General features: G+C 37.6%; 5 protein-coding genes and 3 pseudogenes across 8 annotated transcripts; 5 read left to right on the forward strand and 3 right to left on the reverse strand.

Moving 5' to 3' along the window:
• Positions 1-251: 251 nt before the first annotated feature.
• On the reverse strand, positions 252-14,194 carry UPF3B (UPF3B regulator of nonsense mediated mRNA decay). 2 transcript variants are annotated; one of them, XM_016137436.2, is made up of 11 exons: positions 13,955-14,194; positions 13,242-13,348; positions 12,968-13,074; positions 9,969-10,067; positions 8,495-8,605; positions 7,434-7,477; positions 6,794-6,976; positions 6,354-6,392; positions 4,405-4,565; positions 3,765-4,059; positions 252-1,247 (listed from the first exon to the last, which is right to left on the reverse strand). In XM_016137436.2, exons 1-11 carry the CDS (start codon positions 14,108-14,110, stop codon positions 1,104-1,106), a joined length of 1,446 nt encoding a protein of 481 aa, XP_015992922.1. In that variant the 5' UTR covers positions 14,111-14,194; the 3' UTR covers positions 252-1,103. The 2 variants fall into 2 exon arrangements, with proteins under 2 accessions (XP_015992922.1, XP_036082874.1); XM_036226981.1 differs by lacking the exon at positions 6,354-6,392 and having other exon boundaries at positions 13,955-14,192.
• Positions 14,195-21,801: 7,607 nt separating this feature from the next.
• RNF113A (ring finger protein 113A) lies at positions 21,802-43,419 on the reverse strand. Of its 3 annotated transcripts, none has more exons than XM_036226452.1 (4): positions 42,221-43,419; positions 37,350-42,096; positions 31,474-31,569; positions 21,802-23,164 (listed from the first exon to the last, which is right to left on the reverse strand). In XM_036226452.1, exons 1-2 carry the CDS (start codon positions 43,206-43,208, stop codon positions 42,038-42,040), a joined length of 1,047 nt encoding a protein of 348 aa, XP_036082345.1. In that variant the 5' UTR covers positions 43,209-43,419; the 3' UTR covers positions 21,802-23,164; positions 31,474-31,569; positions 37,350-42,037. The 3 variants fall into 3 exon arrangements, with proteins under 3 accessions (XP_036082345.1, XP_036082343.1, XP_036082344.1); XM_036226451.1 differs by lacking the exon at positions 31,474-31,569 and having other exon boundaries at positions 21,818-23,164; positions 37,350-37,435; positions 42,028-42,096; XM_036226450.1 differs by lacking the exon at positions 31,474-31,569.
• Positions 43,420-43,478: 59 nt separating this feature from the next.
• On the forward strand, positions 43,479-47,223 carry NDUFA1 (NADH:ubiquinone oxidoreductase subunit A1). Its single transcript, XM_036226453.1, has 3 exons — positions 43,479-43,645; positions 44,549-44,638; positions 47,095-47,223. The coding sequence occupies exons 1-3, from the start codon at positions 43,544-43,546 to the stop codon at positions 47,113-47,115; spliced, it is 213 nt and encodes a 70-aa protein (XP_036082346.1). The 5' UTR covers positions 43,479-43,543; the 3' UTR covers positions 47,116-47,223.
• On the forward strand, positions 44,645-46,295 carry LOC118607706 (annotated as a pseudogene).
• Positions 47,224-48,667: 1,444 nt separating the features above from the next.
• Positions 48,668-68,379, forward strand: AKAP14 (A-kinase anchoring protein 14). Its single transcript, XM_016138302.2, has 6 exons — positions 48,668-57,021; positions 59,658-59,824; positions 59,914-60,005; positions 65,245-65,424; positions 67,692-67,744; positions 68,274-68,379. Exons 2-6 carry the CDS (start codon positions 59,668-59,670, stop codon positions 68,356-68,358), a joined length of 567 nt encoding a protein of 188 aa, XP_015993788.1. The 5' UTR covers positions 48,668-57,021; positions 59,658-59,667; the 3' UTR covers positions 68,359-68,379.
• A 58-nt stretch (positions 68,380-68,437) lies between these two features.
• On the reverse strand, positions 68,438-85,370 carry LOC107507260 (NFKB activating protein). Its single transcript, XM_016138301.2, has 9 exons — positions 84,823-85,370; positions 81,895-81,975; positions 78,966-79,036; positions 78,643-78,783; positions 76,738-76,801; positions 75,422-75,531; positions 75,248-75,323; positions 74,073-74,222; positions 68,438-71,462 (listed from the first exon to the last, which is right to left on the reverse strand). Exons 1-9 carry the CDS (start codon positions 85,206-85,208, stop codon positions 71,288-71,290), a joined length of 1,254 nt encoding a protein of 417 aa, XP_015993787.2. The 5' UTR covers positions 85,209-85,370; the 3' UTR covers positions 68,438-71,287.
• LOC118608314 lies at positions 82,094-82,212 on the forward strand (annotated as a pseudogene).
• A 27,258-nt stretch (positions 85,371-112,628) lies between the features above and the next one.
• Positions 112,629-137,920, forward strand: LOC107508050 (annotated as a pseudogene).
• Positions 137,921-144,179: the final 6,259 nt, after the last annotated feature.

A 144,179-nucleotide genomic window follows, 5' to 3' on the forward strand; every position in this document is an offset into this window, starting at 1 on the left:
AGGAGGAGCTGGAAGGATGAGAATTAAGCAGCATCTCAAGGATGTTGTCCAAACACTTTGGTTTTCTTATGGAACAAGAGTAGGGAGCCATGATTTGACTTTCTTGGTGGGCAAAATAAAGACAGAACACTAATAAAGGCAGAAACAAATATCATTCATTCCTTTTCAAAATTCTGAAGAGGTTAATTCAGTATCAAATTTAATTTCTCAAAAGTAATAGCTATTTAGTAAAGCTAATAAACACACTTAGCTTCATACTTGAATGATGTTGATATTTATTGACACCAATGCAAAACAACTAAAGCTGAAAGTTGCTTATTTAAACAGGAACAAATATCGGTGCAGTTTCCTTCCTGGACAGGGCATGCACTCAGATCACAAGACCTAAGATAAAACAGACTGGATTGTTAAGAACCAAATGAGGGTTAAATTTTACTTATTAATATAAAAATTGCTAAAGGCAAAAGGAGATGTTTAAACATATTCTTTATGCTAAGCTCACATAAGCAAACAAAAATCTAAAACTAATCCTAAAATTTTAGGACACAGGATATAGACATGGCATAACGAAATTTTGCATAAGCAAACATTTGTTATATCCTTCACTGGACTTGTACTACAACCACATGCTTGCTTCTATGCTACACAGTCTACAGTTATCACCAACAATGACTATAACTAGATCTGAACAAGGCTTAGAAGTGACTGTTCCACCCAAATTAAGAAAATTCAATTCAGGATTAACAAAACTTTTTAACTTTAGAGTCAGCTTTCTTATTTTCTTCTCATGTCATACCTAATGAAGTCCTCACTTGACATTTCCAACCTGCAAATTGCAATGCATGTCCTCTCCCTCATCTTTGTCTGACACTTTAAAAGTTAATTTGTAGCAACTGCATAAAAAGTGAAATTGTACTTCCAATGTGAACCTGCAATCAGGTTCCTGCTTTGACAAAAAACATACTCCTCTGCAGTGTACCCTACCAGCACAACGACCCCTTTTCTTTCTCTATTCCTTTGCCCGGAGGCACTTCTGGATTGCTTAATACATGCTCTTTGGCTGCCTAGACAGTCAGGAGGACACCTATAGCCATTTGGACTTATCACTCCTCTCCTCCTTCTTTTCTAATACCACTTTCCTGTTTTTTTTCTATTGCTGAATCTCCGGACTTGGTGCTGTCTTCAGGGACACAGAGTCGATTTCGGCTTCGAGCTCCTGGTTGGTAAAGCTGCATTGCTGGGCGATCCTAAAGTAAAACAAAATGTTAATGTTTTAAGTTATATGTTGATATATACCAAAAACAACTCATATAAAACCAAAAATGTGAGGGCATGGTACATGGCAGTAAGTGTTGAAGTGTTGATGGTTAATCGGCTTTTAACTGCCCACTTCCTTTCCCCTATCTCCAAAGAAAAACCACCGTAAGTATTATTTATATCCCTAGGGTAAATTTTTGATAAATCTACTGCCTAATTTTCTTAAACATCTCAAGATGAACTGAATCAGCTTGATTTTTTTTTTACTTAGAAACCACAGCCATTGCCTATTTCTTCTCCCCATCAGTAAATTGACTTTAAAATGTACCACAATATAAGAAAACCTTAGGAGTAAAAACCATAACAAAGTATACAGTCTTAAGTGGAGACCTCCCTGAAATTACAAGCTGAGACCCCCCCCCATGTAACTTAAAACAAACATGATTATTTCTTAATTCAAGTAGAACAATGTAACCCCAGCTTGAGACTATCTCAACGGCACTTTAGATCTCAGGTTCCTAAATAAGCTTCCATAAAGTAATAATCATGTAGCTCTCACTTCAAGTCATGTGTTTGGTTTAATTACATATGATCCTGGAAAACTTAAGGGTGTAGGCCTTTTTTTTAGAATTCACAAAAAATTACATATGCCTTTCTTACCCTTTCTCCCTGATGTATAAAAGTTAGCCTTTAAGCATTATCTCAGTTGAACAACTCCAGCAAAATATTTCACTATTTTCACAAGATGAAATGTTAAAACAGATGAGATTCCTGCATAGTATTTAAACGAATGGATGATGGGGCTCCCACTGTGCAAAGATGGGACAATTTAGACATCAACAAGTACAATAACTGATAATAACAAGTTGGAATACACCAGGTATTTCTAAATCTATGAGTTCTTAAAGACTAAACAAAAAAATTCAATGATGACATTTAGAAGTTACTAGGACACCGACTTGTTACTCTGAATACAGTAAATAAAGGGAAAGGACCAAATGTTTATCTTGCCTTTCCTGTGTAAACTGAATTTTAGGCTAACCAAAGAGCTAATGAGGAAAATTCTTTATAGAAGAACATCAGATAATAAATACAACAGGAAGGGCAGAATTCATGCATCACCATTTTCAAGCCCCCCATGAAATAATTAATCTAAGCAAAATCATTAGGAGGAAGGCTGACAAAATTTTTTATAGTAGATGTGTCAGGCTTATAGTACCTGAAACTACTGATTACTTGAGTTTTTTTCAACTTTTTACCTTAAAAAAATTTTAATCTATAGAAATATTATAAATTTTAAACAATGAATACCTAATATCTTTCTTTCAAATTAACAATTTTAACATTGTCATATGCTTTTTCTGACTCTAGTGTGCACACACACATACACATTATTTTTGCAGAACCATTTGAAAGTTACAGACATCATGACCCTCCATCCCTAAATATTTCAGCTTGTATATCCTAAGAACAAGGACATCCTATTATATAACCACAATATAATTGCTATTGATCAATCATAACATTGTGCTAAAAGGACACCCAGATATTATAGGTTTCCTGATAGAATGTATAGGAAGTGTACACCACCACCTATGAAGTGTTCTTGCCAAAAATTGAGCCTGAATATATTCAGGCCTCTAGGTTAGGGCCTACCTGTTTTTGTGAATAAAATTTGGCACATGGCCATGCTCATTCTTTTGCATATTGTCTATGTCTCCTTCTTACAGAGCTTAGTGGTTGTGAGAGAAACTATACAGCCCACAAAGCCTAAAATGTTTACCATCTGGCCCTTTCTAGAAAAAAATTGCTGACCCCTGCCCTATATATAACTGTCAGCTTTCGAGGAAACATAAAAGATAGAGGAATGTGTTAAGTAATACCACGGTGATGTAATTAGTGAATCTGGACCGTTAGAAGCTCTACGGAATAAATGGGTTTCTGCTACATAAATGTAGGACAAGAAGAGGTGGGAAAATTGTATTAGGCGAGATTTAAGGAGACATTTCAAGCAAATACAACCTGTGGACCCTGTTTAGAGCCAATCAAAAAAGATATGACAACTGGGAAAATCTGCAGAGTAGGTAGGATGTTATGGAATTATTGTTATTTTTTGGTGTGAAAATGCTATTAGGATTATATATATTACTAAGAAAGAGTCTTGATCTCGAATATAGCCATGTTTAAAGAAGAAATTATACATCCAGGATTTGCTTGAAAATAATCCAGTAGGGTAAAGATGGGGAAGAGCAGAAAGGTTGGCCATGAGTTGATAACTGTTGAAGCTGAGTGACAGCTACATGGTATTATTCTGTGCTCTATTTTTGCATATGTTTGAAATTTCTTTAATAAGTTAATAAAAGGACCCATCTAAGACTGAAAAAAAATTGCAGATAGGTAAAGTTCCTATAAATTCCATAATAAACTGAGCTAGCCCTGTCCTTTACATTTGCAGGAAAAGAGAAAAATTCCTCATGAAAAGAAATAAGTGTAACGAAAAGCAGCACCTTGTTTCTTATGCGATCTCTCTTAACTACTTCCTCTTTCTTTTCAGTTTTTTCTGAGATGCCTACTGATTCTGTACTTTCAGTCTTCCTTCCTTTATCCCGAAGTGCTTCTTTCTCTCTTTTCATTTCTTCCTCCTTTCTTTTAAAAGCCTTCTCTTTCTCATAGCGCTCCTTCTGTCTCCGGCGCTCTTCTTCTTGCCGCTTCAGTCTCTCTCTTTCCCGAAGTATCCGTTCTTGATCACGTTCATAATCCCGTTCCCTCTCCCTGTAGTCTCTGCCACTTTCATCTTCAGATCTGCATGAAAAACAAATCTGAGAATGTTCCCTCAAAGATCTAACCACAAATGCAGGAACACTCTAATTTTGATTTGGTCACTGCAATGAGCCTACACTTTTGGAGCAGGGTAAAAACTACCAGCATTTTAAAAAACAACAGAAAAAAAAAAGTAAATTAAGAAACGAAACAAAACAAAAACTTAATAGTCATTTACCCAGATTAAGATATTAGAATATTCGAAACCTTTCCTCATATCCCTGCCCCTGGTAAAACAGCTTATCTTACTTCAGATATAAGTCCAGGATATAGCAGTAAAATTAGCATCTTGAAAACAAAAGTACCAAAGAGCCCTCGCCTACACACCTCTTAGGCTTTTCATCTTTAAGTTCACCATCAGAACGTTTGGGCAATGTACAACTCTGCCCACTGGCTCTTTCATCATTCAGATTCTCTTTATCCAATTTCTTGGCTTTGTCTCTTTTGTCCAATTCCTTTTCATCTCCCTTTTCTGGCTTCTTAAGCAGCTTTAAAGAGAACAAATTTATTTTTATTTTGAAGAGTGGAACATTGTCTTCTGAGTCTATCAAAGGAAACATATACTAAATATTTTAAATTTTGACTGCAGAAAGCCCCATCTCTACAGGTACTCAAACTTTCAAGTGAACAACTAGCACACAAGAGCAACAATTTACTAAAAGGTTGCTATTAATGTGAAAATGCTACCTACTCAAATGAAGTGGTTTAAAAACATTGTGGCAATAGGATCAAGACTCCTTTGGTTTTAAATGGGTTAACCTTTAAATGAACCAATGCATACTTCCCAGTATGCCTTCTGTAGCAAAACAGCATGTCAATATTTTTTACCTTGATGGGAAAATATGCCACAAATTTAAAATGCTAGGTACATCATTACTGTTGGAATTTTTTTATGTAGCACTTGGAATGGCAACTACCTTGGTTACCAAAGGAGTGATCTATTGCAAGAATAATTCTGCCTTGAGCCTGAGAGTAAGATACTTATGATGGTCCAATCATTATCATTAGAGATAAATCGCAAGAATTAGTTGGGGTTTGATTTTAAAATCCAAATACTTCATACAACAGAACAGTGAAGCTCCATCTCTACTGAGTAGGAACTCTATTCAATGTCTCATATATAACGGAAAGCAATCCGAAAATAAAAGTGCTTTATAAAGTCAAAATTTCTAACAAAACAGTTTCTTTTTCTCACCACTGCTACAGATCTCTCTAAAATACATCCAATGTTGTATATTCGGAGAGATTCTTAAGCAAAATAGAATTTCAAGTCTCAGCGTGAAGGCATCATATAAAGGTTCATCTCAGGGTGAAGGCATTATACAAGTCCTCAAGCAAAAGGCCATGCACCAAAAGATTTAAGCATGAAGTATTTCAGCACACAGACAGCCACTGCAAATGCAGACTCCACAGTGGACACTAAGAAGGCACCCGTGTAAAGTGAGGATACCATGTGCAGGCTTCACTGGAAGTGTTCTTATTTCTTTAATGAACATTTGTTAGAAGCCAAGATGTTCATTACTCTAATAAGAACATTAATGTATATCTCTAGGATGGTTGGCTCTACCTCCTGCCTTGCTGACAGTTAGGGAATAGCAAGTCAAATCACTTGCAGCATGGCAGAGAATGACTGCTAGAAGGAATTAAGTTGGGAATTTCCCCACCCTGCAGCCAAGCCCCTTATCAACAATAATGAGCCTTGGGGAACCACATAAACTGATGAATTTTGAGGAGGTAACAGGAGACCCTGCTACCACCTCTGTAAGGTTTCCTCTTTCTCTGAAGTTCCACAGGAACTTCACTGGAGCAAGGACTGCCCAAGCCATGCCCTCAGAAGGGAAGCAGCAAGGCTGGGATTGTTTTATGGGTTTTCCTCTTCCTACATGCTGCTCACAGGTTCCCAGGTAGAGGCAAGAAGGTAACATGGGAATCATCTGAGAGGGTAAAGCACAGAATGCAGGATATTATCTCTAGTACTCCCACAAGGCAGACAGTTATGAGAGACAGATAAAAAAGAAGAGAAAGCTATTTGGGCAAGGTTGTCCTCTGACTGTATATTGTTGAAGCTTCTGGGTACACAGCAGAGCATCAGGAAGTCCTCCAGGCTTCCTTTAAAAATGGGAATTTTAAATGGCTAGCTTTTAAGAAGATTCCAGTCAGTATGAAGGGGTTTTCTATAGGTAACACTACCACCACCACCAAAAGGACTTATTAACTAACACCTGTGTGTGTGTGACATGATACTAGGTGTTCTGTATCATGTACTTGATCCTTACATTTTTCTGATTCACAGCTTGTAACAGAAACCTGTGTACCTGAAGACAGTGGAAAACAAACAGATGAGGCAACTTCATGTATCAAATATGAAGGCAAAGCTGAATAAAAACCGTAATTCATGCCAGCCAGCCCTGAGCCCTTATTTATGAAGAATTGAAAGAATAATCACCCCAAAACTGAACAGTTTCAATGATAAAAATAACACAGATGTGCACTGAAGAAATGTGTAAACTACTTAATCCTTTTAAATTACCTTAAAATAAAAAAAAATAGTACCATTACTATTATAGGGAAGATTTCTATTGGTTCGTCTCCCCCACCAAAAAAAGACAAAAATAAAACTGAAAAATTATATTTACATCACACAAGATACATGCATATTTAAAGAAAGAGATACATGCAATTTTCAGCAACATGCTGTCCGTTTTATTTTTCGTACCTTAATCTTTGGTTCATCCTTTAATCTGTCCCTTTCTGGAACCCTGTCTATCTTCTTTAGCTTTTCTATATCTTTCCTTTTTCGTTTCTCTTCTTCTTTCCACTTCCTCCTCTCTTCTTCCCGTTGTCTTTTTCTTTCTATTTCTCGCCTCCTCCTTTCTTCTCTTTTTTCTTCTCTCATTCTCTAAAAAAGAAACATCAAAATCAGCCTTCAAACAGATAAATGTCACCAAAAACTTAAATTAATCCTGAAGGCATGGTGGGCACCCGCTACACTGGATCATCTTTCCTTCCTCCTTTCTACAAAGTGGCATTCTACCTCGTTAATACTCTCCCCACCCCATTCAGAATATGAGAGAGAAAATAAAGACCAGAGCATGCTGCCTTGCTATATTTACAGAGGCTTTCAGAAGATAAAGAGAGTGTCTATGGAACAACCTAAGGACTCTCTGGGTTTTCAGGGTGATTCCTTGGTCCAACAACCAAAGAAAATGAGAGGGCCACTGAGCCAAATCTTTAAAGAGTAATGGTAGGGAGAAGCAGCTATTTCTCCTATAGGATCCCAATGTTCTTAAAATGTTTACAGAATGTGAACCAATGAAATAAAAGTATTGAGAGAACTATAAAAACAAAAGGTTTACCTGCTTGTTTTTCAGGAAGCTCAATAGTGGGGTTGTCTTTTTAGCTACATAAATGTAAACAGATTATTAATAATACTTGTCAACCCCTAGAAAGGATTCCATTTTCTGACATTCCCTGCCAACCACCCAAGGTGGGAAAAACTATACCCTTTAAACAAATTTCACAACTATATTATTGGAAAGAAATTTTACATTCTTCTATTTCTGCAGGTTTAAAATACCTTTTAAAATCTGAAGAAATACAAAACAATAAACCATTTTTTAAAAAGTGTAATTACTAGTGTTGGTGAGAATTAAGTACAAAAGACATTCTCTTATTTTACAGATGGAAGTATAAATTTGTCCAACTGGGAAGACATTGGGGGAAGAGGTAAAACTATCTAATCCTTCCCATCCGTAATTTCACTTGTAGGAGTTTATTCTAAGGAAGTTATCAGAGATGAACTTATACTATGCACTCATAAATAAAAAATCATTTTTAGAAGAACATGTAATTATTTTTCAATATTCTGAACAATGTCATCTAGCCTTGTAGCTAGCTTTTGAAAATATATTTTCTTCAGATAAATTCCTAGGAGTCGACATCCTGAGTCAGAGGCTATGCTTATGTTTAGAGCTGATACAGTAGTGATGGCTTACCATTAGAACCAACATCCAAGCTAGAATTTCTCAAGAGGTTTTCAGGTTTGCAGTGACTAGATTTGTTTTTTGGTATTTTACGTCAAAATTTTTTTTAGAAATACTAGCTTATTACTAGAAAATACCAATTGATCTTCAAATGCTTACCGATATCTAAAGGTGCCATAAGAATCTTCAAACTTTTCATATTTATGCTACATTTGTGTGCCACTAAATAGGTCACAGAGAATTTTCTCTATCTAATCAACACATACTGTCATAATACTGTGACACAGGTATTATCTTCCTTTACAGTAGAAGAAACAGTCTCAGAGAAGTTAGTGCTTTCCCCATGATCACACAGCTAGCAAGTGACAGATGTGGGAGTCAGACAGGTCTTCTGATGAAAAAGCTGTTGCCCTCAATTCCTTTTGCCCACTTACCTATTAATTCTCTATTTTTAGCTTCTATTTCCTCTAGTAGTGTCTCTGGAGTAGATGTCATTTTCTCATTATCTGCAGCATAACTTTCCAAAAATTTTCTATATTCTGGATCTAAATAATTAAGTAAACAGAAAGTATGGCATACTTTAAACAAAACAGGAAATTATTATCCAGGATATTTATCAAGAAGATAATTTTCTACTTCATGGAAGACTGAAAATAAACCTATATTCATAAGATAGACTACCTAGTATTTTATTGGTTACTACTTTCGGAGCTCTCAGAAGAGATACCCACAAAGGGAGTATGGTATAACATAGGGTCAGGAAAAAACAGAACCTCCAGGAATGACACAGCTTGCTTTTAAGTCACTACTAATCCAGAGTTACATTTATGGGAGAATTGTTACAGTTATGTGTATATAGTTATAATATGTATTTATGTATTACATATATAGTATATAACCAATTCTCATATGGGTATACCTCATTTCAAGTAAACTCAATGTATGAAAATCAGATATTCCAAAAAAGTAAATTAAGGGGATGTCCTATATGTGGCACCAGAGGTGATGGTAATTCCTGGAGGTCTTTCCTAGATGCCTCTTATATGTGTTACTCAAACAGGGTAACACATGTGTCATTACATTCCTTGTATTTGGAGTTTCTATGCAGTGTGGAGCATGTCTCTTGGTTAGTCTCCCAGGTCTGAATCTACAATATAATCAATGAGCAGCAGTATGTTGAGTCTTTTTTGTGTTCTTTATAAAATACCCATTATAGTAATAAATAATGAAAATCAAACTAGATGATCCTAAAATATCAATGTGATATAAAATATTGCAGGTAAGCCCTTACTCAACATAAGTTACAGAGATCTAAAAATCTGGATCCAGTTTAATGGTAGTAAGTGGCAATTACTCCAGTTTTTTAGTTCCTGTATTTCACTTCAATGTAATTACTATGTGTACAGCTGACTGAATATTCGAAGCATAGAAGACAGGACTGGCCACTTCAGTTATTTTATATTATATTAAGTTACTTAAGTAAATACATTTTTCCATCACGGCTCTCAATAATAAATCATCCTCTTTATAAAAATAATGGAAACTAAAAGTCAAGGAAATACCCATAAAAATGGTAAGAGGCCCCAAGGAATTGGACTTTGAAACATCTGACTTTTTCCATTGTCTTCTAATTAACAAACTTAAGGTGATTTCTACACAATAGTCAACAATAGCATTGCTTAATGGTGGAGGAATAAAATGCCACTAGCCAAAGAGTGGAAACTCCATAGGAAATCCACTTCCATTATAACAGTTAAGCAAAGCTTTCATCAATGAATTATATTTCTTATAAATTTTATCCAATATATTCTCTTATTTAAAAGACTAGAGTCCAATTAATTCCCACAAAGGTAGTATTTTTTAAAAAACCCTTGGCAATAGCCTTACATAACTAGAGCTATACTGTACCATCATCGATAGTTCCAACTTTGGTATCTCTTTTCTTAGTCTTCTTTTTTGCAGCTTTTTGAAAAGGTGCAAATTCTACTATAGCAGGATATTCCTGACCTGTTTAGAAAAAAATATCACTTGCTATAACAAAGAGGATGTCAAGTGGATAAAAGGGAGTCAACCCACCGTTCTCTAGGCTTCCTTTGATTGCAGTTATCTGAGAAGGGTCTCCCAATGGGCATCAATCACACTGGCGCAACTAAAATCAACATGCTATCAAAGGAGCCCCAAGTTCATATTGATAAAAAGATACAGCAGGGAAATAAAACATTCATTTCAATTCCACTTCGAAAGTGTAATATTTTGATATATATATGAGGGGGAATCTACAAGCTAATTTTATTTAAAAGTACATCAGAAATCTCTAGAATAAGCAAATCTATAGATAAATTAGTGGTTGTCTAGAGCCAGGGGATAGTGGTGGGAAGAATGAAGAGTGATGGCAAATGGGCATGGGGTTTCTCTTTGGAGTGATGAATGTGTTCTAAAATTGAATGTGATGATAGCTGCACAATTCTGAATACACTAAAATACCCTGAACCTTACATTTTAAAAGGGTGAATTTTATGATATGTGAATTACATTGCAATAAAGCTGTTATTTAAAAAAAAATACACCAGGACACCAAAAGCACAGACAACAAAAGTAAAAGGATAAATTAGACATTAAAAACTTCTGTGCATCTAAGGACACAATCGACATAGTGAAAAGGTAATCTATGGAACAGGAGAAGATAGACGTTCTTGTGCTCAAGTATATGAAAACATTAAAATATTACCTCACTAATCAGGGAAATGCAAATCAAAATCACAAAGAACTATCACCTTATACCCATTTAGAATGGTTATTATTAAAGGGAAAAGATCCAGAAAATATTGTGTTGGTAGGACCTGGAGAAATTAGAACTTGTACGTTACTGATGGGAATGTAAAATTGTGCAGCTTCTATGGAAAACAGTATGATAGTTCCTTAAAAAAAATTTAAATAGAATGACCTAGCAATTCTACTTTTAGGTACACATTCAACAGAAGTGAAAGCAGAGACTTTAATAATTATTTGTACACCCACACTCATAGAAGCATTATTCACAATAGCCAAGAGTAGGGGGAAGCAACCCAAATATCCCTTGATAGATGTATAGATAAACAAAATGTAGTATATACAATGGAATATCATGATAGAATGACAGTTGCCAGAAGATGGGGGAAGGGAAATGAGGAGTTGTTTAATTGGTATAGAGTTTCTCTTGAAAGACGAAAAACGTCTAAAGACTGGGTGGTTGCACAACAGTGAGAATGTACTCAACACAACTGAACTGTACACTTAAAAATGATTAAAATGGTAAATTTTATTTCTGTGTATTTTACCGCAATGTTTTAGAATGCAAAAAATAAAGGAATGAGGTAATGATACATGCTATAACATGGATAAACCTTGAAAACATGCTAAATAAGCCAGTCACAAAAGGCCACATATTGTATGACTCTGTTTATATGAAATGTTCAGAATAGGGAAAGCATAGTTAGTAGATTAGTGGTGGCCAGGAGCAAGGGTGGGGGGAGGGTTGGGGAAGGAATGGGAGATGACTGCACATGGATATAAGATTCTTTGTGGAGTGCTAAAGACATTCTGGATTTACAGTGGTAATGGCTGCACAACTTAACATGATTTTGGATATCCTGGTGAATGCAGAATCAGATTGTATATATGTGTGTGTATATATATACACACATATATATCAGTTATTAAGTTAATCTGATTATATAATATAATCTGATTATATAAACAAACAAACAAACAAACAAACCAGACTGAAGCAGAAGGAAATTGTGGAAGACAGGCTGAAAAAAACAGAAGTGAGGCCAGACAATGGAAGACCCTGGCCACCAAGCTAAGCAGTTTGGACTTTTCACAAATGTTATCTTAAATCACTATTTTCAAAAAGATTAATTTCATGGCAATATAACAGACTGAATTATACAGAAATGTGAAAAATGGAAAACTCTGTTAAGTTTAGAAGAAGTGGCTAAGCATTAGGTGACAAGGACATAAAGTATTAGTAAAACCAGATAAACAATACATTACAAATTTAAAAGATACAGCCCTTGTTTAAATGTAAGGGATAAAAAGGAGAGGAAAAAGTTAAACACAACTTGGATTTCCAGCTAAATCACTAGGAAATTATTGCTATGGAATAAAGTTGGAGTGCAGAAGTAGATAGTTTGTGGGGATCAATAAAAGACGGACAAACAGTGGCAATCCTTCTACTTTTATAGGCATATTCCCTGACAAAGATTTCATTTTCACTAACTTTGAAGTAATGCTGAAAAAACAAAACTCAATAAAAAGACACTATGATTGCAAATCCACAGAAAAGTGGCAAATGGCAGCTCAGACATTCTTCAGCTAAATGTTACAAGCAGCAGAAAATAAATAAAAAGAGTTAAGGCAGAAATTTTTCTTCCCTCTAGACTCCTGGATACAAAGTGGGAGATCATTAAGTTTTGATGTTTTAATTACAACTTAGATTGTTAAATGGTATTCCAACACAGAACTATTGGCTGAAAGGATCTGAATTAAATAAATGTTGGTCCCTGAAGCAAGTTGAGAAGTAAACATTTAAAACTTGTCATACAACTTTAAAGAGTCACTTATCAGTATTACTGCTGAAACTAGTAAATAGTCAAAACAACAGATTTTCTAATCTAGGGCAAATGTCAATTTCATTCAGTTGATCAAATCACAGAAATAACAGGTTAATAAAAATACCAGAGGACTGAAAAGTGACATATCTATGTATAAGATTTTATTAGGTTTATCAATGCAAACCCTAAATGTTACACATTCATCACCTATGATTTTAGAAAAGCTATCAAGGCATTGAGAAAACACTGTGATACACACATTGTCTTAAACACACAAATGACAAAGAAACCCTTTCAGGTACTAGTACTCACCTTTATTGTCAAGGAATACATAACCATCAAAGCGATCCCTGAACAAAATAATGTCCTCCTGGTTTTTAAAGTTGATGTATGCTCTGGCATACATATGAGGATATAGACTGCAGAGAGGAAAGCAATGATGTAAATGTGTTTGCAGGTGTCTGGCTGAATTATAAGAATGCATATATTAAAGAGATAGGCCCAAAAATCAAATGGAAAACATTAGTAGGTTAAAAAAAGGAAGAACCCTTTTTCATTTACCCCATCCCTCTTTTATTTATTTTACCTAGTATCATTAGAAAAAAACTCAAAATAATCATGCTCAGGCATAGGCTGAAGATGTTCCTGAAGCTGCTCCTTCGTCAACGTGGGAGGTAATCTTCGAATTACCACCTTCAGAAATGAGTAAAATCAAATTAGTACAAATCAATTTTCTGCCATATCTGAATCACCATCCCTGAAGAAAGCTGGACTTTAAAAGATGAGATCAGTTATAAAAACCACGAACTCTTGATTTATTCCCTATCCAACAACTCTTCCTCATTTAGCATAGAGAATTCAAAACTCTAATGAACACCCCAAATTCCCTCATTGTTCCCAATCTGGCCCCCAGACCATTACCCCCCCCACTCCCTCAACTTGTCTCCATTAATACTTCCACCACAAACTACTCCCACCCCTGATAGCCCACCCCTTCACTGTTCAATAATTCCCCCAATTAATGTTTTAATTCTTCATTCTCTTTATTATCGTTCTCCCCTCCCATTATCATCTCACAGCTGACCTAAATCTTTCTTGTCTGGTATCCCCCTTCTCCGCCACTCCCACCCTGGAGCTTGGCCGGGAGGGGCCCACCTTTTCGGTCGAACAGATGAGACAGTGTGATACCATTTTACCACAGGTAAAGAATCAGAAGGAGACTAGGAGAGGAAGAAGGCAGCCCCATTCCCAAGGGCGGACGCATCCCGCCCTTTCACCAGCCAACGACCGGTCAAGCACCTTGCTCAGCGCCTCTTTCTTCTCCTTGTTTCGATCCTGCTTATCGTCTCCTTTGGTGCTGTCCCCCGAAGCCCCACCGCCGCTGCCTGTGGCCCCTGGGGGAGTCAAGAGGGTTACTCGTTTCTCCTTAGGCCTATGGTCCTTCTCCTCCTTCATGGCCACTAGAAGTTCGGCCCGAAAGCTGCTACTCCCGGCACCTACAACTCTCAGCTCGATTCCGTCACAGCTCCGCCCCCAACTGACGCCCTTAGTGATAGGCCGGCCCCACGTTCCATTGGGCCTCGTTGGGATCTCGCGATACTTCAGAGCGGCCTGCTTCCTTTCGGGTAGAGGTTTTAACACCTGACCTCGGGCCTTCCGTATCCCTGCACCGCCCAATCCCCTCACGGCCCAGACTTCCCTGGGGCCGCTCTCCATGCGTCATTAGCAACTCCGCCATCTTGATAGAGCGACTCTTTGGCGGACTGCAAATCCCGGCATGCAAAGCAGTTACCTGCCTTTTGCCGGGAGTTCTGGAACTGTAGATGTCTCAGGGCCTCTATTTGTAAATAAAATGAATAATATTGCAAGTTTAGTGTTTTTCAGATCAAATGATAGATTCTTCGTGCTGTACCTCACATTGTGTTCCTCACATACATCCGATGTTATCCAAAGTTTATCTCACGAGGGGAACAACTTGTATCGTCTACCACTGAATCTAAGGGGAGCATAAGTTGCCACCCCAAAATATATGTCTTTTGGGATATTGGTTATTTTAAGCTGGCTGTTTTTAAGAAAAAAGACTCAGGAAGAACCTTTCGCCTTCTCCTTAACTGTCTAAAAGGGTTTAGATAGAGGACCTGCTCCAAATATATAGTTTATTATGAACTAGTGTGCAAGACAGGGAGGGACCTAGCAAGTATTCAGTGTCCAATTGTTAAAGATGACCTAAAAAACATTTATTTACCAAACAGTTGTTTTTCCATCTCCACGTAAATTGCTTTCCTGCTCTTTGAGGTCCCAAATCACAACCAAGTTTTAGATTAAGGTGACATAGTAGCCTTAACTGCCCTATCCGTCTAGTTTCATATTCTCATGGAACCCCCCATGTTACTAGATTTGGTCATTTTTCTCCCATCATTTTTGTCACGTTTATTTGACTATTAGTCCAGTCAGAAGAACTTAGAAGGGTAGAAGGAAAATTATCTTTTCTACATGCAATTTTGGCAAGTCAGCCAAGTGACTTTTCTGGCTGGAGACTATTTGCTTTGGGACTGCGGCAGATGAAGGGATCCTGGAGCATCTGACAGGCTGGCAGTGGTAAGAGTTTTTACCATGTCAGCACACCCTCAGATCTCTGTGGGATCTGGTGAAAGTGAAAGTAGTGAGAATCATTTATTCTCTTTCTAAATGTAGTCTAGCAGGAGTAAATGTGATAAAACTAGTTTCTTGGACAAAGGACTCTGGTACTGTTGATCCCATTTCTCCCTGAGATGGTCATTGTTTTTCTTGGTCTATGTTGTTTGCCCTGTTCTGTGTTTTAAGAAATTGGCTTTGACCTCCTCTTTGGTTTCTGCCATCAGGAAGGCCACGTATCAGTGTGCATTTCATAGCCAGTCAGGTAGGCTGGGGATCCTGGGCAGCTGTATCCAGTAGGATAAAAGCACAGGAATACCTGGGGCTTGTGACTAGGCATTTGTAGCCATTTAACTGGCATCTTTTCACTTTTTTTGTGTGACCTTGCTAGCTCACAGGGGAATTTGTCATGAGGAATGTCATCCATAAGGAGCCTTTGACTTCTCAACTTTTGTTGCGTTCTCACCTGTAATAATAAAGGACTTTTACTGTCTTAGATGACTCTGGAAGTGAGCTTGTGGATCTTGTGAGGGCTGCATCCTTTACACTCTCTAGTGAACCAATCTTGCTTCCTTGGCTAAGATAAAAAAAAAAGCTTATTGGTTTCAGTTACTATTGAGATTAATAGATCCTACTTGTCAAATGGCCAGATGATGGATCCTTTGAATTGGAAAAACTTCTAAATTGGAAAATTTTTGAGAGCACTTATCATAACAGCTGTTTGCTACCTATAGAAAGACCAAATTTCAAAAGTGGATACAAAGAAATATAATAACTAGCCTTACAAAAACGAGATGGAGAAGCCTGATTGAATTTGCTGCCTCAGATTCCCCTCATGGGTCTTCCAGATACTAATAAAAACATTAAGTTAATTAAGAAGAGACTGGGAAGAAGCCAAGGGGAGAGCCAAGAGACTTTTGGAATTTTTTTAAATGTCATTAAGAAATAAGATGAATAATGCAACTATTGATAGGATCAAAAGAAATAGGAAACAGAAAAGGAAGATTCACAGGGCTTGTCCCATGATAGTGGAAATCTTGAGATGGTTATTAAGAAATGGGATAAATAAAGTAAACATTGATGGGGTTAAAAAAAGGTTTTAATGGAACACTGCCTAAGATTGGGCAGGCAAAGAGACCCACTTTCGGTCCCTCAACATTAAAGGGTCTCAAACAAGTCAGATCTATTTACCTCAGTTTAAAAAGCCAGAAGGCAAAACTACAGTGAGAAATCTGACTAGTAATTGCTGGGGGCAGCTGTTAGGCCAATTAATCAAGTTAAAGATTGACAAAAGGGCCTGGGAACCCAAATCCAATGGTGAATCCCTGACTCGAGCTACAATTAGATTGAGAGGACATAAATCTGTATGGTTAATAAGATTATGAAAGTTGGATTGTTTAAGCAGGTATTAGTAAAAAAGTTATGTCAACTTTACATGAGTGTTTAAATATTAATAGATACTACGTCTGGATGGGGAACATTTCCCCTGCCCAGTATTGTAAAACCAAAACTTATTAAGTCATAATGGAGGTTATAGATAAGAGAGTTCATCTGCCCAATGCACAGCATAGCCAAACAGTGAACACCAAGAATCACAAGGGAGTAATGAGGGTCATTTTATTGCAGGGCACCATGCAAGGAGAACTGGAAGCTATCACTTAAAACACTGGACTCCCTGACGGCTTACAATCAGGGGCTTTTAAACACAAAAATCATGAGTAAGCACAAGTAAGGGGTTCAGAGTTGTGAGCTGTGTTGATTGGTCAGTTCTTGTGCAAGCTTCAGCAGGTATCTTCTTAATTTCATTTATTTAGGTCTTGGTGACATCCTGTCCAGGGTCTTCATGACTATAGACAGGTGGTTTTTCTAGCTTACAGATTTCTGCAGGACATCTTGGGATTATGAGTCAGTGATGTTATCTTGAGAGCAGGAAAAAAAGCAGAGCTATATGTCTGTGCTTAATAGGCTACATTCTTCTATTATCTTAAGCAAAGTATACTTACATATTCTTTCCTGAAATTTGCTTTACAGACAGGCCTCCAGGCCTTACATGACTACATTCTAGGGAAACTAAGACTCTTAAAAGAGGTCATTTAATACTTTTAACTAAAAGTTAATTCTAGTATATCCATTTTGTTATGATTTGCTTTCGGTTTCAACAGTTCAGTTACTTAGATTTCATCTGAGGTTTTTAGGGGTTAAAAATTCCAATATATGTAACTGAAACTACTAGGAATAATACTTTGAATGCAAGAAAATCAGGATATGTTTTCAGTAATGGAAGTTATAAGGCATAGAGATGCATGTTTTGAGGGAAATTATAAGAAAATGATATGTCCAAAATAAGTTGATTATTTCTGAACAGGTAAGAGAACAAGAAATAAACTAGAAAAGACAAGGAAAGTTGTATAAGGTTTGTGAAAAGGATTCTTGAGAAAGGAAAGTTTATGAGTGGTCAAGCTAAATAAGATTGGAATGAATTTAATTAAGTAAATTTAAATATCAAAAGTAAGCTGATGCAAAATTAAAGTTTGGTTTTCCCTCTGCTAAAAGGATAAAGTTTTTATGGATTATTGGTCTGATCTTGATAAGATGTAGTGAAAAGTTTTCTGCTGAGAAAAGAGATTCTATTTTTTATCAACATAACATTCTGTTTTATGTTGTCTTAATCAGGTTCTTGATTTCTTAAGGAAACTGAATCATTCAAAAGTGAGAAGAAAGTTTTACTAATAATTATGTAACCTTTTGAATTTTTCTTTGAATCTTTTATTGTTAATTTGGTTACATGAATAATTAAGTGTAGTTTTATAATGACCTATGATACTACTTAGTCAAGTGTTTTAAAACCTTTATCTTATTATTTTTTTCGCAATTTCAGCTTAATTTTATTTATTTATTTATTTTGGGTGACATTGGTTAATGAAATCCAGTTACGTTTCAGGTGTACAATTTAACAGTAAAGCATATATATATTGCATTGTGTGTTCACCTCCCATAATTAGATTTCTTTCTGTCACCACATATATGACCCTTTTTACCCCCTTTATCCCGTTCCTTCCACCTCCCCCCTCCCACTCTACTTTCTGGTAACCAATAGTCTATAGTTCATGTCCATGAGTCTTTGTTTGTCCTGTTCATTTGTTGCATTGAGGTTTATATCCCACATGATATCGTGTGATTTTCCACTTTTTCTGTCTGGCTTATTTTGCTTAGCATGATTATCTTGAAGTAGATCCAGGTTGTCACAAATGGCAGTATTTCATCTCTTCTTATGACCGAGTAATATTCCATTGTATATATGTACCACTACTTCTGCATTTAATCATTTACTGTAGGACACTTCAGGTACTTCCATGTCCTAGCCACTGTGAATAATGCTGCTATGAACATCGGTGTGCAAATATCTTTACAGATATGACTTTTCAAGTCTTGGGGGTAAATACCCAATAGAGGGAATAGATCAATTCTTAGTTTCTCAGAAACCTCCACAGTTTTCCATAGCGGCTGTGCCGATTTGGAGTCCTACCAGCAGTGTATGAGGGTTCCTTTTTCTCTTCATCCTCTCCAACATTTGTTATTAATTGTCCTGTTGATTACAGCTATTCTAACAGGTGTGAGATGGTATCTCATTGTGGTTTTGATTTGCATTTCCCTAATAGCTAGTGAAGATGAGCATCTTTTTATATGTTTTTTTTAGCCATTTGTATGACTATTTGGGAGAAATGTCTGTTCAGGTCCTCTGCCCATTTTTTGACTGGATAGATGTTTTTTTTGTTTGTTTGTTTGTTATTGAGTTATATGAGTTCTTTGTATATTTTGGATATTAAGCTCTTATTGGAGGTGTTGCTTGCAAATATATTTTCCCATTGAGATGGTTGTCTCTTTACTTTGTTGACAGTTTCTTTTGTTGTACAGAAGCTTTGTAGTTTGATGTAGTTCCATTCATTTATATATGCTTTTACTTCCCTTGTCTTTGAGGTCAAATTCACAAAATCCTCTTTAAGTCCAAGGTCCTTCAGTTTCGTTCCTATGTTTTCTTCTATGCACTTTATTGTTTCAGGTCATATTCAGGTCCTTAATCCATTTTGAGTTAATTTTGGTGTGTGGTGATAGACAACAATTTAGCTCCATTCTTTTGCAGATGGCTGTCCAGTTTTTCCAGCACCATTTATTAAAAAGGCTTTCCTTTCTCCACTGTATGTTTTCAGCTCCTTTGTTGAAAATTATTTGCCCATGTAAACATGGATTTATTTCACAGCTATTGATTCTGTTCCACTGGTCTGTGTTTCTGTTTTTCTGCCAACATCATGCCATTTTGATTACTGTGGCCTGGTAGTATAATTTGAAGTTGGGCAGAGCGATGACTCCAGCCTCATTCTTTTTTCTCAGGATAGCTTTGGCAGTTTGAGGTCTTTTGTGCTTCCACAAAAGACCTTTTTCTTTAAAAAGTGCCAATGGGATTTTGATGGAGATTGCATTAAATCTGTATAATGCTTTAGGTAATAGGGTCACTTTAACTATGTTGATGCTTCCAATCCAAGAATACGAAATATCTTTCCATTTTTTTTGTATCTTCTTCCATTTATTTTTTCCCCCTCTTAAATCCCACCCCCCCACACACACACAACTTCCAACCCTGACCTACGGATGTTGCCATCTCTACTTAAGAACTGGATCTCTGAAGGTGGGGTGTCTCCTTCCATGCACTCACGGCATGCACCCAGGGCCTGGCACACCCAGAGTATGGTCTGTGGCTCCACATGGGGCATGGCCCAGGACCTTCTGAGTATAAAGCAAACATGCTAACCACTACACTATGGAGCCACTCCTTATTCGATTTCTTTTAATACGGTCTTATAGTTTTCATTATATAGGTCTTTCACATGTTTTGTTAGGTTTATTCCTAGGTATTTTATTCTTTTTGTTGCAAGTGCAAAAGGAATTGTTTTTTTTCCATTTATTTTTCTGACACTTTGTTATTAGAGCATAGGAATGCTATGGATTTTTGAACACTGATTTTGTATCCAGAAACTTTACTGTATTTGCTTATTATTTCCAGTAGTGTTCTTGTGGAGTCTTTTGGGCTTTCTATAGAGAGAATCATGCCATATGCAAATAGTGGCAGTTCGACTTCTTCGTTTCCTATTTGGATGCCCTTTATATATTTCTTTTGCCTGATTGCAGTCGCTAGTACCTCCAATGTTATATTGAATAACAGCGGCGATAGTGGACAGCCTGGTCTTGTTCCTGATCTTAGAGGATAGGTTTTTAGTCTTTAATCTTCAAGTATAATGTTGGCTGAGGGTTTGTCATATAGGGCTTTTATTATGTTAAGCTACTTTCCTTCTATACTGATTTTGTTAAGTGTTTTGATCATAAATGGATGCTGTATCTTGTGGAAGGCTTTTTCTGCATCTATTGATATAATCATATGATTCTTATTTTTTAATTAGTTTATGTGGTGTATCACATTAACTGATTTGCGTATGGGGGCTGTGGCTCAGCCTTGCATTTTTCAGCCATGGCTGGTAATAATCAATTGTTGTTTTCTGCTATCCCTGCTTTTCTGCTTTCTGCTCTGATGACTGGGCCCTGTTGCCAGCTCCTTGGAGCTCACAACTCTTCCAGGCAAGGCTGTTCAGGGAACTCACCACATCTTCTCCCCACCCCTCCTCCTACAGGGAGATTTGGCTGTGAGAGGCAGCTTCTTTGTTTCTCTCAGTCTACCACCCGACTCCCGACTCCTGGGGTTCTGACCTGTGGTAGCTCTTATTCACAGATACCATGCTCAGATGTGCTGGTGTGCTGTTTGAGTGGGGTTTTTTTGGTGGGTTTTAGATGTTCAGCTTATTGTTGTTTCAAGGGGAGAGATCTGAGCATGTCTCTCACTCCAACATGTTTCTGTCACTCTCCTTTTTTCTTAAAGAAGTCCCTTTAACATGACTCGTAAAATTAGCGGTGATGAATTCCTTTAACTTTTTCTTGTCTTGGAAGCTATCTGTCCTTTGATTCTAAATGATAGGCTTGCTGAGATGAGTAATCTTGGTTTTAGTTCCTTGCTTTTCATACTTTGAATATTTTGTACCAATCCCTTCTGGCCTGCAAAGTTTCTTTTAAGAAATTAGCTGTCAGTCTTATGGGATCTCCATTGTAGGTAACTAATGGCTTATCTCTTGCTGCCTTTAATATTCTCCCTTTGTCTTTAACCTTTGGCATTTTCATTATGACATGTCTTGGTGTGGGCCTCTTTGGATTCATCTTGTTTGAGACTCTCTGCACTTCCTGGGCTTGCATGTCTATATTCTTTGCCATGTTAGGGAATTATTTCATCATTATTTCAATTAGGTTTTCAATCCCTTACTCTCTCTTCTCCTTCTAGTACTCCTATGATGTAAATGTTGGTATCTTTAACATTGTCCCAGAGACCCCTTAAACTATCCTCATTGTTTGGATTTTTTTAAATTAATTAATTTTAAAATAATTTTTATTTTTCAATTACAGTTGACATACAATATTACATTTGTTTCAGATGTACAATATAGTGATTAGACATTTCTATAACTCACGAAATTATCACCCTGATAAATCTAGTACCCGTCTGATAACATGCATATTTACTACAATATTGACTATATTCTTTATGTTATACTTTACATTCATGGCCCCATTGTATGAGCTGCCATGTGGGGGCTTACCCCACAAACTGGGATTCATCCCCACAGGCTCGTGTGCCTGTTGAGACCACTTTTTGGGTGTGCCTTGGTCTTGCTGTTTTTGAGCCACATTATTAACACTAACCAATATCCTATTCCACTCCCTTCTGGGGCACATGGGAGACTATGAAGGGGAGCAGAGCTTACCGCCTCAAAATATGCTGCTCTGGTAATATTATTTTAGGCCAGTTAATTTTAAGAAACTGCAGACATGGGAGAAGCTCTGAAGATGGAGCAGAAGTTACTCTATGTGAAAGGACATTTATATTTCTAAGAAGAATCTCCTTTGTAATGGTCTTCGCCTCACCATCCCAGGAAGAAAATATCTAAATCTCTAGAAACTTTTACCAATGGAGATAATGGCAAGGACTTAAATCTGCATAAGACTCTTACCCTAGTTTACTTTGCTCTTCCTGGTAACTTCCCATAACTGGCTTTCCACCCTCAATGTCTTTTGTCTTTAGCTGAAAGTGGTATTTAAGGTGGAGCCTTCCATCATTTTGGCAAGTTACCCAGTTTTCCTGGATCTCTACCATGTATACAGGAGGTATACATATTATTAAACTTTGTTTTTCTCCTGCTAATTTGCAACATGTCAATTTGATTAATAGATTAGCCATAAGAACCAGCCTAAAATAATATATTTTGGGGTGAAAAATTCTGCTCCCCCACATTCTTACATTTGAAAATTCAAATAAGAAGTTTCGCATCCCAGAAGCTAAGTTGATAGATTGTTCCATCTTGCATTAAACCAGTCTCAGTCTTGAGAATATAACAGTTTAGTTAAATAGTTGTATCTCATTTCATGAGATGGTCTTGCAGGTAGGCTCCCAAAGTTAGGCCTATATTATGCAAGCAATTAGATAATTAACAAGAGTCATTTCCATGGAAACAAACAAAAAACAATGGTTAATGACTAGAAGAGGTATAAAATAGTTTCAGAGCCAAGGGTGCAGCCAGTCAAGAAGATTTCTAAATGTCAGGGTTGACACATCTTTTGATAGAGTGAAGGCAGGCATTGACATTCTGATTGACTTTCCTCGTTTGCAGTTTGAATGTCTCCATTTCTTTTTCTGCAATAGGCTTGAAGATTGTCCATATATTGGCTGTTGTGGTGATTTCTCTGAAGTTTATATCAAGTATCTCGCTTCAGTTTGCAAAGCTTTGGAAAAAAAGAAAAGTTTTTGTTCTCATTGATTCCAAGTCAGAATGGTGAGAAAAAATTAGAAACTTCAGTTTAGAGAGTTGTAGCCAAATATTTGAGGAAACTAGAAGAATTTAGGACCCAGTCCAGTTTACGGGTAGAAAATAAAACTTCAAAGACAATTAACTAGAACCTTAGTGTTCACAAATGTATATTATAGTTTCTACTGAAACAATTATTTCCCTCTAAAGCCACCCTCATTTTTACTCAAGATACCAAAATAAGACTAATTTGTTTGCAAAATAAGTCTAGTTTCACTAGACTTGTACTATTATTTACAAAAGAGCAACAAGAATAATAATTAATCATATAGGGTCTTTTAAATCTGCTTTACTGGAATTTTTCATAAGAATTCTTCAAATCGAACTTTAAATGACCTCTCAAGACCAAAAAAACCAAGGCAAGTACTTGCCATACAACTTTGCCTGCAATGTATATAAATTTGGGTGAGTTCCTCTCTTCTCGAAGTCACCAAAAATATCTTCAAGTTCCTGCACTTGCCAGGAAATAACCTTTCTTACTCACCTGATAAGGCTACCAGGAATCTTGCAAACAAAGTGTCAAGCCAATATTACCAAGGGTTTTATTGGCTTTCATAAATCAATCTTAATTTCTTAAAGCTGTTTGGTCATAACTGTGTCTATGCATGTTTCTCTAATTTCACATTCCAGACAAAGCCTTGGTAATAAAACCAGGTTCCAATTATGTCCTATATAAGGAGAACAGATTCTTATTGAACTTATGAAAATAAAAATATTACCATGAAAATAAGAATAATCAGAGTTTCTGAATTCTGGAGAGATCAAGTAGGGAGAAAAAGAGAAATGTTTCAGTTCTGTTTACAAAGGTATAATTTACTAAGTTGTTCTACGTTATAGTTAGCTTAGGAGGAAAGATTTCCTCATATTTGGAAAAACAAACACAAAAATTAAGGAACCAGCAATATTTCAAATGAAAAGTCATGAAAATTATAATAATTCTTTTGATATTTTATATCAATTATAATCAATTCATTCAATCCCATGTAATTAAGACTTGTTTTGCTTGAATGCAGTGTTTCTATTAGTTCTTTTGACCTTGCCTGATGATTGAGGGTGATAAAGACAGTGATAATTCCAAGAAGTTTGCAAGGTCTTCATCATGGCTCATATGATTTACATAGTAAAGTGGGTGCCTCAATCACTAGAGATTGTGAAAGGTATACCCCAAATGGAAAACAGATTTTCTAACAATTTTTTTGCCGCTCTGAGGGCATTTTTGCCACTCTGAGGGCATCAGCCTTGAAGCAGAGGAAGGATTCAACTCATACAGAAAATATGCATACAACAAAAAGAACATATTGCTAACCCATACGAAGTGCCAGCTGAATAAAATCCAGTTTTGATACACTATGGAGGATAAAGAATACAAAAACCAAAAAAAAAAAGGTATTTGCCAGGGAACCTGGCAGAACTAAGCTGCCATCTTAAGGTTTTCCATAGCCCTGACTATTTGTTTAATTTACAGACACTCTTTACTTATACAATATTCCCTAGAAGTTTATCATCACTTATTTGACAATGCTTCCCATGCAATTTGACATACAAAATAAGTCTAATTAGTTTAATATCTATTTTATAAAAAGAGAGAACAAAAACTTTTTTGAGATGTTCCAAGGGCTTTCTGGAACACCTCAAAGTTATTTCCAGGTCAAGAGAAAGACTCTATTTAAAATGTGAATTTGGGGAGTGAAATCAGAAACATGGTGGAGAGACATCCCAAGATCTCTCCCCTGGAAACCAATAAGCTGAACATCAAAAACTCTAAAAAACACCCAAATTTCATACCGGCATGTCTGAGTGTGGGATCTGTGCATGAGAACTACCACAGCTCAGAACCCTGAGAATTGGATAGTGGACAGGGAAAAAAAAAAGAAACTGCCTCTTGCAGTTGGAGCTCCCTGAAAAGGTAGGGGAGCAGGTGCAGTAGGTTCTGGGAACAGCCCTGCCTAGGAGAGCTGTGAGCTCCACGCGACAGGCGACAGTGCCCAGGGATCAGGAAAGAAAGGACAGAGGAGGGGACAGCAGAGAAGTGGGATGGCAAAGAAACAACAGTTGATTATTACCAGCCATGGCTGCAAAATGTAAGGCTGAGCCACAGCTCCCATCCCTCAACTAAGAGGGCCCCTTCCCCCATATACTTAAAGAGTGAACACCGCAGAAACCCAAGGGAATCTGAGCAAATACTACTGAAACTGTCACTAACGTGAAAGGGACTGACACTGAGGGTAGCGAGCATGATTGAATAGCGATTTATAAGAAAAAAAGGCATTATTAAGATTTTATGTAAAGCAGGGATCCAAGAGGCTTTGGTGCCATCTACTAGAAACCAAAATAAAGATGCCTTCTTTGCAACAAGCTAAAGAGAGACCTTTATGTAATAAATCTTTTTGGAAAAAAAGCAGAATATAATTCCATTAATGCCCAGGTGGAGAAATAGTCCATTAAACACCATGAACAACTAAAGTAACAAGGCAGACCAGCAAGAAAGAGGAAAATCTCCAGAAAATAAGCTTACACACATAGAAATATGTGATCTAAATGACAGAGAATTCAGGATGGTACTTCTGAAAAAACAATTCATATCAACAATTTCAAGAACTGAAAAAATAACTAGATGAGCAGAATGAGTTCTTTAGCAAGGAGATTGAAACCCTCAAAAAGAAAAAAAGAACCGAATAGAACCTCTGGAGATGAAAAACACACTGCAAGACATGAAAAAAGAAATTGCAAGCTTTGGAAATAGAGTCAACCAAATGGAAGTAAGGATCAGTGATATTAAAGACAGAAATCTAGAAACAAATCAGAAGGAAGAAGAGAGAAACTGAAGAATGAAAAATAATGAAAGAGAAATGCAAGAACTAGCTGATACCATCAGGAGAGGAAACATAAGCATAATGGGCATTACCGAAGGAAAAGAAACGGAGCAGGGACTAGAAAGCATTTTCAGTCAAATAGTGGATGAGAATTTCTCAAATCTAAGGAATGAGCTGGAGCTTGGAATTCAAGAAGTCAACAGAACACTCAATTATCTTAACCCAAAAAGGCATTCACCAAAACACATCGTATTAAAGTTACCAAAAATCAGCGACAAAGATAGAATTCTCAGGGCAGCCAGGGAGAAGAAAACGATAATGTATGAAGGAAAACCCATTAGATTCTCATCGGACTTCTCAGCACAGACCTTACAAGCCAGAAAGGAAAGGAATCAAATATTTACACTATTAAGTGAAAGGAACTGCCAGCCTAGAATAATGTATCCAGCATAGCTCTCTTTTAGATATGAAGGAAAATAAAGACCTTTCCAGACATACAAAAATTGAGGGAATTCTCCACTACAAGGCCTGAATTACAGGAAATACTGAAAGGGGTCAGCTTGCCTAAAACAAAAGGACAAAAAAAATACGTAACTAATAGTAAGATGACTAGCAGGCAGATAGAAGCAAAGGAGTGCAACCTTTACTAAAAACAGAGCATTTCAAGCTTAAACAAGAAGAAGAGATTTGCTACAGCGATATAGTAATGAATGTTCAGCATACATGGGGACAAATTGAGATAACCATGACAGAAAAGGAGAGAATTCAAAGACCCAGATTTACAAATGGGAATGGAGATAAGGCACACTAATAAAAAAATGGAATATATATATACATATATATATGTATATGTATGTATATGTATGTATATGTATATATGTGTGTGTATATATATGTATATGTATATATGTGTGTGTATATATGTGTATGTATATATGTCTATATGTATGTGTGCGTGTGTGTATTCTCTACAATTTGTAATGGTAACCACATGAAAAAGACTCAGAACTGATGTATATAACATAAAACAAGAAGACCAGAGGGAAAGCCCACAAAGCAACACCAAAATAAGGAAAAGAGAACTCAAGGAGAAGGGAGCAATGGAAACACCAAGCTACCAGGAAGCAAAAGATAAAAAGGCTATAGGAAAACCTCATATTTCAATAATCACCCTAAATGTAAATGGACTGAAATCACTAATAAAAAGGCAGAGAGTTGCAGATTGGATCAAAAAACAAAACCAACCATATGCTGCCTCCAGAAGACACATCTCAGCTCCAAAGACAAATATAGATTCAAAGTGAAGGGGTGGAAAATGATATTTCAAGTAAATGGCATTCAGAGAAAAGCAGGAGTAGTGGTACTGGTATCATACGAAATGCACTTCAAAATAAAAAGAGAAAGATACTGAGGGACACTTCATAATGATAAAGGGAATCATGCACCAAGAAGACATAACACTTCTTAATATCTATGCTCCCAATCAGGGAGCCCCAAAATATGTAAAGCAATTACTAACAGAACTAAAGGGAGAAACAGACCAAAACACTATTGTAGTAGGGGACCTAAATACCCCACTGTTGGATATGGACAGATCATCCAAACAGAAAATGAATAAGGAAATAATATCTTTAAATGACACATTAGACCAACTGGACATAACTGACATTTACAGAACCTTCCATCTCAAAACAGCTGCTTATATATTCTTCTCTAGTGAACATGGAACATTCCCAAGAATCAACCACATACTGGGACACAGGGATAGCCTCAACAAATATAAGAGGGTTTAAATCATACCAACGATATTCTCTGATAATAATGCTTTGAAACTAGAGATCAACTGCAGAAAGAAATCAGGAAGAACCACAAATACATGGAGATTGAACAACATGCTACTGAAGAATAACTGGGTCAGAGAAGAAAGAAAAAGAGAGATCGAGAGATACATAGAAATGAATGATAATGACAGTACAACATATCACAACTTTTGGGACATGGCAAAAGCAGTCATAAGAGAAAAGTTCATATCCTTACAGTCCTATCTGCAAAAATAAGAATGAGCCGAAATAAACAATCTAACACTTCATCTTAAAAAAAAATAACCTAGAAAAGGAAGAACAAATGAAGCCTAAAGGCAGCAGAAGGAAAGAAATAATCAAAATTAGAGCAGAAATAAATAAAGTTGAAAAGTACAACAATAAAACAATAGAAACATAAATGCAACAAAGACCTGGTTCTTTGAGAAGGTTAATAAAATTGACAAACCCCTGGCTAGACTCACTAAAGAGAAAAAAGAAAGGACAAAAATAAACAAAATCAGGAATGAAAGAGGGGAAATTATGACTTCTACTATAGAAATACAAAAGATCATACATGAATAGTACGAAAAAGTATATAACACCAAATTTAAGAACCTAGAAGGAATGGATCAGTACTTGGAAAAATACAACCTTCCTAGACTGAATCAAGAAGAACTGGAAAATCTAAATGGACAGATCAGCAGTATGGAAATTGAAACAATCATCAAAAACCTACCAAAAAGTAAAAGTCCACGACCAGCTGGCTTCATCAGTGAATTCTACCAAACATTCAAAGAAGATTTAATACTTATTCTCCTCAAACTCTTCCGAAAAATCAACGAGAAGGCAATACTTCCCAACTCATTTTATGAGGTCGATATTATCCTGATACCAAAAGTTGGTAAAGATAACACTAAAAAAGAAAACTATAGTCCAATATCTCTCATGAACACAGATGCAAAACCCTAAATAAGATACTAGCAAACAGAATACAGCAACATATTAAAAAGATTATACACCACGATCAAGTGGGTTTCATCCCAGGGATACAGGGATGGTTCAACATACACAAATTGATTAATGTGATACACCATATAAACAATTAAATAATAAAAATCATATGATCATATCAATAGATGCAGAAAAAGCCTTCAACGAGATACAGCATCCACTTATGATCAAAACACTTAACAAAATCGGTATAGTAGACCTTAACACAATAAAGGCTATCTATGACAAACCCTCAGTCAACATTACACTTAAAGGTTAAAGACTAAAAACCTATCCTCTAAGATCAGGAACAAGACCAGGCTGTCCACTATCGCTGCTGTTATTCAATATAACATTGGAGGTCCTAGCAACTGCAATCAGGCAAAAGAAATATATAAAAGGCATCCAAATAGGAAACGAGAAGTCGAACTGTCACTATTTGTAGATAACATGATTCTCTATGTAGAAAACACTAAAGACTCTACAAAAACACTACTAGAAACAATAAGCAAATACAGTAAAGTCTCTGGACACAAAAATCAATGTTCAGAAATCCATAGTGTTCCTATACTCTAATAACAAAGTGTGAGAAAAAGAAATGGAAAAAATAATTCCTTTTGCACTTGCAACAAAAAGAATAAAATACCTAGGAACAAATTTAATGAAACATGTGAAGGACCTATATAATGAAAACTACAAGACTCTATTAAAAGAAACTGAAGAAGATATAAAGAAATGGAAAGCTATTCTGTGTTCTTGGATTGGAAGAATCAACATAATTAAAATGGTCATATTACCTAAAGCATTATACAGATTTAATATAATCCCCATCAAAATCCCATTGGCATTTTTTAAAGAAATAGAATTAACTCGAAATGGATTAAGGACCTGAATATAAGACCTGAAACAACAAAATGATAGAAGAAAACCTAGGAACAAAACTCAAGGATTCGGACTCAAAGAGTATTTCATGAATTTGACCTCAAAGGCAAGGGAAGTAAAAGCAAAAAATAAATGAATCGGACTACATCAAACTACAAAGCTTCTGCATAGTAAAAGAAACCATCAACAATGTAAAGAGACAACCATCTGAAGGGGAAAATATATTTGCAAGCAACACCTCTGATAAGGGTCTAATATCCAAAATATACAAAGAACTCATGCAAGTCAATAACAACAAAAAGAAAAACTCTACAATCAAAAAATGGGAGGAGGACTTGAACAGACACTTCTTCTTAGAGGACATACAAATCGTCAATAAATATTTGAAAAGATGCTCAACATTGCTAGCTATTAGGGAAATGAAAATCAAAACCACAATGAGATATCATCTCACACCTGTTAGAATAACTATAATCAAAAAGAAATAATAATAAATGTTGGAGAAGATGCGGAGAAAAAGAAACACTCATACATTGCTGATGGGATTGCAAATTGGTACAGCCACTATGGAAAACAGTATGGAGGTTTCTCAAAAAACTAAGAATTGATCTACCATATAATTCAGCAATCCCTCTATTGGATATTTACCCCAAAGACTTGAAAACCCATATCCGAAAAGGTATTTGCACACCAATGTTAATAGCAGCATTATTCATAGTGCTCTGGACATGGAAGCAACTAGTGTGTCCTACAACAGATGGTGGAATAAAGAAGCTGTGGTACATATATACAATGGAATAGTACTCAGCCATAAGAAGAGATGAAATACTGCCATTTGCAACAACATGGATGAACCACGAGATAATCATGCTAAGCAAAATAAGCCAGACAGAAAAAGTGGAAAACCACATGATATCACTTATATGTGGGATATAAACCTAAATGTAACAAATGAAGAGGACAAACAAATAGAGATTCATGGACATGGTCAACAGACCATTGGTTACCAGAGGGTAGGTTGGAGGGGATAGGGGGAAGGTAGACCAGGTAAAGGGGGTCAAATATGTGTTGACAGAAATATACGTATGGGAGGTTAACACGCAGTATAAATATATATGCTTTACTGTTAAAATGTACAGCTGAAACTTATTGAATTTTATTTACCAATGTCACCATATAAAAAATAACAATAAATAAATTTTAAAAACCCAGATTTGTTAAAAAATTAAGAAGAAATTTTAAAAAATTATGAATAATAACTATATGTTTTAAAATAATTACTTGAATATAAATGGATTAAATGCTTCAATCAAATGACATAGGATGGCTGAATGGAGAAGAAAAGAAAATCCATACATATGCTGCCTACAAGAGACCTACTTCAGATTGAAAGACAGTGACTGAAAGTAAAGGAATAGAAAAAGATATTTTGTGTAAATGGACACAAAAAAAATGCTGGGTAGCAATATTTATATCAGACAAAATAGACTTTAAAATGAACGCTGAAACAAGAGACAAAGAAGGACCTGGCAATTCTACTTCTAGGGATTTATCTAAGGAAATCCAAAACACCTATTTGAAAAGATATGTACACCCCTATATTCATTGCAGCATTGTTTACAGTATCCAAGATATGCAAGCAGCCTATGTATCCATTAATAGGTGAGTGAATAAAGAAGAGGTTGTACATATATATATAATGGAATATTATTCAACCATAAAAAAGAATAAAATCTTACCATCTGCAACAAGATGGATGGATCTAGAGCGTGTTACGCTATGCGAAGTAAGTCAGATTAAGACAAATGCCATATGATTTCACTTATATGTGGAATCTAAAAAACAAAATATATAAACACACAAAACAGAAACAAACTCATAGATGCAGAGAGCCACTTTGATGGTTGTGAGATGGGAGTGGGGTTGAGGGAATGGGTAAAAAGGAGGAAGGTATTAAGATGTGCAAATTGCCAGTTATAAAAACAACCATGGGGGGCGGCTCCATAGTGTAGTGGTTAGCACGTGTGCTTTACACACAGAAGGTCCTGGGTTTGTACCCCAGGTTGAGCCACAGACTATTCCTTGGGTACGCAGGCCTCCTGGGTGCGCCAGGGCCCTGGAGTGCGCTGGGGCCACCAGAACCCGGATGTGCGCCCTGAACACATGGGAGGAGACACCCTCCCCTTTAGAGATCCAGTTCATAGGGGGAGATGGCAACATCCATAGGTCAGGGGTGGAAGCTGGGGAACAAGGGGGATTAAAGAGGGGAGAAAAAAATAAAATAAAAAAAATAAAAACAACCATGGGAATGTGAAGTAGTACATAGGAAATATAGTCAATAATATTGTAATAACTATGTATGGTATCAGATGGGTACTAAGTTTATATGGGTGATCACTTCATAAGTAATATAAATGTCTAATTACATTATACACCTGAAACTAATATAATATTATATGTCGACTATAATTGAAAAATAAAAAATTATTTAAAAACATAAATATAAACTACTCTTAATAAAAGAAATGATAAATAAGTTTAGTATACCAGATGGTATAAATATATCCTTATTTTCTTAGCTTCTTTAAAAATTATAAAATTTTATAGAGTAATATAACAATGTATTGTTAGGTTTGTAACATTGTAAGTGCAATATGTATAACAATATCACAAAAAGGTGCAAAAGAGAATGGAGTTGTATAGGAATAATGTTTTATCTCACTGGAATTAAATTTGTATAAATCTGAAGCTGATTCTGATACATTATGACATGTATGGTAAGCTCTAGAGCTGCCATTAGGAAAATAACTTTAAAAAGTGAAAAAAAATCATTAAAGAAGTTAAAATGCTACATTCAAAAGGTATTCACTTAATGTAAAAGAAAGTAGAATAGGTGAAGGTGAACATAAATGAAATGAGACATAGTAAAAAAGTAAAATGGCAGATATACATCCAGCTCTTTCAATAGTAACATCAAATGGTGAATGGATTAAACAACTCAATCAACAGACAGAGATTGTCAGACTGGGTAAAAAACAAGATCCACCTATATGCTAATATACTATCTACAGAAGACACACTTCAGATTCAAAAATATAAATAGATCGAAAGTAAAAGGATAGGAAAAAGGTATATCATGCAAACAGCAACCATAAGAAAACTGAAATGGCTATGCTGATATCAGACATAATAGACTTTAAAAAAATGTTGTTAGAGATAAATAGGGACATTCTATAATTATAAAAGGGTCAAGCCATCAGGAAGATATGAAAGTTATAAACATTTATCTAATAAAAGGGTACCAATATACTTTGAAGGAAAAAATGACAGAATGAAGGAAGAAAAGACAATTCAACAATAATTTTTCATTTGGAGTTCAATATCCCACTTTCAATAGTGAGTAGAACAACTAAGGAGATGATAACAAGGAAACAGAAGAATTGAGCAACACTATAAACCAACTAGACCCAAGAGATGTGGTCTACCCATAGAACATTCTACCCAACAGCAGTAGATTTGTACATTCTTCTTAAGTGCACATGGAACATTCTCTAGGATGGGCCAAATGATAGGCTATAAAACAAGCCTCAGTAACTTTAAAAGAACTGAAAGAATACAAAGTATGTTCTCTAGCCACAATGGATTGAAATTAGAAAGCAGTAACATGAGAAAAACTGGGAAATTTATAAATATGTGGAAATTAACATACTCTAAAACAATGAGTCAAAGAAAAAATAGAATGGAAATTAGAAAATACTTTTTGATGAATGAAAATGAAGACACAACATACCAAAACTTATGAGATGAAGCAAAAGCAGTGTTTAGAGTGAAATGCGTATCTGTAATGCTTACATTAAAAAAAGAAGAAAGATCTCCAATTAATTACCTAACCTTCCTCTTTAAGAACCTGGAAAGGGAGGAACCAATTAAACCTAATCGTAGAAGAGGGGAGAGAATCATAAAGATTAGAGTAGAAATTAAGGAAATGGAGAATAGAAAAGCAATAGAGAAAATTAATGAGACTGAAAGCTTGTTCTTTGAAAAGACCAAAAAATTGGCAAATCTTTAGCTAGATACACAAAGAAACAAAAGAGAAGACTCAAATTACAAGTATCAGAAATTAAAGAGGGGCCATTACTGCTGACTTTACAGAAATAAAATGAATTATAAAGGAATACCATGAACAACTGTATGCTAATAAAGTAGATAATTTAGGTGAAATGATAAATTTATAGAAATACAAATTATGGAAACTGACTCAAGAACAAATACATAATATGAATGAATAGACCTATAATACATGAGGGGATTGAATTAGTGGTAAAAAAAAACCTAATATACAAATAGCCCAGGTTCGGATGGCTCTCTGCTGAATTCTGTCAAACATTTAAAGATGAATTAGTACCAATACTTCACAAACTTTTCCAAAACATAGAAGAGAACATTTTGCAACTCATTTTATAAGGCCAGTATTACCCTGATATCAAAATTAGACAAAGACATGACAAAGACATAATCTCTCTTATGAATATGGATACAAAAATCTTCAACTGCATACTAGTAAACTGAATCCAACAATAATACACCAAGATCAAGTGTAATTTATCCTAGTAATGCAAGGTTGATTTAATATCTAAAAATCAAATAATGTAAGACACTATTTTAGTAGAATAAAAACAAAACCCACATAATCATCTCAATAGACACAGGAAAAACATGTTATAAAAACACATTACTCTTTCATGATAAAAACACTTGAACTCAGTATAGAAGAGAACTTCCTCAACCCTTCCCCCTCAAAAAAGAGCTTCTATGAAAACCTCACTGCTAACAGCATACCTATTGGTGAGAGACTGGATGCTTTCTTCCTAAGATCAGGAACAAAACAAGGATGTCTGTTCTCATGACTGCTATTCAACATAGTACTAGTGGTTCCTGCCATGGCAATTGGTCAAGACAATGAAATAAAAGGCATCCAGATCAGAAAAGAAGAAGTAAAACTATATTTCCAGATGACATGATCAGAAAAGATTTTGTGGTCCTGGCATAAGGATAGACATTAAGTGAATGGAATAGAATTCAGAGTCCAGAAAGAAACCCATGTGTCTATGGTCAACTGACTTTTTTTACAAGAGTGCCAAGAATATTCAATGGTCTCTTCAAGGAATGGTGCTGGGTCACTGGATAACCACAGGCAAAAGAATGAAATCAAACTTTTACCTCATGCCATATACAAAAATTAACTGGAAATAGATTTAAATGTAACTCAAAGATTTAAATGTAAGAGCAAAAACTATAAAATTCTTCAAAGGGGTAAACCTCTCTGATGTTGGATCTATCAATATATTCTTAGATATGATACCAAAATATGAATTACAAAAGAAAATGAATAAACTGTACTTCACCAAAATTAAAATCTTTTGTGTTTCAAAAAATACCAACGAGGAAGTAAAATGAAAGCCCACAGAATGGGAGAAAATGTTTGCAAATTATATATCAGAAAAGGGTCTAGTACCTAGAATATAAAAAGAATACTTAAAACTGAAAAACCAAAACACAAACAACCCAATTAAAAATGGGAAAAGAACTTGAATACACATTTCTCCAAAGATGATATACAAATGGCTAACAAGCATATGAAAAGATGCTCAATGTCATTAGTCATTAGGGAGGTGTAAATCCAAACCACAATGAGATATCACTTCACACTTACTAGGATGGCTATAAAAGAAAGGGAAAAAAACAGGTTTTGATGAGGATGTGGAGAAATTGGAACCCTCTTACATTGCTGGTGGGAATGTAAAATGGTGCAGCTGCTATGGAAAACAGTTTGCCAGTTCTTCGAAAAGTTAGACGGTATTACCATATGACCCAACCATTCTCCTCTTAGATGAATACTCAAAAGAAGTGAAAACAGGTACTCAAGGAAATCTATGTACACCCATTTTCGGAGCAGCACTATGCAAAATAGCCAAAAGGTGGAAAATGCACAAATGTCCATCAACAGATGAAATGATAATAAATTTTATATACATACAATGGAATGCTATTCAGCCTCAAAAGAAAATACTGATACATGCTATAGTGTAGATAAACCTTGGAAACATTATGTTAGGTGAAAGAAGCCAGACACAAGAGATTACATATTGTTTGATTCTATTTACATGAAATATCTAGAATAGCTAAATCCATAGAAACGAAATGCAGACTGGTGGTTGCCTGGGGATGCAGGAAGGATATAATGAGGATCATTTGCTTAATAGGTATGGGGTTTTCTTCTGGGGTGATGAAAATGTTTGGGAACTATTTAGAGGTGATAGTTTCACAACACTGTGAATGTACTAAATATCACTAAACTGTTCATTTTAAACTGGTGAATTTTACGTTACATGAATTTCATTTCAGTAAAAAAACAGTTTTTAAAAAGGTTAAATGGAGTTAACATATGACAGTATTTCCACTCTTAGGTATCTACCCAAGAGAAATGAAAATGTATGTCCAAACAAAAATATGTAATGAATATCATGGCATCATTATTCATAATATCTAAAACGTGGAAACAACCCAAATGTCCATCAACTGATGGATGGATAAACTAAATGTAGTATATCCATACAAGGGAATATTACTCAATCATATTAAGGACTATATTGATACATGCTACATGGATAAACTTTGAAAACATGCTAAATGAAAACAGGCAGTCACAAAAAGGCCACACATTATATGATTCCATTGCTAAGAAATGTCCAGAGAGGCAAATATAGAGACAGAAAGGAGATTAGCGGTAGCCTGTGGGGGTGGGGGATGAGGGAGAATGGTGGAGAGTGACTGCTAATGGGAATGGATTTCTTTTGGGGATTTTGAAAAGGTTCTTGAATTAGATAGTGGTGATGCTTGCAAACCTTATGAATATACTAAAAGCCACTCAAGTGTATACTTTAAAATGGTGAATGTGATATCAATTTATATAATATGTGAATTATATCTCAATAAAGTTGTTACAGAAGAGAGTAAAAGGAAGATGAGAAAGGAAAGATATTAAGCAGAGATTATTTTTGGTTTGGTGAGAAGGAAGGAGAGTAAAATAGCTGAAGAGGAAGGCTGGGTCAATGAAAAAAAGCAAAGGAGTGATTACCATAAAGTCAGTACAGTGGTCACCTGTGTGCTTGTGAGGGGGAGGGATGACTTGGAGATGATATATAAGGGGCTTCTTGAGTATTGCCAGTTTTGTATTTCTTTTTCTTAATGGTACACTCAAATATTACTTATTACAGTTGTAAAATGCTTTGTAAATACACTGCTCATACATTTGTTAGAATGTACACTTTCTGATCACATTTTAATTTTGATACTAAGGCAGAATTAAGCTTCTTTATGTGAAATTATGTAATATTTAATTTTTTCATAAAGATTAATATCTTACAAATGGGAATTCTTTTTTTTACATTTCTTTTAAGTTTATTTATTTATATGTTTGTTTATTTATTTATTATGGTGACATTGGTTAACAAAATTCAGTAAGTTTCAAGTATACGATTCAACAGTAAGGTGTGTGTGTATGTATATATATATATATAGCATTGTATTGAACAGGAATTTGAACCAGACTTACCTACATACGTATGCATGCTTCTAATTTGTCCAGACACTTGACTTTTTTGCATTTTTCCTTTGTTGTACTTCAGTCCCTGTTGTAATCTGGAATGCAAAAAGAACTTCTGGGAAGTACATAGTATTACTTTAAAAATTTATAAATAGGAATAGAGTCATCATTTAGTGACTAAGGATAACTGAATTCAATTTTGCTGATGTTTAAAGTGTTTAATGTACTGTCTGTCCTTCAGAGAGATCAACATTTGGCATTCAATACCTGGGATTGTAGGTGAAGTGAAAGGAAAGGTGAATTCTAATAATGAATCAAGGCAGGAACTGAAGGAGGCTTTGCTTCTTTAACTTGTTTTATAAGATCAGTTGTTTCCGTGAATAACCATGTTGTAGTGAAAGGAGAAATTGTATGTTGCTTGTGAGATGCAGAATGACATAGAAACTGTCAAAATTCCTTTCATTTATCATGAATTCCAGAAAGAACTTTTGACCAGAAATATCATATTCTTTTTTTTTTCTTAAACTAAACTATTCGTTCTTTAGGGAACAGCATTCCAATTTTACTCGAAATTTCAAATGGAATTATATCGCATGATTGTAATCGAAAAAAAGAATGTATAAATAGCATCCAAAACTCTTAAGGTGGCTTTACCAAGTTTAAATTCAACTTTGTGTCTCTAAGCAAGTCCATACATTTACATTTAAAATAATCATTAATAGGTATGTAGTTATTGCCATTTTATTATTCATATATTTTTAAATCTTTTTTTCTTTCTCTGAAAGAAGACTCTTTAATATTTCTTGTAATACTGGTTTGGTGGTGATAAACCTTTGGCTTTTTCTTGTCTGGGATGGTTTTGTATTTCTTGACTTGGGTGGTGATTATGTAGGTATTCCTATATGCTATACTACAAAGTTGTGCTTTATGTACTTTTCTGTATGTGCATCTTTCCATCTCAGTAAGTGGTACCACCTTCGACTTGGTTTCCAAGGTCAAAAATATTGGAGTCACCTTGACTCTTCTCATTATTTTACACCTCATATCTAACTCACCAAGAAACCTTGTCAGTTTTACCTTCAAAATACATTCAGAATCTGATCCCTTCTCACCACCACCTGGTTTGAGCCACTACTATCTCTCACCTGGATAAAGGCAAGTAGCCTTCTAACTAATCTCTCCACTTCATCCTTTGACGCTCCAGGCTCAGTTTATTTTCTACTTAGCAACCAGTTTCTTTTTTTTTCTCCTTTGACTTGCAAGATATTTCTTAATGATATATAATCACATACAATTAAACACACATAAGTGTACATTCTAATGGGTTTGTACAAATGTAGACACCTGTGTAATAGACACCGCAATTAGGGTATAAAACATTTCCTCTATCCCTCTGAAGTTTCCAGAAGGATCCTTTTTAAAGCCAGTATCAGATCATGTCACTTCTCTGCTCAAAACTTCTCAGTGGCTCTCCATATCTCACTGAGAATAAAACCCCAAGTCCTTATAGTGGTTTATAAGCCTGCAAACAGTCTGCCTCCTCCTTCCATCATTTCTCCTACCCAATTTTAAGAGTTCTTTCCTCTTCCCTGAGTCTACTCCAGCTGCAGTTCATCTTCAGTTCCTAGGACCTGTCAGAAACTTTCCTGCCTCAAGGCCTTTGCACTTTGTGTTCTCTGGAACTGCTCTTCTCCCAGATACCTGCTTTGTTTAGGTCTCTACTCAAACATCACCTTATCAGAAGAGGCCCTTCCTGACCGCTCCATATAAAATAACATTCCCTGTACCACTTATCCCCTTACCTTGCTTTACCGTTCTTCATAGTACTTATCTCAATCAATATTATGTATATGTTTGTATAAATCTATGTCTCTCATGTAAGTTCTATGAGAGCAGGAACTTTAGTGTTTTTGTTATGTCTGTATCTCCAGTGCCTAAATCAATCCCTGACTTATAGTGGGTGCTCAAAAACTATTTATTAAATGAACGTCCACAGCCTCCAGTCTAGTCTACCATCATGTCATCTGGAGTAGTGCATCAGCCTAGCTGATCTCCCTGTTACATGTCTGGTTCCTTCAACCCATTTCCTGCACAGCATAATTATCTTTTAAAAATTCAAATCTGATCATTTCGCTTTCTTAAAACACTTTGACAGCATCCTTTTACCTTTCAGATGAAGTCCAAAGTCCTTAATATGACTTGCAAGTTGTCTTCTTTGGCCCTGACTACCAGGCCACTTTGTCTTTTTCTTCCAGCCATGCTTTGAAACCAGTCTTTCACTTCAGGTCCTTGGTATATACTTAACCCTCTGCCTGGGATATTGTCTCTCCCATTCCCCTTTCAATTCTCAGTTTGAGGGTCATTTCCTAGGGGAGACTTCCCTCACTTCTCAAACTAGGTTAGTTCCTTCAGAGTCCAGCTTCTTTCTCATCTCTGCTGGTGTGCTTCCCCCTACCCTCATATTTAATTTTTTAGTTTGTAAGAACAATTATTTTATTTCCACCTATGAAATGGAATTGTACCATTTGATTAAAGGTGATAAAAACAGCTCTGCCTTTTAAAAGATGTAATCATAAAGTTGTAAACATAAAAATATCTTGAGTACACCATTGATTTATGCACTTTGTTGAGTTATGATCCCTTTAAGAATCTGCTGAATGTTATGGATCCTAAGAATAATGCTCATTTGCATATATTTTGTATATTCTCTTAAGAGTCACAGACAGGTACTTAAAAACATGTGGAGTAGTAGATGTTATCGTTTTCTTATTCTTTCTCTCAGCGATTTAAGACTAATTTCTTGATTCATGCCTTTAATCCCACCCGTTCTCATTTGTAGCTACCTTCTAGAACTTAGGTCATCGGCCAGTATTCTTTCCCTTTCATTTTATTTCCTACTGGACCCTTTCTTTCAGCTTATATAAAAGATAACAATTCAATGTATCTCTTTCTCCCTGCCCCAAAATGTTTACTATTTATTTAAACATAAATAAAAGTCTAAAAAGATAGAAAAGTCCACAGAGAAAAGTAACCAATTCCCTAGAATCACACCATAAAAAATAAGCAATGTTACCATTTGATGACTATTACTTTAGAGATTTTTATATGCAATGTACATCTTTTTCCATAAAGTTTTATTCTAATTTTGAATGACTTTTTTTAGTATAAATTCTCAGGAATATGTTTTTTTAATGAACCATTTTAATGATTCTTTTGTTACTCATTGCTATATTTTTTCCATGACACTTTCTTTTCAAGAATAGTCTTTGCTTTTCATGGCAGTATATGCTCCTATTTCTCCATCTACCTCTACAATGTCAAATTTCCTGTTTCCTAATCGGCTTTCTTTGACTCATCACTTAAATGCTATTTCCTGTGTGATGCTTTTATAAGCCCTTTTCCCAGTAGGCCTCTCATGTATCTCAGGTATCCCCACTATATTTTATACATTGTTATATAGAATATGTCATATTGTATCAAGTGAGGTTATGACTCTGAACTCTAAAACTGGGATTGGGTTAATCCTGAGATATCATCCCATTATGTTTTTTTCTTTGTACTTGTCACACTTGTCACTGTTTGATGTCCAGCTCCATGAAGACAGGGGTTGTGTTCATTTTGTTCATTTATATCCCCTATGCCAAGCACAGTGTCTGGCAGAGTAGCTGCTCAAAGAATATCTTTAAATGGATTAATGAATATTTAAAAAAAAAAATTAACCCACCATTTTTTCTTGCATCTGTTTCCTGGGATTAGCTCAAATTCTAGCCTGATCAATAGAAATGTACTAATCATTTGGCCTAACTGGCCTCCCTGCCTCTTGTCATCCCTCTCCCTGCAATCTGATAGCCTGCAATCATGTTAACATTTAAAAAGTCTGATTGTGTTCCCTTCCCCCAAACTCTGCTATCTCCCCATTACCTACAGAATTGGTCAAAGTTCCTCATCTTGGATTCAAGGCTTTGGTCCCAATATCGCCTTTGAAATCTCTCTGGGTTTATTAAGTGCTGATTATATGCCAAGCACTGGGCTAGTTACTGAGGAGTTCACAAACTAGCTGGGAAGACAGGTACATAAATTCACTTTAATAGGACATGGTCAGCTATATTGCAGGGTCTGTGAGGACACAGTTTCAAACAATGAATTATAAAATACTAATATTTTGGCCCTCTGCAGGTTCTGAAGTTCATTCTACAACTGTAGTGGCTAATATGGTGGCTACCAGCCACATTTCCGGTGTTCAAAAGCCACAAGAAGCCAGCAGCTATCATATTAGACAGCACAGCAGAGATCATTTCAGTCATCCGTGGAAAGGGGATTACTATAGGTACTTCAAAGAGAGCCAGGACCATTTTCCATACCTGTATGCTGTAGTGTACTAGCCACCAGTCCCTCAACCTAATTCTCCCATTCACGTGTCACACCCCCTTACACTGTGGCTGCAATGTATTTTGAAGTAGCACAGGCTCCCAATACAGAAAATGCATGAAAGTACTTTTGTAAATTAAGTGATACAGAAATGTGATATAATAAATAGGTTCAGATCTTTCATTACAGCTTTGGTCACTTCAAGCAAATTCTAGCTCTTTTCTTGAACTTCTCCCATTCTTGTAATTTATGCAAAAGGGTTCTGAAAAGTTACACACAGGCAGCATTTATACCAGGTAAAAATCCAGATTATACCTACCTCGATGCTTCTACAAGCCATCTATCCAGGACCCTACTTCACCACCTGCCTTTTCCTCTGTCACTTTCCCTAGAAAGAAAGGACACAAATTAAAATTTCTAAAATATTTATTTTGAGATTGGAGAATAATGGGGAAACTATGTAATGGGAGTTGGACCCTCATTGGGTTCTTCTGGCAAATCAGAAGTCCCACCATCTTCTGCAGCTCGATGTTTCTCCAATTTAGAAATCAATTCTTTCGCTGGATTGAAGACGCCATTGGTCTGCTGGTCACAGACATAGCAGCGTGGGGTGGTGCGGAAATGCTGCAGTGCACAGCTCTCGCAGAAATAATGCCTGCACTTGGTGACAACTGGGTTTTGGAAGGTCTGGCGACAGATGAAACACTTAAATGGTAGTTCCTCATCATCGCTTCCTACTTCATAGTTTTCGTCCTCATAGACACCATAGCGACCCTCATCGAGCTCACGTTCGATCTGCCACCCGTGTTTGTAATCTGAACGGTCATGGAGGAATTTGCAGCTGTCTCCGAAGCCGCAAAAGCCTGTCTCCTTGTAGTCCTTACAAATGTCGGGCTGGTAATCCCAGCGCACGGTGGCACGGAGATGCTCGGGAGCTCGGATGGGGCCCTTCCGCACCATTCCAGAGGAAGCATTGCCCATAGACGTATCCTTGGGCTTCATGTATTTCTGATAGTTATTGATTCCCCGATAGATCTTGTCATCTTCCTTGCCCCTCAGCTCCTCCTGGATCTTCTGGCTGCGTTCGAAGATGGCTTGTGCGTCACGCTCCTTCTCTGTGTCTAGCTCGTAGACCGCAGTCGCCCCCATATCCTCTGGCCCCACGGGTTTCGCTGAGCGGGTAGACTTGTAGACCACACCAAGGCTCTCCGGTCCATTTTCCTCTTTCTCCTCTTGCTCCTCCTCACTACTCAAGTCGCGGTAAGCTGCCTTCTGTTTACCACTGCTGCGAGTCTTCTGTATCATCGGGTTGTGGGTCGCCCGCTTCTTTTCCGGACGAACCACAGTGCTGCCTTCGTCACTGCTGCTGCTGCCGTCTCCGGGTTCTTGGTCGCAGACTGGGCGCTTCCTGCGGCCTGCAGCTCCTTTTCGCCCAGGCTTTTTGAACAGGAAGGTGCATACCTGGTCTGTCCCCTTTCCTGAAGAAAGTTTCTCTGCCATTCTCGAGTCCCGAGCTCCGAAACAGCTGCAGTGTTCTGGATCGCGTGCGGCCTCTTCACGTCACTGAACGTCGTGCGCTTGGCTAGTCAGGAGCAAGATGGGCTGCGGAAAGAGGACTACAGAAGCATGGGGATGCGAGAGCACGACAGCGAGAGCGCGAGCGCGAGGACGAGCGCGCGCCACTCTTGAGTCCTGCGGGAACCCGTCGTTTCCTCCGAACCTTACGTGACCCCGCCCAGCCGCGGGCGGCCGCGGGGCTTTCTGGGAAGGAACCAAATCCGGGTCACTTTTAAGGGGCCAAGGAGGTATTGTTTGACCCTGGTTACCCGGCCGCGATGTGGTTCGAGATTCTGCCCGGAATTGCCGTCATGGGCGTGTGTTTACTCATTCCCGGGGTAGCTACTGCGTACATCCACAGGTTCACCAATGGAGGCAAGGTAAGACGGCTTCTACGGCCCGCCGGCTGACTCCGCGGACCACCCTGACGCAGTGGGTGGTGGGGTAGGGAGGCCATCAGCATCCGGAACCTCTGTCCGAGGTGGGGGATACCAAAATACCACTTTTTTTCATTTTTCCTAAAAGCAGAAGCATGCGGAATGAAGCCCGACAGAAACCACATTCTTCTCTAGCGAGAAACACTTAGTTGCTGGGTGGAGAAGAGTGGGCCAGAGGGTCGAGTCGAGATTTGGGGACTGGAAAGATAGATGGTAGAAGAAGTAGGTCCAAGGTCCTAGGCAGAGGAGGGAGGTGTCATTTTTGTCCCTACTCCCTCCGACTTCTAGTCTCCTTTCTTGCTCGATTTTTGTTTTAACTCCTCACATTCACATCTTTGTGGCTTCTCGTTCTTTACTCCTTCCTCACCCTTAATGAGGTTTTTACCTTGACATTTTTTACCCCCCGCTTTCTCTTGTGAGCCTTTAGGAATTTACCACAACATCCTGTTTTTCGGCATTGTCATTTACCCCTTCCTATTTCTTCACATCATCGCCAGAGCAGAGAGTATAAACGTATTTGCGTTTTGGTTTTGTGATTGCCCTTCACGTGTGATCTACCGCTGCTCTTTTCATGTCATTAGAGTCCCAAAAGGACACAAGTAGTCATGTCGTTAAAAGGGGGAGGAGGACGATGATACTTAGTAAAATAGAAAGTGTAAAAGTCATGGTTACCATCATAATTCTAAAGTTTAGTGGTCCGATTTTATTTAGGATTCTGGACTTATATTGTTAATTTGGTTTTTCAGTGACGATTCCACTTTTCTAGAACGTTATTTATTAAAGTTCCAAAATTCTCTGTTGGGTAACTCATTTTAAAACTGCAGTGATGATTTCTTTTGCTTGTAGGAAAAAAGGGTTGCCTATTATTCATATCAGTGGACTTTGATGGAAAGAGATAGGCGTGTCTCTGGAGTTAATCGTTACTATAAGTCAAAGGTAAGATGGCTCTGATGTTAGACATCTGTCAGGGTAGAGGTGGGTTCTGGCGATGTTTTGCCAAAGGTCGTAGAGTGCTAATTTAATTTGCATTTTCTTGTCTACTAGTGTGGTTGAACAGCCTTTTACACATTTAATGATCATTTGTATTTCTTGTTCTTTGGACTGTTTGCCTGTACATTTTGTTTGTTCTGTTCTCTTTTTCTTTTCGATGTATAGGGTTTCTTTATATATTATGGATATTAATCTTTTGTCTCTTATATACGTACAAATGTTTTCGCTGGTCTCCTGTTTGTTTTTACCACATATGATGTCTTTTAGCAGATAGTAGTTTTTAATTCTGATATTCAGTCTATATTTTATCATTCTGGATTTTGGGTTTTATAGCTTGTTTACAACTGACTTTCCTACTCAAGACTATAAAAGTATATTTTTCCAATTTCTCCAGATACTGTTAGTTTCTTTTTTCTTTCTTTTTCTTTCTTTTTTTTTTTTTTACACTTAGTGCTTTGACTTATCTACAGGTCATTTGGAGATATAATGTGAAGCCAGGATTTAACCTTCCTTTTTTCCCAATAGATAGCCAGTTGTCAACAATTGTCCATTTATAGAACAGTCCACTCTAATAAACTAAATTTCCTTATACACATGAGCCTGTTTCACAGATATGCTCTTTTATACTCCATTGGTTTACTTATTACTGCACAAATATACATAGGTAAAGAATCACTATAGTTTTATATTTGAATAATAAAATTGCTGTTTTTATAGGTCAAAAATGGCCAAGTAGCATTTTCATACAGTTCAACTTAATATTATGTTCTAATACTATTCATCCTCATTATTCTTTCTAAAAATTTTACTTTTTTGTATTTCCTCTTTCTTTATTCCTCACAGCGAACCTAGGTAAATGGTAATTCCATTTCATAGATGAGAGAACAGAGGGTCACTAAATAATACTGTGAGGACTCAACTTAGATAATCTGCCTCAGTATAGTGTTATTTGAGAATCTAAAGAATGTGATGATAGCTATGTTCTCATCAAGAGCAGTATTTATCAAAGTGTGGTCTAAGAGTAACCATCAGAATCATTTGGCAGCTTTTTGCCAGAACTACCATCTTCAAGTAATTCGCCAAAATGACCAACACAAAGGGAAAGAGGAGAGGCACCTGCTACATGTTCTTTAGGCCTTTTAGAAAACATGGAGTTGTCCCTTCGATCACATACATGTGAATCTATAAGAAGGGTGATAATGTAGATGTCAAGGGAATGGGCACTGTTCAAAAAGGAACGCCACATAAATTTTACCATGACAGAAGTGGAAGAGTCTACACCGTTACCCAGCATGTGGTAGGTGTTATTGTAAACAAACAAGGGCAAGATTCTTGCCAACAGAATTAATGAGTGTATTAAGCACTCTTCAGAGCTGAGATAGCTTTCTGAAATATGTGAAGGAAAATGATCAGAAAAAAGAAGGAAGCTAAAGAGAAAGGTACCTGGGTTCAACAGAAGCACCAGCCTGCTCCACTCAGAGAAGCAAACTGTGTGAGAGATAATGGAAAGAAGCCTGAGCTACTGGAACCCATTCCCTATGAATTCATGACATGATAAGTGTTAAAAAAAAAAAACACTTCGGCACTGTTAAAAAAAAAAAAGGAATCATCTGGCACGTGAGATAAATGCAGATTCCCAGGCCCCTGGCTATACCAAATGAATTAGGATTTCTACAAGGTGGCTCCTAGGACTATGCAATTTTAATTTTTCTCAAGGTGATTCTTCCTGCAATTATAAGCAAAATACCTGGATTGTGTTATTGTAACACGTGGAAGAAATGTCATCACCGATTAATCTTTATAGTTTCTGAAGTATTTGATTGTGAACTGAATAAGGTAGAGTTGGTCTTCTGAATAAATAGTATGCTTACACAAGGCAAGAGTTCTACAGTGGGGAAGGGCTTGTACTTGAATTCTGGCTCTGCTACTTCCTTACTAATTTAAGCAAGAGACTTTTAATCTCTCTGAGTCCTCTTTCTTCATCTGTAAAAAAGTGGAATGAAGCCAAAAGTGTCTTCCTCATGTTGGCTGTCATTTTATAAAGTGGTTTTACCTTACTGTCTTCTGACTCTCTGAGGGCGCTTTATAGAAGGATCCAGATGGTAAATAGTTGCTTGACTTTAGTTCTTGTTGTGGACGTGGGGGGGAGAGGAAGGGAGGGTTTCATATAGAGTGATGTTTGCTACTGTCATAAAATGAAAACTAGAAGTCATTATAAGTTATTCATCCTTTAGTGATTATAAAATCCAGTCCAATTTATTGCAGTTAGAGAAATGTAGGATGTGAAAGTACTTTCTTTAATAACAGAGAATGCCATTTGGTGACAGTAGAAATTAGGGTACATGCATGTACCTCTGACAGGAACAGAATTCTCACATTTTCCTTTTTTCACTGTTTTTCAGGGTTTGGAGAACATTGATTAAGGAAGCATTTCCCCGATTGATGAAAAATAACTCAGTTACACTCATCTGTGCTTGCTAGAAGGTTATGCAGTGTATCATGTAGTATGCAATAAAAATTAAAAAGTAGAACCAAAGGTTTTCTTTACTTTCTAAAATAGTACTACACAAGATCAAGCAATCTAGCCAACATGGCTTTATCATTAAAAAACAAAACAAAACAAAACAAAAAAAAACGAGTTGCTGAGGCTCGTAAAATTATAGACATAATGTACCCCAAGCACCTACTCTGCCCAGTGCCTAATGTATCGTAAATGATAGTTGCTACTATTTGTCATAGATATTATATTTTTCCACATTTCCATATTTTGCTTTGCTGGGTAAATCCAATGGTGTTTAAAATTCCAGTTAGGATGCTTTTTTTTTTAATTGTTTCTGAAGACTTTTTAAACATTTTTATTATTAGTTTCAAGTATATAGTATATTAATTAGACATTTATATAGTTTATAAAATGATCCCCCTAATTGCTCCTTCTCTCCTCTGGTTTTCCACCTAGCCAATATATTAATGCTAACTACGTTCCCCATGCCGTGCTTCTCATCCTTGTGACCATCTATCAACTACTAATTTGTACTTCTTTAACCCCAGTTAGTATGCTTTTAAAACTGAGGTTGCACCTTCAGCTTTCATGTATTCTGCATCTAATACATAGTATTTGCTTAAGTGTTGATTTTTGTTTTTAGTGTAGAACAGCAACAAAAGTCATTATGTTTATTAAAATGAGTGTCCTGACCGCTTGATATATGAAAATCTGAAAAGCTAACTACTGTAAAGGTAATGATACTCCATGTATATAGATCAATATCCTGGATGACCACAGGACCTCTAGGTGAGAATACTAAATTGTTTTTTTCAACTCTATCCAGTTTAACATCTATTTTGTTGATAATCTTAAACATCTGCATTGTATGGTTTCCATGGACCTCATCTAATGGGCAGGGTTTAGAGAGCAAGGAGGTGCTTTCTATATTGTACCACCCTGTGATGATGGAACTCTCCAAGGAAAGCCAAGGTTATAATTACAACCTCTGCTCTACATTTAGTGCTGCACAGGCCTCATTTAGCTGATACTTATGAGAACTATCTCTGGAAAGGAAGAAAAGGAAGTTAGTACAGAGAGGGATACAGACTTATTGATAATATTACTAAATCTGTCACTAAATCTGCTGAGTTTTATGTCATCTTTCCGCTGTGCCTTCAGGCAGGGATCATCCACTGTTTTTCCCCTTAGGTAAATGTCAGGGCTGTATAGTAAGGGGCCACAAAATGATAGGTAGAAATCGATTGGGTTCAACATGAGGGTCTGAATTTACCTCCTTTTTTTGTGGCACCTGCTATGAAATTTAGCCTTATTTTTATACTCCACTGCCAGGGAGTGAATCAGATTAAAGCACTTAGAAACTAGGTGCTTTGTAACCTCCATGTCTCTTGATTTTTTTTAAGTCGAGGCAACCCTTGGTTGAACTCACAGATTGCAAGGACCTTGTCAGCTTACAACCCAGTATTTTTTTTTTATTTTTGAATTTTTTACACCTACAGCACCTGGTCTTCCTAGGTGGTCTCCCATCCAAGTACTAACCAGGCCCGACCCTGCTTAGCTTCAGAGATCAAAAGAGATCGGGCTTGGTCTCCTGATTTTTTACAAGTGCAAGTAGCCAGAAGAAGATGTGATCTGACCACTGACCTCAAGTCTGTATATGTCACCTGCTCTTAAGGCCAGTTGAAATGCTGCTTGGGAAATGATGCCATTCATTTGGTTGTATTCACTATCTTTAATTTTTGAATAGATACCATATTCTCATAGCTCACAATTTAACAACATAAGGCAACAGACTCTAACCTTTTTGGTACCAGAGCCCAGTGCTCCTATGAAAATCTAATGCCTGATGATCTGAGGTAGAGCTCAGGCAGTGATGCTAGCGCTAGGGAGCAGCTGTAAATACAGATGAAGAGTTGCTAGCTTGCCCACCGCGCACCTCCTGTGCGGTCCGGTTCCTCATATAAGGTATTCGGTGAAAAGACTTGCTCTAATCCCCTGCCTAGCACCTACCTGATTGTCACACCACCTGGAAGGGTCTCTTTATGTACATATAAATACACATTCTTCCATCTTCAACAGTGGTAATATCTGACAGTTTACATTACTTGTTTGGAAGAATGGTCTTCCAGGCTGCCATAATTATTTCTGGGGTCAAGTGAAACAGTCAATAGGAAAAGACTTGGAACAAGGTAGAGGAAGCTATGCACATTCAGAAGAGGGAGGAAGAAGATGGCCCTGCCCTTTGGGAAACACTTAAGTGAAACATTTTTTAAAAGGGAACATTTTCCTATCAGCAATTTTAACTTACAAGGACTCAGACATTTAGTCCAAAATCTTATTCCTAAGATGAAGAAACAGATTCAAGGATGGGAAGCAATCAGCTAGCTAGTGATAGAATAGAGACTAGAATCCTGGTGTTCTGACTCAACCTAGTACACTTTCAACTGTTCTTTGTGTCTCACTTCAATAAACTGCTGGATAAATGCTTCTTGCCAGCACTCTGCCTCAGGTTTGAATAAAACACAGTCTTGCGCTCTAGGAGCTCAGAGATAGTAGGAGCGAATGACAAGTACAAGATGGGGTGTTGAGTGCTATGTTAGAATTTTGCAGAAAGTACTGTGGGAGCACATATGCGATTGACACAGTGCTCAGGTGGAAATGGAAAGGGCTTAGGGTATGTTTCTACGTGATGCTCACACCTAGCCAAGTCTTGAAGGTTGGGTAGGATTTACAAGAAAAAAACTGATGGGAGGATACTTCATGCAGAGACAAGAGCATGAATGTGGGGACACAAACCAGCATGGCTGTGTGGGAACAATCTACAAGCACTTGTGTGGAGCTAAAGCAAAGATTGCAAGGCAGGGAGTAGAGGGGAAAGGGACTGGAGAGGTTGGCAGGACTCAAAACAGGAAAGGCTTGGTATGTCTCCTTCAGAGTGTTGGGCTTTTCTTCTGGGGACAGTTGGAAGCTTCCGAAGAGCAGGAAGCAGGGGAGTAAGGTGGTGACTTGCATACATCTGCCTGTCTGCTCTGCAGAGGATGGACTGAAAGCCATGGTTCCCAACCAGGGCGAGTTTTCCGCCAGGACACATTTGGAAAGTTTGGAGACTTCATTGTCACGATGTGGGAGTTGAAGGAGGTGTTACTGACATCTAGTGGCTAGAGGCCAGCAATGCTTCTAAAGGTCCTGCAATGCACAGGACAGTCCCTCCTTAAGACTGTTTTAGGTAGCCCAAAGTGTCAGTGCAGAGACGGAAACCCTGAAAACAGTAGCAGGATCTCCATGAAGAAATACACCAGGAAGTGCTTTTAATTCCTACTTATCGGGACTATGGGAGCAATCCCCTTTCTTCCTCCCATTCCTAATTTTTTCATTGAAGTTCAGATCCCAGGTTCTCCCTTGGTTCATCTGTAAACCTGAACTTTATCCCTTCCCTGGAGGTATTCATTTTCCCAAGGATGTATCCCAACTCACTGCGAGTAATGTGCCTTAGGCTGAGAAAGCAAAGAACTGTTTCCTGAAGATTTGTTGTGTAACATTGGGAGAAATGGGAGGATCTTCACAACAGGGGGCTCCACCACCTGTCAACTCTGTCACCATAGGGAAGTCACTTCACTGCTCCAGGTCTCAGATCTCCCATCTCTCAAGTGAAGATAGTGTGTCCTCTGCATTATATCCCTGAGTATCTGCAACTGTCCTAATGTTGCATATATGAAATAGTTTGTAACTGTACAATGCTGTGCATGTGGAAGGGATCATTGCTGGTGTTGTAAGCACCCCCTAAACAGCTATCCACTCCATCCTCAGGTCCCCCAAAGGCACTTAAGCAAATGTGATGTCAGGAGGAGCCTTGGGCCCAGTGCATAACCAAGTGTAGGTGGTGGCAGCAGTCTTGGGTTCCCTCTTAGAATGAGTGATCACAACTAAAGGATTCCCAGAGCACTGAAAACAAAGACAACGGATAACACTAACCTCAATTGCTCTGAAGGTATTTTCTGAAAACAGGAAAATTCAGCTTAATGCCACTGTGAGAACTGAGTGCCTGGTTACCCCTCTCAGGAATTGCTGTTTGCTCTGTTTTAAGGGAAGGTTGTAAGTGGATGGGATTGAAGTCGTTATACTCAACAGGAAACTTCTGGATGAGGGTAGGGGTGAGAGTTGGGGCGAATTAAACATCACTTGGTTTTCAAGATTTCCTATCACCTTGATACTTTAGTAACCTTAGAACCCAAGTTATTCTATTGTTCTCTTGTGAGACACATGGAACAGTTTCAGTTTTTTTTCTTCCCCAAGTATGTTGATGCAGATTTTAGACAGCTAAAGAGACTGGCACTTGGCTTCTTGATTTGGGTCTGTGTGTACATTCGTAATGCTTCCCTCCTGCTCCCACTTAATCCACACCCCTGACCAAATATTTCATCTCTGTCTGAGGTGTGCATACTCTGGAATATTCTTTTGAGATGTGCTCTTCCTTGCTTTCCAGACAAAGCTGGAGTAGAAACTATAGCACACTGAGCTGGGCTTGAGAATGTTCTTATAATCTTCACATTTTGGTGCATTGTTCATAAAAGATGACAAGGAAGTTTCTGTAAAGAATAAATCTAGAGCTATGTTTGCTTAATCTTTAATTGTTAAGGGTTTCTTTGGCATATCGATGTGTCTGATGCTATTGGCTGTAATCTATCTCCCCCCCCCCCTCAAAGGCATTATTGCAATGAAGAGCTAAATCATTGTTTTTGGGATTTCCACAAATCTTGATTCAGGATTAAAGACCTAATTGTCCTTTTTAGGTCATCACTGAGAAAATGGCCTAGCAGATCATGTATAAACCCATGTAACTGCTGCTTTATTAGTTTGAACACATATTTTTTTACCTGTTTTTTTTTTTCTTTCTTGGGAGGTATCTTCTCAGTTCCATAAAATATGAGAAAATAAATTATTATATATAGGCTAGAGAGTGGTCAAGTAATAAAAATTACAAGTAACTATGCAATTTCAATTATGATCCCAAAGAACTGTAATTCCAAAGGCAGTTGTAAAAAGGTAGGAAAGACAGTGGAAGCACTGAGAATCACTGCCCCAAGAAAACAAAAATCTTTCCCATGTGTTTAAGATTTTCTTTAGTGTACCTCACCTGTCCCCCTGTGTACCACCTAGCACGTTTCATTCAGCAGATAAGAATTTTCCTTTTAGGCCTAATATCCTTTGTTCCTACAGCCAGAAAACAGTGCAGCCCCCAGAAGCCCATTCCTTGGGAGTGGGGTGGGTCGGATCTGAAGTCAACCTGAAGATTTCATCTAGTGCCTGTATGAGCAGCCCAATGTAGTTATGACCGTGGATCAGAACATCAAGGTATCACCATAAAAACTCCAAGCATCCAGAGACAGCTCTGCCATTGTACTTTTATTCTGAGCAAGGCACTGTTCAGTGAGGCACTTACCCATCCTGGGGCAGACCTGCATGCTCAAGGATGGCTGGAATGTTCTGAGAGGTCTTTGTGACATCATGACTCTCGAGGTCTGCCCATTTAGGACTGACCAGCATTGTACTTAGGGTCTGGTGGCCTTTACTGTTGGAGAATGGGCCTCAGTTTAGGAAAGGCCCTGGGCTCCTACAGCCTCCTTTCCCTCTCCTGGTACAGTCTGGTAGCCCTTTAGACTTGAAGCAAGTTCAGTCAGCCACACTTGCTTAGAACCTGCCCAAATCCAAGATGCCTTGCTACATTTAACTTGCTAGTTGTCTTTTCGTGTAAGCACACCTTATCTACCCTACTATATATTAGGTACATTGAGGGTGGGAACATTGTCCCTTTTAGCTTCACTTTCTCTTAGTGCCTGCCACCTCTAAAAAGAAATGTGCCAACTGACTGGGTTCACTTGACAAGAGAATGTCAGCATTTAGCCAGAGTTTCATTCCAGAGAGCTGACAGCCTTGCTAGGGAAAAGGAAAAAGAATAAGATAAATAAGAGAAGGGGGTGACTGGGTGAGCATGAGAGTATAACGTAGAGAGGACAGAAACTGCGAGGGAATGAACACGATTGAAGGGACACAGGCGGGAAAGAATGTGATTCAAGGCCTAGGGTGTGGAGTCCTGAAGAGAGGGCCCCTCTTCTTGTGGTCTGACTTCAACCACCTTTGCTTAGGGGCTCCTCCCCAAACTCTTCTCAATTCAGGAAGAGGTTAACAGCGTGGAAACTGGTAAAGGTATCCAAAATAATTCTCTCTAGTGAGCACCATACCCATGGTAAAAATTGGGCGGGGCAAGTGAGGCCCTGCCCTCTACCCCCTCAGGCATTCTGTCTTGCCAAGGCAGCCTGAGGCCCAGGTGGGCATGGCGGGGCCATCAGGGCTGCCTGACCTTCCGTCTCCCGGGACCAGCCACCATGGCACAATCACAGGAGAATGGCATGCTCTTTCGAAGGAGACTCCGTAAGTATGGTCTGGAAGGCCCATGACATTCAGTGATGGCTCATCTTCGTGCACAGGTACCGTGCACATCGCTAGCCCACTCGCCAGGCCAGGAGCGAGGGCTTGGGGCTGCAAGGAGGTGGAGCACCTCGATGCTAGCAGAAGCCCTGGGTAGAGCGGGGGGCATCAGAATGGGGACTACGGCTTGGGCATTCCTAGCCACATCTATTTCCTTCCTGAGAAAAGGGGCTGAATGAGCCTCTGGCCAGCTCCTCCTTCCAAGCTCCACCTACTCCTAATTCTTCTCTCCTCCATCTCAGGTCTTCCAAGTCCCTTCTCCACTCTTATCTGCACTGGGGAGAACAGGGAGAGGTTTGGAAGAACCTGTCTTCAGTGCTGTCTGGGAGTTCAAAAGCCCTCTTAATCTGGAGTGCCCCTGAGGCCAGAATTTGTCGCTTCAGTGAGGGCCTTGGCTGGTGGGTAGGAGGTAAAGTTCTAGCCCTGGGGAGTTAAGCTCCATCTTCAAAGAAGAACCTTTCTAATCGCCTGGGAAATCTCTCTTGGCTCCCCCCCATGAAAGCATTTTGCCCACAAGGAGTTTCTCATCACTTGCCTGCATCCTCTCTCCCCCCTGGGCAATTAAAATTCCCACTGCAAGCCCTCCCAAGGCCTGGGCCTCACCCTGGGCCTCTCACCAGTGGCCTCAGGGCTTCTTAGGAGAGATCTTACTGCCCTTGACCACAAAATCTTAACACAAAGGAAGCTTTTGAAATATAGCTACTGTGGGTCCTAATGTTTCCAGCTAACCCCCTCTGCCCCAGGGAGCCAAGGGAAAGGGCAGGGCTTCTGATAGGGCCTGCTGTGGCACTAGAAGGTTCCCAGCAGTTGGTCTGACCAGCAAACAGAACTCAGGCCAGTTATCAAGAGCATTCATATATCTGGAGCCTACGTCCTCACCAATGACAGTGTCCACACAAGTCCTCCTGGTTTGGTGACTGGGCATTGGCCCTAAACAGTGGGAGCTCAAGAAACACTTGCTCTTGTTGACCCAGGCAAATTCTCCTAGCTTTTGGGGAAGTGGTGGGCTCTTTCTGACATACACTTTTTTATTCTGTCTATTGTGGTGAGTCTCTTCATCATCATGATTATAATAACTAATGTTTATTGAGTACTTAGATTGTGTCCTTGTTTTGAGTGCTCTATATGAATTGCCTCATTTCATCTTATCAACCGAATACAGTGATTCCTATTAAGATCCCCATTGTACACATGAAGAAGCTCAGAGAGGTTGAAACAAAGCCAGTTCATGGTAGAGCTGAGATCTGAAACTGTTGGGGCTAGGGAAACTTTCCCTTCTTCTCTTTAGTTCTTTTGGCTGGTCAAAAACTCCAAATGACATACAACAGATTAACAGGAGAAAATCAAGTTTTAGTATGTGTGAATGTAGAGTTCACATAAGCATGAAAATTTCAAAGACAGTGAGTCAAAATGAGGTATATATGCCATTCTGGACTAAGGAGATGGAGGCAGGGCCCTGGGACTCCAATGGGAAAGTAGGCAATTTACAGGTAGATGAGAAAGAGCAAATGTCATAACAAATGCTGTGGCACCCAGAAACAATGGGACACTGAGGGGAGTCTAACAGATAGTCAATGCCTGGATCCTCCCTGTCTGCCACATTTAGTGTATATTATGCTAAGGTGAATATGCTAAAGTTCCCTTCTTGAAGCAGGTTTTTCTATCTGAATTCCCTTAGGTAGGTAAGAGGGAGGTTAGAAAAAACTCTTCTTCAGTTTGTTGGGCTTTACTTTCAGCTCAAAGTAATCTGCATGCCAGGGGTATACTTGTTCTGGACCCCTACAAAACCCACTGAAATCAGAGATTGAGTTCCTCTGACTAAGCCATATTACCTTCTACCCTTCTCTCCTCCTAATCTCATTCTGCCACCTCACTCACTACACCATCTCAGCAACAGGCTTCCTGTGTGTGGGACCTCAGTGTATGTGGTGTCTTCCAGGCAGTGAGCTTAGCATTTCTTCTTGGATAGAGAGGACACTTAGCACAGCATTTTCCTTTCTTTGTTGGGCTTGAGACCAATTGTCATAGGGTGAGAAGCCAACCACTCCGTATACAGAACGCAGTGGTTAAGAGCTAAAGGCAAGGACTCCCAACCTTGGAGATTTCATGGATTAATAAATTAATAAAAGAAAACGGGGTCATAACATAGGGCCAACAACTTTTGATTTCACCATTTAAAAGAACAGTTTATAGTACTACAGTTATTAATAATACTAGAAATAGTATCTAACCATTATAGAGAGAGCTTATGATGTACCAGGCACTGTTCTCAGTCTTTACATGAACTATTTGATTTGATCCTCATAAAAAAACTATTCTATAGGTACTATTATCTCCATTTTATAGACAAGGAAACATAGAAATGTTAAGTAAATTGTTTCTGGTTCTATGCTGATAACCATTATACTATCAACTCATCCTTGATTCATAGAAGACATTTTTGAAAACACGCAGTAAATGAGTGGGGTGCACCAGAGATGTATGTTTCCTCAAAAATCCAGTAAGATCACCAGGTACCATATTTCAACTAATCTAACATGCCATCAACTGAAAGGTGTACCTTCTTTTATATTCCACTATGAAGAATTTTTAAAAACATTATCCATCAAACCTTAATATATTATCGATTATAAGATGAATTCCCATTACATAGATGTTAAAATATGGAAGAAAAAACATTGTGAATGTACTAAGTGCCCCTGAATTGTTCACTTTAAGATGGTTAATTTTATGTTATATGATTTTTATCTCAATAAATTAATGAAAAAAAGACATCTTTGAAAAATAAGCAAGGGTAGTCCTAACCCCTCAATTTGGGAATAAATACATAAAAGCTCAGTCAGTGAAGTCAGACAGCTCTGGGCGTGAGTTTTAGGCAGCTTCTTCAACACTCTCTGTGCCTCAGTTCGTTCAACTGTAATGAAAATACTAATAGCCATCTCATGGCTGCTGTGAGAAGTAAATTACTTAACACATACTGAGCCCTTTACACAGTGATGGCACATAATGAAGACCCCAATACACACCAGCTGTGAGGCCCATTGTTGCTACCCCCCCTGGCACAGCCCTGAAAGCTCATCTCCTGCTGGAGAGGAGCTGAGTATGGACACTGCAGCTTGATTCTGCTTTGGAAGTCAGATTATTGCTGTGACTGACTAACCCTCTCTCCACTAACAGAAGCAGTCAGAAACACTTGAGCTTTGCTTCCCATTCATTGAAACTGGTGTTACCCTGGCAGCATTTGTAAACATTCTGGCTAAGAATCCTGGGGAAAAGCTTCTAAGAGACTCCTTCTGAGGCTTCCCTGGCTACTACTGTTCCAGACAAGGATCTGGTCACTCAGGTATTGGAAATTGTGAAGGGTGGGAGGGTTCCACAAAAAGGACCTGCAGTGGTTCTCCCCATTCATCACCCAGACCCAAAACTTAACTACACCCCTGACCTTTCATACTCATTCTGCCCACCTCCTTAGGAAGGGAAGGGGAAAAAAAGAAATAGGAGAGGCCAGTAGGAGGGACATTTCAGAATGATTGTGCTCACAAAAGTGTGAGGATAAGATCTGAACTTCTTCCTGAGCCCTGCTCCCCTCTTCCCTTCTCCTGTTGGCTCACAGGGCTCCCCAGGGGAAGGGTTTAAGGAGATGCTTCCATGGATAAAGCCCCCACTTCATTTACTTGGTGTTAGAAATCATACATTTGGCTTACAGTCAATTCTTCAAGAGGCAATTTGCTGAAAGCCAAGTCACTGGATGACCAAGTCACCAAATAGGCCATTTTCTGAAGGATCAAGTTGCTGTATGGACTCACTAAAGCCTACCAAATTTACCAATTTACTAAAAATACTCTTCTGTTGTCTTTAACTTTGGGGTTTTACAAAAAATTGTTTTGGCCAAATTGGGAAAAGCCAGTTTTCTAGGGTTAAGGGCCTTCAGACTCCCTTAAGACCCACCCTTCAGTCTCTGCTTGCTCTGAAATAGGTAGCTTGGGAACATTCTATTTCCCCTCAGCAGATGACCCTGTCCACCCCCCAGATGCAGCAGCAGGGAACCGAGGCAGAGACAAACTGAGCTTAAAATGCTGATATGACTCTGATGAACATGAGTCAGCATTATTACCAAAATGTTTAAAGACTGTTCAAACCATTCCTGGACTGATGGTCATGGGAACCAGGTTGCCCTGTGCAGCACTCACCGCACTCTAAGACCAATGGTGGTGTGAACAGAGGGAACAAAGTGTGACTCTTTTTGAAAGAGGCTTACACAAAGAGAGTGAGCACATCTGGAGTCCAGACAGAAATGTGAGAACAGGGCCCCATGACTCTCTGTGAATCTTGGAGGGAGGAGAGCAGTGTAGTTAAGAGCTCAGGCTGTGGAGCTGAACAGTCTGGGTTTGAGCTTGGCTTCCTCATTTCACATGGTAACAAGAGTCCCTCTGTTTACGATTCAGGGTCCCAGTAGGAAACTGTAGGTATACTAAAAGTAGGATAGGTAAGGAAGGGTTAAGGGAATATTTACAAGGGTGTGGGTGGACAGTGGGGAATCAAGGGCAAATGCAGTTCCCCAGGCCTAGTAACAGCGAGTGGGGCCATAGGGCCAAGGGGAGAGAATATTCTTACCAGACCGAGGAGTTGTGAGACAGCTGCCCTGGGAGAAGCAAGGGCCTTCTCCATGCAGCCAGCCACGGGTGACCCTGTAGGGGATTCCCCTCTGCTCCAGGTAATATCTACCTTGACCTCACTTTCCTCCCTTCGGCCTGATGTCCCCATTGTGTGGAACCTCCTAAAAGACAGGGGGCATGGGAGATCCCATTGATATAGTCCAATCAGGTCAGCCTTCCAGGGTTGAGAGCAGAGGAGTTGGGGGAGAGTGGATCTAGAAAGGCCAATTAAAAGCAGCCAGTGCACAACCTCACAGGGGCATGGTGAAAGTTAAATGAAATAAGGCATATTAAACACCTCGAATTGGGAGTTGCTATTTATAGAAAAATAAATAGCTTTCTTTGGAGAGAGACATCCACTTTCCTGCAGCACCCCAATGCAAGGATTACCTGCACGGGATTTATAACTGTGCTAGAAGTGACTTCTCATAAGCGAAGACACTAGAGTATAGCAGGGAAAGAGAATTTACAACTCAGGGGAAAAGATGGAAAAAAAATGGAAAATGTACAAAGGCTCCTAGCTCTGTAATGAACCCTTCACAGCCCTGAAAACTAATTTTCACAGCCTCAGTAGCTGTTAAAGGAATTTGGAAAATATGAGCTATAAGTTATGATGACCATCTTACTAAAACAGTAGCAGACAAATATTTTCTTGATGTGATAAATCTCAAGCCATAAACCAGCATCATACTTAAAGGTGTAACACGAGAAAGCATACCCATTAAAGTTAGACACAAAAGAAGGATGCTCCTTATTTCCACTGTCACTTAACATTTTTCTGGAAATGTTAACTAAAGCTAATACTTATATATTTTAGGGAAAAAAGATGGTAAAAAATGATAGTTACTGGTGGACGATATAATAGTCTACCTGGAAAATCTAAGAGTAAAACCTGAAAAACCAACCCCTCCTATGCTGTATCGCCTTTAATCATTTTAATTCACTTTATCTCTAAAGAGTCATGTGTCCTTAGTCCCCTAAAACAGGGTTTGAGGTTCTATTAAAGACTCCACTAGAAATCAGTATTGTTAGAATGCCAAAGAAGTTATGAATCATTCTACTACATCTTGACTTAAGTCTTCATGGTTATGAGAATCCGGAAATCCTAGGTTTTCAGGAAAAGTAGATCTCAGCAGCCAGGCACAAAGGGTAAATGGTAAAGCCTCGCTCCTACCCTAACCCCTCCCTAATCCCTTCCCTAGAGGAAACAACTGTTTCCTGTCTCCTGTGATTCTTCAAGAGATAGTCTGTACTTATAGGAATGTGTACATGCATACATGCACGCACACATGCAAAAGTTAACTTTTTGAGTTTCTTTTTCCAGGCAAAAGAAAATGAATAAGACTAAAAGTGTCAGATTTCAGGAGACAATAGATGTGTATATTTGTCCTTCAGACGACACAATCGATACAGAAGATGACGGCGATTTGAGTGAACTAGCTCTAGATTTAGCTGAGAGTGCCATCACAGCTGCTATTAAGACTGTGGAAGGTAGTAATCCTGTTTGGGTGCCTAAAGGACTGTCTCATTATATAATGTCACGCTACCAGGCAACTAACAAAATCACACCTTGTTTGCAGAAGATGAATACACCGTCAAAGATATCAACTGGATCACACACGGTGAATTCACAGCAGAAAGGGGCCGTAAACAAATTGAGGAGTTTGTTTTGGTAAGTTAGTTGACCATCCCACCATGGTGTATAAGGGTGAAGAACAATAAAAAAGGCTCTGGTTTGATGAAAAATTTGAAGCCCAGAATCCATAGGAGATGATATCAAAGGCTTTTACATGTCCTCATCTGGGTTCCAAAATCAAGATACGATAGTCTTTGAAGGTGAAAAGCACAATTGTGTTTCCCTGTGTTTGTATCATCCTAACTTTACATTTTCCTAGGAAAATCTGATATTCTCAGTAAAGCAACTTTTCTATCTGGCGCTCTAAATGGGGGCCTAATGCCCTAAGGAGGGAGTTGCTTCTTCCAAACAAGAGTTCTTCATCACCAACTTTAGAATGCTCATATTAACAGATGGGACATAGATGGATCAAAAATCTTTTTGATGTAGGTTTGGAACTTATTGCCCGCATACTTAGGTGCACATGCCTGTGAATTTATTTTTCTTTTCCTCCTGTGCCTGGCTCTGACCTTATTCGTGTGATTCTACCTGGCAGCTCTGGTGAAAAGGCCCTGGGTTGCTTTGCATAACTTGCAGGTAGATTAAGAATAATGACTTGAAATCCTCATTCACTGTATTTCCTCGGATGAGAAACCAGTTGAAATTGGTGTAGGTGGACCCCCACCCCCTGGGAGAAGTTTCCTGCTGTCTCTGTTCCTCCGGCCAGCCTAGCAAAGCTCACAGCCCTAAGGGCCCTGGGCAGCCCTGGTCAGGTGAGAATGAGGAAAAGCCAGAAATTTTTGGCTCCACACACTCCGTTTATACTCCACTGGGCAAAATGAACCTTTCTCATTAGAAGGAATATCCAGAGTATAGTGAGGATGAATAGCACAAAGTACTAGTTACTCTTGTATCTTCCTGCTTTGGAACATCTCTCCATTTGGGGTTGGGCAAAAGTCCTTGCCTCCTGCACCCAGGATTTATAAATCAGGCTGGAATGGGGCACAGAACAAGCAGGAAAAACTTCCTCTGCAAATCCCACTGGTTATTCTGAATAAAAAGGCAAAAAAAAAAAGTCCTGACAATGGCCTACAGTGCCCAACATGATCTGAGTACCCCCATCCCTCCCAGCTTACTGCTCAGACTCCATCACCTACTGCCTTCTCCATTTTCACCTTTCTCACTAGAGCCACACTTGTTTCCTTGCATTTCAACTGTCAGGCATGTACCTAGCTCAGGGCCTTTACACTCGCTGTTCCCTCTGCCTGGAACACTCTTCCCTGAGATCTATTCTTATGGTTCATGCTTTACCTCTCTTAAGAACTTTGCTAAGATGCCACCTGCTCATTGAGGCCTTTCCTAGCTACCTCATCTAAAACTGCAGCCCTCTCTCCTTCTCTAATTTAGTTTTTCTTTAGCACTTAGCTCTACCTGAGGTACTAGATTTTACTTATTTATACCATTGCTTTTATCCCACCACCAGATCCTATGGTCTATGAGGGCAGAGACTTTTTGTTCATTTTTCTGTCTCAAGCCTCTATAAAGGTCAAGTGCTCTATAAATAAGTGTTAAATATACAAACAGATTTATTCTTTCATAGATGAAGAGCTTATCTACTTTGTAGGTTGTTGCGTGGATAGAGATGATTAGAAAGTAGAAGGTGATTGAAAGCTAAAAGCTCTTGACATCAAATCACCCTGTTCCCAACCCCACTAATACAGCGAATCCTAGAAATGAAGTCTACCATCTAAGTGCCAGGCATCCCTAATGAAGAGCTTTCTCAAGCTTAGTGCAGATTTCCCAGAGTCCACCGTACACCAAATTAGGAGTTACTATTTTGGAAAATTTGGAGTTACTATTTATTGAAAATTGCTATGTGCCAAGCACTGCTAAGCATTTCATGTATATTCTCTCACTTAATCCTCACAACAAACCTTAGTGTAGGTATATTTGACAGATAAAGAACCTTGAGGCTCAGAGAAGCTGGGCAATATGTCCAAGGTCTTCCTGTTTAAGTAGCAAAATGAAGTTTTGATCATAAGTCTGTCTGATATACTTTTCCACCAGAGTAGGAAAAAGGACTTTAAAAAATTTAAGTTTATTGGAGTGACATTGGTTAATACAATTATATAATTTTCAGGTGTGCATTATCATTTGACATCTATATATTCCATTGTGTGTTTACCACCCAAAGTTCAGTTTCCTTCAACTACCATACATTTGATCCCCTTACTCACTTTACCCTCTCCCTAAACTCTATATTTGACCCCCTTTACCTTGTCTAACTCACTCCTCCTTCCCCACTCCACTATTAACCACTAGTCTATAGTCCTCTGGTAACCACTAGCCTATATAGTTCATGCTCATGAGACTCCTGCTCATTTGTTGCTTTTAGGTTTATATCCCACATATAAGTGATATCATGTGATTTTCAACTTTTTCTGTGTGGCTTATTTTGCTTAGCATGATTATCTCGAGGTCCATCCATGTTGTAGCAAATGGCTGCATTTCGTCTCTTCTTAGGGCTGAGTAATATTACGTTATATATATATATATATATATATATATATATCACAGCTTCTTTAGCCAATCATCTATCACAGGATACTTTGGTTGCTTCCATGTCCTGGCCGCTGTGAATAATGCTGCTATGAACATCGGTGTGGAAATATCTTTTTGGATATGGGTTTTCAAGTCTTTGGGGTAAATACTCAGTAGAGGGATTGCTGGATCATACGGTAGATCAATTCTTATTTTTTTGAGGAACCTCCATACTGTTTTCCATAGCGGCTGTACCAATTTGCAGTCCCACCAGCAGTGTATGAGGGTTCCTTTTTCTCCATATCCTTTCCAACATTTGTTATTACTTGTCCTGTTGATTATAGCTATTCTAACAGGTGTGAGGTGATATCTCATTGTGCTTTTGATTTGAATTTCCCTAATAGCTAGCAATGTTAAGCATCTTTTCATATATTTGTATATCATCTAGGGAGAAGTGTCTGTTCAGGTCCTCTGCCCATTTTTTTTGATTGGATCATTTGTTTGTTTATTGTTAATGAGTTGTATGAATTCTTTGTATATTTTGGATATTAGGCTCTTATTGGAGGTGTTGCTTACAAATATATTTTCCCATTCGGATGGTTGTCCCTACATTGCTGACGATTTCTTTTGCTGAGCAGAAACTTTTTAGTTTGATATAGTCCCATTCATTTATGTTTGCTTTTACTTCCCAAGCAAACGTAAATGAATGTTTATGTTTCCTTGAGTTTAGTTTCTATGTTTCTTCCATGCATTTTATTGGGAAAAAGGACTTTTTGATGGCAAAAATCATAAAGAGTTTACTATCAATGAAAAATGGAAATTCAAAAGATTTTAAGGTATTGCAGTGTGGATAAGAATGATCAAGCCTGATGTCAGAAGGCTTGTGTGTTGGTGGGAGGGAATAGGTACACTTATACATTGCCAGTGGGCACAATAATTGGTTTATTCTCTTCAGAAACACAATTTGGCAACAAGAATATACAAATAAGTTCTTTATGAGAGAAAAATTGGAAAATTCCCACTGCCTAACACACAGTTAAAATTATTTTTATAATAAAAATAAAGAATTGTTACAAAAAAACCCCAGTGAACAAAAAGACACAAAGTAGAAAATGAGAGTTATCCCTACACCCCCATAATGCCCATTTCTATTTCCTCAAAGATCATTTACCATTGATAACAGTTTTGTGCATATACTTCTAGATGCCTGTCGATTCTGAGTGCCAATAACATATAATGGGCTAAGCCATCCATGGTAGAGTAGCACAATAAGATACTGTTTCCTCGGAGTGAGGATATGAAGCAACATTATGTAAAAATTACAAAACATGCTGGAGCTACATGAAAGTCAGCTGCTTGCACAGTGATAAAAAAGGAAGAAATCACCTGATGGAGATAGTTGAATTTGAGGTGTCTAAGGCTGCCTTAGTTTACAAAAGAAAAAAAAAACACTGACACCAAGTCGAGAGGGAGAAAATCTTAGCACTGAGGCATCTGGTGAGGCAGAGAACTGAGCTGGTTACTCAGAAAACCTGGGTCCCTGTCACCTCCGTTGTGTTGGACTGTCCTTACCCATTTCTAGGCCCCAGTATCCTCATCTGTAAAGTAAGGGGCTTCATTAGATGATCTCTAGGGACCATTCGAATGCTACAAAGTCTGTGATTATGTGGCAGATTAACTATTAGGGCTGACAAAGTACATCAAATAATACAGAAAGGTTGGAAAAAAGATATGCTTCTATGGGCTTCAAGAGCTTGACTGTTGGACTTCTTCCTTAAAAGGAATAGTGATCTCTGTAGGAAGACAGAGTCCCTCATCTCAAGGAATCTAGAGTCTGGTGCTCCTCTCTGGCTAACTGAAAGAGCCAATCGGATAGAAGGTTGAAATAAAGTAAGCTGAGGCAGAAGGCTAGCCTGCTTCTTTTTATTGTAAAGGGAGGCTTTAAATCTTTTTATCATCTTCTCCCACACTCCTTGTGCACATCACTGGGCTTGTTAGACAATCCCACTTCCTTCTGTGGACCTTTATCTTAATTCAAGATCTTTTTTTGACTTGTGAGCTTCCTGCACCCTAAAAGCCAGCCCAAGGGACTCCAGTTGAATTGAACTTAAATATCTATAGCATTCCTGGCCCTGTGCTAAGAATCAGGGCTGCATTATGACTTCTGTGGACCCTAGGTGCTGGTAAGATTTGTGCTTAGGAGGGAAAGCTTCTGCAAGGGTGTAGACAGGGATCTGAGGGATCTGGATGATCCTATTGTCTGACTCATTCCTTTTCTAACATTATATACCATCTATGGCTATAATTAAGTGAGTTTGGTTTTTGACAGCAGTTTGTAAAATCAGCCTCATTACTTTCTAGTCACACCTTGAGGTCTCCCAGAGAGGAGTAAGCAGACCACATGTTCTAATCACTTTCTAATTATTTTTCAATTAACTAAACTTGCCTCTCAAGTAAGGGTCTGGAAGGAGGTGTGTATGTATGTGTGGTGTCTATGAACATGTGCCTCTACAGTACAAAGCCCAATCTCAAGTGATGTTTGCATTATTCATTCATTTCATTTCATCTGCACCTCTTCTCTCCTCCACTGTGGAGATAATTAAGAGTTGACTCTAGTTCGAATCCCAATCAAAAATGTTAGAAATGGACTCCAGAAGCAGAGCTATAAACCCCACTGTTGTGTGCTGCCTTTATCCAGAGGATTTGAAGAGAAGCCTGCTTGTTTTTCTCTGTGTGCTCTTTTTCTATTAAACAGACTTGGGAGTATCAAGACCGCTGGGTGCACTACACAAAATTGATAGAGACAAAAGATGTGGTTCACAGCTTGCACTACATCTACTCTGTACGCTGGAGCGTCCCAACTGCTAACACACCCACGGCACTAGGCTCTGCCTCTGCCTACTTCACTATCAAGTTCAACAAAAACAAACCTCCGGTAAGCTCTTCCTTTCCTGCCTGCTCCCTTTGATAAGACTTCGATGAGAATAGAGACTTCTCTTGTCAAGATCATTGATGACCCCTTCTTTGTAAAACGTAATAGTCATATTCCTGTCCTCATCCTGTTTGGCCTGTCTGCAGCACTTGCCATAGCTGATCACTCCTTTCTCTAAGAAACATTCTATTTGGCTTCTAGGACAGCATACTCTCCTGGTTTTTCTCCTGCCTCATTGACCATTCCTTCTCAGTCTCTACTGGTTTCTCCTCCTCCCACTAACCTCTTTGTATTGGAATGTCACAAAATGTAGGCCTTGGACCTCTTCTCTATACTTGCTGCCTTGATGACGATATCCTGTCTCCTGGCTTTAAATGCCACCTCTAGCTTATGAGCCCCAAATTTATATCTCCAGCTCAGACCTCTGCCACTTAGAAGTTTAAGAAACATCTCACTTATTGTAAACAAAATTGAACTTCCAATTTCCCCTTCTAAACCTGACCTGCAGTCTCCCTCATCTCAGCTGATGGTGTCATCCTTGACTCTCGCATCCTTCATTGAATCCATTAGGAAATCCTGTTGGCCCTACTTTCAAAAATAGGTCCTGAATCTAACAATTTCTTACCATTCCAGTTCGACCACCACCATCATCTCTTACCAAGATGATTTCCATAGCCTTCTAACTGGTCCCTCTGCTTCCACCCTTACCCTGATCATGTAATGAATTTATGTCACTCCTCTATTTAAATACTTGCCAGCATGTTTCTTGAATTCCACTGGGGACCTTGTTAAAAGGAAGATTCTGATTCAGCAGGTCTGGGGAGGGCTTGAGATTCTGCATTACTAAGAAGCTCCTAGACCAGGCCGATGCTGCTGGTCCACAGACTACACTTTGAGTAGTAAGGGCCTAAAGACCTTGTGTGCTCTGGTCACTTGTTGTTTTCCCACTATTCCTTCTCTTTCACTTACTCTCTCCAGCCACTCTGATTTCGCTGCTCTTCAACAATACAGCCCCATGTCGGTGCTTTTGCACTTGCTGCTCCCTCTGACTGAACACTCTCCCCTACGTATGTACATGACCTGCTCTCACCTCCTACACTGCACTTTCTCCCCGCTCCCACCTGCCAATGCTTTTGCTTTTTTCCTGTAACACTTTATCAACTTCTGATATTCTATATAATTTATTATCTTGTTAGTGTCTGCTCCGCCTACTAGAATGTAAGTTCCATGAAGGCACAAATTTTTATCTTGCTGAAAAACAAGGGCTGGCAAATAGTAGGCACTCATTAAATACTTTAAGGAATGATTGCTTGTAGTCACTAGGTAGACAATGAATATGAAATATGCTGATAGCTGGTATGAAGAGTCAAAATAATATCCATGAATCCAGGCATAGGGTTCTCAGAGGAGCAATGTTGATACCAAGCATAATGCCCAGAACACAGCAGACATAAAAATGTTATATCCCCTTTGTTTTTCATCCTTTCACATGTTATTTGAGCCTTTGCCTGACTCTAAGGCTTTATATATGACCACATGAGTCAGCTATATCTTGTATTTGTCCTATCCTAGTATAAACTGATCTATTCAGAGATTTTGGGACCCGGAGTAATCTAAGGAGGTAAAATACATGGCGCTCTCACTTTTCCTGGTCATATATCCCACCATCAGCTGTCTTGTTAACTGGCAAGGTTAAAGATCAGAATGTTAGGCTTGTGGAGGTAAGCAAGACCATAAACCAGTGACCATACAAACAGAGGGCTTGAGAAAAGGGCTCTTGCTCAGAATACTGAGTATAATTTTGGAGGGGTAAATAGATGGTAACCATTGAGACAATATTACAACCTACATTTTATGCTGCTTTAAAAATGTTTTTGAACTTTGTTCATCTATATTATTTCATTCTTATGCCATTGTCAGTTGAGTAAACTGGAGCATGTAAAGAAGGTAAATGACTTACTCAAGCTCCTGTTAATGAGGAACACAAGCCTCCCTCTACTTACTTGTTACCAGTTCTTTGGTGATTCCTTTCCTTGATATTAGCCAAAAGGCTGAAAAGTGATGCCTTGGTGATTCTTAAACTATTTGTTGCCAAAAAGATCTTTTGGAGGACGGAGGTTTGAAGTGTCAAAGACTACCACCTTTAGACTCGCAATTCACAAGACAAATTCTAGAAATTTAAGAGTATACATATGGACAAGTGTAGGAATAGGAGGAATCATGAGTTGGTACGACTGGTCTGGACTGACTATTGTCCTTTTCTTTCTTAGGATGCACCTGTTGATGTCTCTTTTATCTTTGAGGGCCAGTCATTAGTTCACAGGTAATGAAAACTTGGAGACTTATTTTAACACAGTGGTGGAAAAAGGTCATTATACTCTGAGAATCCAGCAGGCCCACAGCCACAGATAATTCACATAATGGTCACTTTTCTCCTTTGGGCCACCTACCTCATTAGGATTGACTGAAAGGAGGATTCTGCCATTGTTCTAGAATTTTTTTAGTGATTAGAAACTTAGAATTTTTCAATGATTAGAAACTTGAGGATTAGTTGCTAGAGTAGGATGGGGGCAAAGTGGGTCACGTCTGTTGTTTCTATAGGAAAATTCACAATTATATGGAATTAATTCATATATAATAATCCCTTTTGTTTAGCAACTCTTAAAGAATCTTTACATATAAACTATTTTATTTACTGGGCCTAAGGAATAGATAGAGACAGCCTCCCTCTCTCCCCCGACTCTCAAAAAGCTTTTTGTTCACTAGGAATATAAGAGTAAACAGGGAATCGATCGCTGGCTCAGTGTTTTATTTTAAAAGCTTTTGGTGTGTTTGTTTTTCTTTCTCTACAGACCAGGAAAGACTCGCTTTCGAGAAAAATGGACGAGGGACCTTGTTGAGGCCAAACATATTTTAATGGAGTCAAATCCCTTCTAAATCAATTATGTCTGATTCTTACTCAATGTTTTAGGATTGGATTTCTAATCAGAATGTATTAAAAATACGACACTGTACATCAAACCACAGAATATTTATTGAATAATAAACATGTGGCACACAATCCAGCTGTATTTTTTTTGTATTCATTAATTTTCCATTTGCCAACTTACATCACGCTAGCAGAGTAACCAGCAAGTTCTATTTTCTAAAAGGTTTTCCCCACCACTATCTGCATCATTCAGAGTCTTACAGATATAGAAGTTGAGTTGAGAGACTTGCTAAAATTCATCTGTCAGACCAACTGAGATTGGCACTTTGGCTGCTTGTTTCCCCATTTGAGCCTAAGTATCCACCCAGACACCCCTCTTTATGGCACGACTGGGGAAGAAAAAAAATGGTAACAGTTCTACGGCTCGTAATACAACCAATCTAAAGGGTTTCTCTACTAAAAGACCCCTTAATTTACTGCAAGTTTAGCCCCATCATTAAACAATACATTCTGGAACTCTAAAGCCTGGAATGCTGCCTGCCACAACACATAATCACAACCTTGATGGCAGGAAGGTGGCTTGAGGACTGGGGGCAATGAAATTAGGAAGGCTCAGTCACCACCCTTACTTATTTCTTGTCTTCTTCCCATCCTCACACCAGATTATCACTAGTTCCTACCATCCCTGTGAGGCTGTCTTGCCTGGCTGCAAAGTTTTAAAACACCAAAGACAGAATTACATTATGAGTGATTACTTACTGGTACATCAGAATACATATTCACATAGACAAGCACTGGAAGGGAACACGGAATCCTAAAGACAATTGATGTGGTAAAACAGTGGGTGATTTTTCTTTCTTCTTTTTTTAACTGTTACATTTATGCAATAAATAAATAAAAAGGCGAAAAATCTCAGAGCAATAGGCAAGGAAGTAGGAAACTAGGTAAGTCTCTTTGGAGAACAAGAGATAGAGTATTTCAAATACAATAACCCTCCTATTAGACTTGTGGCTCAGGTAACTAAACAGTTTGAAGCAGTAACTCTCATGTGCTGAAAATAAAATACTTCGAGCTCTTTCATTCTTCCTCCTTTTTCCCAAAGAATATGTTACTGAAGCTGTTCTTTGGCAGATCTTTTCTGAAAAATCACTGATGAATGAAATGGTAAAGTTCTGAAATAAATTAATACATTTCTTTTTTTCTTGACAAGCATTTGCTGAGTATTTACTCTGTGGAGACAGGCAAATCTAATGAACAATATTCATATATCACAAAATTGCTGCATTTAAATTACCTTACCCACTGAAAATAAGAGAACAAACTTATTCTGTCTCCAGGAGCCAATAACAATAATTTTCTTAGAGGACAAATTCTTAAATGGGGATTATAAATTTAGGTTTTATTACACAGGGAAGTAGGTGGATTAACACTCACAAATTTGGGACCTAGTTTCCTTTTAACTTTTAGGAACAATAGATTTCTTAGGCTAGGCAGCAATGATAATACATAGAAATCAGTTCAAATTCAGGGGTCCCAACTGTTACATATCAACTGGCTATTTAGTTCATTAGTTATGGGTAAAAGGTAGACATTTTCCTAGAACATGTGCTAAATAGTAAACTTTGATTTATGCTTTAAAATTTGACTGACTTATTTTAAAACTTTGAAAAAACCCCACTTTAAATTATTATATGAAGAGAGGACAGGGCATTTTATAACAGCAGAGTCAGAATTTCCCCATCACCCAGGTAATTAAAATTTATGCTAGGCACATAATAATGATGCAGCTCAAAACAAAGACAACCAGAACTTCCACTGTCCCCTCCCCCTTTCACTCCTGTGACCTAACAACTAAAATCGAACAAAATAATGAAAACGATCATGATCTCATAGTCCCAGAATATTCCATTTCTCCCAAACTTAAAAGTCAATAGTAGGTATAAAAAAGTGATAAAGAGTGGGGGTTCTATACAAAGTTAAAGATTAAACTGATTGACAGATGTAAAAAATAAACTGAAAACTTTAACAATGTTTATAATAAAATCTGCCTATTACATAAAGGATGGACAAAAAAAGGTTTAATATCATTTTAGCTTCATCCGCATGAAACAGCTAAGTTAAAACATGATTCATTATATTTTTCCCTATTAAACTCCTGACCACAGTTGACTCCCATTCATTTCTAGTATTAAAATTATGATCTAAGCACAGCTTAGATGGCAATAATATACTTACGTTGACACGACAGACTTTCCAATAGTTTATATTTGAAAAAAAAAACACATTTTTAAGTAACCTATTAAGAATTTTTAAAACTCATGTTCGCATTTCAATTCAACAAGTCTGTGGGATAGTTTTGCTTTTTGGTTTGTTGGTTTTGGGGCACAGGTAGGGGATAAAACCGAAATACATGATTTCCGGTGCAGATTACATATTGTATATTACAAGTCAATCTTCAGATTCCAGATTTGCTTTTTTCAGCAATGCCTTCATTTTGTTAACAAAACTGGCCTCCTGTATGTTTCTATCAAATCCATTTATAACACATCCAATATAGAGGAATAACAATTTCCCACAAGTTCTGTTGGGGTTGGGGGGTGTGTCATGTCGCGCTAAGAGCCGCACTGTCCCATGATGAGAGTTAAATTTCTTATTTCACTGGCACTTTCTCTCAATGTCACCTCCCCCAATACAGTAGGATTCCATTCATAATTTGGATGTTTAAACCAGGAAATTTTATGGTCAATCCAAAATAACCCAAAGAACTTGCTAAAGTTATATCAATAAGCAGCCTTTTATTAAAGGACTGAAAGAATTAAATAGAAGGCACAGTAGCACTGAAAAGCTTTTCCAGATCAAAATCTTTTTGTATGTATATATGGAACCGAGACTTTCTTTTATGTTGTTAAAAATGTCTGCTGAACAATCCAAAACTCCTTATTTGTCATCTTTCCCTTTAGTTTTTCTGTATACCATCTCTCGAAAACTGGCCAGAATCTTGTTTTCTCTCTTTCGTCTCTCTTCTTGGTTAAAGGATGCAAGAGCTCTCTTCTCATCGGCACTATAGATCTGGTTCTCTTTTCGTAGTCGCACAGCCTCCATTCGGCGATGCCTGGAGATAATTTTATTTTGAGCTTAATTTCTCAGCAATTATTCTCATAGTACTTCTTCACTAATCCTTTCTTAATACAGAGTGGTCTACTTAAGAAGTTGACAAATAGAAATTATTTTTGTAATGAGTTTGATTTTCAAAAGACCATTTCTTTTATCTGCTGTGTCCTTTATAAAAGTGAGCGAGAAGAAGGGGAGAATCATTTCGGGTTAGTGTGAAGGTGAGGGAATGGCATGATGGAGAGTCAAGGAGATGACGATGTATTTAGGTTGTTCAGGGTACAGGGAGTAGTTTATCTAGAACAGGAACTGCTCTGTAAATGATGCTGTAATAAACCTCTATGTACACGTCTCCTAGTACATGGGAAAGATTTTCTTTTGGATATCTAGGTATGGAATTGCTGGGTCATAAAAGTATATGAATGCTCAACTTTCCAAGATAATGTCAGAATGTTTTCCAAAGTGGTTGGACCAATCTATACTACCATTAGTAATATTTAAGAGATCTTGTACATCCATATCCTTTCAAATGCTTGTTACTGTCAGAACTTTGAACTTTTATCTATCAAATGGATATAAAATGATATTTCAGTACATTCTAAATTTCCATTTCCAATGATAATGAACATCTTTTTATGTATGTATAGTACATATATATTTCTTTTTTTGACAAATGCCTGTTGGTGTCATTTTCCCACTTTTCTTTTGGGTTATTTACAGACATTCTTTAAATATTTTCAATGCTAACTCTTTAACAGTTGTGTGTATTGTATGATCTTATCCCAGCTTGGAATTTGTCTTTTTACTTATTTTAAGATGTCTTTTGATTAACAAAAGTTCTTTCTTTTAACCTAGGCAAATATATCAATATTTTATTGTATGGTTAGTGCATTTTTTAATCTCTTTTAAGAAATGCTTCTCCCTCTCCAAGATCTAATAGAAGCATGCTCATATTTTATACTGAGTGCTAAAGGACATTTAAGTCCCTAATCTAGCTACATTAATTTTTAAATATGGTAATATAATCAGGGTTCTAATTTCATCTTTTTCCATACGAATAATCATTCTTTTCCTGATCCATTTACTAAATAGTTCCTTTCTTCCCCAGTGGTATGATATGCTATTTCTTTCAAATATGTAAATTCCACAGACATATGGCTCTGCGCCTGGGCTCTGTATTGTATTCCACTGAACAATTCATTTTTTCCTCCACACTTTTTAAACTGTTATAAGCTTCACAGTAAGTCTTTATATCTGGTGGGGCAAATCTTATCTTCCTGCTCTTCTTCTTCAGAAGCGACCTGGCTATTCTTGGCCCTCTAGTCTAACATATAAATTGTAGAACCATCTAATTAAGTTTCATGAAACACTCTGTTTTGATTTTGATTGGAACTGCATTGAACCTACAGATCAATATGGAAAGAACTGGCAATTTTACGATATTACCTTTCTATCTGTGAACATAATATTTCTCCATTTATTTATGTTTTCTTTAATTTCTCTTAATGATGTTTTATAGTTTTTCCTGTAGAGGTCCTGGATATCTTTTGCTAAAATTTATTCCTAAGTCCTTCATATCCTCTGATATGGTTATGTTGTTTTGTTTTTATTTAATTACATTTTCTAGTTGTTTGTTGCTGGTGCATAGAAATGCAACTGGTTTTTGTGTATTAATCTTATATCCAATCATTTGTTAAACCCTATTATTTATAATTTACCTATAGATTCTTCAGGATTTTCTACGTAAACAACCATATCGTTCACAAAATGTGACAGTGTTATATCCTCCTTTCCAATTCTTATGCCTCTAATTTTTTTTTTGTTTTACTGTGCTAGTCATCAGATATGCTTTCAAATGCTGGTCCTCAGAATTCCAAGGTTCTGGAGGTGCTATAAATATATGCCTCTAATTTTATTTTAAAATATTTATCTACTTTTAAAAGTTTATAAAGTTTTAAAAATCCAAAATTCAGCTTGATTTTTATACAGACACCCTATTTACTCCCCTTGTTCTTCCTGGTACTTTGCTTTCTCTTCCCTAATTTTATATTCATTTCCCCATGCTGAATCTGGTGTCTATCATAATCCTTTCCTGCTCTTCATTCTCAGAGTCCACAGAGAACTGGAGAATCCATGTTCTGAGTCCACAGAAAATGAGAGGCAAACTCGGAAACCAGGAAACACTGCCTTGCGAAAATGCTTTCTGAGTTGGTTCCATGGTGTAATGGTCAGCACTCTAACTATTAGATATTCCACATTCCTCATGGGGCAGTGATAAATAGCTGAATTTACCTACATCATCCAGAGGATAAACTATCTGTACCAAATTATGAAATAAGACTGGAAAGACTGATTCTTTGATATAGCTGAATATGAGGCTGAGTTGCATACATACTTGGAATTTTAGACGATTATATTTATACTAATAAAAACCGATATTAAAACAATATTTACACTGCACTTTTCATTAGGATTGGTTACTTAATGAAAATCAATCACCAAATATAATTCTGGTAGAGAGAGAGAGAGAGAGAGAGAGAGAGAGAGAGAGAGAGAGAGAGAGAAGGAAATGATTTAATCGTAGAAACTGACTTTAATGCCAAGAACATACCTGCTACCACTCATTACATAACCTGAGCACTCAAATGATGCAATTTCTTCACTTGTCAAGCCAATTTCACCTCTTCGTGGGATACGTTTTCCAGCTTTTACATATTCAGCCATAGCTGCACCTTCACCAGGTAACAGCGCATGACCATAGCTACAAAGTAAATCAGAATTCAGAAAGATTATAAAAGGCTCGTCATCTAAAGAAAGTACAACAATTCATTTATTCTCAGAAAACAGTAGGAATGACAGTTGCTAAGTGGTAGCATTCTGGGAAGCCAATATGATTTACTTCAATTTAATTAGTGAACAATGCAGTGACCTTCAACCTCCAGATGACAAACTATCTGTACCAAAACATGAAATAAAAAAAGATACTGGAAACCTAACCTAAAAATGTAGATACTTTGGAAGAACAAACAAACTGATGTTAGTAAATACAAACTCATATTTTACAATAATGGGCGAATTCATCCTTATAGGCACTGCCTTTACTGCTTCTGCCTTCCTTGAATTCCTTTCCCCTTTCACTTAAAAAATACAGAAATAACATATCTCAAACTAATGTACTTTTTAGACTTATAACCAGTAATAACACAACATAGTAACAATTATCTATTAACTTTCATTCAAGGGGACTTTAAAAACTACCATTCCTTCATTGAAGTCATCGACTGCTTTTTGAATGCCTATTAAACTCAAAGCTTGTAATACAAATATAATCTCTGTTCTTGTGGAATTTACATATTAATAAATATATAACTGCAATAAAATGTAGGATATATAATACATTTCACAAAAGAAATAGAAAATGCAGGAAGGACTAAAGGCTTAGAGGGATAGAAATTACAACTACTTGTGGAGGGGAGGTATTAGGAATCAGGACATACCCCTTCTTTTGAGAAGGGCTTTCAAGGATGGTAAGGATTTTAACAGGAAGAAATTGGAGGCAGTGAAGAAAACAGGGCTGGGAAAAGAAGGGAAGGCATGGTGGGGGAAGAAATAAGGTAAATAAGATACTACGTGGGAAAGTGCAAAGTAAACACAGGGATGTTTTAGTTTATCTCAGTTGGAATTTCAGGCATAAATAAGGGAGCAGAGGGAGATAAGCTTGGAAAGGAAGTTAGGGACATACTTTTGAGGAGATACTTTAGATGTTGTAAATAAACTGTTACCTACTTCAAAGGTTTATCGTCTTGAGAGGCAAGTGTTTTTGGAGCCTCTGGGCCAATTAAATCTGAGAGTTCTTCAGGCTCTGCACAAAAGATGTTTAGAAACATATTCACATTTTGACTAATTGGTTAAATTAATGTTTTATCTGTTCTGAAGTCAAAGTCTATCAGAAGAACCTACTTGATCGATCCTTCCAGGGATTCTCCAGAAATTCCTCTTGGGAATCTTTAGAGCTTGAATCACTGGAATCTTTTCTGCTCTTTTTAGACTTCTTTTTCTTGTATTTCTTCCTGTAATAATTATGATTTGATATCAATTGACTTAATATTCCCATGTTAAAGGGCATATTATTTTTTCAAGGCTATCTAAGACATTAAAATGATTTGAATTCTAAGTTTATTCAAACTTGTTAAAGAATAATTTTAATTAAAAAATTTTCTAACTAATTTAACCAAATCACAATTCACTATAAAAAAAAAGATCTCTAAAGGGAACAATGAAATATAGTTCTAATGCTGTAGAAAGATAAGAGAAATAAAGCAGTTTAAAAAACAGCTTCTACCAATTTGAGCATCAAAAATTTTAAGTGTAATGGATTAAAAAATATCAAACACATATGAATACTTGGGTTCAGAATGATACTAGAATACCCCAACTCATTATTTTGAAAATTCATAAAACAAAAAAAGTAAGCAATTATTCTGCCTTTCCTATACAAACTGTTCTTCAGGGTGACCAAATAGTTGATAAGGGTAGGTTTCGCTTATAGAATTATTCTACCTTAATAAATGAAGAAGGAAAGTAAGGATTAGACTATCAACATTTTGCAATCCCTAATGAAATAAGAGACTTAGGCAATTCATCAGTGACTGTTAATATAAGAAAGAGACAATCAGACATTATCTGCTTCCTCATGGAAGTACACAGCACCACCTATGAAGTATTCCTGCCAAAAACTCAAATCTGAACTTCATCAAGACTCTAGACCTAACGATCAATCTATAGGAAACATAGAGGACAAAGAACATTTTAAAAGGACACTGTAAAAACACAATCATCAAAATCCATACTGCAGGGACTTCTATAAGACAAACGATTTGGTTTCTTCAACAAATAAATTCCAAAAACAAAAACAGAAGGGGAATCTATCTATTTAGAGATGTAAGAGACATGTCAATCAATCTCAATTTAGGGACATTATTTGGATTCTGATTTGAATAAACTGTAAAAAAATTGCTGGGAATTGATAAATTATTGTTAAATATTTTAGGTATGATAACAGTAAAAGAATGCCTGTATTTTAGAGAAACAAGCTGGTTTATGAATGAAATGATATCTGGGATTGGTTTCAAAATAATGAGGGGGGCAGTGGACACAGCCCAAAAATTGGTAATTGTTCAAGCTGACTGATGGTTACATGGGGGTTAATTTTACTATTTTACGTGATTTTACAATATTTAAACTTTCCCGTAATAAAAATTGAAGAAAAAACTGACGATCTGCGTTTCTTCTTCTTTTCCTTTTTCTTGGCTTTCTTTGCTCTCCTTTTTGTATCTTCATCTACAAATTAAAGCACATTATAATTAAAAATATTAATTCTAAACCCCCAATACTTTTGAGTAGATAAATATCCGATTACTATTCTATTTGTCATTACACAGAAATAAATTCATTCAAACATTTATTGCTACTTGATGTGAAAGGTGCCAGGCACTGGGGACACAACTTCAAGTCACAGCATTTAGTGATATAGGGCAGGGGTCCCTATATCAGAATAGCAGGAGGTGAGCGGCGGGTGAGCTAGCAAAGCTTTATCTGTATTTGCAGCCACTCCCCAGCACTAGCATCACCACCTCAGCTCCACCTCAGATCATCAGGCATTAAGACTCTCATAGGAGCACCGTCCCTGGTGCCAAAAAAGTTTGGGGACCACTGATGTAGGGTATTACTATTAATTTTGTTACTTGGATAATAGTATTGTGATTAAGTAGGAAAATGTCATTTTTTGAGAGATGAATACAGAAATATTTAGGGTGGCAGTGTGATATTTGTAATTTACTTTGACTACCTCAACCAAAAAAATCATATTTGAAACAAATGCCAAAACACTAACAATTGTTAAAATCTAGGTAATATGTATATAGTACTATACTATTTCCTTTACTTTTCTTGAGTGTTTAAGTATTTTCATAATGGAAAGGGGGGAAACCCCTATGTACACATTTGGGGGATGCTTTCCAGGAGCTCAGTCTAATGGGGGAGACAGAGGTAAAGAGATAAATAGAATCCGGAGTGATAGGGGAAGCCTGGGGTGCTCTGGGCCTACAGAGGAGTCTCAAAAGCAGGCTGATTTAGTGAGGATATTTGAAGAATGGTTGACCAGGCAAGGGTGACTCTTAAGCTAGTTCTTTTTAAAATCGGTTTTACTACAAACATGATACCTGCCCATTGTTGAAATGAGTAAGCCAAGCTGCATGCAGCGAGAGACTGGCACTGCAGGCAACCCTCATATCAAGTAACAAAATCAAGAGAAAGAACGTGGAATATTGAAGAGACAGAAAATAGTTCTCGGGCTACAGAGGATGCTAGGAGAGAAAGCGACAGGGTATATGTGATCAGGGAGGGATCAACCAGGGTTTGAACTTTACCCTGAATGCTATGGAGAGCTACTGAAGGATTTTAAGTAGGGGGCTGACATGCTCAGATTTGTGCTTTAAGAAAGTCTGGTCTTCCAGCAGGGAGGAAGAAAAGTGACAATGGGGGCCAGGAAACACAGATGACATCAGAGAAAGGAGCGCCTGGCATAGTGCCCCCAGAGGAGGCACCCTCTGTCAATCATCAGCCAGGAGAGGACACAAACAAGGTGGCTTTTTGTGATGTGCCATCCACAGGGGGTGTCTTCCTCAAATCAGCTGCCAGCCTGAAGGAGGTCCTTTATGGTGCGCCTTTTTGAAAAGTGCACAAAGGTGCCCACTGAGTGTGAGAATTACACAAAAGAGCTGTTCCACTGGGCTGATACAGCCCTGTATGGCTTGGTTTGGTACCCCAAGTCTCACAGCCCAGCCCTGACTTGCTTCAGTGCCACATGCCTTGTGCAATTACACGCAACCAATCTGGAGTCACACTGCTTAAGTTCGAATCCCAACTGTGTGACCTTCAGGGTGGTACTTACAATCTGCTCTGTGCCTCCCGTTCCCCATCTCTAAGATGTATTCTGTAGTCACTGTGTGAACTAAATAGCAATGATGACTATCGAGCACTTAGCAGGGTGTCCGGCACAAAGTAAGTGTTCAAAAACTCCTAGCTAATATTATTGTTTCTAAGAACCTTCTTCTGAATAGGCTTCAAGAAGTAAAACCATTTTCGAAACAAGGCTTGCAGAATTATGGTGACTTTCTTACCACTGGAGTCTGTTTCGGAATCAGAGTCACTGTCACTATCGTCAGAATACTTCTTGTGTTTTCTTTTAGATGATTTTTTCTTTCTCCTTTTCTTGGACCTTTCTTTTGAATGACTAGACTTCTTCTTCTTCTTCTTTTCTTCTACACAAAATACAAATAAAAAACTAACTTCTAAAGAAGCATTTCTGAGCATCAATTTTATTATGTATGAAATACTAACAAGGAAAAGACGATGGGTAAATTGAGTAAAACAAAGTTTAATATTCAACATAAACTCATTTTTTAACTTCCCAATATAAAAAAGCTCTGTATTTAAAAAATACCTTCTGAAGTAGAAACTGAAGTGGTGCTTTTCTTTGGCTCTTCATCCTCTACTGGTGTATGTTCATCAGAGCTGAATTTAAAGAAGATGGTTGTTAAGAATCAGGTAAAGGATGAAACATGGACCATAGAGTAAAAAATATAGACTTAAATTTTTCAATAACAAAAGATTGTCCATGAACCATTCATTAAAAGCAAGCACTGGACTGCTTTTCTAAGAGTACAGTTTGAGGATAATAATATAATAATCATAATGTATTATATAACCATAATAATATAATAATCATTTACACTTGCAAAATGCTTTAGACCATACGAAGTGCCATTCAAACTGAAATAAGCATGTAAGATTTACATTTTCAGAAGAAACCATAGGACAATGTAAGGAAATAGGCTCCATAGGAAAAGGTGAAAGAAAGTGGAGATAGGAAGACTGAGGGAAGACGTCATATTTATTCTATGTGTGTAAAGGACATATGGCAGAGCAGCAACTGTTCTTTCTCCCCAGAGCAAGAAAAATCTCACACGCTACAGTATAAACAGATTTCAATTTGTTGTGGAGGATTTTGAAAATGAGTCATTAAAATTTTAAAAGTTTAAAATAGAATTTCCATATCATATAATTTTTACATCTGGAGATCACATTTGGAATAACCCTAGAAAATTATTTTAGGGTTCTGTCTAACTCTAATTCTATTCAGGTTGTTATTAAGTTACTTGTAAGAACTAGTTTCTGATAATAATGCTTGACCACCCTGTCAAAAATTACAAAGTATACCTGTGAGGCATATTGTCTCAACTGAACCCAAAGTAGACACAGAAACAGAGGGAAAGAACAGCTTATGAATAGCACCAAAAAGAAAAAAAATAAGGAAAAGGAGGATTAAGCCTTCAGATACTATTTGATGCAGGAAAACTAAACAAAACTACATCAGTATACTCATTATAAAAAATTCCTTTGAGAACAGAATAAAGAGCTCATAAATAAACCTATACATATGTGGTCAATTAATTTACAACGAAGGAGCCAAGAATATACATAGGGGATAGGACAACTATTTTCAATAAATGGTGCTGGGAAAACTGGAAAGTCACATGCAAAAAAGTAAAAATGGATCACTGTCTTATACCATACACAAAAATTAACTCAAAATGGATTAAAGAATTGAATGTAAAACCTGAAACCTCAAGACTAGAAGAAAATATAGGTGGTAAGCTACTTAACATCAATCTTGGCAATGACTTCAGACCTGACACCAAAAGCAAAGCAACAAAAGCAAAAAATAAACAAGTGAGACTACTCCAAACTAAAAACCTTCTACACAGCAAAGGATACCATCAACAAAATGAAAAGGTAACCTACTAAATGGGAGAAAATATTTGCAAATCATATATCTGAAAAGGAGTTAATACCAAAATATATAAAGAATGCCTATAACTCAATAGCAGCAGCAGTAGCATCATCATCATCATCATCATCATCATCATCATCATGATTAGAAAATGGGCAGAGGACCTAAATAGACATTTTTCCAAAGAAGACATACAGATGGCCAACAGGTATATGAAAAAATGTTCAACATTATTAAAAATCAGAGAAATGCAAATCAAAACTACATGAACTATCACCTCATACCTGTTAGAATGGCTATTAGCAAAAGGACAAGAAATAACAAGTGTTGACAAGTATGTGAAGGGAAACCTTGTGCACTCTTGGTAGGATTGCAAATTGGTACAACTGCTATGAGAAACAGTATGGAATTTCCTCAAAAAAGTAAAAATAGGCCTTTTTCCCTTGTCTTGGGTTTTTGTCTTTGCTTTCTCTAGTCTTTACCTTTCCCCTTCTTTAATAAATGTTCCTTTTGACTCTAAAAAAAATTAAAATAGAACTACCAAATGATCCAGCAATTCCTCTTCTTAATTTTTATCCAAAAAAACAAAAACACTTATTTGAAAAGATATATGCACCTCCATGTTCACTGTAGCATTATTTACAATAGTCAAGATATGGAAACAATTTAAGTATCCATTGACAGATGAATGGATATAGAAAATGTGGTATATATGTATACACTCACACACATAATGGAATATTATTCAGCTATAAAAAGGAAATCTTGCCATTTGCAACAACATGGATAGACCCTTGAAGGCATTATGCTAAGTGAAATAAGTCAGACAGAGAAAGACAAATACTATATGATCTCACTTATATATGGAATCTAAAACAAACAAACAAAGCTCATAGACACAAAGAATAGACTGGTGGTTGCTGGAGGCAGGGGTTGGCAAAATGGGTGATGGGAGTCAAAGGTACAAAATTTCTAGTCATAAAACAAATAAGTTATGGGGATGTAATGTACAGCATGGCAACTATAGTTAATATTGTATTGCATATTTGAAAGTTGTTAAGAGCGTACATTTTAAAAGTTCTCATCACAAGAAAAAAAATTCTGTAAGTATGTATACTGACAAATATTAACTAGACTTATTGTGATCATTTTGCAATAAATACAAATATCAAATCATTGTTGTACACCTGAAACTAATATAATGTTGAATGTCAATTATACCTCAAAAAATTCCTTTGTAATGCTAACATCTGACATACAATCTGCTACTGGGTTGAGAAAACATAATTAGAAATAGTGTAAATGTATTTAACACTGAACCCCTCTATGAATAGGAAATTAGCACCTCCATGAATTACAATTTAAAGAGAACAATTAGCAAGCTAAAATCCACTAGCAACATGTTTTAAACCTTAGGTATGCTCAATGTTTTTAAAACTTAAGGGGTAGAATAGCATAAATCACTAGAAAGAGGAAAAATGTGAGCCGTACTTAAAGTTTTTCACTTAAAAATTTTGACGATAGACTCTGGATTTAAACAAGTGTTACTTTTAAAAAAATGTATTTTTAAATCACTTACTCTGGTTCTGGATTCTTTGGAGAAAGTCCCCAAACTTCAGGAGCTCCCAATTCTCCAATCCTTTCTCTCTCACTTAATCTCCTAGAAGATATAAGTATGTAAATTATAACTTCCATGCCTAATTCTGTTTCCTACATATATGATCAAATTTAAAGGAGTCCAGTTAAGTCCTATTTTCTCTTACATTTAAAAAATTTTAGTCTATGGCCATGCTACCCTGAACAAGCCAGATACCATCTGATCTCAGAAACTAAGCAGGGTCGGGCCCGGTTAGTACTTGGATGGGAGACCACCTAGGAAGACCAGGTGGCGTAGGCGTAAAAAATAAAAAAAAATAAGGGATTGTAAGCTGACAAAGTCCTTACAATCTGTGAGGTCAACCAAGGGTTACCTCACCTAAAAAGAAAGAAAAGAAAGAAAAGAAAGAAAGAAAGAAAAGAAAGAAAGAAAGAAAAGAAAGAAAAGAAAGAAAGAAAGAAAGAAAGAAAGAAAGAAAGAAAGAGAGACAAAAACAAAAAATCTTTAATAAAAACTTGGGTTAAATGTAAACTCAAACATAAACTTACGATCTGATGTTCTGATAGCACTATCAAATGGTACAGACTACAGACAGACTGAGAGGGCTGGGCCAGAAATGCAGCCTGGGAGACTGTCAAGTGTATCCTTTCTGTCACAGGCATGAAATAGCTCCTAACTTCATTTTGTCTTCTTCAATATGCAACAGAAGCAGTTTTACATTTGGAAATTACTTCATTTGTTCACATCCATTTATGAAAGTAAAGAGAAGTCTTTACTTTTGATTTGGTCCAAACTTCCATTTGCAGAAACTCAGGAATAAAGAAGAAAATAAAAATGAAGCATTAGAAGTAGAGAAAAAAGGGAGCTCTGAAAATGAAAGCGAATTTTTGATAAAAATTGTACTCGATGAGATACAGGATTTTCTTTTTCTGTTTTCCTTTTAGTTCCCATTTAGAAAAGGAATACATTCTCTACTCTTGAGAACGCAATTTTTTTTTTGAAAAATGACTGCCTGATAATTTATTCCTTCCAATGGCAATAAGGTACATTTACCATAATCGTATTCCGTGGCATTCTTCAATTGTATGGTAATTATAAGCACACAAAAACTTCTGCCAACTACTCTTTGGCTGTTATAATGTAAACAAATTACTAAAATGTCTGAATCTTAGTTATCCAGAGTGTAAAATGAACAAAGCAACAGGTTTTTTTTTTGTGAGAATTTAGAAAGATAACTCTTCAAATATTTTTATGTTTGATTTCTTCTCTTAATTTTTGCTATTTCTCATAAACAAACAAAACAAAAAAATCTAAGGCTCAATTCCTAAGTTTAGCTGCTTGTGACTCCATTAAAAAAAAGCTTTACAAAATAAATATAATTGGTTTGATTGTTTGAATAAATGATGTTTTACTGCTTTCTTCAGGAGGTGGGTTATTATAATCATGCAGTCAGACTCAGGCTTCCCACTTGAAGAAACAGACAGCATCTAATAAGGGACATACTTATAACCAAACTTGGAATATTATGCATACAGAGGGAAGAATGCCTGACAGGCTGTGAAGAGTAAGCAGTCAAGTTCTCATCCCTACTGCCACCTGGCCTCATTTGTACTCTTAAAATAAATTATTTATCTTCTAAATGCACAAATGCAAATTTCATCCAAGAAGTACCAACATCTTTCGGTAAAAATTATCTAGTAAGAAGCTGGTTGCTTTTTGATTGACATAACCTGGGGGTAGCTTTCTGAAAATTTTAATTTGGAGTGGTAGGTCTTCAACCTAACTCAGGGCCATGTTTACTGTTCCAAGCAGGAAAACCTAATACCTAACACTTAAGGACTATTATGTTCTGAACACTATATCTGAAAGCATTACAACTCTGAAAAAAGTCATGCTAATTTTATCCCCTTTTAAATGAAGAAATGAAGCTCAGAGAGGTTAAGTAATTTGCTCAAGTTCACACAACTAGTAAGTTAGCAAAGCGGGGCTTCAAACTCAGGCAGTCTGATTCTGGAGCCTGTCCTCTTCATCACTGTTTTATGACTTCACATTCCCAGAAGAAAACAATTCATGGGGACATCTCCCAGTTGTTGGAAAGTTAACCTTAAACTTTATACCTTAATACTTTTAATTTTTTCTTAACACAGTGTGTGTACTTACTACAGTGCCTGACACACAATTTAATATTCAATACGCATTCGGTATTAAGACTTAAAATCCCGTTTTTCTTCTCCCTAAACGATACATTTTCCCAGTCCAATACTCACTCTCATTAGAGGAAACCTGATCTCACTCGGACCTTATTTTTCTTGGTCAAGATTGAAACCACTTAACAAGAGCTTTCTCAACGTAGCCCAATCTACAGATTATCAGATCACTTTCTATGGTCATTCAATTATCTAGTCTCAGAGATTTTTCTTCTCTCCAATTTAAACCCTTAATCTCAGCCCTTCCCAACCCTAAAAAACATTTCTCTTACATATCCTGTTATCAGCTCAAACCTGTCTGATCGTTCGACAAGCAATGGTTGAGTGCTGTGAATTTTGTGACTGATAAAATAGAGCTCCTCCTCTCCATGAGATCACTCTAGTGGGGAATAAAAACATGCTCACGAACGATAACCAAGCAACCAAGTAAATGCGATGTAATTCCGGTAGGCCATGCCTGCTACAAGCCAGGAGGCAGAAGGGGGTAGCGGGAGACCAGAGTACTGTACTAAAGGGACTGAGCATGAGTGAAAACCTAAGGGAAGAAAGGAGCAAATCCAAGGCATTGTCTTGGATCGAAGGGATGAAAATGGGCGCAAGACAGGCAGAGAGCGAAATGCGAAGTCAGTAGCGGGATGAATGATAAATCGAACTCGGAAAGCAGGTGGGTTCATGCAAGAGAAGGTGCATCTGTCTCACTCACTTCTGCCGCAGACTCTCCTCTCTCTCCTTATCCAGGAGGCTAGGCCATGGTTTGTCGTTCCCGTAGGGGCGTGAGTAGCCGCCATAATAGGCAGACGAGGAGGCAGAAGCGAAGGGGGTGTTCCGCGTTGCAGAGGGCCGCTCTCGAGAGCGTGACCGCGAGCGGGAGCGGTAGGGCTGGTTCCGGGAGCTTTGGCTGAGGCCACTCGGCTGATGGCTGAGGCCATTCCGATCCCCGGACCGAGAGCAGGAGTGCGAGCGAGAGCGGCGGCCCCGCGGGGAGCGGGCGGATTTGCTGGACTTAGGGCTCTTCGAGGAACTGCGACGCTTCCCCCTGGAGCCCAGGGCTTCCCTCTCCGGGCTGCGCGAACCAGACACCGGAGCCATCAGTGCCGCTGGGTCCCCGAAGCCGGGGGAAAAGGGAGAGCTCTCGCGAGCCTAGGAAGATCCAGGTTGTATTGGCTCCCAGAACCCGCTACCGCGCCACAACCCGAACCTGAGAACACATTGGAAACAGTTCCGGGTACGTCGTCAAATACCTTCCCCGGACCTAGATGGTCTTGCCGATCGAAGATGATGTGTGTATCGGCATAAAGAAGTCGGTGGGGCAACCGTGTCTGCACATCCGCCCGGTTCCGAGCGAGGTTGCTCAAGTCTAAGCTGGATTGTTGGCTTTATACTCTCTTCATCCTCGAATTGAGATACCTGAAGGGAAAGATGACAGGTCACAGGACACTTTTCACTGAGTGACCGTACAAAGCCACTATAACTGATGTGTGTGCAGGCACACACACCCACATAATTATTTCTTTCTGATACCAAATAAATAGGATTTATCAAAATTGATAGTTAGCCATGATGTCTAAATTCTATGATGTACAAATTCTATGTAAATGACTTGAGCCTGATACACTCGCTGAGTTTGCAGCCTAGAGAAAAAAACTGCATGTTCATTTCCCAGGAACTCATCCCCACCAATGTGTTCCAGCAAAAGGAATTTGTATCCCTCATCTTCTGCGTCCCCTTAAACTAGTCCCATCATATGCTAGCTCAGCAATACGTAGTTAAGAGTCATTATTTCTATTCATTTTATACTGTTTTTAAATGAAAGCGCATTGGAACACTAGTTCTACTGACTTTAATTTTTGGAGGTCCAATGAGTTTGCTGTGGAAATTCTAAATCCATGCTACTAGTAGCTAGATGGCCTCTGGGTTTTTCTTCCTAAGAAGTAACTTATCAGACGGAAAACTAATTCCATTAATTATTGAAAATCTTTTTTGAAGTTTAAAGGAAATATGTGTGACATAATGTTAAATGGAAAAAGTGGGCCACACTATTGCATATCTTTTTTTTTCCTTTTCCCTGATTGGAGAATAGAGGTGGAATCTTATTTTAAGATAAAATATGCCATGAATTATTCACATTGGTTCCTCAACTCAGGACTACAGAGCTTTTGTTTAACCTCGATAATCATATCTGTATTTCATTTCTTCTACAAAAGAAATTCCAGTTCTCAATGACCCCAGTATAATTACTCATTTATTTTGTCCCACCACACACATATAGCAACGTCAGTGTAAAAATACCAATATTACCACCAAAAAAAAAAGAATTATTGAAAGGAGTTGAAGATTTTTTTCTTTATCTTAATCCTTAGGGCATATCCCACTAGGGATGCATGATCAAATTATTGTATCATAAACTTAAAAGTGACACGAAATTGTTTCTCTCTATGTGGTTATGACACTAATTTAATACACAAGTTCACTTGTTTAATTTTACTTCCAATATTTAGGGACTACTTTTTTAATTTAATATTGTTATACAACTATGTTGGGTATCTACTATGTAAAAACAATTAGTCATGAGATGAAGACCAAGAGATTAAGAGAAGTCATATGATTTAGGGTAGAGATTTGGGGAAATTTCTAATAAGATAGTTTTCAGTGGAAAACCTACACCTAACTTTTGTGACACCAAGCTGTATCGATTGCCTCTAAAAGCCAACTTTGCAACAGTTCTCAGTCTACCTGCCCAATGGCTGGTAGGCATGCACTTTAGTTCCAATGAGAAAACCCCTGCCTCTCCTCCGTTGATTGGCATGATTCTCTTCTTGTTCAATTTCCTTGGAATAGGATTGTAATTGTCTAAGAAGTTGCAAAATTAAAACAAAGTTTTTCATCACTAATCTGTTTTGAAAGAATTGACAGGCTCAAAACCCAAACTACATAATTAAAAAAATAATTTTATTCTCAAATACAGACTTGTGATCTCTAATAACTCTATTGGGGTGCTGGCTTTGTTGGTCTCTCTAAAACCTGGATCACAAGAATTTCTTCTCAAATGATGAATTGATGCTCCATTTACAAGAAAGAGATTGATTATATTAGGCATCCAGATGTATGGGAAATTTCTCAAACTCTGGGGTTAGCCAATATGAATTTCACATCAGAAAGACTGTACCATAAAAGGACAACTATTTCTAATTTAACCTCACTGTAAGGAGATGTGTCTGCCAACAGATAGAAATGTGGCTGGAGATCGTGGGAGCATTCTGACAACCAAAAGTAACACAGGATGAAATGGAAAGATGTGACCATTCCAGGATATATTTGAGCTAAAAATTGTGTGTGTGTGCATGTGCAAAAGATTGAGAGAGGAAAGAGTGACCAATACACCACCCAGCTCACAACTTGGATGGAGAATTTAAGTGATTTGCTGTCTATCTGGTTCCTAGGAATTAGGATGTTGGTCAACTATGCTCGAGGCTAATTCTGAGTGTAAAAGGTTCATCCTCAATAGCTGAGAGGATGGAGAATAAAGAAGTACCAAAACTTGGCAAACAACCCAAATCCTGAAGCAAGCCAATGGTTGTGTCACAGATTTCAAATAAAATTGAACAACTATTAATTCACATCTATGTGTGAAAGAGGAGAAAAGAAAAAGGGGGACGAATATGGATAAAGAAGATATAGCCCTACAGGCCTACCTCAAAAAAATAAGAACAAGCCCAAATAAAAAACCTAACACTTCATCTTTAAAACCAGAAAAAGAAGAACAAATTAAGCCTAAATCAGCAGAAAGAAAGAAATAATCAAAATTAGAACAGAATTAAATGAAATTGAGAACAAAACAAAACAAAAATAAATAAATGCAACAAAGAGCTGGTTCTTTGAGAAGGTTAATAAAATTGACGAACTCCTGGCTGGACTCAATAAAGAAAAAAGAGAAAGGACACAAATAAACAAAATTAGGGATGAAGAGGTGAAATGACGACAGACACTGCAGGAATGCAAAATGTCAAACAAGAATACTATGAAAAAGTGTATTAAAAAGTGTATAATACCAAATTTAAAAGCTTAGAAGAAATGGACAATTTCTTAGAAATATACAACCTTCCTAGACCAAATCAAGAACTGGAAAATCTAAATAGACCGATCAGCAGAATAAAAAATTGAAACAATCATCAAAAACTTACCAAAAAGTAAAAGTCTAGGACCAGATGGCTTTACTATTGAATTTTACCAAACATTCAAACAAGATTTAATACCTATTCTCCTCAAACTCCTCCAAAAATCAAGGAGGAGGCGGTACTTCCCAACTCACTTTATGGGGCCAATATGACTCTGATATCAAAACCTGGGAAGGATAACATAAAAAAAGACAACTACAGACTAATATCTCTCATGATGCAAAAATCCTAAATAAGATACTAGTGAGCTGAATACAGCAACATATTAAAAAGAGTATACACCATGATCAAGTGAGCTTCATTCCAGGGGCACAAGGATGGTTCCCCATACACAAATCGATTAATGGGATACACCACATAAACAAATTAAAAAATAAGAATCATGTGATCATATTAATAGATGCAGACAAAGCCTTCAACAAGATACAGCACCCATTTATTTTCAAAACACTTAACAAAATTGGCATAGAAGGAAAGTACCTTAACATAATAAAGGCCATCTATGACAAATCCTCAGCCAACATTATACTTAATGGTGAAAAGCTAAAAACTTATTCTTTAAGATCAGTAATAAGACAATGCTGTCCACTATTGCCTCTGTTATTCAATATAACAATGGCAGTGCTAGTGCATGCAACCAGGCAAGAGAACAATATAAAAGGCATCCAAATAGGAAATGAACAAGTCAAACTGTCACTATTTGTGGAGACATGATTCTCTATATAGAAACCACTAAAGATTTCACAAGAACACTACTAGAAATAATGAGCAAATACAGTAAAGTTCCTGGATACAAAATCAATGTTCAAAAATCCATAGCATCCCTATACTCTAATACTAACTTGTAAGAAAAAGAATTGGAAAACAACAATTCCTTTTGCACTCACAACAAAAAGAATAAAATACCTAGGAATAAACCTAATGAAACACGTGAAAGATCTATATAATGAAAACTATAAGACTCTATTAAAAGAAATTGAAGAAGACACAAAGAAATGGAAAGATATTCCATGTTTTTGGATTGGAAGGATCAACATAGTTAAAATGAATGAAGCTGGAGGCATCACTATGCTTGACTTCAAATTCTACTACAAAGCGACAGCAATCAAAATGGCATGATATTGGCAGCCAAGCAGACACATGGACCAGTGGAACTGAACTGAGAGTCCAGAAGTAAACCATATTTATACGGACAAATAGTTTTCGACAAAAAAAAAAAAGTACAGTGGAGAAAGGAAAGCCTCTTCAATAAGTGGTGCTGGAAAAACTGGAAAGCAAAAGAATGAAACAAGACTGTTGTCTATCGTTACACACCAGCATCAACTCAAAATGGATCAAGGGCCTGAATATAAGACCTAAAGAAAGCATAGGAACCAAACTCATGGACCTTGGATTCAAAGAGGACTCTATGAATTTTACCTCAGAGGCAAGGGAAAAGCAAAAATAAATGTATGGGACTTAACAAACTTAAAAGCTTCTGCACTACAAAAGAAACCATCAATAAGGCAAAGAGACAACCATCCAAATGGGGAAATATATTTGTAAGCAATGCCTCCAATAAGGGCCTAATATCCAAAACACACAAAGAACTCATACAACTCAACAACAACAACAACAACAACGACAACAACAACAACGACGACGACAAATGATTTAATTAAAAAATGGGCAGAGGACCTGAACAAACACTTCTCCCAAGAAGAGATACAAATGGCCAACATACTTACGAATGGATGCTCAACATCACTACCTATTAGAAAAATGCAAATCAAAACCACAATGAGATATCATCTTACACCTGTTAGAATGGCTATTATCAACACGACAAACAATAATGAGTGTTGGAGAGGATACGGAGAAAAAGGAACCCTCATGCACTGCTGGCAGTACTGCAAATTGGTACAGTCACTATGAACAACAATGTGGCGGTTCCTCAGAAAACTAAGAATTGATCTACCATATGATCCAGCAATCCCTCTACTGGGTACTTTACCCCAAAACTTGAAAACATTTATCTGAAAAGATATTTTCACACAGACGTTCATAGCAGGATTATTCACGATGGCCAGGACATGGAAACAACCAAAGTGTCCTACAATAGATGTTTGGATAAAGAAGATACTGTGTGTGTGTGTACATACACATATATATGTATATATGTCTATATATACATATACATATATACAATGGAATATTATTCAGCTATAAGAGTAAATGAAATACAGCCATTTGCAACAACATGAATGGACCTTGAGATAATCATGCTAAGCAAAATAAGCCAGCCAGAAAAAGTTGAAAACCACATGATATCACTTATATGTGGGATATAAATCTAAAATCAACAAACGAACGTAACAAACAAATAGAGTCTGATGGACATGGAAAGTAGACTAGTGGTTACCAAAAGGGAGGGGAGAAGGGGAAGATAGATGTAGTAAAAAAGGTTAAATATATGGTGACGAAAGAAATCTAACTATGGGCAGTGAACACACAATGCAATATATATATATATATATTGAATTGTATGCTTGAAAGTTACTGGATTTCATTAGCCAATGTCACCATAATAAAGTGAAAAAAAGAAGAAAGAAAGATAAAGAAGATACAGCCTTGTGCTTCTGCATTGCTTAACTCCAATTTACTGACGTTCTTTATTTGTGCTATTTATGGTACAAAAATTTTGTTGTGATATTAAAAGATAAATATGCCGCCCCTTTGATATTTTTTAAGGGCAAATGTTAAATATGAAACTGTGGTCTTTGATTTCCTCAGGCTGCTGCCTTCTTCTCTTCCTCATTATCCTTTTTCACCTCTTCTCTCCTCCTTTTGCTTTCAAAATGAAAAAGAAGTTTCTCAGAAAGCCGTTTTGCAAAATTTAACCAACACTGCACGAAGTACTTTTATATTTATTATCAGATAAACCACACCAGTAAACCGAAAACCCAAAATAGGCACATCTTGAAAACATCAGATTCAAATGAGTGGGGATGCTAGCAATATTTATGCTTTGATCTTGTCTTGCATTCTTCAAAAAAAAATTAATAGAGTTTATTTTTTAGAGCAGAAAGTACAGAGAGTTCACATATACTCCCTCTCTGCCCCCTGTTCTGTTCTCCATAGTTTCCCCTATTACTAATATTTTGCATTAGTGTAGTATATTTGTTATAATTGATAAACAAACATTGATCAATTATCATTAACTAAAATCTATGGCTTACATTAGGGTTCACTGTGTTTTGCTTTCTTTAGATTTTATCAAATGCATAATATCATGTACTTACTATTACAGTATCATACAGAATAATTTCATTGCCCTAAAAATTCCCTGTGCTCCACTAATTCATCCTTTCTCTCCTTCCCTCTCTCATTTCAACTCCCTTAAATCCTAGCTACTACTGATCTTTTTACTGTCCCTACAGTTCTACCTTTTCCAGAATGTCATATAATTGGTATCAGACTGGCTTCTTCAACTTAGCATTATATATTTAAGGTTCCTCTATGTCTTTTCATGACTTGATAGCTCATTTCTCTTTATTGCGGTATAATATTCCATTGTATGGATGCTTCACAGTTTATTCACATATCGAAGGACATCTTGGTGTTTTGGTGATTATGAATAAAGCTACTACAAACATTCATGTGCAAGTTTTTGTGTAGTCGTTCCAGCATCATTTGTTGAAATGACTATATTTGCTCCATCAGAATGCTTTTGCTCCTTTGGCAAAGGTCAGTTGACTATATTTATGTGAGTCTATTTCTGGGCTCTCTATTCTGTTCCATTGATCTGTTTGTTTACTTTTTAGGCAATACGACAATGTTTTGATTACTGTAGCTTTATATTGAGTCTCGAAGTTAGGTAGTGTCAGTTTTCTGGCTTTGTTCTTTGGTATTAATTTGGCTACTTTGGGTGTTTTGCTTTTCCATATAAACTTTAGGATAAGTTTATCAATTTCCACAAAGTAACTTGCTGGTATTTTGATTGAGATTGTATTAAATCATTAGATAAAGTTGGAAAGAACTGACATCTTAACAGTATCGAGTCGTCGTATCCATGAACATAGAATATCTCTCCATTAATTTAGATCGTCTTCAATTTCTTACATCAGAGTTTTGTAGTTTTTCACATATAGATTTTGAGATATTGTATATATTTTGTTAGGTTTATATCTAAGTATTTCAATTTTTGTGCTGATATAGTTTGTTTTAAATTTCAAATTCCAATTGCTATTGTTGATATGTAGAAAAGTGATTAACCTTTGTATGACCTGTGCTCTGAAATCTTGCTGTAATCATTTATGAGTTCCAGGAGTTTTTTTTTTTTCTGTTGTCATTGTTTTTGGTCAATTCCTTGAGAATTTCTACCTAGACAATCGTGTTACTGCAAAGACAGTTTTAGTTTTATTCTTCCTTCTCCATCTGTATATCTTTTATTTGACTTTGCCTTATTGCATTAGCTAGGACTTCCAGTATGATATCCAATAAGAGTGGTTAGAGGGGACATCCTTTCTTGGTTCCTAATCTTATGGTGAAAACATGTAGTTTCCCACCATTAACTATGATGATAGCTGTAGGTGTTTTATAGATGTCTTTTATCATGTTGAGGAACTTCCCTTTTATTCTTAATTTGCTGAAAGTTTTTGACATGAATTGGTGTTGGATTTTGTCAAATGATTTTTCTGCATCTGTTGATATGATCCTGTGATTTTTCTTGTTTAGCCTATTGATGCGATGGATTACGTTAATTGACTTTTGCATGTAAACCTTTCATCTTGGGATAAATCCAAGGTTGTTATGGTGCATAATTCTTTTCATACATTGTTGGATTTGATCTGCTAATATTTTGTTGAGGATTTTTGCATCTATATTCATGAGAAATATTGATCTTTAGATTTTCTTTTCTGTAATGTATCGTCTAGTTTTGTCGGGTAATGCTGACTTCATATAATTATGAAGTGTTCCTTCTGCTTCTATTTTTTTTAACAGAGTGTAGAGAATTGATATCATTTCTTTTTTAAAGCTTGGTGGAAATCCCCAGTGAACCCATTGCCTTGTGCTTTCTGATTTGGAAGATTATTAATTATTGATCCAATTTAAAAAAAGGCATAGGCCTGTACAGATAGTCCATTTCAGATAGTTCATTTCTCTTTGTATGAGTATTGGTAGATTGTTTCTTTCAAGGAATTCCTTAGAAAGAATTGCTTCTAAGTTATCAAATTTGTGTCCATAGAGTTGTTCATTATATTCTTTTATTATCCTTTTAATTTCCATGGGATCAGCAGTGCTGGCTCCTCCTTCATTTCTGATATTAGTAATTGGTGTCTTCTCTCTATTTACCTTGGTTAGCCTGGATAGAAAGTTATTATGTTTACTGATATTTTCAAAAAACCAACTTTGGTTTCATTTATTTTCTGTTTTCAATTTAATTGAGTTTTTTAAAAAAATTATGTATTTTTTATTTTAAATATAGTTTCCATAGAATTTTGTATCAGTGTAAAGTGTACAACACAGTAATTAGACATTTTCACAACTTATGAAGTGATCACCTTGATAAACCCAGTACCCATCTGACACCATACATAGTTATTATGATGCTACTGATTATATTCTCCATGTTACACACTACTTCCCCATGACTATTTTGTAACTACTGATTTGTACTTCTTAATCCCCTCTTCCTTCACCCCTCCCTCACCCTCAATCTGACAAATATCAAAATGCTCTGTATCTGTGAGCTTGTTTCTGTTTTGTTTATTTGTTTGTTTGTTTATCCTGTTCTCTAGATTCCACGAGTGGCATTTGTCTTTCTCTGTCTGACTTAATCCACTCAACAAAACACCATCTAGGTCCATCCATGTTGTTGCAGATGGCATGATTTTATTCTTTTTTATGGCTGAGTAATATTCTGTGTGTGTGTGTGTGTGACATCTTCTTTATCCATTCATCCATTGATGAACACCCAAGATGCCTCCATATTTTAACTACTATAAATAATGCTGCAATGAACATATGGATTCACATGTTCTTTCAAAGTAGTGTTTTGGGTTTTTTCAGATACATACCCAGAAGTGGGATTACTGGGTCTTTGTCTCTTGTTACAGTCTTTATTTTAAAGTCTATTTTTTTCTGGTATAAGTATTGTTAACCCAGCTTTTTGTTTGTTTGTTTCCATTTTCATAAAACATCTTTTTTCATCCTTTTATTTTCATTCTGTGTGTGCCTTTCGATCTAAAGTGAGTTTCTTGTAGGGAACATATGTAAGGGTCTTGTTTTATTATCTATGAAGCCATCCTATATTTTGATTGGAGCATCTAAACCATTTCCATTTAAAGTAATAGAGAGATATGTAGTTATTGCCATTTTATTATTCATATATTTTTATCTTCTTTTTCTTCCTCGTCCTCTTTCTCCTCCTCCTCCTCTTCCTCCTCCTCCTCCTATTCTTCTTCTTCTTCTTCTTCTTCTTCTTCTTCTTCTTCTTCTTCTTCTTCTTCTTCTTCTTCTTCTTCTTCTTCTTCTTCTCCTCCTCCTCCTCCTCCTCCTCCTCCTCCTCCTCCTCCTCCTCCTCCTCCTCCTCCTCCTCCCCCTCCTCTTATTTTCCTCTTAAAGAAGTCCCTCCATCCTTTCCTGTAATAGCTTATTTTTGTCTGGGAAGCTCTTGATTTGTCCTTCAACTCTAAATGATAGCTTTGCTGGATAAATTATTCTTGATTGTAGATCCTGAGTTTTCATCACATCAAATATTTTGTGTCAAGCCCTTTAGTAGTCTTGCATAGATAATTTCTTTTGAGAAATCAGCTGCCAGTTTTATGGGAGCTCTCTTGTACAATCTAACTGCTTTTCTCTTGCTGCATTTAAGATTCTCTCTTTGTCTTTAATCTTTAGCATCTTAATTGTGATGTATCCTGGTGTGGGCCTCTTTGGGTTCATCTTGTTTGAGACTCTCTGCGCTTACTGACCTTGTATATCTATTTCCTTCACCAGGTTAGAGAAATCTTCAGTCATTAATTTTTGAAATAGGTTTTCAATTCCTTGCTCTTTCTCTTTTTCTGGTAGCCCTATGATGCAAATGTTGGTATGCTTGATGTTGTCCCAGAGGCTCCTTAAACTATCTTCATTTTTTTGGATTTTTTTTCTTGTTGCTGTTCTAACTGGGTGCTACTTTATCTTCTAAATCCTTCTTATCCTTATTGATCCTCTGCTTCATCTAATCTACTGTTGATTCCTCCTAAGGTATTCTTCATTTCAGTTATTGTATTCTTCATTTCCGACTGGTTCTTTTTTATGTTTTCTATCTCCACTTTTATGTTTTCTATCTCTTTGTTAAAGTTCTCTCTGAGTTCATCTACTCTTCCCCTAAGTTCATCGAGCATCCTTATTATAAGTGTTTTGGATGCTGCAACTAGGAGATTGCTTGTCTCCCTTTGTTAAGTTCTTTTTCTGGAGCTTTGTTCTGTTCTTTAATGTGGGAAATGCTTCTTTGTCTCCTGGTCTTAGTAGAGTGGCTTTATGTAGCAGGTGTGCCTTGGGTCCCAGTGGCACAATCTTCTCTGGTCACCTGAGCCAGGTGTTTCAGGTATGTCCCTTGTGTGGGTTGTGTGTACCCTTCTGTTAAAGTTGAGCCTTGGTTTCTGTTTGCTCATCAATGGGAGAGATTGACCCTCAGGCTGATTTGTTGTGAGGACTGGCCATGAATGATGGAGGAGCTGTTGTGTAAGGGCTAATCTTACCAAGCAGGATTTGCATTAGCAGGGTTCTGGTGCCTGCCCTGTCTGCCCTATGGGTGTGTTGTCCTCAGATGTAACTCTGAGTGGTGTTCCAGCTTAGACTAAAGCCATTCACTGGGCAAGAAGACCAGGGCCTCCTGGGAGTGTCCTGCCACAGGCCAAATTCAGCTGCAGCCTGTGCTCTGCCCAGGGACACCTGGTATGAGCCACCAAACAATTCACAGATGGCCGCCACCCACGCTGGGCTTGGGAGCACCTTGAGAGGCTAAGCAATAAATCAAGGCTGGCTGCCATTAGTGACAAGCTTGGGGCTGCTCAGTAAGAGGTACAAGGCACACCAAGGCCAGTACCACTTGTTTAGGTTTTGTGAACCTTTGAACGATTTCAGAAAAGTCTGCAGCATGAGCCGAGAAAGGCCACTTGAATGGAAAAGCCACTGCAAGTGGCTTGGGTGGGACAGTAAGTTGTGTGGGGAGGGGTCTCAGGGAATCACCAGGGCAGGGCAAATATGTTAGCTACATTGATGGAGACTTAGCTATGACAGCTTCCTGGGTCTATAAGCTAGGCATGGGGAGGGCTTAACAAAGGAACAATGCCCTCTACCGGGACTTCTATCTGGGAAAAAGCTGCCCCTCCAGCCCTTGTCCTGAAGTTGGATAACTCAGTTCCTTCTCATTTGTCCTCAGCAACTTTCGAGCTGCTACCCCAGTGCTGGAGCTCAGATCAAGTGAGACTGTCAGCAAGTAAATCTGCACACAGGCCTCTTAGGAAGAATGTCTGCAACTCCAGAGGCCCTCTGTCTTGCTCAGCCACAATCTCTGCTGGTTTTCACAGCTAGAAGTTGCGGACACTTCTCTTCCCTGCACTGGAACCCTAGGCTAGAGAACCTGGTGTGGGGCCAGGATCGCTCGTTCTTCTGGGGGGACCTCTGCAGTCAAGATATTTCTCCTGATTCTCAACTGCCACACGCAGGTGTGGGACCGGCCTGTTCTGCATCTGTGCCCCTCCTACAAGTCTCAAGATGGACTTTTCTGTATATCCCAAGTTGTAGGTCTTCTGTTCAGCTAGACTTCAGGAGACTCCAAATGATGACTATTCTGTACTTTAGTTTTAATTTTGATATAGATGTGAGAGGAGGCAAGCACAGGATTTACCTAGTTTCATATTGCCAGGAAGGCTCCCAATTTCATTAATATTTGCTTTAATTTTTATACTTTTTCTTCTGCTTACTCGGATTTAATTTGCTCTTCTTTCTCTGGTTTCCCATGGTGGAAACTTAAGTTCTTAATTTTGGATCTTCTTTTTTTCTAATATATGCATTCAATGTGATGGATGTCCTTCTATGCACTGATTACATTGCATCCCACAAATTTTGATTATTTGTATTTTCATTTCCATTTAGTTCAAAATGTTTTTCAAATTCTCTTGAGATTTCTTCTTTGATCCATGTGTTAGTTAGAAGTGTGTTTTATGGTCCATAATATAGTTTATCTTAGTGAATATTCCATGTGAGCTTGAGAAGAATATATGTTCTGCTGTTGTTTAATAAAGTGTGCTATAATTGTTGATTATTAGAACCTGTTTATTGATGGTGCTATTAGTTCAACTATATCCTTACTGATTTTCTACCTGATATATATATATATCTCATTACTAGAAGGGTGTTGAAGTCTCCAAGTGCAATAGTGGATTTATCTATTTCTCCTTGCAATTCTGTCAATTTTTGCCTCAGGTATTTTGACACTGTGTTGTTAAATATGTACACATTAAAGATTGTTATGCCTTCTTGGAAAATTCAGTCCTTTATTATTATGTAATGCACTTCTTTCTCTCTGATAATTATCCTTGTTCTGAAGTGTGCTTTGTCTGAAATTAATAGAGCTAGTCCAGCTTTCTTTTGTTTAGTGTTAACATGGTATAATTTTCTCGATTTCTTTGCTTTTAATCTATCTGTGTCTTTATATTCAAAGCAAGTTTTTTGTAGACAACATATAGTTGGGTCTTATTTTTTAATCCACTCTGAGATTCTCTGTCTTTTAATTGACATATTTAGACTATTCACATTTAATATGATTATTGATATATTTGGATTAATATCTACTATTTTTGTAACCTTAAACATTTCTTACAAGGCAGGTGCACTGGTGACAAATTCCCTCAATTTTTGTTTGTCTGAGAAAGTCTTTATTTCTGCCCACTTTTAAAGGATAATTTTGATAGATATAGAATTCTATGTTAGTGGTGTTTTTCTTCCAACACTTTAAATATTTCACTTTGCTCTGTCTTTATGTATTTTCTGAAGAGAATTCTAATGTGATTCTTATTCTTGCTCCTCTATAGGTTTCATTTTTCATCTGGCTTCTTTCAGTATTTTGTCTTTGTTTTTCTACAGTTTGAATATCATATGCCCCAGTGTAGATTATTTTGGTATTTATCCTGCTTGATGTTCTTTGAATTTTCTGAATCTGTTCTTGGTGTCTACCATTGCTTTAGAAATTCTTTGCCAGTATTACTTTAAATATTTCTTCCATTTCTTTTCCTTCTGGTATTCCCCTTTACATATATGTTACACCTTTTATAATTGTCTACAGTTCTTGGATATTCTATTCTTTTTTAAAATTCTTTTTTCTCTTCACTTTTCTTTTTGAAAAGTTTCTATGTCATATTGTATAATATACAATTTTTTGTAACTGTTTTTTATTCATTGCCATTGTTCTGGATTTTTATTTTGTCTCTCACTCTTTTTTTGACTTCTCTGTTTTTAATTGAGAATTTTATTATGATTCAATTTTATTACGATTCAAGTTTCTATTGTCATATCTTTTAGTTCATTGATTTGTACCTGCCTTGCCTAGTCTGTTGATGAACCCATCAAAGTCATTTTTCATTTCTTTTATAGATTTTTTCCAGCTTTATTGAAATGTAATAGACAATAAGTTGCTTGTATTTACACTGTACAATTCGATGAGATTTTTTCAATTATAGTTGGCATACAATAATATGCCAGTTTTAGTTGTATAGCATAGTGATTAGAGATTCACATAACTCTCAAAGTGATCACCCCACTACATCTAATGCCCCTTTTCCTCCTTACATATTTATTATAACATTATTAACCATCTTCCCCACGCTACACTCTTCATCTCCATGTCTTTTCTGAAACTATCCATTTGTACCCTTTGCCTTTTTTGTCCCCCCAACTCCCCTCCCATCTAGTAGGCTTCAAAATATCCTCTGTATCTATGAGTTTATTTCCGCTTTTGTTGTTGTTGTTGATTTTGTTCTTTAGATTCCACATGTATGTGAAATCATGCAATATGTGTCTTTCTCTATCCGACTCATTTCATTTGATGTAATACCCTCTAGGTCCATCCAGGCAATATCTTTTCAATCCCCTTCCTTTTCGCCTGTGTGTATCTTTTAATCTGAAGTGAGTCTCTTGCAAACAGCGTATGTAGGAGTCTTGTTTTCTTATCCATTCAGCCACTCTATCTTTTGGTTGGGGCACTTAATTCTTTTCCATTTGAGGTACTTGTTGAGAGGAATGTAGTTATTACCATTCTTTATGCATGCTTTTGATACATGTTTTTTCTTCTTAAAGAAGTCCCTCCAACAATTCCTGCAATACTGGCTTGGTGTTGGTGAATTCCTTTAGTTTCTTCTTGTCTAGGAAGCTCTTTATCTGTCCTTCAACTCTAAATGATAGCTTTGCTGGATAAAGTATTTTTGGTTGTAGATCCTGGGTTTTCATCACATTGAATGTTTTTTGCCAAGCCTTTCTGTCCTGCATAGTTTCTTTTGAGAAATTAGCTGCCAGTCTTATGGGTTCTCCCTTGTACACAACTAACTGCTTTTCTCTTGCTGCTTTTAAGATTCTTTCTTTGTCTTTAACCTTTGGCATTTTAACTATGATGTGTTTTGGTGTGGGCCTCTTTGGGTTCCTAGTCTTTGGGATTGTCTGAGTTTCCTGGGGTTTTATGTCTATTTCTTTCATCAGCTTAGGAAAGTCGTCCATCATTATTTCTTCAAATAGGTCTTTAATGTCTTGTTTTCCTTCCGGTACTTCTATGACCTGGATGTTTTTACATTTAATTTTGTCCCATAATCTCCTTAAATTATTATTATAGTCTTGGCTTCTTTTTTCTTGCCATTCTGATTGTGTGTCCTTGGCTTCCCCATCCTCTACATAGGTCATTTGATCCTCTTCTTTATTCACTCTGTTTATTACATTTAATATACTCTTTTCATCTCAGATAATGAGTTCTTCATTTCTGACTGGTTCTCTTTTATAATTTCCATGTCCATTTTTATGATTTTTATCTCTTTGATAAAGTTCTTACTGAATTCATCTACACTTCTAAGTTCATTGAGCATCTTTATAACCAGTGTTTTGAACTCTGCATCTGTTGGATTACTTGACTCCATTATTTCTAGATCTCTGTTCTGTTCTCTCCTATGGTTTCTGCTTCTTTGTCTTCTCATTTTTGGCTGCCTTTCAGTGTCTTTTTCTATGTACTTAGCAATACTCCTAAGTCTCCCAGTCTTATTAGAGCGGCTTTGTGTAGTAGGTGTCCAGTGGCACAGCCCTGAGAGAGGTTCAGCTATAGGCAAGTTTAGCCCCAGCCTGTGTCCCTCTGAGGCCACCTGTTCAGATTCAGCAAGCAATCCACAGATGCTGTGCTTATAGTTGCCTCAAGAAGCCACCCCAGAAACAAGGTCAGCTGCCACCAGTGTGAGTATTGACACTGCTCAGCAAGTGGCACAGGATTCACCAAGGGCACAATTAGATGTGGCTTGGGTGGGGCCACGAGTTTTGGGGGTGGCGAGGTTTCAGAGAATCATCTGAGCAGAGTGAAGTTTGTTATCCAGTTTGATGACGTCTCTACTATGGCGGAGATGAGTCTGTGCACTGGGAGGGCTTGACAGAGGAAAAATGAATACTGCCAGCAATTTTGCACTGAGCAAGTCTTGCCTTCGGCTCTCACTTCAAAAACTCAGTATCCCCCTGGTGCCCCCTGCACAACCTAACTGGCATTGGTGCTTAGAGAGAGCAGGTCTGTCACTGTGAAAGTCAGCTCATGGACATCGCCTCTTTAAGAGGCATCTGCAGCTGCCTTAGTCTCTGTCTCACTCAGCCTCTGGGGACTAGGCAGCCTCGCATCTTTCCCCTATCCTACCTTCTACTATTGTAGGGTGATTTCTTAATGCTCTCACTTGTCATATGGCTTGTTCATCTAGATCCCAGGTGATTTTCCTTGTTGTTTACTCCTTGTTTCTGTCACAACTTTGATTTGGTTGCAAGAAGAATGAACAGAGCCTTTATCATGTATACCATTTTTTTTCTCTCTCTATTATAGAAATTTTGATTTCTAGGATTTTCCTTTGATTCTTTCTTAGGGTTTTCATCTCTAGGTTTACACTACCCATCTGCTTTTGCATATTTTCCACTTTTTTCATCAGAGTCCTTAGCATGTTAATCATAATTATTTTAAATTCTAGATCAAGTAATTCTAAAATATGTGCCATATTTGAGTTTGTTCTGATGCTTACTTTGTCCCTTTAGAATATATATATTTTTATTTTTATCATGATATATGTGTGTGTGTGTGTGTGTGTGTGTGTGTGTATTTTTGGTTGAAAGCCTGACATGAGGTATTGGGTAAAAGAACTGAAGTAGATAGTTTTTTAGTGTAAGGTTTTGTATATCTGGCTAGGAGTTAGGCTGTGTTTACTATTTGCTATAACTGTAGGTGTCAGAAGCTAAAATTTCCTTTAGTGTCCTTGTTTTTGTCTCCCTCATTATCTTTGAGTTTTCCTATAGGCTTGTTCTTTTAAATAAGGACTGAGGCTTGCAGTTTTTAGCTGTAACCCACTGTTATTATACAGGAGTACTGTTGATGTGGTGGTAAGTTCAAGGGGAGGAGAAGCATTCTATAGTCCTATGATTAGATCTAAGTCTTTTGGTGAGCCTGTCTCCCTGGGTTGTAACTTTCACAAGTGCTTCTCAGCTTCTCTACCTTTCTGGATAGAAAGGGCTGCAGTTGGGTATTTCCCTCCTCCCTGGTCAGCTAGGCCTTGGTGAAACCCAAGTCATTAGGCTCTGGGAAAACAGTTTCCCTTCAGGGCAGGCCTGGTTGAGGAAAACAAAGAGCTCTGTATGTATTTCAAAAATGTTACTTTCCTTCTCTCCTTGTGTAAGCAGGAGGGGATTTTTCTCGAATTCTTACAGAGACAACTTGGTGGGGCTCCTAGAGGTAAAACTCATGGAAGTGTGGCATTCTCTTAAGGAAGGACACTCTGCCACCTCAGTGTTAACTCTCAAAGTAGTCCATACTGAAGGTAGAGCTTCTAGAAATTTGTCAATTACAGTTTCATGTGTTCCTCATCATGCTGGCTCCAGCTGTGGGTTTTTGCTCTTGGGCTTCTGCTCCTGGTAAACTGTGTTTCTCTTTATCTATATGTATTTCTAGTTTTCAGGGCAGGGTTTTCTCTGTGACCTCAAGTCTCTGATGGATCTAAGAAGAGCTGTTTTCAGTTTGTTTGTTTTTTTGTTGTTGTGAAGATGAGAATGACTTCCATATTCTACATGTTGGACTGGAAACTGGAGGTCCTTGTTTTGCTTTTAAAGCGTGAGAGTTCTATACTTCCACAATATTCTGTGTTCACACACTGCTTACCATTCCCACAAGGAAAGGGACATTATGTTTTCTTTGAAAAATAACAGCTTAACCCATTTTTTAAACAACCACTTTTAATTTTTATTTTCTTATTGTATTACATGTGTCTTCTACATTATATGTTGCTTTAAATCCTAAGATAGAGAATATAGGTGAATGAATGAATAACACAAAAGATAGTTTAAAGCAGAGAAAAGGAATCCATTTAATTGGTACAGGCATAAGAATAAATGAGAAATACTTGGTTCATATCTAATGGCTAATATACTTCATTTTTCTTCAGAAATATTGCATGGAGATACAGTAAAGTGAATCTTTAATTCAACAGAATATCCAAAATATGGGGTTATTTTGGTTAATGGAATATTATAATTAACTGAATGAACATACAATCTATGTTTTTTATTTCCATCTTTTTAAATGAAAATAAAGGTGAAACATGCATTAGTACATTTTTCTCTCAACTACAAAGAATTTATTAAATATTTGATTTGATGAATTTCATTGTAACCACTTTTCAGCTATGTCACCTTGAACATATTATTTAATCTCTTTCTATGTCAGTTTCCTCATCTGCAAAAAGAATAATGGTAATTCATGCATATTGCTTAGTACAGTACTTGGTACACAGTAAGCCCTCAGAACATTGTAGCTGTTATTATTGTCAATATTTATTGTTGTTACAGGTAAAATTCCACCTAGCTAACTGTATTTGGGAGAACAAAAAATGTATAAGACCCTGTAGGAAACTTCAGGTACTTACTGTGCAGGTAAGGGGCACAAGAATTGCACCACAAAAGAGTTAAGCTTCATTGGAAGGCCATGGTTTTGACAAATGAATGATCCACACTTCAGGCATATAAAAGTTCAGGAAGGGGAGATAACAGTTGGGCAGGCTAGGTTGAAAAAGGAAGGAGGAGGAGTAAAAGGAGTAAAAGGCTAGAGGGAAGAGATAAGACCTGAATGAATTGGTTAGATGCAAAAGGGGGAACAGGAACAGTACAAGCAAAGGTATACGGGCAGAAATGAACATGGCAGGTTCTGGGGGTCTGCTGTGAGGTTGTAGTGATTCAGAGATCAAATTTCACTGGCCAAAGACTGTAGATAGAAGACAAACAATTTGATGGAATGTGTGCTAACCTCTGGGTCTTTCTCTAAACAGTTACGATGGAAACAGTAGGAAAATAAAAAAGATAAAAACAAATAAAAGAAAAAAAAAGCACTCTTTCCTGGAAATTTACCTTTTTCTACAACAAATATGCAATCTTATGAACCAAAATTCCTACCTAGTGTGATTCTATTTAATAGAGATATTGATGTACAATATTATAAGGCTACCAGTGCTGAAGGAGAACAAGCCATCCTTGTGCAAAGGACTCTGAAATGACAAGTAAGTATTGAGTTATTTAAAATACGATTTGTGTGTTGCCTGTGAATTAAGGTCTTCTCATGGTTCTCAGGGAAAGGATGGTAAGAAGTAGAAGAGTGAGGCTAATGGACCTCAATTTCTGGCCTTGGATTTGTATGCTACTCTTAGACAGATACTTAATGACTAGGAGCTCTCTTTCCTCATCTCTTCACACCCCTATCTTGACCAGGATGATGGTCATCCTTCTTTTTTCTTGTTTGGAGTGAATGGACTGAACATTGTTTTAAGCTGAAGGTTAAGTGGAATTTTGAAACTATAGAATGCATTCATCTAATAGAAGAACAGGTTTGGCCACAGAAATCCCTGAAGTCTAAGTCTCTGTGTTAAATAAATGGCAGAAGAACCAGTTCAACACCTTGCAATATTTCCGTATGACTTCCTGTTGGAACTGAGGTTTTGCTATAGTGGGTGTGTGCATAGAATTCCTTGGATATTTTTGGAAATTTCTTCTGGTTTAAGTGAAGAAATAGAACCATCTTGGATGTTTCTAGGGGTGTTGGGGTTGGGAATCTGGGCCAGGGCCAATCACATTGTGAGACAGCCCTCTCTGTTTTGACTTTAACTTCTTCCTTATGAAATTTTCAATCATGGTCATATCCCTTAAGGTGGCCAGCTGAGTTCAAAGGAAGGTAGGCGAGAGAGAGAGAGAGAGAGAGAGAGAGAGAGAGAGAGAGAGAGAGAGAGAGAGAGAGAGAGAGAGAGAGAAAGATAGAGAGAGAGAGAGAGAGAGAGAGAGAGAGAGAGAGAGAGACCGAGACCATGAGGGTCCTGACTGTGTGCAGGAAAGAATTCAAGTGTACTCGAAAATACAGCTCTGTTGTTGCTTGACCTTGGGGGCTGTGGATGGAGATGTAAGAAATTCATTTGCATGTGAATATGAGTTCTGTTCTTCCTTTCTCTTATAAAGCTCAGCTGGCCAGAGCCATCTTCTTGTGTCCCATCAGGTACCACCCAGAGGAAGTGCTAGCCTACCAGCCCACTCACCACCCAGCTCCCTAAACCTGATCAACGGCCTTGGACCAAATTGCTGGATTTCTTTCTTCCCTAGATCTCCCCTAGGTCTGTTTCTACTTCCTATTTGAAAACCTTGTTTCTTCATTTCTCTCTTTTGTCCAAGGGAGAAGTGGTCTCTTCTATCTTGCCTCCATTTTTTTCTCTCCCTAAATCATGATTCTTGGACCTGGAATAGGAGAAAGTCATGCTCCAGATCTACAGTTCTCATAACAGCTTTAATTTTGTCTGGAGGCTGTGCTTTGGATGGGTCTAGATATAACAATTATGTACTCATGCTTGAATGCCACCTCTTCAATATTGTGTCCTCTGATTTTGAAAGCAAGAGTGTGTATAAGAAATATTTTTTATTTTTATAGATCTAAGATATTGGGAATTCAGATATTCACCTCAGACTCACCCTTTGTGTGGTAGGGATGGGAAAGATACAGTTCATTGCAGTTGACCCATGGCTCCATGATGATATCTGAGGAGTAAGGGTGACATTGATCAAGGAAAATCATAAATTATCAATTTCAAAGTGAATATTTATTACCTATCAGTTTCCAAGCTATTAGCCTACTTTCCTAAAAAAGTCAATTCAACATAATCACAGGGTTGGCTTTTTTTTTTTTTTTTTACTCAGGGGTAATGCCACTGGTTGGCACACTCAACTTTGCAAGGAAATTCGGAGAAATGAGGGCTATTGTAGTGGAAGCACACTCAGCCTTTTGTGAGGGAGGTACAAATTGCATCAGTATCTCAATGCCTGAAATTGTGGACATTAGGAGACTGAATGCCTTCAGGGGAGATTGATTACTTTTCCTAGATGTAAAATTGCTCAGTAATGAGGCTTTGGTGGGAGCTTTGAGTTTTTTTCACTCTGAAGGAAAACTTTCTGGGCAGGATGGAGATGTAACTGCTGAGGAGCAAAACCTGGGCTACTGTGCACTGCCCATAACTGGATGATCCAGGGCCCAGGGGAGGACATGGCCACCAAGACGATTATCTTCTCTAGCAAGAACTCTATGTGCTTTCTTGGTCTGGCTGCTCCACTATTCTGGGACTACGTCCTAAGTCTGTGATATGAAGGGGGTGGAGTGGATGACCTTAAAAGCCCCTTGCAGTGTAGAGAGAATACCATGCTCTCTTCCTGTAAGCTGGGTACAGAAGAAAAAGGAACTTTGCTTGGAAGAACCACATGACACAATGGGACTGGTTCTCTGTAGTTGCCATCCTTTCACTGCAGGGCCCTGTGAATGTTTGTATCACTTGCCAAGTGAAGATACCTTGTGCGAGGTTTCCACAAAAGAAAATGAGAATATGACTCTTAAGAAAGATGATCTGGCTAAGGCAAGGTCTCGCGCTCACTGGAACACCCTACCCTACTGCCTTGGCTTAATGGGAGGAAGCATAAGGCAAGTCTTAAATGAAGTTATGGCATGCAGTTTTCTTAGGATGAAGGGTAGGCACTGGGGATTGTGTTATCACAGCAACTGACTCCAGAGGTGTCCACTCAAGGTTCTGAGAACTCTAGTCCATGCCTTGGGCTAAGGGAAGTCAAATGAGACCAGATTAGGCTTACCAATCAGGAGTCCAGTGAAGAGCTCTATTTTAGCTCCATTATTTCACTTCCAAGATTCCAACATTTCCGAGAGGAATCACATCAGTACCAAATCACTGCACGGTAAAACAGCAGTTTCATATGTGTGCTCAGAGGTGCCCAGTGGTAAGCCCAACACCTCATGGTTTAGAATTCAGGCAAATGTATTTCTGTTCTTTTTGAAACAACTTAGAACTTCATTTCCCTCTTTTGAATACATTTATAGTAACTCTTCTCTTTTTTAAAAACTCACTTTTCACACTTGTCTTAAAGGAGACTTGTATTATTTGATATGAAACAACTTTAGCTACTTTAGAAAGCAAGATCTAGAATTTTTAGATTCTAAAACATGCTGAAACTACTGCGCTCCTCCCAAGATTGTATTTATAATTTTCCAGCCAAAATTAACACTTACAGAGACCACTGGTCTTGGGTCAACCTATTTGTTGGTAGCCAGTGTTAAAGAGTGTTTTACAAATCAATGTTATTTCCTTATATTAGATAACTAATTTCTGATCTTTACCAAGAAGTTATTTTTAGTGCATTTTAAGAAAATGCTTTTTGTGGGATTATTTTTAGAAGACTTCTGCCTTTTGAAAGTTAAACTGAGAGGAAATTATTATCTGCAGCAATGTTTTGGATATTCCATCTGGTCTATCTCACCACCATGCCTTAATTCTTCTGAATCCTGGAAGTAGCATTGCATGGAAAATAAGATAAATGTCCCTTTAAGACTCCACTGGTCATGGGAAACGGTATTTGCTCTTCTTCCAGGTAGCCAGAGCATGAAAAAAGAGTGTTTCTGTTCACAACTTGGAGTGTTAACTGCAGAATTTGTGCTGAGTACTGTCCGGCTTTCGGTCTCAGCATGGCAAAACCACATATTCAACTATGAATAGAGAATAGAAGGGGTCAGAACTTGATCTGAGAGTGTCCTGTGGCTTTTGCTTGTACAGACCACGTAGTTCTGTTCTTCAGTACTTAACGGATTGAGGAAACCGATGTTTATAAAGAACAAGGGTCAACATCAGGAGTGAAGAAATTTTGTTTTCAAAATTGCCAGGCAAGGATAGCAGTTTGCATGCACTGGTGCATTCCTGGATGTTCCTCACTCCCATCAGGGGCTAGAGCCTCAGGGGAGCACTAACTTCCTCTCTGTGCAGCAGGCCCACATTACATGCAACTGCTTTGCTGATCTTTGGCATCCACAATTGTGAAGGGGGAAAGAAGGGAGGTGTGAAAGTAGTGAACAACACAGCAAAAAGCACATGCTTTTGCCTAAAACAGCCTGTCTTTCCACTGGGAGCATATAAGCACTGTGAAACTGACCTTTGATTAACCTGTGAGATGACATTGTGATGTAACTATGGCACCTTCTCTTAACAATCACTTCATAGTGGGAGGACCTTGATGTTCACTAGAAACCACATTTAAAAGAACCCCCCCCTCTTTAAAGACGTCATGCATTGATTGAATTGCTCAAAGCAAAGATCATATTGAGAACTTAATACTTTTAAAAAAGTGGGCCTGGCCCCCTTTACTACCCCTATTTTTGTTTTTGTTGTTTTCTAACTGGCAATTTCACATGAAGAAGAAAGAATGCATGAAAAAATGACTACTTCTTTCTAATGAGTGATTATTCTGGAACACTGCTCAGGGGACCATCTTTCTTTTCCTGCTTCAAGCAGCACTAAAACAAAAGATTCCCTTTCAGTGTTTAATTAGCAGGAATAGAGGTTCTCTTAAAGATGATGAAAGCTACATAATACATTTGAGGGTGGCCTTGATGGAGTCTCCTCTTGTGTTTTCTTTGAAGCGGCAGGACCTTTGGGCCAGAATGGCTCTTATTCCCTAATCTCCTCCACAAAAAGGGAGTGCAGTGAAAGAATTTGGAGCATACTGGGTAAATGTTTGGTAGCCCCCTTCCCATAAAACCCTGTGGATAGTATTCTAGGAAGATTCCCTTAGAGTCCAGCATTGGGACTGAATGTACGAATAAACATGGATTGGGCTCTGCCCTGCCTAGAAACACACTGTTGTCTCACTAGGGACTCATCCCACCTCATCTCGCATATGTATGTGGTCCCAAAGGGTGAGGATGAGGATGGAATGATGGAAGAGGAAAAAAAGTATGGGTCAGTGTAAACATATCCCGAAGACTTAAAAGATTTCTGTGGTGTGTACAGGCTTACCAATGGTGACTTGGGGATGTTGCTTCATGCAAGAAGGCCTCCTTGCCATTCTGTTTGAATAGCATTCCCTTAAAAATTCCCACCCAAGCACAATTAACCTCATTTGATACACAAAAACAAACATGCTGAGAAGGTACCTCTTTATTGAAAAATAAAAAATGTGCTCTACTCAAATGTGTTAATTTATTCAACTAATTTAACAGGTATTTGGTGAAGTGCTCTTGATGCTGTGCTTGCACAATTAGAATCTGGCAGACAGATACTTTAGGAAAACTGTCATAGAGACCATACCTTAATAAAGGGGGGCTACAAAATGGCCACTGATGATAGGGGCCCATTCCAGGCTAAAGGGAGGCAAGGGTGGGGGAGGAATGGGCAGCAAAGGCTGCCCGTGTGATGGTGGCTCCAGAAGAACCCATCTCCAATCCGGCTTGAGAACAAGCATGGCATTAGAGGATCCATCCGATATTATGCCCACAGGGTGACCTAGGACGACGGGAGGCATATTTCTGACCCTTAATGCCCTCTGACGTCTCCTCCACTTGACCCTCCTATTCTTAAACCAAACCTTGAATCAGAGAGAAAAAAGGGTGTGGTTTAGTATATTGAGCATTCAATGTCATTTTTAAAAATCCTATAACATACAACTCTTTACGCCATTGAGGTTATAAACTCCACTATTTCTTTATTGGTCAACTGTTTTAGGAATGTTACCACTGCAGTCCTTTCCCTCCAGTTCACCCCTAGCAAGCATTTACTGTGTGCCAACCATTTGATAGACTTCTTGCTTTGTCTCTCTCCTCTCACCTTTAATATCCTTTAGTGGATTTTCCAGTGTTTGGTATAGGTCTAGCTGATGATTTGCACCCTGTCACTGCTGTTAATGCTATGATTGGTAACTGGATGAAGAAATGTCGGGTATCTTGACATCATCAATTGTCCAGATGCCTTTGCCTCTTACTCTCTAGGGATAGTGTCACCCTGATAGTGGGGCAAGCTGAGTATACTAAAAAAGCCTTCGGTCTGAAATAAATATTCAATGGAAGCTGATTGGATCTTTAAAAAGGTTTCTCTCAAGAATGACTAAGGGGTTATTCAACCTCTGAAACCCTGGAGAGTTTAAAAGGTGGTCTGACAAGAAGGGCCTGGTTATGGAGGGTCCAGGGGATTTGTGGCTTGTCTTACTGGGACTTAAGAGTTGCTGACACACTGGACATTGCCTCGATATTTTAGCCTGTAGATTTAAGGAAAATTTAGCCAAACTGAGTCCAAATTCACTAAAACTCACCACCAGCAGTTCTGTAGCCCGTTTCCATTACTGCACTCACATGTGCACCATGGAGCAAAGCTAATAAACACATCTTAGATTTTGGTTTTGACAAATACTTTCTTAATAGAATTTATAATTGTGGTCTCAAATGGTAAGATTTTGACCTACAAATTAGTCATCATTGCCTGAGCAAAAGAAAAAGTATTTCAAATTGACACAGGTAAGAATCTAGCTTTAATTGAAAGCCCACCACCTACCAAACAAATTTTATACATCTCAGCTCTTCAAAATAGTATCAACAGAGAAATATATCCTTGGAAGTTAGATATTCATCAAGAATAGATACACTCAAATTTCAATTTGTGCCATATCTGAAGGTATATGTTTGACTGTACTCAGTTCTTCCCTAACCTTTTCACTCTCCTTAGCTCAGTGGAACTTTATTCAAAATTGTTCTCGCTTGTTTCAATTTTTAGACAAATTTCCAGTTTGCAAACTTTCCTCCCACTCTCCACCATAATGTCATTATTTTAGCAATGATTTTAGGCTGACACATCAAAGCATCCCAGAAAGTTAAAATGTAGGGCTGCTGCTTTCTACACTGCTTTACTACAGACTAAAAAAACAGCAGGAGAACCAGGCACTTGGACTTTTAAGCTATCTCTCTCAGCATAACTAAACAGACACTAGTTACTCATATAGTGCATTTTCTGTGTATGAATTTTTCCCTTACCCCAATGCCTGAATATTTATTAACTTACTCATTTAGCTAAGAGTTTATGCTTGGTTTTAAATATTTTAAATAACTTATATGGCTGAACCCTCTCATAACCTAGGTTCATGGTGTATTAGTGTGCATACTTCGCAGATCAGACTGAGTCCCAACTTGACTCTACACAAAAGTGCTTCCTAAAGGATAGCGGTGTTTGAAGGAGTTGAACTTTATTTATATTTAATTTTGTACAGGGAATAGGAAAAGCAGTTTGGTTCTCTTTTATTATTATTATTTTCCTTTAGGAAATCATGTTCCTTCTGATAATGAGCAATTTCCATAAACTTGGGTTTACTTATTCCAATTTCCACTTGCCCAATGCCCTCAAAGTTCAAAACTCATTTACCAAACAGGGAAAATGCAACAGAAACAACAACTTGGGAATGTCCAGGATAAAGGTGTGTAAGTAAGTACTGAAGCTGGTTTTAGAATGGCTGCCCTGCCAAATGGCTTAAAAAAAAAGTTTTACTGACCTGCACTCTGGCTTCAGGCACATTTAGGCGTATTGCAAGATCCTTTCTGAGTGGGAGAAAATAGCAAATATTCAATATTTAGAGTTGTGGATGAAATGAGATATGCAATGTATAGTTCATGCTCATTTTTAAGTTTATATTCTTCTAGATGCCCCAGCACACATTTCTTCAACACCCAGCTCCAGGCTTGCTTAAGGACAATTTTCTTTTCTGTGCAAAATTTAAGGGAGTGGTGAAAAAACTCAGTATTCAAGGCTAATAATTTTAATGTAGTATTTAAAAAATCAAGACTAATGTACAAAAAAAAAATCCACGATGACCAAATTATTAACACTTTAAATAGAGGCAAGGCAAGATCCAACCCTGAACTTGCACAACAGCCTCTCACTTTCCTCACCCTGATCTCAATCCCAATCCAAATAGAACGTTACTTACAGAAACAAGAGCGTGGCCAAAGCTTCCTGACTCGGTTCGTTTACATACTACATGAAAATATTTACCTTAATGCCCAGCAGGCATCGCTTCTGCCTTGAAGCTAAGGCGGGCTGACTCCAGTAGCCTTAAGGCCTCTAGGTAGCTCTGGCGTTGGAGTCGGGAGGGTAAGAGACCTGGGAAAGCCAAAGGCATCCCAGAACGAGCCTTAGCGTCCTACGAACTGGGTGCCTCAAGTGCGAGACACTTACCGCGCAAACACATCGGGGTATTGAGTGCGTTGGAAAACGCTTTCCAGCTCCTTCAGTTGCACTCGGGTGAACGTGTTGCGTTGGAGGCGCTGCTGCGGGTCGCGAAGCTGTGGACTCTCGGTGGCTGCATGGGTCGGCCCCTGCTGCTGCTGCCGCTGAAGCTGCTGCCAGGACTCCTGGCCGCCGAGGCCGCCTCTCTGGTGCTCGTCGTCTACCCGGTCGGGAGCTCCCGCTTCTGCTGCTCCCTGCTCAGGTTCGGACCGTAGATCCTCCTCGAAGTCTCCTGTTTTTACAATTACTGAGGTCACCCTAGGCTTCATATCTGCAAAGGCTGCAAAGGAAAAGAGAGAGTGATCAGGGCGTTGGAGCCCGGTGTGCATGAGGCGTAGGGAAGCGCAGGCCCGCGACCTGAGAGCAGCGAAGGCGGCGGCGCAGCAGCGATGTCCCATCCACTCGCCTCTCCTAGGGAAAGTTCATTTCCTGGAGTTCGCCAAAGCACCTGTCCCGGCACGGCACTGACCATGCAGCTCTTTCTGGAGCTCATCGACCCCCTGGCTGTGGTAACTGGGTTCTTCGCAGCTGCACCCGGGCTGAGGTTCCATGTCCCAATCTCTATGCCCTCCAGCCCACGGCGATCTCTGGTTCGGGTCCTTTTTCTAGTGCCTGGTCAGGGTGACAGAACGTCTGCCTCAAGTTCAACGCTTACGCGCTCTGGTTTAGACTATTGCTCTTTCTCATTACCTCCTGCAGCAGTGCGGGTGGTGGGTGGGACCTGCTGGGACGCTCACGTGGCCAGGGCGTGGCGGTAAGGTGGGTGGATGCTTGCCAGAAGGGTGCGGGTAGGGGGCGTGTGTGTGTGGGCTTAACTTGCAGATTAGCTGACTACTTCCGATTTGGGTGGAAGACAGCCCTGAGGAAGGGGTTTTGCAGGATTGTGCAAGCCGACCTGGGGCTGGGCGACGGGCGGAGGAAACAGACCTACACTAGCCTTTACAGAAGTGTTGAGAGGAGTCTCTTGGCCTGGCCTTCGATGCCCAACAGTGGGCAAAAGTCTTATTACCCTTAGGTTTTCCAGAGCCGAGATAGGGCTGGAGAAAGCGCCGAGCCCCTAGCAGCCACGGCATACTGAAGCGATGGTAGTCCCCAATGCCCGACTCTACCCCTCGGGAAGTGGGTAGTTAATGGATGGGATTCTCTCCGTTCTTTCTTCAAAGTCCACTAATCGGGCTAGTGATTCAGATGAAATGATTAGCTGGGAGATTACCTGGAGTTAGACTGCTGACGTCTGTATCCCAACTTTGCTTTGCTTTTGCTAGCTGGCTAACCTGGTGAGTTGCTTTTCCTCCCTGTATCTCAGTTTCTTCACCTGTGAATTTGGGTCATAGTAGTACCTACCTCGTGAGATTGCTGTGAAAATTAATTGAGATAGTAACAGTAGCCCATACTCAGTTGTTTCTTACTGTGTTCCAGGCACTGGTCTGAGTGATTTGTTTCTATTAACACATTTAATCCTTTTCGCAAACAACCCTAAGACCTAGAGTTGTGAATCACTAAATTATCAAGTAACTAACTAAAATATAATATTGTATAATATATTAAATATTACATTGTAAATAACTAGATTATATAGAGATAACTCGATATCTGAATGACTAGGAGAAGGCAGGAAGCTGAAAAATACATTGTTCTAATCCAACTTCTTATTTTTTACCAAAATAACATATTAGTAATATAGATAATTTGTGGTACCTAAGCAACAGGAAGGTAACAGAGAAAACGGGGGGGATAAAACCCCTAGAAACTAACTGAAGTCAGGTTTTAACACATTCTTCTCAATGAATGCAACTTTCTACAGGCATACTTCAAAGATATTGCAGGTTCTATTCCAGACCACAGCAAGAAAGTGAGTTGTAATCTTTTTGCTGGAGGGTCTTCAATTTATAAAAACACATCTGTGAAACACAATAAAGTGAAGTGCAATAAAACGAGATACGTTGGTATTTCTTCTTGAAATGAGATATATTACCCAGGGTAAATATTTAAACTAGAAACAACTAGAAATAATCAGGAAGCTACTTAAACCCTAAGGAGGAAAATACATACTTCTTATCACTAGAATCATTTCTTTTCAGGGAAGAATAATAAAAATATTTATTGCAAAAATATCATAAAATATTATAATAAATAAAAAATGTCAACTAGATATATAGTTAAATATGGATAACTAGAGATAAGAAGAATAACTAAAGCTTGGCACCAGAAACCACAACCTTACCAATTATAAATTCTTATTTCTCATTGGAATGAGTTACTGCTGTAGATTATCAATAGTATTTTTGTAACTAGAGAAAACAAGAATACCTAGTTGAAGGAAGGAAGCTGGAATCTATTTCTTTTCAACTCTAAATTTCTTTAGTTGCTGGACTAAAGAATGAATGCCATGGATATCTAATGGTGCCTAGGTCATTAGTAGCCAAGTAATTAATGGTCATATCCAAAATAATGAGTTGAAATGAGGATGCTCAGGAAAAGTTCTCAGAGCAGGAAGTTAACCATTCATCTCAACATCGCATTCTTATCTACTGTTGGAATAACGAGGTAGTACTATGGATAACAACTTGTACCCAGGAAACCAGTTAACTGGAGATGACTAGAGATATTTAGGTGAAGTCAAAGAGTGGAGAACACATACTTCTTAGAATTAACTTTTTATGTCTTGTTAGCATAAGTTAGTTCTATATATGTAATGGTACCTAGGTAGCTTGAACTGGAAACAAGTGCAGATAATGAGAAAAGCTGAGAGAAGCCCAGAAGCTGAGAAGCCCAACTTTTACAAATCCAAATTCTTAAATTTTTTCGAATAATAAATTTGTACTATAGACACTAAGTGGTACCTGGGTTAATAGTAAATAGAGTTAACATGAAATAACCAGGAAAATAAATATATCTGAAACCATGAAGTTTAAAAATCATTTTTTACTACTCTAACTTCTTATTTTTTCTTCTAATAATGAGTTATTAGTATATATAGCTAGCGATACCTGTTTCACTATTTAACTAGGAGAAACATGAGATAATTAGAACAAGTATTTGAAGACCGCAAGATAAAAACAAGCTTTTAATACTATGTTTTCAATTCTTGTTGGCATTTTGCCTCGAAACTATAGATAAGTGATGATATTGCCTACAATAACTAAATGTCTAGAGAAAACTGGATATAAATATATTGACTATCACAATCCAGGAAGCCAAAAATCATTCTTCTGAGCTCTGAAATCATATTTCTTAATGGCATAATCAGTTAATATTATACATAATTCAGGATTTCTAACAAATGAATAAACTAAAGGTGGTTGTGATAAGTAGAATTAGTTGAATCCAGGAAGTTGAAAACCATATTCTTCTCAACTCTACCTTCTTATTTCTTGTTGAGACAATCAGCTAATACTACAGATAACTAAGTGACCCTAGGGCACTAGGTAACTAAAAATAAGTAGAGATAAGTAGAAAAACTTATAGAACTCCAGAACCTAGAAAGCACTTTTTTCTCCCAAATCTAAGTTCAAATTACTTGGGGGAAAATGAGTGAATAGTATGATTATCTAGTAGTTCCTAGGTAATTAGTTAAATGAAGTTGACTAGCAATAATCAATAAATACTCGAGACGAGGCTAAGAAAAACATTCTCAAATGAAAGTTTTATTTTTGTGATAATGAGTTAGTATTATCAATAAGTAATGACACGTATTTATTTAGTTAATTAGGGGTAACGAGATATTCCTAGAAGAATAATTTGTAGCCTTGAAGCTGAAACACTATTGTCTCAACACTAAATATTAATTCTTTCTGCAATAATGCATTAAACTGTAGATAACTATTGGTACCTAGGTACTTTGTTTACTATGTATAGCTAGAGAAAACCAGGAATCTGTATAAATCTGGACGTTGAAAAACCATTCCTCACATTATTTTTTAAATTAAATGTATTGGGGTGGCATTGGTTAATAAAATTAAATAGGTTTTTAGTGTATAATTCAATAATATATCATATATATATATATATATATATATATATATATATATATATATTGCATTGTATGTTTACCACCCAAAGTCAAATTTCCTTCTGTTACTATATATTTGACCCCCTTTACCCTCATCTACCTACCACCCATCTTCCTCCTTTCCCTCTGGTAACAACTAAACTGTTGTCTGTGTTTATGAGTTTTGTTTGTCTTGTTCATTTGTTGCTTTCAGTTTTATATCTCACATTTAAGTAAAATTAAATGGCTCTCAACTTTTTCTGTCTGACTTATTGCATTTAGCACGATAATCTCAAGATCTATCCATGTTGTTGCAAATGGAAGTATTTCATCTTTTCATATGGCTGAGTAATATTCCATTGTATATATGTACCACAGCTTCTTTATCCAATCATCTATTGTAGGACACTTTGGTTGCTTCCATGTCTTGGTCACTGTGAATAATACTGCAGTGAACATTGGGGTGCATATATCTTTACAGATAAATGTTTTCAAATTTTTGGGGTAGATACCCAGAAGAGGGATTGCTGGATCATATGGTAATTTTATTCTTAAGTTTTTGAGAAATCTCTATACTGTTTTCCATAGTGGCTGTACCAATTTTCATTCCCACCAGCAGTGTATGAGGGTTCCTTTCCCCCTACAACCTCCCCAACACTTGTTATTACTTGTCCTGTTGATGATAGCCACTCCAACAGGTGTGAGGTGGTATCTCATTGTGGTTTTGATTTGCATTTCCCTAACAGCCAGTGAAGTTGAGTATCTTTTTATATGTCTGTTGGCTATTTGTATGTCTTAGAAGTGTCCCACATTCTGGCTACAACTACTCATCTGCAGTCTGTAGTTAGCTAGTTACCTGGTTACCAGTAGTTTTCTATAGCACTAAATCTATTCCCACAAGAGATAAAAATTAGTGTTGTAATACATTGAAAAGGTTATACATCACGATCGAGTGGGGTTCATTCCAGGGGCAGAAGGATGGTTCAACATACGTAAATCGATAAACAAAACAAAGGATAAAAATCATATGATCATATCAATAGATGCAGAAAAAGCATTTGACAAGATACAGCATTATTAATGATTAAAACACTTAATAAAATGGATATAGAAGAAAAGTACCTCAACATAATAAAGACCATATATGACAAACTTTCAGCTAATAACATACTTAATGATGAACAACTAAAAACAATCCCTCTAATATCAAGAACAAGACAAGGATGCCTGCTCTCACCACTCTTATTCAATATCGTATTGGTAGTCCTCCTTAGAGCAATCAGGCAAGAGAAAGAAATAAAAGTCATCCAAATTGGGAATGAAGGAGTCAAATGGTCACTTTTTGCAGAAGATAGAATGATAGTTCCCAGGTGCTGGGAGAAGTGGTATTAGGGAGTTATTGTTTAATGCTACTGACTTGTATACCTAAAAGTGGTAAAGAAGGCAAATTTTATGTTATGTGTATTTTACCACAATAAAATAATATTCGTCTTAATACTTGTTAGCATAATGATTTTATACTACAGATATTGACACTGGATGTCTAGTTACTTAGAGATGGTAGGGATATATAGTTTAAGTTAAGAGCTTAAATGTAGGTTCTTCTGGACTTTATTTTTCTCCTAGTAGATTAATGAGTTAATGACGCAGATGAATAATGGTACTTGGTAACTAATTACCTAAAGAGCGTTAGTAGAAAGAGTTGAAGCTTTAAATTGGAAAACATAAGCTTCCTCATTCTAACTCCATATTTCATGTTGAAAGAACTCATAAATCTGAGATGAATAGTGGTACATAGGTAACTAGTTTACAGGTGGTATGTAGAGATAACTACTAATATCTATGGATGTCAGGAAGCTGAAAAAGATGTTCTCAAATCTAAATTTTTATATTCTTTTAGAACAGTGAGTACCATAGATATGTAGGGGGACCTAAATGATTAGTTAATTATAGATAACTAGTGATAACTAGAATAACCAGTTCAAACCAGGAAGGTGAAGACCGCAATCATCTTATTTCTAAATTCTTATTCCTTGTTCTAATAATGAGTTAATTGTACAGCTACCTAGTGGAATCTAGATTATTTGTTAACTAGAGCTACCTAGAGTAAACCAGAAAAATGAGTTGTAGATGTTCAAGGGATTTCTGGGCCGACCAAGGAAAAATATATGACCACAAGGTGGCAGTAGGACACAGCTTTATTCGGAGAGGAATGGCAGTTTTGCAGTGGGGAAGTCCCTCACAGCATTAGTCTGTCCAGAGACTAAGGCTCCTGGGTACCACCATGTGGAAAAGGAAGGAGGCAAGTTAACTCCTGTGGGAGAAGGTGAGCAGCAAGGGACTTACATGTCTAAGTAATGTCACTTAGCACCATGTCGAAGAGTATCTTGGTCAGCACCAAAGGGTAGCAGTGGCTTGTGGTCTCTATGGCCCAGGGCTTATCTTATCTATGGCTAGCAGATATTGGATACAATTTCATTAGGGGTATGTAAAGCAGCTGGGCTGTAAATGGCTAAAAATATGGTTATTTTGGATATGTGTAAAATAATTGGATGTGTAAAAATTTGAGTTTGGTTCCAGGAAGCCTTTGAAGTAATGGGTCTCAGCCTGCAGGGAAGAAATAAATAACCTAGGAACCAATAGACAGAAGCCATTGCAGGCTCACTTATATAAATAACACCAGTTGAAGCCACCAAGCCAAAAAACAACATCTTCTCAGCTTTAAATTCATATTTCCTGTTAGAATAAAATATCAGCTCTAGAGAAACTAGTAATACTGAAGCAACTACTTTACCAGAGTTAACTAGAGGTGACTAAGAAAGTCAATGAATCCAAGAAGTTGTAAAATCACTCTTCTCAACACTAGCTTCTCATCACTTATTTGAATATTGGGTTAATATAAGAGATAGTTAATAGTACCTAAGTGACAAGTTAAGTAGCAATACAAGGTGATTATTGCATGAGACCAGGAAATGGAAAACAAATTACTCTCATAGTTAAATTCTTCTATGTTGTCAAATTAGTGTATTAGTCCATTAGTCATACCTAGGTAACTATTTTGTCAGAAGCATCTAGAGATAACAAAATACACTGATATAGAGATGATGCTGCAAAAATATTCTTCTCACATCCAAATTTCCATGTTTTTTTAGGATGTCGAAGTAGTACTGTAAATAACTAAATTTACCAAGTTTAGATATCTGGTGATAACTAGGTATTATTTGAATGACTAGGTGAAGGCAGGGGGCTAAAAAACAGATATGTCTCAATTCTTTCTCATTGAAAGAATATATTAGTAATGTAGATAATTAATGGTAATTGGATAATTATTTATCTAGAGACGACTGAAGAAAACTAGAAAAGTAACTAAGACTAGAATGTTGGAAAGCAGATTTTTCCAAAGTGCAACTTATTTCTTCCTAAAATAATATATTGGAAAAGTAGATAATTATGAAGTAAGCGAGACATGGAATGCTAGCTAAAAAGTGGTACATATATAAATAAACTAGATATACTACATGTAACTGGAAAACTACTTGAAACCTGAATGCTGAAAAACACATACATTTCATCTCTAAAATCTTTTAAAAAGGAAGAATGAATTATTGATAAAAATAATTAGTAGTATATAGTTAACTATGGCTACCTAAAGAAAAGAATAACGAGTTAAATCTGTGAATGTGAAAAACACAACCTTATCAACTACAAATTCTCATTGCTTGTTGGAAAAATGAGTTACTACAGATTTTCATTGTACTTTTGTAAATACATGCCTAGAGACAACTAGAGATGATAAGAATAACTAGTTCAACACAGGAAGCTAAAAATAAAGTTCTTTGCAACTCTAAATTTTCTTTTATTTATATATTTTAAAATAATTTTTTTATTTTTCAATTATTATTTATATACAATATTTTATTAGTTTCAGGGTACAACATAGTGATTAGACATTTATATAACTTATGAAGTGATCACCCCATATTTCTAGTATGCATCTGACACCATACATAGTTATTACACATTCCTTATGCTATACTTTACATCCCCCTGACTATTTTGTAACTACCAATTTGCACTACTTTTGAAATTTTTTTAAAAAATTTATTTTTCAATTATAGTTGACATTCAATATTATTTTATATTAGTTTCAGTAGTACAGCATAGTGGTTAGACATTACTATAATTTACAAAGTGGTCCTCCCAACCTCCCAATTAGTCTAGTACCCACCTGTCACTATATATAGTTATTAGAATAGTATTGACTATATTCCCTATACTGTACTTCACATCCTTGCGACTGTTTAGTAACTACCAAATTGTACTTCTTAATCCCTTCAACTTTTTACCCTGCCCCGCAACCCTGCTCCCATCTGCCAACCATCAAAATGCTCTCTGCATTTATGAGTTTGTTTCTGTTTTATTTGTTTATTTATTTTTTTAATTTAAATTTTATTTATTTATTTATTATTTATTTATTTAAACAGTGAATTGGTTAATGAAATCTAATAAATTTCAGATGTACACTTTAACAGTAAGGCATATATATATATTTGCACTGTGTTCACCTCCCATAGTTAGATTTCTTTCTGTCACCACATGTTTGACCCTCTTTACCCTACCTCCCCACTCTCCCTTTCCCTCTGGTAACTACTAGTCTATTGTCCATGTCCATGAGTCTCTGCTTGTTTCTCCTGTTCAATTGTTGCTTTTAGGTTTATATCCCACATATAAGTGATATGTGATATTCAACTTTTTCTGTCTGGCTTATTTAGCTTAGCATGATTGTCTCAAGGTCCATCCATGTCGTCACAAATGGTAGTATTTCATCTCTTCTTATGGCTGAGTAATATTCCACTATTTATATGTACCGCTGCTTCTTTACCCAACCATCTATCATAAGACACTTCGGTTGCTTCCATGTCCTGGCCACTGTGAATAATGCTGCTATGTGAATAACATCGATATGCAAATATATTTTTGGATATGGGTTTTCAAGTCTTTGGAGTAAATACCCAGCAGAGGGATTACTGGATCATATGGTAGATCAATTCTTAGTTTTTTGAGGAACCTCTATATTGTTTTTCATAGTGGCTGCACCAATTTGCAGTCCCACCAGTAGTGTATGAGGGTTTCTTTTTCTCCGCATCCTCTCCGACATTTGTTATTACTTGTCCTGTTGACTACAGCTATTCTAACAGGTGTGAGGTGGTATCTCATTGTGGTTTTGATTTGCATTTCCCTAATAGCTAGCAATGTTGAGCATCCTCTCATATGTTTGTTGGCCATTTGTATGTCCACTAAGGAAAAGTGTCTGTTTGTGTCCTCTTCCCATTTTTTGATTGGATCATTTGTTTTTTTGTTGTTATTGAGTTGTATGAGTTCTTTGTATATTTTGGATATTAGACCCTTATCAGAGGCATTGCTTACAAATGTATTTTCCCATTCGGATGGTTGTCTCTTTTGTTTGTTTATTTTGTTCTTTAGATTCCATATATAACTGAAATCATGGATCATTTTTCTTCATTTGACTTACCCCACTCAGCACAATACCCTCTAGGTTCATCCATGTTGTTGCAGATGGCAAGATTTAATTCTTTTTTATGGCCGAGTAATAATCCATTATATATATGTACCATTTCTTCTTTATCAATTCATCTATTGATGGACACCCAGGTTGCCTCCATATCTTGGCTCTTGTAAATAATGCTGCAATGAACATATGGATTCACACGTCTCTTCAGATAAATACCCAGAAGTGGAATTAACGACAGTCTCTGCTCAGCCATCACTTTACTACCCAATCTGCTCCTGACATCAGGAGAAAACACCAAAAGCTTCAGTATGGCCCTCGGACTCTGATGGCTCAATTATTAGACATGGCCTTTGGAGTCTCTAACAATAGAGATCAGGCTGAGGAGGATGGAAGGACCCAAGGTGAGACCAGACAGGCTAAGCGTCAGGCTCAAATGATGGCAGTTGCTGTCAGTGCTGCCTTGCAACCTCAGGCCACCCTATGGGAAATAAGGGACTCTCAAAAGGGACAACCCTACAGCCACAAAGGGGTCTTAACTGTGGGACACTGGGACACAGGAGCAACCAGTGCCCCTGCCCCAGAAAAAAAGGCTCCAGGTCCTGTTCTCAGTGCAAACAATCAGGCCACTGGAAGAGGGAGTGTCCCCCGCTCCAAAGGAAGTTGGGGCTCCCAGATACATGATGGCCTTGTTTGAGGAAGACTGAAGGGGCCCAGGGTTCCTGGTGACTCCTCACGAGAGACATCTTGTGACTACAGAAAAATCCCAGGTGACCTTTGGCATAGCATGACAGATCAATTTTTTAATTGATACAGAAGCTACCTACTTGGTCCTGACAGATCACGTGGGGCCCTTAACCTCCTGTGAAGGCTTGTACCATCACAGTAGTAGATGGCTAACCTAAGTAGAGGTACTTCATCCCACCCCTCTGCTGTCATTTCCAGAACTACCTGATTTCCCAGGAGTTTTTAGTTATGCAAGAATGCCCTACTCCCTTAATTGGGAGAGATTTAACATTCATCCCTTAACCATATCCCCTGGAAATTGAGTCCTCCTTAAAACCTAGAAAGAAGGCTCCCCAGAAGACCAGCAACAAACAAAATGGAAAAGGCTCTACCAGATCCCGTTAAGTACCACCACTGCTGTTAAACTCCATGGCATAAACAGCTGAATACGTTCAGCTAGGATTAAATTTTTCTCCTGAGTCATCACAGGAGCCTCTGACCAGTTCTATATGAAACCTGAAGCTATTATTCAAGAAAAAAAGGAAGACACATTCCCTACACTGACAGATGACTACCCCTGACTTCTTGATTTGTTACTGATTTTGGCATAGGTCCTTGGTCATTGCTTTTCTCTTCACCTTTGCTCTCCCACCCCCAGGCACTCTTCTCAGTATTTGCCTAGATTTCAGTCAGACTCTGAACTCCAGCCTATCTTCATAATATCTACCATACTTAACTACTTCTTCCTGGTTAGTTTTAACTTCTTTTCTGGACCGTATTCTTGACTGAGTAACTATCGATATGATCTTTTTTTTTTTAATTTAAATTTCTTTCTGTCACCACATATCAATATTATCTTAAACCTCTTAATTCTAATCTATTCTCAGCCTCTCCAAGGATGATGGGAATCTAAAGCTTTTGTTAACTTTTCAAACATCATGGCCAAGAGAAACCATCTCTCTAATTGCTGGATCTGTCACCTGCACCCAAAGCATGCCCCCCTTTGGCCTGTTTTACCCTGATTCCCATGATATGTTCTTATTGAAATTTACCTGTTCCACAGTGTCACATCCCTACGATACTCAAATAGAGAGTTTACTATTTCAAGCAGACTGGACCTATGTAAATGTCACTGCTCTTTTATGAAAAGACATTACTAACATGCTTCCCTGCTTGTTCCAGAACCCAGCATCTAAAGATTTAACATCCTCTTACCAAAGCCGTACTGTTGATCCAAGCCCACCAGGGACAGGCCATGATCTCTGGGTGGCAACTTATTTCTCCACTATCCCCATACAATGCAATAGCTAGGGCTCAGCATGCCTATCAGGCACTCACTGCAAATATACGCAGTGGGACTGCCTTAAACAACACTCGCACATAAGATCCAACACCCATTTTGGAGGATGGAGACCAGAAACTTCTACCCTCATGTTGATTATAATACATCTATTGATGCTACCAATTCTAAAATGATTCCTCCCTTTGTTAGGCCCTCTAACTTAAGTCCTACTCCTAACTTTTGGCTCATACTTCTTTAGCCTTCTTGTTAAATTTGTCTCCTCCAGATTACAACAGTTCTGCAAAAAGGTGATGATGCTACAGGGATCTAAACCAATTCCTTCAATGGAGACCATCCTGGAGGGAAATCTGAACCCCCTAGATCAGACAGGCAGAGATTTTTGGTCTCAGGTTAGGTAGTGACTATGCCTTGTCTTAGCAAGAAGTAGCTACAGAAGCCTGACCTCCAGTCTTCCAACATCTCCTACAATTATAGTTCCGAAAATCTCTCTGGGGGGCTTTATGAGGCAGGATAGATAACCTAGGGACACCCCACCCCTCCAGGACATGGCTCCACAAATTTTTCCTTTCTTCAGACCTCCCTGTTATAGCCCTGGTAGGGGGAGGTAAGCCCAAACTGGGCTTTCCCAGCTTAGACATCACCTTTGGCTAAGTCATGACCTTCAGTGAGTTATAATATTATTATAAGCTCATCTGCATTGCAAATACTGCAGCTCCATCATGCATCTGACGCCATGACAGTTCCGGAATCACCATATAAGGAAGAAAGCGAAACCGAGCTTCCTGCTTACTGGAAGGAGATGACTAGGCTACAGCAGTGCCATGTTTCCAGGCTCTGCTCCAAGTAGAAAAAAGCCTGGAATTATGACATCCTCATGTGAACTCTCTCTCTATCCTTCTCTCTCTGAGTTTGCCCACATTCCTCTCTTGAGTGTGTACTTTTTCTTTAATAGAACTTGCACTTTCATGCTTGCTGTCCATCTTGCCCTTGAATTATTTCTTGCATCATAAGACAAGAACCTGGTCACTGGAACTCCAAGCTCTCCAGCAACAGAAGAGGATTTCTTTCTGGTTTGTCAAGTTCACACATCTCAACACACCTGACATCATCTTATAAGGAGAGACCATGGTAGGCACAGAGTACAGAAATCATAATTACAGCAGGCACACATTCCCATGGTGATGTTGCCTCTTTTATCATAACTGGAAGCACGGCAAGAACCAAGTTAGCATATCCCCTATGAGGTCCAAAGGAGGCCTGGAAGAGAATGCGGTCATTATATGTAAAAGATTCCTTTTGTGTTTGTTCTTTGACCTGGAAGGAAGGAGAACACATAACACAGTTGCATGTTTTCCCATTTAGTTCTGACCCTGATTCTATGACATAAGGAAATCCTTAGGATTCTGGGCCAATTCAGGTGCATAGACATTTAAAATCCTTTCACTTCAAATTCTAACCAAATGTGGCTGCTTTTTGCTTAAATGCTGTAAATAACTAAGTTAACCCATCTAGGTTATGTGAGCCACAGACAGAAAGCTTGCAGAAAGAAAGGTTAGTGTCCCCAAAGATAATGGGATTTTAGCAGGTTCACAAAGTGAATTACCAACATTATAAAATAATACTTTACCTGCTTAGGGATGCTGATTCCAGGGTCAGCATAGGTGTGTTTAGAGTTGCTGTACTTTAAAGTGAGATAGTATGCATGATTCTTGCTGGATACAGGAGACCAATTGAGACCTGGCTCCTGCCCTGAAACTGTCTTGGTGAACCCCTTGAAGGAAGTTCTTGAGAAGCAGGTTCTCATTGGGAAAGTTAATTGGAAAGTGAGCTTCCAGATGAGCAAGCAGTTACCTGACTAGGAGTGGATACTAAAAGGCACTTTGATTCTGGGCATCTATGATCTGGCTCCCAAAGTATCTTTCAATCAGACTCTGCAATATATATTCTTACAGTTTAAGAAATGCATGCATTCGCTGCCTAGCTGGACACAGAAACAGATGGATATATTTTTGTTAAAGCACTTTTTCTTCTGATTTTGATCAAAGTTCAAGACTACTTGGATCAGACTTGATAGTTATTCCACATCTTGCACAGCTTTGTCACCCACATCTTCTTGTTGGACTTCTTCACAGCCAGTCGCTCCTCCAAAACATGGTTCTCTTTTGACTGGGATTGCCCTCTGCATGTTTTCCTGAGAACTCATTTTGAGCTCAAAGGGAGAGGCAATGTTCAGGTATGCAAGGGTCTCTTTCTTAAAAATTGCATCCAGCCATATAGGACTCCTACAGCATTCTTGCTACAGATTTCCTAAGTGCTTGCAGAGAGCAATTAGCTGCAAGAAATAAGGACACTGGCAAATTTGGAAAAGAAGGAGTATGCTGCTTTCAACTCCTGACTTATCTTGAAACTTTAAAAAAGACTTCTTAGTTATTCCTGAAACATAAAATTTAATTTTTCACTTCTGTGACATGAAGTCAAATGATACGAGAATGAAACACCATAAAAACAGATATCAAAAGACTCTACAAGTGCTGATTTAGGATGGTTTAGATAAGATTTATAGCAATGAGGGATTTTTCTTCATTGTTTTGTTTTAATTTCCATCTTAGAGAGAAAAAACAGAACTATATTTGAAACCAAATGTTTCTAGTTGTTTGCAAGCTTGCCCATTTAGGCACTCTGGAATAATTATTTGAAATAGCGAAGTTTAAAAATATTCCTGTTATGCTTGGACCCATAACAAGCCCCTAACAGAGTTTGATGAATGTAGGGAAAGCTCATATTTCTCAAATTAAGCAATCAAAGCATAAAGCATTTGGTTCATTCTTCCTTAAAAGTGGTCTGATCAATTTGGAAGGGAAATATAAGAAGATTTTCCACTGGACATTTAAAATATTTTTTAGGCAGCACTGCTGTGAAAGGGGTTTGCTTTTTTTTTTTAAAGGTAAACATTAAAAAATATACCTCCTGGAGGACAATTTTTCAAAAAAAATCTAATGATTTAAAATGATCAATGAGTAAAAGAGAACAAAGGGGATAATGATGGACTAGTTTATGTCAAACTAACCCATTTGCCAATAACGATTATAAATTCTGGCAAAAAAAGCTGTTTGCAGGCATTAGAGAATAACCTAAATAAAAGAGGTAGAAACTGGAGAGGATCAAGGCATTGAAAAAAGGAAAACATAATAGGTCACATCTATATCCATAAGGTTTGGTCTACTGAAATAAGACCCAGTCTGCATGGCATGAGACACTAGAAACTGAGCAGAAAGCTGAAGTCTCAAAGGCCTTTGGAGTCAGGTAACAGCTTAAGGGTTGCTATACTTGCTGTAAATGTAGGGAATAAACTAGGAAAGGAAGGTTCCAGGGGGATTGGGGTTTGGGAAGTTCTCAAATCTGTATGTGAACTTCCCTCAAATACTTGGCAAGCTCTTAAATTGTACACATGTAAGGTTAAAATCCAAGGAGAACAGAGGCAACGCAATGATAAGAGGGTTGGAAGATCCAAACCAAGATTTTAACTGTGCTCACACAGTGGAGACAGAGATAGGAGTTTAATTCAACCTAAATTAAGGGGACTAGACAATACATCAGGATTCCCACTGAAAGCAAGAAAAAGTCACACCTTAGGAGTAAAAAGTATATTCCTGGACTAAGAGATTCTCCTTAGGTAAAATTGAAATAGACCTGTTCTTTAAGAGGATAAAATCTGTCAGTAATTTAAATACTTGTTAGGAAAAAACTCAACATGGTTTACGAGAAAATAACAGAAAATTCAGAATATCTAACACACAGCCTCCACAGTAGTCAGTAAATGAATGAATGAATAAATAATGAAAGTAAAAAATACTGCCAAAGTTTTTGTATATTTAATGTAATTTCTATAAAAATCCCAGCAATGTTTGTAGTAGACACAGGCAAGCATATTCTAAAATTTACATGGAAAGGCAGTTGACCCAAAAGAGCTAAAATAATTTTGAAAAAGAAGAATAAAAGATGAAGGAATAATTTACCAGATGTAAATAAGTATATGTATTTATTATATACCTACTGCAATTTAAAAAGTGTGGTATCGGCAGAAGGACAGAAACATAGGTTTATAGAACAGACTAGAGAGGCCAGACATAAACTCATAAATATTCTCAACTGATTTGTGTCAAAACTGCAAAAACAATTCAATGGAGGAGAGATAGACTTTTAAACAAATGATGCTGGAGCAATTGTACATTCACAGGCAAAAATCTGAACCTTGAACCAAATTTTACATCTTATACAATATTCAACTCAAAATTGATCATGGACTTAAATATAAATTTTTAAAACTTTAGAAAAAATCATAGGAGAAAATATTTGGAACCTAGGACTAGGGAAAATAAGACCAAAAATATGATCCATAAAACATTAATGTCAAACATATAAAAATTAAAAGCACCTGCTTTGTGAAAGATCCTTTAAAGAGGATAAAAACAAGCTACATTATGGAAGATACATTTGTAAGCCACATAGCCTACAAAGAACTTGTATTCAGAATATATAAAGAACTTTTAAAATTTAACTGTAAAAAATCGCCCAAATGATCCAATTTAAAATGGGTAAAATGCATAAACAGACATTTCACCAAAGAAGACACACACATTGCAAAAAGGCATATGTAAAAATATGCAACATCATTGGTCCTTATGGATATGAAAATTAATGTGACAGAGATATCACACACCTATCAGAATGCCAAAACAAAATAAAACAAAACAAAATTGTAACAACACTGAATGGTGGCAAGAATTCAGAAAAGCTGGATCATTCATTCTCTGGAAAACAGTTTGGCAAATTCACATCAAACTAATCATGCACTTGCCATTCGACCTAGAAACTGCAACCTTGGGAATTTATCTCAAGGAAATGAAAGGTTATATTTACATGTTCATAGCAGCTTTATTCACAATAGCAAAAAAGGTGGAAACAACTTAAATGTCATTCAAATGGCAAGTGGTTAAAGAAACTATGGAATACTATGCAGCAATGAAAAGGAAAAAACTACTGATAGATATAATAATTTAGACAGATGTCAAGAGAAAAATGCTGAGCAAAAGAAGACAATATCAAAATATTATATGGTATACGATTTAAGCTATATAACATTCTAGAAATAACAAAATTATAGAAATAGAGAACAGACTTGTGGGTTCCAAGGGTTAAGTAATATAGCAAGAGGCATGAAAACTACACAGATTAACTAAATATTAAACCGAGTAGAATTCAGAGCATGTTATGTGCTACTAGACACAAGAACTTGGCTGATCAGCCATATGGTCAGACCATGAGGAATTTACAGAACAAAGGAAAATTTCTACAGAGATTACTAGCAACTATTATTTACCCATACCATTAACATTTACCAATTCCAGAAAAGGAGTATCCATACCAGCGTTTACCCATACCAACAAAGCTGTACCTTGTACAAAGATAAACCCAACCATTCATTTCATTTTTTACTCCATGTAATTAGTAATTTTTCATAGAAACTAAGAACAAATGTAAACCCAATTCCTCAAATATTAGAGGTCTCATTCTCTGATTCCGAGAGACTATGCCCTGTCTATGGAACATCATTCCTTCTCTAATAAACTTTTTTGTGTCTCTAACTCTGGTTTGCTCTTGAATTCTTTCCTGCGCAGAGCTAAGGACCTTCCCTCTCTCAGTGTAGAACTCGATTCCCCACTTAGGGGAATTTGCCCCATCCTGCATTATAGGGATGAGGAGAAGAAGGATAGGCATGGATGGATGGAACTGTTCTATATCTTAATTGTGGTGTTTGTTACACAAATGTACACTTGTTATAAAATTGCAGAGAACTATGCACAAATACCAATATACAAATATAAAATTTATGAAATCTGAATAAACTCTATGGACTTTAATAATGTCGATTTTGATATTATACGATATTTATGTAAGCTGTTAACAATGAGGGAAATTTGGTGAATGGTATATATGATCCTCTTTTACATTTTTTTGCTACTTCCTGTGAATCTATAATAACTTCAAAATATAAAATAAAATAAAATTTTAAAAGTAAGAGAAATAAATACAAATAAGAAAATAACTATTTACATGTAAAAAGCATGAAAAATGTGACCCAGAGTCAAAAGAGAAATTATTCAATAGAAAATAACACTGGTAAATATGTTACAGGATCTATGGATACAATAGGTATAAGGATAGAAAATATCAGGAGGATATGAAAACTATTATAAATAAATGAAATGAAAATCCTAGGACTAAAATATACAGCTTCTGAAATTAAAATAAATTAGTGGATGGGATCGATTAGTGGATAGCATATTCAATAAAACAGATATAGGTCAATGGTCCTGAATATCTTTCCATATAAATTATTCAAACTGAAAAGAACAACATAAGACTAGAAAAGCGATGAACAAAGCTCTATTGATCTGCAGAACAACATCAAGTGGGCATCATGTGTGTAATTTGAATCCTGGAAAGAGAGGAGAGAATTAACAAGAGGAAATTTTTTAAAGATATGCCATAGACTTGCAAAACACATCTAGTAATGGCTATTTGTCCAAAATATACACCGATCTCTTAAAATTCAACAACAAAAAATAACCCAGTTAAGAAATCAGTAAGGAGTGATGTGAGAAACATAACAGAAGGAGAGATGTCCCCAGATCTTTCCCTTTGAAACAGTAAGTTGAACATCTAAAACTCACAAAAAATACCCAAACTGCACACCAGCACATCTGAGCGTGGGATCTGTGCATAAGAGCTACGAAAGAAAGATTGAAAGATCGGAAGCCTGGAAGTCGGTTGGTAAACTGGGAAAAACAAAGAAGCTGCCCCCTGCAGCCAGAGCACCCTGCAGGAGGAGGGGGTGGGGAGAAGGTGCAGTGAGTTCCCTGAACATACCCGCCTGGGAGAGCTGAGAGTTCCACGTGGCTGGCAGCAGTGCCTAGGCATCAGGGCAGAAAGCAGAGAAAAGAGGATGGCAGAGGAATGGGTATGGCAGAGAAATGGGGAAAGAAGAGAAACAAGAGTTGATTATTACCAGCCATGGCTGCAAAACACAACACTGAGCCACAGCCCCCATCTCCTCGTATCCTCCAAAAACATACTGCAGAGCCCCAGCGGAACCTGAGCAAATGCTACTAAAACTGTCATTAACACTGATAGGAACTGAGACCAAGGGTAGCTAGTGTGATTGAATATCTATTAGAAAAAAAAACATTATTAAGGCTTTATAAAAAGCAAGGATACAAGAAGCTTAGCTGCCACCTACTGGAAACCAAAGAAAAATGCCTTCTTTGCAACAGACTAAAGAGAGACTTTAATATAAATCTTCTTTCTGGGAAAAAAGCAGAATACACTTACATTAATAACCAGGTGAAGAAATAATCCATTAAACACCATGCACAACCAGAGCGACAAGGCAGCTCAGAAAGAAAGAGAAAAATCTCCATAAAATAAACTTATAAACATAGAAATATGCGACTTAAATAACAGAGAATTCAGGACAGTACTTCTGAAAAAAATAGATGAGATCCGAAATAATTCATATCAATAATTTTAAGAATTGAAAAAAAAAAACAAGATCAGCAGAATGAGTTCTTTAGCAAAGAGACAGAAACCCTCAAAAAGAACCAATGAGAACTTCTGGAGATGAAAAACACTGAAAGAGATAAAAAAAAATGAAATAGCAAGCTTGGGAAATAGAGTCAACCATGTGGAGAAAAGAATTAGTGATACCAAAGACAGAAATCTAGAAATAAATCATAAGAAAGAAGAGAGAAACAGAAGGATGAAAAATAATTAAAGAGAAATATAAGAACTAGCTGATACCATCGGGAGAGAAAACATAAGAATAATGGGCATTACTGAAGGCGAGGAAAGGAGCAGGGACTAGAAAACATTTTCAGACAAATAGTTGATGAGAATTTCGCAAATCTGAGGAATAAGCTGGAGCTTGGAATTTGAGAAGTCAACAGAACACCCAATTATCTCAACCCCAAAAGGCCTTCACCAAGACACATTGTAATAAAGTTATCAAAAATCAATGAAAAAGACAGAATTCTCAGGGAAGCCAAGGAGAAGATGGTAACCTATAAAGGAAAACACATTAGACGATTGTTGGACTTAGCACAACCTTACAGCCAGAAAGGAGTGGAATCAATTTTAAAACTATTGAATGAAAGGAACTACCAGCTTAGAATAATGTATCTAGCTAAGCTCTCCTTTAGATATGAAGAAGAAATTAAGACTTTCCAGAAATATCAAAATTGAGGGATTTCTCAAGTATGAGGCCTGCATTACAGGAAATACCGAAAGGGATCAGCTCATCTAAAACAAAATGGCAAAAAAAAAAAAAAATTCGCAAGCAGATAGAAGCAGGGGAGTGCAACACTCACTAAGAACAGGGAATTATAAGCTTAAATAATAAAAGATTTGCTATAGCAAGATAGTAATGAACGTTCAGCATACATAGGGACAAATTGAGAAAACAATGACTGAAAAGTGGAGGATTCAAAGATTCAAATTCGCAAAGGAGAATGGAGATAAGGCATGCACAGAAGAAAATGGACGACTGTGTATGTGTGTGCGGAGGTAACTATCTTTACATATTTGTAATGATAACCATATGTCAAAGATTGAGAACTGAAGTATATAACATAAAACAAGAAGGACTGGAGGGAAAACCCACAAAACCCAACCAAAATTAAAAAAAAAGCAGACACACAAGGACGAGGAAGCAATGGAAACACTGAGCTACCAGAAAGTAAAAGAAAATAGCTATAAGAAGATTTTGTATTTCAATAATCACCCTAAATGTAAATGAATTGAACTCACCAATAAAAAAGGGATGGAGTTGCAGAATGGATCAAAAAAGAAAACCCAACAATTGCTGCCTCCAGGAGACACATCTCAGTTCCAAAGACAAATACAGACTCAAAGTGAAAGGGTGGAAATGGTATTTCAAGAAAATGGCATTCGGGGAAAAGGGGGAGTAGTGGTATTAATATCAGATTAAATAGACTTCAAAGTAAAAAATGTAAAGAAAGATACTGAGGAATACAGCATAACAATAAAGGGAATCATGCATCAAGAAAACATAACACTTATTAATATCTATGTTCCCAATCAGGGAGCCCCAAAATATATAAAGAAATTACTAACAGAACTAAAGAGAGAACAGACCAAAACACTATCATATTAGGGGACCTAAATACCCCAGTGTCAGATATGGACAGAACATTCAAACAGAATATCAATAAGGAAATAACACCCTTAAAAGACACATTAGACCAACTGGACATAATTGACATCAACAGAGCCTTTCATTTCAAACAGCTGTTTGTTTATATATTCTTCTCTAGTGCACATGGAACATTCTCAAAGATTGACCACATACTGGGACACAGAGATAGCCTCAACAAAAATAAGAGGATTGAAATCATACCAAAGATATTCTCTGATCATAATACTTTTAAAGGTAGAGATCAACTATAAAAACAAAGTGGGAAGAACTACGAATATATGGAGACTAAACAACATGCTACTGAAGAATGACTGGGTCAGAAAAGAAATAAAAGAGAGATCAAGAAATACATAGAAACAAATGATAATACTAGTACAACATATCAAAACTATTGGGACATGGCAAAAGAGGTCATAAGAAAAAAGTTCATATCATTACAGACATGTCTCCAAAAACAAGAATGAACCCAAATAAACAACCTAATGCTTCATCTTAAGGAAAAAAAACTAGAAAAGGAAGAACAAATGAAGCCTAAAGTCAGCAGAAAGAAAGAAATAATCAAAATTAGAGCAGAAATAAATGAAATTGAAAACAACAATAACAACAATAGAAACAATAAATGCAACGAAGAGCTGGTTCTTTGAGAAGGTTAATACAATTGACAAACCCCTGGCCAGACTCACCAGAGGGAAAAGAGAAAGGACACAAATAAACAAAATTAGGGATGAAAGAGGGGAAATGATGACAGACACCAAAGAAATACAAAGGATCATAGAAGAATACTATGAAAAACTATATAACACCAAATGTAATAACCTAGAAGAAATGGACTAGTACTTAGAAAGATACAGCCTTCCTAGACTGAATCAAGAACAGGAACATCTAAATAGACCGACCAGCACTATGGAAATGGAAACAATCATCAAAAACTCACCAAAAAGTAAAACTCCAGGACCAGACGGCTTCAACAGTGAATTCTACCGAACATTCAAAGATTTAATATCTTTTCTCCCAAAACTCTTCCCAAGAATCGAAGAGGAGGCAATACTTCCCAACTCATTCTATGAGGCCAATATTAACCTGATACCAAAACCTGGTAAAGATAACACACAAAAAAGAAAATCAAAGACCAATATCTCTCATGAGCACAGATCCAAAAATCCTAAATAAGATACTAGCGAACTGAATACAGCAACTTATTAAAAAGATTATACACCACAATCAAGTGGGTTTGATCTCAGGTGTACAGGGATGGTTCGACATACACAAATTGATTAATGTGATACACTACGTAAACAAATTAAAAAATAAAAATCATATGGTCATATGAATAAGATGCAGAAAAAAGATTTGACCAGATACAGCATCCATTTCTGATCAAAACACTTAACAAAATCGATATAGAAGGAAAGTACCTTAACATAATAAATGCCATCTATGACAAACCCTCAACCAACATTATACTTAATGGTGAAAAACTTAAAACTTTCCCTCTACAATCAGGAACAAGGCAAGGCTGACCACTATCACCACTGTTACTCATTATAACATTTGCGGTCCTAGTGAGTGCAATCAGGCAAGAGAAAGATATAAAAGGCATCCAAATAGCAAACAAAGAAGTCAAACTGTCACTATTTGCGGATGACATGATTCTCTATATAGAAAGTCCTAAAGACTCCACAAGAACACTACTAGAAACAATAAGCAAATACAATAGAGTTTCTGAATACAAAATCAATGTTCAAAAATCCATAGTGTTCTTATACTCTAATAATGAAGTGTCAGAAAAAGAAGTGGAAAAAAAGAATTCCTTTTGCAATCACAACAAAAAGAATAAAATACCTAGGAATAAATCTAATGAAACATGCGAAGGACCTATATAATAAAAACGACAAGATCCTATTAAAAGAAATTGCAGCAGATACAAAGAAATGGATTGGAAGAATCAACATAGTTAAAATGACCACATTACCTATAGCATTATACAGATTTGATGCAATCCCTATCAAAATCCCATCACATTTTTTAAAGAAATAGAACAAAAAATTATCAGATCTGTATGGAAAACAAAAGACTCTGAATTGCCAAAGTCATCCTGAGAAAAAAGAATGAGCCTGGAGGCATCACTCTGCCTGACTTTAAATTATACTACAAAGTAACAACAATCAAAATAGCATGGTATTGGAGAAAAACAGACACATAGACCAGTGGAACAGAATCAAGAGTCCAGAAGTAAACCCATATTTATACAAGTAAATGGTTTTTGACAAAAAGCCAAAAACATACAGTGGAGAAAGGAAAACCTCTTTAATAAATGGTGCTGGGAAACCTGGAAAGCCAACTGCTAAAGAATGAAACTAGACTGTTATCTATCACAACACACCGAAATTAACTTAAAATGGATTAAGGACCTGAATATAAGACCTGAAACAATAAAACACACAGAAGAAAACATAGGAATGAAACTGAAGGGCCTTGTACTTAAAGAGTATTTTATGAATTTGATCTCAAAGGCAAGGGAAGTAAAAGCAAAAATAAATGAATGGGACTACATAAATCTAAAAAGCTTTTGCACAGCAAAAGAAACCATCAACAAGGTATGGAGACATCTATACCTTGGGAATATATACTTGCAAGCTATGCCTCTGATAAGGGGCTGATATTCAAAATATACAAAAAACTTATACAACACAAAAACAAACAAACAAACAAACAATCCAATCAAAAAATGGGCAGAGGACCTGAACAGACACTTCTCCCAAGAAGACATACAAATGGCCAACAAACATATGAAAAGACACTCAACATCGGAAGCTATTAGGGAAATGCAAATCAAATCCACAATGAGATACCATGTCACACCTGTTAGAATAACTGCAATCAACAGGAGAAGTAATAACAAATGTTGGAGAGGATGCGGAGAAAAAGCAACCCTTGTACACTGCTGGTGGGACTGCAAATGGTATATTCTCTATGGAAAACAGTTTGGAATTTCCTCATAAAACTGAGAATTGATCTACCATATGATCCAGGAATCCCACTGCTGGGTATTTACCCCAAACACTTGAAAACCCATATCTGAAAAGATATTTGCACAGCAATGTTCATAGCAGCATTATTCACAGTGGCCACAACATGGAAGCAACTGAAGTGTCCCATGATTGATGATTGGCTAAAGAAGCTGTGGCACATATATACAATGGAATATTACTCAGCCATAAGAAGAGATGAAATACTGCCTTTTGCGACAACATGGATGGAGCACGAGATAATCATGCTAAGCAAAATAAGCCAGGCAGAAGAAGTGGAAAATCATATGATATCACTTATATGTGGGATATAAACCTAAAAGCAACAATCAAAACAAACAGAGACTCATGGACATGGACAATAGACTAGTAGTTACCAGAAGAGAGGGGGGAGGGGGAAGGTTGATGGGGTAAAAGAGGTCAAATGTGTGGTGACAGAAAGAAATCTAACTATGGGAGGTGAACACACAGTGTAAATATATAGATGCCTTACTGTTAAAATGTACAACAGAAACTTACCGGATTTCATTAACTAATGTCACCATAAAAAATTAAAAAAGAAAAAGAAATGAGTAAACGTTCTGAACAGATACTTCACCAAAGAAGCTATACAGATAACAAATAAGCACACGAAAAGATACTCGACATTTTCCATGAGAGAATCACAAATTTAAACCAACAATAAGATAACACTACATTATATTACAATAATTAAAACCCAAAAAGCTGACAATAACAAATGCTGGTGAGGAAGTGGTGCAGTAGGAACTCTCACTGGTGGTAGAATGTAAAATGCTACCTTTACTTTGGAAGTCAGTTTGGCAGTTTCTTACAAAGTTAAACATATTCTTATAGAACAATCCAGCAATAGCACTCCTATGTATTTATCCAAATTAATTAAAAACTTAGGTCTACACAAAATCTTGCCCACAAATGTTTATAGCAGCTTTATTCATAATAACCAACAAGTTAAAAGGTCAGTGGTTGCTAGGGGTTAGTGGTGGGGAGGGGAAAAATAAATAGATAAAAAACAAGGGTGTTGGGTCCCAGCGACCTGTTGTTTCTCCCTCTGCATGGCGGCTGGCCCGCACCTGAGCGGCATAGCTGGGATTGGTGGAGGCCCGCCCCGCCCCCCCTCCGTCCCTGGGGGCTCTACCGCTGTGCAGGGAGCAGTTGCCTTGAAGGGTGGGCTGCTAGCTGGAAGAGCTGGCCTGTGCGGTGCGTGGCTGCCAGCTGGCCTTAGTACTACAGCTTTACGGGCTCCTGCCCAGCAGAACATACTCTATCCATCGCCTCCCATTCCTCTTCTGCTACTGGGCGCTGCTGTGTTGTGCCGTCTGCGCAATTTTGAGACATTAGCTACCCAGGAAAAATGACTTTTACTCGTTTCAGCCACGTTTTGAGGATCCGTGTGCCTCCAACTCAAGTCTGGCGTTCATCTCTGCAGGGTTTGTGGCTCTTTATGCCCCCAAACATACTCTAGATGTCACAAAGCACATTACTGCAGTAAGAAGCACCAGACTCTAGACTGGAGATTGGGATGTAAGCGGGCTTGTGCACAATCAGATAATTTGGATAATACTATTCCAGACCACAACTTCTTCCAGAATTGGAAGTTATAATAGAAGCAGAAGAGGTGATTACACCTGAAGATGCAGAAAAAGATGAATTGGAGATGATAGGGAGCATGGGTGAAGCAACTGGGGAAGAATTAGATTCCATGGCAAAACAGGAATCTAGGGAAGATCATTTTTTCTACAAGCTTAAAACTAAAATAGCCCTGGAACCAGAACAGATTTTCAAATGTGGCAGAGAGATTGCCCCCGTTTGGATCTTTAGTGAAAATATCCCTCAAGAAAAGGATATTCCAGATTGCCCCTTTGGTGCCAAGATAATATTTGAATTCTAGGTCATGCCTCAGCTACTCAGCTACCTAAAAGCAGACAGACTGAGCAGGTATATGCATCTTCACCTGTGCTGGAAGCTGTAGACTAGGCACTGGCTACACAGAGGAATTTGTTTGGAAGCAAGATGTAACAGATACACCTTAAAGACAATGTTGTAAAACTTTAAAAATGCTCATAATCTCTTACACCTTGCAATTCCATTTTTAGGACTTTAGCCTAAAGAAATAATTATATCAGAGACAGAGGTACAAAGATGTCGTTTTAGGCATTATTTATAATGTCTAAATATTTGTGAAATAAAAATGTCCAGTGGCAGGGAATTAGGTAAATTTTTGTGTATCTGTACAGTGGAAGGCTGGTACAGACCTATGTGCACACCAAACAAGATATAGATCTCAACTGATACCAAAATACCATTATAAGTGATATTCATAATATGATCATATTTTTGTAAAAATATTTGCGCATGTGTATGTGTACAGAAATAAATCTGGAAAGATATATACTAGGTGTGAACTAGTTAGCTGTGAATGTTGGGGCTCAGTGAAATGACCTTTTAACTTGTATGTATATTTCTTCAATAAAATTGGGGTATGTGCCTAATTAAGTAAAAAAAAAAAGAACGGGATTTTTAGGGCAAAGAAACTATTCTATATGATATTCTCATGGCAGATGCACAACAGTATGCATTCACCAAAACTCATAGAACTGTACAATACAAAGAGTGAAATTTAATGGAAATTGTGGATTTCAGTTAATAATGTATTAATATAGGTTTATTAATTGTAACAAATGCACCGAACAAATGCAATATAATAATAGGGTAAAGTGTGTGTGTGTGTGTGTGTGTGTGTGTGTGTGTGTGTGTGTGTGTGTTGGGAGGAGGGGATATGGGAATTCCCTGTGCTATCTGCCCAATTTTTCTGTAATCTTAAACTGTTCTTAAAAATTAAGTCTGCTAGTTTAAAAATGTGAAAAAAGATAATAGCTGAGGGTTTTGGAAACTATAAAAGTGAAATAAAATAAAACAAACACACGTAGACATGTCACAGTTAAACTGTTTGAAAGTAATATTTTAAAAGAAGTCAGAGGGGAAAGGATGCATTACAAATATGGAAACAATATTTAGAATGATGAAAGACTTCTCATGAGAAACCAATGAATCTAGAGACAATGAACTGGCATCTTTAAAGCGTTTAAGAAAAACAATTATCAGTCTATGGTCATGCCACCCTGAACAAGCTCCATCATGTCTGATCTTGGAAACTAAGCAGAATCGGGCCTGGTTAGTACCTGGATGGGAGACCAACTAGGAAGACCAGATGCTGTAGGTATACAAAAATAAAAAGTAAGGGATTGTAAGCTGACAAGGTCCTTGCAATCTGGCAATCTGTGAGGTCAACTAAGGGCTGCTTTGCCTAAAAAAAAAAAAGAAAAATAATTATCGACCTAGAATCCTATATCCACTGAAAAAAATTCATTACAAAAAAGGTAGTCTAAAGACATTCATTTTCTCTCCTCTCCCTCTCCCCCTTTCCTGCTCTCCCCTCCTCTTTTCCCCCCTCATACACAAACACACAGAGGAGAGGTGAGATAATTCATTTCTAGCAGATTCTAAGACTAAAGAGAAACGGTATCAAAATACAACTCAGATCTGTAAGAATAAAGACAAACAGAAAAAGTAAATATATCAAAAAATGGTAATGGAAAGAAACTAGACTTTGGGTGGTGAGCATGCAGTAGAGTATACAGATATTGAATTATGTTGTATACTTGAAATTTATATAATGTTAGTAACCAATGTTACCTCAATAAATTTCATACAAATAATATATTATGAAAGAAGATAAATATATATAACACATAACTTTGGCAGATAGTGACATTTTACTCCTAGCCAATAGCTGGAGTATTTCTCAGCCAGGGTGGTCATGTACCAAAAAAAATTCCTTTATTAGTACTGCGCTATATTTGACCTGAGGAGTAGAGTTCAGATCCTGATGTTCCTTATACCTCACTTTGACATTGATCTTTTCTCAGAGAAAGGACTTGCAAGCACCATTTTAATTTCTTTTTGCAGGGATGGATCTTAGATTACTGAAGCAATTTCTGAATTCCAGGAACTTTTGTGATTTGGGTACTGCTTTTTCTTAATGGAGGGAAGAGAGAAAGAAACAGCATGAATGGTTATAGAATGCCTATGTGCAAGGCATGTGCCAGGTTCTTCACGTGTACTATTATGTTGAAGAGTCAAGACAAACTGAGGAGATGGGTACAATCCTGGTAGCCATAGTGTAAATTGGTTGAGAACTATAAATTCTGGAGTCAGACTGCCTATGTTTCTGACCCCTGACCCTGAACAAGTGGTTTAAATTTTCTGTACCTGTTCCCTTTACTGTGAAATGGAAATCACAATACCTACATTATTTGTGAGAATCAAATGTGCTGATATATGTAAAGTGGACAATACAGGACCTGGCACCTGGCAAATGCTATTTAAGTGTTAGCTATTTTAAAGTCTACTTATTCTCAAAGACATAAATCAAACTTGCCTTTGTCAATGTCTCACACACCCTGACTGTTGTGGTTACAGCACATAGTTAAAGACCCTATTTTATGCCAGGAATTTAACGTGTACTTTGGCTAATGGAGTCTCTGAGGCTCTAGGAGGAGGAGAAAGATGCCTATTAAGAGCAGGACAAACAACAAACCTGGCCTCCTTTCTAGAAGCTGACAGGATGTATTCTTTGCACAGAGTACATGGCTTCCACCACTCCTGCAGTTGTTATGTACACAGGGCCATTTAAACATACCCATGAAAAACATTATGTTCAATCAGGGGACAAATACTATTGATATTTTATATTATGACTGGATAAGGAAGAGAGATGGATGAAAGGAAGGGAGAAAGAACAAAGGGCAGAGAGACAGGAGGGAGCAAGCCTCCCCCTGAGGGTGAATACCTGACAGGTTCGCAAACTGCTTGCCTTGAGATAAGCAAACTGCTCATCTTTGACTTATGGCCACAAGGAAAGTCACTGTTGACTTTTAAATTACTAATGAGCTCTTAAGGGTTTAGAACATAGCATTCTATACACGAACATAGTATGCATCATTTTGTTCTCCACTTTGAGGTTTATTTTGGATCTTGCATATAATCATTCTGAACCTTTTCTGTGAGCAGGGAACATCCTCCCTAGCCCCCACCTCCACCCTTCTACTTGCACTCCAGTGAAAACTAGTTTTAGTTTTGGGACTTATTTTTGTCCAATTGAATCTAATAACAGAATGAATCCTAGAAAGAAAAGCTTTCAGGGATGAGTTAAAGCTAAAATTAGGTAAATAATTCTTTTGTATTTTTCATTCTGGAAAAAAATTTGTTTTGGCTTGTGTGCAACGTGATGACATTTTGCTATGGTGGAAAAATATATTTGCATTTAAATGTCCAGATTTCAAGATATTATGCACACCAACCAGGGTTTATAACCATATGCTATGATTGAAAGAAATTCGGGTAATCCAAGTGAGACTTTAAATGAGCACTAAAAACATGGCCCACGTATGGGGATACTCCTCTGGCTGAAACTTAGGTATTCATGCTGGTAAAATATGTTAGGGGACTTATGAGATAACTTAGGGAGATCAAAGTTTTGCCATTCCAAAAGATGCCTTTCGTATATTGATTTTAAGCTGGTTATTAAGAAACAAAAAGGCTCAGAAAGAACACTTGATACTGCCTCCTTACCTCCCTAAAGGAATTCAGATAGAAAAATCTACTTAAAGGAAGGAATCATCATCTTAGCATCATAATATAAGCTAAATGTGGCAGACAGTGAGGAATCTAACAATCTAGCAAAGTCTGTCTATTAAGCTCCTCTCTGTGTCTCACTGTTTCTGGGTGGCCCAACAAAAATTCTTTTACCACATGTTCGATTTTTTTTCTCTTCTACCTGTAAATTACCTGCTTTCCCTTGGAAATCCCAGACCCGTTTCCTTCTCCTCAACTGTCCAATGTGTCCTCGGGTCTCATTTTTTCCCCCTCTTCAATTCCCCCGCCCCACCACTTCCACCCCTGACCTAAGGATATTGCTATCTCCCCTTAAGAACTGGATCTCCGAAGGCAGGGCATCTCCTCCCACAGGCTCAGGCAGGGCATCTCCTCCCACAGGCTCGCTGTGTGCACCTGGGGCTCGGTGCCCCAGCGCACTCGGGGGTCATGGTCTGTAGCTCCACCTGGGATGTGAACCCAGGACCTTCTGCATGTAAAGTAGACGTACTAACCACTACACTATGGAGCCAGCCCAGGTCTCATATTCTTATGGCACCCTGTATGTACATGTGTAATAAATTTTGGACATTTTCTCCTATTAATCTGTCTCATATTAATTTGATTATTAGTCTAGCTAGAACAATTAGAAGGTAGGAGGAAAATTAGTTTCTTTGTGCCCTCCCCCACCCCACAAGTCTTGGTTCAGGATTAAATACCAAATTGTTGTTTTTGGAGTCTCACTCAGTAAATAGCCAGGCAGTTCTTACTGGTAAATTCTGCTGTGGAAATATGTACCTATTGCTTTATTAGTTTGAACTTATTTTGTATCATTGGTAGTTTTGTATGTTGGCAGGGGCCTTCATTACTTTCAGAAAACACAAGAGAGACTGATAATTATACTTGGTTTACAGAGTGATCAGAGGAAACATTTAAAGTAATAATGTGATTTCTATTCTGGGAAAACATGGCGGAGTGAGAGACATCGTCAGATCCCTCCCTTTGAAACAACAATAAGCTGAACATCTGAAAACGAACAAAAAATACCCAAACTGCACACCAGCATGTCTGAGCATGGGATCTGAGCCTAAGAGCTATCAAAGGTCAGAATCCCAGGTGTTGGGCAGTGGACTGGGACAAATAAAGAAGCTGCCCCTCACAGCCTCTGGAACTCCCCGCAGGAGGAGGGAGAGGGAAGAAGGAGCAGTGAGTTCGTGCTGCAAGTTCCCTGAACAGCCAAGCCTGGAAGGGCTGCGGGCGACCTGGGGGCTGCTGGCAGCAGGGCCCAGTCATCAGGGCAGATTGCAGAGGAGCAGCCAGCAAAGAAACAATAACTGATTCTTATCGACTGTGGTTGCAAAACCGAGGCTGAGCCGTAGCCACCAACCCACAAGCCAGAGGGCCCCTTCCCCCATCGTCTGAGACCAATCACTGTGGAACCCCAGGGGAATCTGAGCAAATGCTACCAAAAATGTTAGATATCCGAGAGACTTAGACGCCACCTACTGGAAACCAAAAGAAAAGCATCCTCTTTCCAATAAATTTTTAAATAATAAATTTTCTTTCTGGTAAAAAAGCAGAATAGACTTCCATTAATGCCCAGGCAGAGAAATAGTCCATTAAACACCATGAACAACCAAGGTGGCAAGGCATCTCAGAAAGAAAGAGAAAAATCTCCAGAAAACAAGCTTACAGACATAGAAATGTGCTACTTAAATGACAGAGAATTCAGGATGGTAATTCAGAAAAAACTCAGTGAGTTCGGAAATGAGTCATATTAACAATTTCAGAAATTACAAAAACAACTAAATGAGCAGAGCAAGGAGATTGAAACCCTCAAAAAGAACCAATGAGAACTTCTGGAGATGAAGAACACACTACAAGAGTTGAAAAAATGAAATAGCAAGCTTGGGAAATAGAGTCAACTGAATGGAGGAAAGGATCGGTGATACCAAAGACAGAAATATAGAAATAAATCAGAAGGAAGAAAAGAGAAACCGAAAGATGAAAAATAATGAAAGAGAAATACAAGAACTAGCGGATGCCATCAGGAGAGGAAACATAAGAATAATGGGCATTGCCAAAGGTGAGGAAAAGGAGCGAGGACTAGAAAGCACTTTCAGACAAATAGTGGACGATGATTTCTTAAATCTAGGAATGAGCTGGAACTTGGAATTCAAGAAATCAACAGAGCACCCAAGTATCTCAACTCAAAAAGGCCTCCACCAAAACACATTGTATTAAAATTATCAAAAATTAATGACAAAGAGAATTCTCAAGGCAGCCAGGGAGAAGAAAATGATAACGTATAAAGGAAAACCCATTAGATTATCATTGGACTTCTCAATGCAGACCTTACAAACCAGAAAGGAATGGAATCAAATATTTAAAGTATTAAGTGAAAGGAACCATCAGCCTAGAGTAAAGTATCCAGCTAAGCTCTCCTTTAGATATGAAGGAGAAATTAAGACCATCCAGAAATACAAAAATTGAGA

This window comes from Rousettus aegyptiacus, unplaced genomic scaffold (genome assembly GCF_014176215.1).
Source record: "Rousettus aegyptiacus isolate mRouAeg1 unplaced genomic scaffold, mRouAeg1.p scaffold_m13_p_9, whole genome shotgun sequence".
In the NCBI taxonomy this organism is placed as follows: Eukaryota; Metazoa; Chordata; class Mammalia; order Chiroptera; family Pteropodidae; genus Rousettus; species Rousettus aegyptiacus.

Coding starts and splice junctions, on each gene's coding strand:
- UPF3B (XM_016137436.2), bottom strand. CDS start 14,110: ATGAAGGAGGAGAAGGACCATAGGCCTAAGGAGAAACGAGTAACCCTC. Junction 13,349..13,954: donor AGAAAGAGGCGCTGAGCAAG/GTGCTTGACCGG, acceptor TCATTTCTGAAG/GTGGTAATTCGAAGATTACC. Junction 1,248..3,764: donor GAGATCGCATAAGAAACAAG/GTGCTGCTTTTC, acceptor GTTTTACTTTAG/GATCGCCCAGCAATGCAGCT.
- RNF113A (XM_036226450.1), bottom strand. CDS start 43,208: ATGGCAGAGAAACTTTCTTCAGGAAAGGGGACAGACCAGGTATGCACC. Junction 42,097..42,220: donor ACATCGAGCTGCAGAAGATG/GTGGGACTTCTG, acceptor CTTTCTTTCTAG/GGAAAGTGACAGAGGAAAAG.
- NDUFA1 (XM_036226453.1), top strand. CDS start 43,544: ATGTGGTTCGAGATTCTGCCCGGAATTGCCGTCATGGGCGTGTGTTTA. Junction 43,646..44,548: donor GGTTCACCAATGGAGGCAAG/GTAAGACGGCTT, acceptor TTTTGCTTGTAG/GAAAAAAGGGTTGCCTATTA. Junction 44,639..47,094: donor ATCGTTACTATAAGTCAAAG/GTAAGATGGCTC, acceptor ACTGTTTTTCAG/GGTTTGGAGAACATTGATTA.
- AKAP14 (XM_016138302.2), top strand. CDS start 59,668: ATGAATAAGACTAAAAGTGTCAGATTTCAGGAGACAATAGATGTGTAT. Junction 65,425..67,691: donor TCAACAAAAACAAACCTCCG/GTAAGCTCTTCC, acceptor TTTCTTTCTTAG/GATGCACCTGTTGATGTCTC. Junction 67,745..68,273: donor GGCCAGTCATTAGTTCACAG/GTAATGAAAACT, acceptor CTTTCTCTACAG/ACCAGGAAAGACTCGCTTTC.
- LOC107507260 (XM_016138301.2), bottom strand. CDS start 85,208: ATGGCTCCGGTGTCTGGTTCGCGCAGCCCGGAGAGGGAAGCCCTGGGC. Junction 76,802..78,642: donor TTCCGAAACAGACTCCAGTG/GTAAGAAAGTCA, acceptor TTTAATTTGTAG/ATGAAGATACAAAAAGGAGA. Junction 74,223..75,247: donor CAAGACGATAAACCTTTGAA/GTAGGTAACAGT, acceptor TTTACTTTGTAG/CTATGGTCATGCGCTGTTAC.